This window comes from Lissotriton helveticus, chromosome 2_1 (assembly GCF_964261635.1).
Source record: "Lissotriton helveticus chromosome 2_1, aLisHel1.1, whole genome shotgun sequence".
Classification (NCBI taxonomy): Eukaryota; Metazoa; Chordata; class Amphibia; order Caudata; family Salamandridae; genus Lissotriton; species Lissotriton helveticus.
In genome coordinates, this window is record NC_136059.1 from 140,626,970 (window position 1) to 140,771,148 (window position 144,179).

Sequence of the window (144,179 nt, forward strand, 5' to 3'; positions counted from 1 at the left end):
GATTTAACCCAGATCTCTTGACTGGGGGTGAATGTTTAGATTTGTTCTGCATTCTGTCCATCAATTGTGTGTCTTTTGCTTTCTCACCCTAAGTGTGCCAGATATGCCCGGACGTGGGTCCTGGGTTCACTGTGCCACTAGAATCAAGCTATCCTGGCTGAAGAGGGGTGAAACCCCGAAACCGGTCAAAGGACGCTTGTTTCCAGTCCAGGGAGGACCTGGATTGGCAGTTCTGGCTGGACTATTCCGATGAGGCACAGGGTGAAGGCTGATTTGAATATTGCCAGGTCTAAACTGGGGTGGAATGGTGAGCAAAAGAATGATGGATTTAACCCAGATCTCTTGACTGGGGGTGAATGTTTTGATGTGTTCTGCATTCCGTCCACAATTGTGCGTATTGTACTTTCTCGCCCTAAGTGCGCCAGGTATACCCAGACGTGGGTCATGGGCGCACTGTGCCACTGGAATCAAGCTATCCTGGCTGAAGAGGGGTGAAACCCCTAAACTGGTCCTAGGATCCTTGTTTCCAGTCAAGAGAGAACTTGGCTTGGACGTTCGGGCTGAACTGTTCCCATGAGGCACAGGGTCAAGACTGTTTGAATAGGGCCAGGTCTAAACTGGGGTGGCATGGTGAGCAAAAGAGTGATGGATTTACCCAGATCTCTTGACTAGGGGTGAATGTTTTGATGTGTTCTGCATTCCGTCCACATTTTTGTTTCTTTTGCTTTCTCGCCCTAGGTGCGCCAGTTATGCCCAGACGTGGGTCCTGGGCTCATTGTGCCACTGGAATCAAGCTATCCTGGCTGAAGAGGGGTGAAACCCGGAAACCAGTCCTAGGATGCTTGTTTCCAGTCCAGGGAGAACTTGGCTTGGCAGTTTGGGCTGAACTGTTCCCATGAGGCACAGGGTCAAGACTGATTTGAATATGGCCAGGTCTAAACTGGGGTGGCATGGTGAGCAAAAGAGTGATGGATTTAGCCCAGATCTCTTGACTGGGGGTGAATGTTTTTGTTTGTTCTGCATTCTGTTCATCAATTTTGTTTCTTTTGCTTTCTCGCCCTAAGTGCGACAGTTATGCCCCGACGTGGGTCCTGGGCTCATTGTGCCACTGGAATCAAGCTATCCTGGCTGAAGAGGGGTGAAACCCCAAAACCGGTCCTAGGATGCTTGTTTCCAGTCCAGGGAGGACCTGGCTTGGCAGTTCGGGCTGGACTGTTCTCATGAGGCACAGGATCAAGACTGATTTGCATATGGCCAGGTCTAAACTGGGGTGGCATGGTGAGCAAAAGAATGATGGATTTAACCCAGATCTCTCCACTTGGGGTGAATGTTTTGATTTGTTCTGCATTCCGTCCATCAATTGTGTGTCTTTTAATTTTATTTACTACATCCTTACTATCTTATTTAGTCCCTAACTCAAATGTTTTCTTTTCATCAGCCAAAGCAGCTTTAGCACATCTGCCTGACAGATCTGCATGTTTTACCAAGTCAATAATTTCTTCTAACTCCCTGACCCTGTGGTCAGCTCCCAGGACCTTTGTAATAACATCTCTGACTTCTTTCACAACAAGATTCTGGACATTCATATCGCCTTAGAAGGACAAAGACATTCCTTGGACAGGGATACTTCCTCTGCTATTTCTAACCTAGATTCCATGGGTGAATTCCCTTCTAAACAATTTGGGCAATTTCCATTACTGTCTCTAGAAGGACTGAGTCTCCTACTTGATAGAACCAAATCCTCTTCCCCTACGGATCCCCTGCCGCTAAAAACTCTGAAGGAGTGCAGGAATAGTATTCTCCCACCTTTGCTAGAAGTTATGAACAGTGCTATCATCCAGGGTTCCTTCCCATCTGTCTGGAAGAAGGCGATTGTGAGGCCTCTTCTGAAGAAGCCTTCTATTGATCCAGGCATTCTTAAAAACTTTAGGCCCATTTCTCTGCTTCCGGCGCCTGCGAAAATCTTGGAGGCACACCTTAACCTGCATCTATCCACTTTTCTGGAGACTAGTGAATACCTGGATCGCAGACAGCACGGATTCAGGACATTTCATAGCACTGAATCCGCTCTCACCGTTGTGGCAGATAACATCCGCCGGAAAGTGGACAGTGGCCAAACTACTATTCTGGTCCTATTAGATCTCACAGCCGCGTTCGATACCCTGTCTCCTGCCATTTTAACATCTCGGCTTAGGGAGGCAGGGGTTTCCGGGCCGGCTCTGAATCTCCTTAACTCCTTTCTCATCGGTAGAGAACAGAGAGTAAAGCTTGGAGACTTCCTCTCCCCTGCCAAGTCGTTGCAATGTGGGGTGCCACAGGGGTCGCATCTTAGTCCGACCCTGTTTAACATCTACGTGGCCCCCCTTGCTAGGCTAGTAAGATCGCAGGGGATGGAGGTGGTATCCTACGCCGATGACACCCAGATCATGGTGTCTCTGGCCCATTCCTCTGATCGTTTATCTGCCATTAGCTTTAGGTCATGCATGCAGCATGTAGCTGACTGGATGATCATTAACTCCTTAAATCTAAATGGCGATAAGACAGAGGTCTTGGTTTTTGGGAAGGACCAAAATGCTTGGTCGAGCGAGTGGTGGCCTTTGTCTCTTGGCATCTGCCCCACTCCCTCCCAATCAGCCAGAAATCTCGGCGTGGTCTTTGACACCTCACTCTCCATGAAGCTCCAAGTGAATAGGACGGTGGCCACCTGCTGGGGTGTGATCAAGATCCTGAATAGAATCCGCAACTATCTTTCTTTCCAGGCCCGCAAGCAGATTGCAGTCGCCCTTGTCGGCTCAAGGCTTGATTACTGCAACTCCTTGTATGCGGAGTCCAACAAGGGTCTTATTCACCAACTGCAAATAGTACAGAACGCAGCAGCACGTTTTGTGTTGGCCCTTTCCTTGGCATCTTCTGCCACGACTGCCAGGAGAGACCTTCACTGGCTCCCTGTTCAGTACAGAGTCTCTTTTAAGATTTTATGTCTTACATATAGAGCGCTTAGGGCAGGTTCGGATGACTCACTTGGGTCTCTGCTCTCTCACTATACTCCAGCTAGATCTTTACGATCTGCTGGTCTCTCCCAATTGGTAGTGCCTCGCATACGGCTAGCCACATGGGGAGCAAGAGCCTTTTCTGTAGTAGCCCCTAAGCTGTGGAACTCTCTTCCAATTGAGGTTAAATCACTTCCCTCAATTGACTTGTTTAAAAAAGCCCTGAAGACGTGGTACTTCATCAAGGCCTATCAATGATGGATTGCTGGGTTGATTTGCGAGCTGCACTATTTGTTTTAGGCGCCTTGACGCCCATCGGGCTAAGTATGCGCATAACAAGACTCACATCATTCATTCATTCATAAGTGAGTTTCTCCCTTAGCCGATAGTTTCTCCTGTACAGAAGTGTCAGCAGCATGCATAACTTTCTGGTCTCTGATCAGTTTATTTCTGCAACATGCCAAACTAACATTAAAACCAAATTCTCCAGAACAGAAATGTAATCCTCGATACTTTTCTCCTAAGTTTGCTTAATATGAAAACATTTAAATATATATGCCTACACATACAGTTGGCGTGTTGTATGTATCTACAGGCTACATGTATGTACCTTTTTTAAGGTTGCGAACGGCCTGATTTTGCGACCTGAATAAAAGGCTTTCCTGATGTACCAAACCCTATTTTGCGATTCAGTAATCTATAACCGAATAGCAAAATGGGTTAGAGATATGCTATTAGGAAGGGACAAGCTTAGGGCGTCCCTTTCTAATACCGAATCGCATCAGTATGTAGGAATGTTTTGTGACTGAAATGCAGTCGCAAAACATTCACATTTTACCACCTACTTCAAGTAGGTAGTTACCCATTTGCAAATGGGAAGGGAGACCCATGGGACCACTTCCCCTTTGTGAATGTATGCAAAAAACAAATTGAAGAGCAGGACCACTTCCTACTCATAAAAAAATGAAAGGAAAAGTTTATGGAAAAATGGCTGCATTTAAAAATAAAAATTACTGCTTTATTTAAAAGGAATTACGGACACGGTAGTCCGCTGACCCCAGCAGGCCACCATTCCCATGATTTTGGTTATTCTCACAGGATGCAAATTGCAACCTACTTCATTAATATAAATGAGGTAGGTTGATTTGTGACCCCCTAAGAATCGCTATCTGAAACTCTTGGAATTTCATACATTTGTAATAGAGATTACCTAATTGTGATTTGCAGAAAATCGCAATTAGGTAATCATGTTTACAAATGTTGATACATGTGACCCTACATTGTCTATATCATGAGGAAAAATATCAGTGTGTTCTGCAGATCTAGTTTTTTTCTCTATACGATTATATACTTTCAATCCAACAGGACCTAAGGAATGTAGTAATATTTTATTTATTTTGTGGGGTGTAAAATCATTAATTTCATCCAAAGTTGAAATGTAATTCATAACATACTGCTTCCACTCTCTCCAAGTTACAGAATTGTCCCCAGATAATGGTACAAAAGGTTGGAGTGGCGTTAAGTTCAAATTACCTGAAGCCATGATTAATTGTTAATAAATAGATTGTTTTGTTGAATTAAAGATAAAAATTGCTGAATAAAATGTACCTCACATGTAGGAGTCAAATGAAGAATAAAAAATAAACAGTGGAAGTGCTGAGGAGAAGCTTTGGGGCATAATAACAACTGCCAGCGATAATGATCGCTGGCCGTGCTTAGTGATAGTTACATTATCTCAGGCTATCTCAGGTATTTATTGCCCTGGTTGCGCGGAACAACGCGTTACTCCAGGGCGATAAAAATTCCAGAGATAGCGAGGTTATTGCCCTTTTGCAGGGAACATCGCTGGTTTTCCAGCGATGTTCCCTGCAAAAGGGCGATAACCTTGCTGAGACGACCCACAGCGTCGTACCAGCCTAATCCACCCCCCATGTTAGGGATGGCTAAATCAGGATTTTAGCAGACGTTAGATTTTGGTAAAAACTGCAGTTTTTTCCAAAATCTAATGTGTGCTTAAATCATTTGGGCTGCCTTGTAAATATTGCGAAGTAAACTTCAGCCATATTTGCAAGGTAGTCCATCTGGGCTACGGACAGTAATGCCCACTTTGCATCTCATTGGAGATGCAGAGGGAGGCGTTGGGAAAAAGGATGCTAACATGCGATTATGCATGTTAGCACCCTATTGTAATTAGTGCGCTGGTTTTATCTATCTTGTAAGCCGAAAAAGCGGAAATGAAGCCCTTGTAAATATGCCCCTGAATACCTTAGTCTGTCAGTCAGTCAATATAATTTATTCAGTGGCAAATAGCCATTCATAAAAGCAATATATAAAACAGTACAAATGTAAAATGCAAAAAAGATGCAATTCATAGCACCCAGTCAGAGTGTGTGCCCAATTGGACAGTAAAAAAACAGAAATAAAAGAAATTTGGAATCAAATAGCAATACCACAGTATAACAATTATAAAGGACAGGTGTGCAACAATTAAAAATATAGAAGATAAAAAACATTCACATCTAGGGGGATACCTTAGTCAAAGGTAGGATAGAACCACAAATGATTATGCATGTAGACTCTCTTAAAAGTGTTATATTTCTTAACAGGGAGACATGAACACAGCGAATAGGAAAAGCAGCGATGAAAAAACTAATGCCACTCTGTAACACAAGAGTTAGCTTTTTCATTCAGTAGCACTCACTATTCATGATGACCAAGTTGTGGTTCACTTAGAATGGCTGAGGCGTAATGCGTAACAAGATGCAATAATGTAGGAACTCCTCCAGCAAAGATGCCCGCTGCGTGTGACGTCTGTATGTCAGCTATGATGTGCAGCTGATCTCAAGACGAGTCATGGAATGAATAGACACCGAATATTCAGGCGGTAAGGCAGTTTGTCCTGACACATTAAGAATTGCATAAATAAAATAACATTATGCTCACCACTACTTTTGAAAATAATATAAACTTGGTGGTTTTGAAAGAATAAATCAGATGCCCGCAAAGTTTCTGTTTTCATGAACCCTGTTACTCACAAGTAATTAAGCCTTGCCTCTTAACAGGGTCACATAGGGTCACAGCAGGGGCCAACTCATCACCAAAATTGTAAGAATTGCTTAGCGAGTAGTTTTCCAGTTGATTCCTTTATTCATACATGTAGGCCCGCAGCGATAACAAAAGATAGTGAGTATCAGTGCTCCTCTTCCAACAGCTCCATTTCATCTACTTACAACGTTCCAAGTTACATCATAATAACCCAATGATATAGGGATTCACTACTAAGACTGGCAATATGGAAAAATAGTATACCTAACATTTTATAGCTTACATTCCATTATGTACTGCATCTGTTACATCCGTTACAACAGACCTCTTTAGGCAAACCCACTCTGGTAAAAGTTCCAAGAGGGCTCTAGCCACTGCAGTTGCCGTGACTGACCTGAGGGGAACAGCTTCAGGACATCTAGTGGCATGATCAACTACCACAAAGGATATGCCTATTCCATAACCAATAGTTGGGTCTGAGGAACAACCTATATCGATTTCCTACTCACTCAAAGGAGTCTCCACCACTGGATCTAATATGAGGGGAGCCTTTGGCTTGTTTCCTGTCTTACCACTGGCTTGACAGGTGACACATGAGTGACAAAACTCCGTTACCTTTTCCGAAATCTGGGGCAAATAAAAGTGGTTGACAGACTTTTCCCAGGTTTTAGTCTACACCAGATGTCTGGCTAAGGCTATGTTCTGGGCTAGGTTAAGGAGGAACTCTCTCTACTTTTGTGCAACCACAATTCTCCTGGTTTAGGATCCCTTGCTTCACTGTACAGGATTTCCTCCTCCTGATATACCTTATGAGAACCAGTAACATCTCCTTCCTGCTGTCTGACACGCAACTGATTCAGGGTCAAGTCTGTTGTCCTTTACTCAAGTTCTGCCAGGTCTGACAAGTCCTTCAGGGCAGTTACCTCCTCTTCAGAGACCAGGTTCTCCCCTGAGAGTTAGGCACCTTCTTGCTCTGAGGACTTTGAGGAGAGACCCTCCCAGGCTTCCTCCCTCTCCTCTTGTTGCTAGGGACTTGATCCACTGTTTCAGGAACCACAGTCCCATGACTCTCCTTTAAGGCCTTTTTTTTGCTATAGTATAGACACATAGCCACTCCGGAGGCCTAGCATTGCTGCTTGGGCCTTTCAGTTCACCGCTGTCCAAGCAGAGATTTCAAGGTCATTGTCCAGTAGACCCTCCACTGGGATGGCAGGGACACATACCTTCGTAGGCCCAGTAACCCCTTCCCACTCAAAATCTACCACAGCTATGGGACGTGACTTAGTTACATTGACAGAGTTTACTATCTCATGCACTTCAACTTGAAGAATCTGGCTTGGGGAAACCAGCTTGGCCATAACCATAGTTATGCTGCCACCTGTATCCCACAAGGTCTGAACTTCAACCCCATTCATTGTTTACCCCTGCCTGTGCTGTCCCATATTGGCAGGCCAGTGGGCCAAAGGTTTAATTTCCTCACACCAAGGGAAACGTAGGTGGCTTCACTGTACCCGCAGAAATTCTTGGGCCAAATTCCACTCCCATCCCTACATTGGCAATTCCATTGGAACTATCATAAGTCAATCAATAAATCAATCAGGATCTGTAGAGCACAGCCACTTCACCCATTAGGGTCTCACGGGGCTGTTGGATAATTCTGCCTGTTTTCCTGTTGGTTGAACATCCATATCTTGAGGTCCTTCCTGAATTGCTTGTGCAATGGTGAGGTTCTGAGGTGCAAGGGGAGGCTGTTCTAGGTCTTGGGCACCAGATGGGAGTAGGAGCATCCTCCACTGTTTGTCCGGTAGATACAACGGGTGGCAGCTAGGACGAGGGATCCAAATCTGAGTTTTCTGGTGAGCTGGTGAAAGGTAACATGTTGGTTGAGGTACACAGGTCCTTCATTGTGTAATATCTTGTATGCATGGGTGAGTAGCTTGTACTGGCATCTCTTCATTACTGGTAGCAAGTGGAGTTTCCTGAGGTGGGAGATTATGTGCATCTGTCTGGGGAGGTCAAGGATGAGCCTGGCCTCTGTTTTCTGGATTGTCTGGCGCTTCTTCAGGAGTGGGGCTGTTATTCCTTTGTAGAGGGAGTTGCCGTAGTCAAGTCTGCTGAATAACAAGAGTCCGGAACCATCTGATAACCTTCCCGGGCATACAGAGCATGAGGAAGCAGGCAATGGAGACAGTTCTGACATGCTTCTTCATGGATAGCTATCTTCAAGCATAATTTTGAGGTTGCAGGCAAGTTCGGTGGATTTCGGAGTTGCGCCCATCTCCGGGGGACACCATTCATTTTTCCAGTCTGTTTCCTTGCGTTTCCCGAGAATGAGTATTTCTATCTTGTCAGTGTTGAGTTTGAGACAGTTTTTGTTCATCCAGTCGGCAACATCTTACATGCATCTTTGGAACTTGTCTTTGTTGGTTCTTGGATTAGCAGTTAGAGTGAGGATGAGTTTGGTGGCGTCTGCATAGGAGATGATGTTAAGTCTGTGGCTTTTGATGATATTGGAAAGGGGGGTCATGTATGGGTTGAAGAGGGTTGGGCTGAGGGATCCTTGAGTTCAGCCAGTAGATTCATACAGAATCTCCATTCTTGTGCCCCGGCTGTCTACAGTCATTGCACTCCCTAGCCTTTGATGAGTCAAAATTAATTCTTTGATGCCCCCTCTCTTTTTGAATTTGAGATGTGGCTCCGGGTTCCCCACCTTGGACATCTTTTGGGGACTTTAAAAAATCCTCACCCTTTTTAAATGTTCCCCATATTTTCCTTGAAGGGGGCGTGTCCTATATTTTGGCTTCACCTCCCTGGGACTTCTTGGTACCCTAGTTCACACCTACTCATCATCTGTCTTCTCCAGATCTCTAGGGCTTGATAGCTTAGAGTCTCCCAGATGCTGGTTTAGCTTCTCTGAGGTACAATTTGTAAGATGTGTTCTTTAAACCACCATGAGCTTGATTCCAAAGCGGTTAGGAATGGCTCCGACCCTCCGTCATAACCATCCTAACCACACCAGACTTGCCTGTTCAGATTCCTTTCTGACCAAGCCATTCCGATGGGCTCGGTCGAAAAGGAATCCGGCTCGGTTTTCCGGATGGCTTCCAAAAACTCTTCAGTACTCCACCGGCTGGCTCTTTCTAACTGAGGGAGTACAATGGCAGTTTCCCACTGACTTTCTGTGTCGGTCTTTCTGACACAGGAAGGCATTAGGAAACTGTCTTTCGGGTCCCCAGCAGGGCCCCCATGGGTGCGTGGCCACCAAATGGTGGCCTACGGGGCATGTTGATCCCTGCAACCGGTAGCAGGCACCTTGTGATGCCTGCCACCAGGTGCAGGGATGAACTGCACCTCTGCACTTAACGATGCATGCACGCATCCTGATCGAATGCATGCTCCCATTGTTAAGTATAGTACTGCGACAGAACAGGGTTCGGTCGCATTCTACTTTAAGGTCTGGAAACGAAGACAAGAGGTCGTTCAGCTCCATTTCCTGAATGATGTTGGATGGACTCCAGTCCGTCCGACAATTGAATCGCCCCTATTTGTTACAAGTCCTGATAGGTAGTACCGTGTTACCCTTAATCCAGCCCTACAGTGACTTTACAGATGCATCTTCAAAGCTCATCCAAAGTTGAGTTGCTCCCTTGTGACTGCTTTTCAATTTGGGTCTGCACTCCTCAGTAGTGAGATCAAATAGCTCCATGAGTGCATCCTTCATGTGAGTGTAAAATTCTGCCACCTCATCTTCTACTATAAGTAATCTATCTTTCTCTACTGTAGGTATCATATTCCATAGTAAGGACCCCCAGTGTTGTGCACACACCCTCCTTATCTTAAGAGCTCTCACATAGTATTCTAGAACTGTGCCTGTATCATCCCCCTCAGTGTATTTAGGTACAATCCCCGTGGGCAACCTTTGATCGTAGGCACCACCTGGCATTACCTCTCCTTTTTTGCTGCCACCATTGTCTTGGGATTTCAACCCCACCTGGACCTTCCACTCATCTAAGGCCAGCTTTCTCTCCTTTAAGTCCAGCTTCTTGTCCTGGATCTCCAAGATACTGAGCTGGGCTGAAAGGTTTTGTTGAGGCCCTCTTTAACTTCCAGAAATGGAATCATCTATTGATCTGGCTGTGTGGACTCCACTCAGATTGTCATCCCCATCTTGTTAATCCACATCATCCCCACTGTCACGGGGCGGGATAATCCTCAAGCTGAACATGGGCCCTCCTGGATTCCTCTCATACTTCAAGGGCCATGGAAAGCTCTACTTTAAATCCTCTGTTACCAGGAACTTTCTTTCCCTGCACATAGCTCTCATACTTAAGATTTTTAATGTAGGCAAGGTAGCCAGGTCAATTCCTCTGCCCTCCATTTTTGTGGACTTTCTACAGAATTTTTTTTTACTACCAATATTTTTTTTTCTCGATAACCGGTGCTTTGGGAATTTTACAGAACTTGGCAACTCAATACTTTTTCTTCTTTTGTTGACTTGATAGTTCTTTACCAGTGGTTATCAACTCATCAATTGTATCGCACAGCTATACACAAGTTCTGGATCCCACTGCTGCCACCAATTTGAGGATCTAGGTCTACTAAATGTGGGGCCTTATCATGGGGTACACTTGCAGAGACCTTCCTGGGTCCAGTCAGTATTATTTCCTCAACCTTACCTCAACCCTGGGTCGCTTTGGCTGCAAACAGTAAGTCTAGGCAAAGGAACCTACAGTAAAGCATTTAACAGCACTACACAAGCTGTCCGGTCGGGTTCTTTCAGCTCTTATTATCCTGGAGCTGGTTCCAGGCTATTAGCCACCTGATCCTTTGAGTAACTGGTATTGGTGAAGCTGGGAAATCAACTTTTCCCAGGTTCAGGAGCCACAGGCACACTCCCAATCTTGCTAACCTAAAAGTGCAGCAGGTGCACTCCTCTCAATGGTGCAGCCTTTCTTTCCGCATTTTGGGGCAGCAGTACAAGACTTCTTCGATGCTCTCTTCTTCTTCTAAAGTGTACTAGGGGTAGGGTTACCATGGGTACCATATTTATCTCAGAAACAAGCCCCAAAGGGACCACACAGTCACTAGTCAATGGGCTACTGGGTCCCCTTCTCTTTAGTTACAAAGTGCCTGTGATGTGTGGCTCATGGCTATCCCAGAGTATCCCATTCTTGCCCCTTCCAAGTTGGCTCAAACCTTCTTCCGTCAAGTGGAGCAGAGTAGCCCACCCTTGGGGTGTGGCTATTAGTTGGCTGCACGCCCAAGGGAAAACCGGTGTGGACACTGGTTTCCCTCTTTTGGCCCGGTCTCCTAAGTATCTCTGGGAACAAAAGATATCCTGCTCAGGGGAGTTGTTACTGGTGGCACTTCAAAAGCGACTGCCCCTTTGAAGCCTGGCCTGTGGGCTAAGACCTTGAGTGTCCATCCTGGGAGAGGTTGTGACACCTCATTCTGCGAAAACAGCCTTTGTTCCCAGACCTGGGAGTCATTCACGCACCTTCCCAGGTGGACCAAAACCCCTCTATGTGTTAGTACCTTTGTAAGGCCACTGTATTAGCTGGAGTACAAGGTAACATATTTCTTAAAGTTGCTTAACTTTAATAGTGACTTTAAATCTGACCTGGCCATCAGGTGGAATTTATTGTCACAATTCATGTTAGACTTTACTTGAACTTGTTAGGTGGTCTTATTCTGGAGTTAGATGGGTTGGGATGCCAAATGCCCAACCCTGTGTTAGGTACTGGGGCTACTGACCTTCCCCAGCAAATCACCAATTTGGAAGTGTTGCTGTTAAAACATATTAAAACATACATCTAACTTAATAAAATATAGCTCCTGGCCATGGGACTCCGAAGACCTGCTTTAAGGGAGACTTACATATGTTATTTTGCAAAGGACACTACCAAGCAGACACCTGCTTCTTCTAAAAAGAATTGTTATAATAAAAAACAACAAACATTTAAAGAAAACAGATCTCAATCCCGAGGTAGATCTCCTCCGCAGGAGCCCTCTGAAAAGAAGTATAATCTCAGGAATAGGGTTAATATTAGGAAACCTGACAGGTATCAGGATACTGATACACATTCCTCTTGTTCCATTCAGGGTTCATCGAAAAACTCTGAGAGGTAAGGACAGTCAGAAACACAAGAAGAGCGTATAAAGCCCAGAGAAAAGCAGTACACTCAAGATTACACTTCCAAAGAAAAAGAGAAGCCGAAGCAAAAGCCACAGCTCAAAAAGAAGAAGGTTACAGGTCTATAGATCAGACATGCCCATAATTATCAGGACTCCACTACTGAATAGGGAATGGGCTCAGATGATGCTAGACAGTGCGGCAGAAGTAACAATAGCTCACCAGAACCTGATGGAATTTCTGGTGATAGCGGACTTGAATGTTTTTTTCATGGTGGAAATACCTGATACTAGAGTAAGTGTCCCACATAAAGTATATGAAATAACACTCGAAATGGAGAGGGACAAGTGTAGAAAAGTGAGAGGTCTCTTTTGGGAGAACCTTACATTTGGCAATGACATTTTGTTAGCTGAACAAGATTTTTCGCCAGCATTCGTTGTTGACTGCCCTTAAGGAGAAAGGGTAGTCCTACCGGCTGTTGATCACATTCCCAGGCATTTACAACACACATATGCGCATCAGTGGGCTCTAGCCCAGGTTCCAGGTTTAAACAAGAACCAATGTTGGATGGGATGAAGATTCAACCCACCAAAAAATTCCTTTACAAAATACTCCAACTGTACAGAGGCAGTATCCAATCAAGCAAGAATCTAAGAAACAGGTATGGGAGATCTTAGATCAACTTGAATACCAAGGGGTGATTGAAACATGCACCTCTCAAATTAACAATCTTTTGTTTCCAGTCATGAAACCCGATAATACATATTGTCTAGTTTTAGAATACAGACATGTACACACTTACACCAAGACATTTGCAGTCCAAAATGCACACAGTGCCACATTAGTGAATAACATTGTGCATACAAAATACAAAACAACACTTGATATGCTAAAAGAATTTTTCTGCCAAAATAAGGCACCTGAAACTAGGGGGCATATGTATCAAGCAAATTCGCATTCGCACAGGCCGAAATTCGCCGAATTTCAGCCTTAGCGAATGCGAATAGGCCGAACGGCATGTATGAAAGCAAAAGCCAATGAAAATAGGGAATCGCAAAAAATGTGAATCTGTATAATGCGAAAAGTGCCATTCCGTGAAAAAATAGCGATATTGAATATTTGCGATTTTCCAGTTAGCGAAAATCGCAAATTGAAAATCGCTAATGTAGGAATTCGCATAATAATCGCATAATGGCACTTTTCGCAATATACAGAATAGCAATGATATGTATGAAAAAATCACAATTAGCGATTTTCGCAAATTCTCAAAATACAGAATCGCAATTACCACCAAGTAGGAGCAGGTGGTAACCAGGTGCAAACTATTTAAGCAGCAACAGAATTCAAACAACTGTTTACCACAATGGCGGGGCTTTACATCATAGCTAGGAGGATGCGTCTGAGAGCTGCTGCACAGAGGAGGCTGCGTCAGGAGAGGGTATTCCGTTTGTGCATCAGCATCTCCCAGCGCCTTGAGGAGGACCTCTACACCCATTACAGGCTTGATGAAGACAGCATAAATGATTTAATAGCAGAACTCAGACCCTACCTTGAACACCCCACCCGCAGGACAAATGCCATTCCCACTGAAATACAGGTCCTCTGTTCACTACACCTCTTGGCCTCTGGAAGTTTCCAGGGGGTGATTGCGTCAGCAGGAGGGGTGTCACAAAGTTCTCTTTCGCGATTCTTCCATGCCTTCCTAGATGCCATGGTTCGGAGGATGCACCATCACATTTACTTCCCCAGCACACCTCAGGCAATTGCACAGACAAAGCAGGACTTCTATCAAATATCGCATTTCCCACACGTGATAGGATGTATTGATGGCACACATGTTGCTGTATCCCCCCCTCAAACAATGAATACATCTTTAAAAATCGGAAATGCTACCACTCACTGAACATTCAGGTGGTGTGTGATGCCAAACACATCATAACTGACATTGTAGCAAAGTACCCTGGCAGCACACATGATGCTTTCATCTTCAGACACAGTGGGATATATCGTAGACTCTCAAGAGGGGAGTTTGGCGAGGGATACCTACTCGGTAAATACCTTCAGACATAGGGGTCATTAGTACCAACTACCATGTGCATGTCACAGGCTAACATATTTTTGTCTAACCCACAGGTGACAGTGCTTATGCTGTACGGGATTTTATCTTGACGCCCTACCTCAATCCCAACAATGCAAGTGAACGCAGATACAACAGGGCACACATTGCTACCAGAGGCACCATCGAACGGGTGTACCTGTCTTGGCGTTGACTACCTCTGCGCATTTGATCGCATACGGCCCGTAGGCCATCCTGCAGGTCCTTCCTGAGTCCACGGAAGCCCTCCCTCATCTCCCTTTGTAAGAGTTTCATATTTTTTGCCTGCAGGCGCTGCACCTGCAACATGTTCAGTTCCAGTCCTGCATAGACAGATTCCTCGTCTCGCCCTTCAAATAAGTTGGCAGTGCGTCGTCTGCGCCTGGCTGCACTACGTGGGACGTGCTGGTCAGTTGCAGGTCCCTCTTGATCTGGCTGTGTGTCCACATTGGTTTCATTGTCACCAATTACATCTCCCTCATCCTGGATTGGCGCCAGAGGCCTGACAATGTGTCTCCTTCTATGTCTGCGGGTGGTGACTGGGCTGTCATCCCCATCCGTGTTGACATCTTGGCAGGCATCTCCTGACTCATGGCTCTCAACCACTGTCCCACTGCCTGAGGGCTGTGTTGAAGATGGTGCTGTGAATAGAACAGCACACAATAATTTTCTTCACTAACTTGCACTGTGTTAATATATTTTTCACAACTATTCTTTTACATTGGGCTCTTGTTTCACTGTCAAGACCAGCAGATTATGTGATTGACTATTTTTGCTGCAATTTTAACACTTTGAATTACATGTGACTACATCTCCCATAATGCATTGCTATGGCTGCCTGTGTGCTTTCTCTGGACTACCTATCTTGTTTCCAGCCCCTGGCTCACTGCTGGGGGGTGTTAGGGGGTGTGAGGAGGTGTGAGGGTTGTGAGGGCATGGGTCTTACCTTTTCCTGCTGCTGGCTGGTCAGAGCTGTCAAAATCAGCCACTCCTCCCACACTCTCTGGTTGCAGGGTCCCCTCAACCCGTTCCTCCAGGGGTGTAGAATCTGGAACAGATGAGGTCCCACCACCTGTTATCCTGGACTGTTCCAGCCTGGAAGCTAGTTTCTCCTTAGAGCGCAGGCGCAGGTCGTACCATCGCTTTCGGAGGTCCTCTACACTCCGGGGTGTTACACCCACAGCATTAACCTTGTGCTGGATTTCTTCCCAGATCCTCCTTTTGCGACTCTCTGGCACCTCCCTGGATTTTCTTCCAAAAAGTAGTTCATGGTTTGACACCATTTCATGTATCAGAGCCTCCAATTCTGCCTATGAAAACTTTTGTTTTCTCTTCCTGGAGCTCTCACTCTCCTGCTGCTGGGAATCCTGCCTGGGCGTCGCTCCACTCTCAGCCATGTTTCTCCAGGTGCACACTGCTCAGTTTCAAACACTCCTTCACTCTGCCTCAGATTCAGGAAGTCAGGTGCAGCATGGGAAGTCAATCATTTCCTGGTTGTGATGTCATCATGCTGCACCAGAGTTCCTGATTGGCTCATTTGCGAAAATCGCAAAATTGCGATTTTTTCCCGCAATTTGCGATTTTTCGCTATTATTGCGATTTTTCATTGCGATTTCTAAAATTGTGCGATTCCTACTGGTTCAGGAATCGCATTTGGGGTAATCGCAAATAAATAGCGATTTTTAAGGAATCGCTATTTATTTGCGATTTCTTTCATACATAGCGATTTGCGATTCTGAATGTGCGATTCAATAAGAATCGCATTTTCAGAATCGCAAATTGGCACTTTCATACATATGCCCTTAGGTATCTAACAGCATTCTCAGTGCTAGGATCCCAGCATCAAATACGTTGACTAAAATGGTAAAGACGGAAAAATCCTTGACTCTTTACAAATTAAGCCCTACAAAAAAGTCTTTGGTCTACTGCAGTCAGCAGCTCCGGCACAAGTCCGATTGGAATTCGGCCTTATCAAGCAAGGAATTGGAAGAAAATATACTGTGATGAAAACTTGGTATAAACTTTGGCAGAATCGATCCAATTTATTAAATGATGCCTTGTGGCAAGCCCAGGATGACCCAAACTCAAGTTATGGCAAATTCTTGAAAATAGCACTGAACGACACTGAGACGATGGATCTATGGGCAAAAAAACCCTCCTTCCAAGTCTTCCGTAGATTAACAAATAAGGAGGCACAACTACAATCACTAATGGAAGATAAAGGTACCCTAGCAAAAAGATCCCACGCCTGGATGGTTCTGCAATCTTACACATCACTCCGACCGGCGGAATATCTCGGCGCAACATACTCGCCCCACTTGAAACGCAAACTAATGGCAACTAGATTTGGGGTTATACCAAGCCTGGCTGAACAACCATCATGGAAGCATACCGGCGTCAAATCCTGTAGCCTATGTGGTGTAGCAAGGCAAGATATTATCCATCTAATATGTTTCTGCCCCTGCCTAAAAATGAAACACATTGCTCTACTAAAAAAGGCTTTTAATGATAGAGGTATTCGAACTTGTAGATCTGCAATCATTAGAGGACTTGGCACTACAGACCCTCAGCTGACTTGTAAATTGATGAAATTCCTATTGTTTTATGAGAAAAATAATGTCACACTACAAGATCAATAATGTCTAGTAATCTAAAGGAACATAATTACAATGATGTTCAGAAGTTTATTGCAATTTTATGAAAATGTTTAAAATGTTTTATACGTCATTTAGCAGCAAAAACCATAATTTGACAATAATATGATGTTGTAGAATTTTTAAACACATTTTTAAAGTGCCTCATGATAAGGACACCGCTATCGGTTTTTAGGTCTAAAATAATTAATACATTTTTTTAACTTTTGTATATAGTTCACATGGATTCCATATTTGTACTATGATATTGTTATGGTTTTAAATAACTTAAACAATAAACAATAAAGAAGAAAGACTCACCAAGGGGTTTCAGAACAACCCGGGGTTGTTTTCCGCCAGCGTAACTGAGTTACTTCAAAAATGTGATGAAGAGGCATTGCCCTATGTAGATGATATTTATCTAAAAGACGATGACCAAGATGAACACTTGAATAGGGTAAATACCATAATTTTGGGATTTGCAGCTGAGGCTACAAATCTAACTTTAAACAATCAAAAATAGCCCACCTCAGCGTCCTGTTTTTAGGATATGAGCTTTCAAGTAAAGGTAAGAGCCTGACAGACAATTTTTTTAGAAAAATGCATGCTGCTCCTACCTCCAAAATCATTAAAAAATCTACAATTAATACTGGAATTCCTAAGTTTTGGTAGAACATACATTTTAGATTTAAACCTTTCTACAACTTAATCAAACATGATTTTCCAGTAAGAAATTGGACACAGGGACACAGAGACACACATTGTCCCTTACAATCTGACATGATAGCTTCCAAACACTTACAGAAACACATAAACGTACGCAACCTGGTGATACAGATAATTTCGGGTCAATCTGGGTATACCTATCTCACATAAAATGAAGGTGAAACAGTGCCAATTGCATACAAATCACATTTGTACACAAACACTGAGATGCGCTTCACATCTACAAAAAAAAAAAATGACAGCCTTACAGACTACCGTAGCGAGAGAAAGAGCACTGGCTCAGGGGAAATGAATAATAGTAGTGACTCCTGTTCCAAACTTAGAGCCTGCGACAAAGGCATGCGTCCCTAACGCTAAAGCCTTACATCTGAGATGGATACAATGGGCTAATTCTCTCACTGTAAACTGATGTAGAATAAATGTACAATCCAAATTTAAAGAAACAAGCATTCCTGCAATACAAACAAGAATATCCTCTAAGTAATGAAATAAAGTCTCTTGATCATTATGAATATATCATTTACACTGACGGATCTGCTCAACCGGCCATTGGAAGTAAGCAACAATATAGCGCGGCATGTGCAATGGTTAAAGGTCACATGTGAGATGGGAAGTTCCATCCAAGCTGCACTAAAACGTAATATATAGGAGACTGCATGGCACAGTTGGCAGAATTAAAAGTACTGATACTGGCACTCGAAAATACGAATCGAGAATTCCCCACACTAATTGTGTGCGATTCCTTTTACTCTGTGCAGTCATATAATGAATACTTGCAATACTGGGTTCAAAATGGGTTCAAAGATGCTAAAGGTGGCACAATTAAGCATAACATGATATGGGAACAGGTAGTGGTGTTAAAAACCGAACTCCCAAGGACTCACGTGATACACACACTAAGTCATCAGCGTGATGACGTGCACGTTCAAGGGAATTAATTGGCTGATGAAGACGCGAAAGGTGCTGTATGTACGGCTTCCGTAGCTGCAATCACTCATCCTAAAACAAAAATAGACGATGAGATTATGGTAGCTGTTATAGCTTCACTCAAAAAACAGTGGTGCAGTACCAAAAAGATTTCCACTGAAGTACTCCTACAAATTAGATGTTAATAACATTCCATGTGGTCAGATTCCTGGAGTGGGGGTTAGAGTAATACCCAACATGGAAAGTATGTTAGGTTTAATTCTGCAGCACAAAAAGGGATAGGTTCTGCGCATGCAGGAGTTACGGCAACCGTTTCTTTATTGGAACAACACTATTGGTGGCCTGGTTTAACAAAGTAGACTAAAGACTACATCTTGAAATGCAACATCTGCCAACAAATGAAAGGTTCCACTGTAACACGTCCTTCGCAGACACCGTTGTTAAAAGCTGACAAACCACTAGCATGTGTCTACCTAGACCACTGCAGGCCTTTAAAACGAGATGGGGATTTAAAGTATATCATGGTAACAGTGGACTCCTGCTTGAGCTGCCCATGGGTGTGGCCCCAGTACTCGGCTGATGCTCAAACTGTTATAAAAGATTTGCGAGTCTTCATAGGGACATACGCAATTGGCACATTACATTCTGACCAGGGCCAACGTTTAGCTCTAGAGATTATAAGGGAGCCATGAGAAGTTTGGGTGCAGCTTATGGTACTCATCTCCACACCATACCGAGGGAAATTCGGTTGTGGAGAGAAAAAACAAGACTTAAAGCAATCTTTAACAGCTAAAGTATTAGGTACCAGTGAAAGTTGGGTAACAAATTTGTATGGAGTACAGAGAGCTTTGAACAACATGCCAAGAAGTTCTCTAGTGGGAGTTGCTAGACTTGGCATCATTGGCATGAGTCTCCCTTCCATTTTTACTGATTGCCTTCTCTGTTTTTTATATGTTTTGCTGGTTATATGCTTTGGGCGCTGTGCCACTGCTCTCAGTGCCACAGTGCAAGTGCCCCCTATGTTAATTTGATGAACTGATTAGTGATTCCATGATTGGGTTATTTGATTTACTTGTCAGACCCTAGTACAGTGCACTATGTCCACCCAGGGCTTGTAAATCAAATGCTGCTAATGGGCTTGCAGCACTGGTTTTGCCACCTACAGGATCAGCTTGTAAAGTGTGTCTCAGGCTTGCCATTGCAAGGCCTGTGTGCAGTCTGTGACTACCATGTCGACCTGGCAAGTGCACCCACTTGCCAGTCCCTAAACCTTCCCTTTGCTTTATATCAGACACTCCTATGGTAGGCCCAAGGGTAGGGTGCATTGTAAGTATAAGGTAGAATGTGCCCTGGTGTGTGTAGCATGTCCTAATCGAGAATTACAGCCATTTTCGTCTTTCACTATTGCAAGGCTACCTGTTCTCCATAGGCCAGATGGGAAGTTAAATTATTACATTCTTATAATCCTAACTGACTCAGGGAACATGGTAGAAATTCGAATTTAGCATGCCTGAACTCAGAATGATAAAATACATCTTTTAGTGTAGTTGGTTTTACATTCTGTGTTTGAAAATATCACTTTTAGAAAGTAGGTATTTTCTTGCCTAACTGTCCGGGCCTGTCTCTGCTAGGTTGTGTATTCCTTGTCTGGAGTTTTGAGTGACAGGGCTGGGGGATTCCAGGAGACAAGCTGAGGTAGCCCAGTGGTGAATAGAGAGATCTGCATCTAAATGGGAGGGAGAAGTCGCACCTGGGACCTAAATAGGGTTGGGCCTTCCCTCTACAATACTGGCTCCACCTCCTGTGGTGTGTCTGATGTCTCTGCCCTGCACAGTGAAAGGAGAGGAAGAATGTTGTCAACAAAGTGTTACTGAGCTGTGCCTTCCCTCCCCAGTGCTGGTACCACCTCCTGTGGGGCGTCTGATGTCTCTGCCCTGCACTGTGAAAGGAAGAAAGGAGTCATGTAAACAAAGTGCTCAGGAACTGGTTTGGGCTAGGCAGAGGCCTCTCTGCCTTCAGAGAACAAAGGATTTTGGGGTATAAATATTGGGACCCAGTCCCAAGAACTTTAGATCACTTGTGGAACAAGAAACCTTTTGCCAAGGAGAAGAACCAAGGAAGCTGCAGGAGTTAGACTGCCACTCCGCTAGTGTGCTGTTTGCCGGGTTGGCCTGCAGTGGTTGCTTCATTGCCAAGGAAAGGAGAAGGAACTTTTTAAGGACTTCATCATCTACAGAATATTCCCCTAAGGGATTGAACTTGTGCTTGACTCCTGCTGAAGACTCAGGGACAAAAGACTTTACCTCCAGCTCCCCTCAGAGTTTCCTTGCTGGGAATTCTGTTTGCCATAGCCTGCGTGTCGCTCGGAGCTGGAAGCGTGACGCTTCGAGAAGAAGCGTGCCGCCGCATCTCCCAGAATGCGTATCTTCGTCGAAAGCTGCCTGCTGTCGCATCACCGGAGAAGCATTATGCCATCAAGAGAGGCGCCATCGCATCAACGGAGGAGCATGACGCAGGGCCTGCCGCAGCTCCAAAGTACAGAGTTGTTGCAAGGCTGCCAGGGCGTCTACGTATCATCGTCCCATTGTCTCATAAAGGGCGCCATCTTCTCGCATCGCACCAGGATTGTCGCACCGCATTGAGGCACCATCTTGCGCATCGCAACCGAACCGCAAGCCGAGAACCTACGCATCAACCCTGCACCGGTAAGGATCACGACGCATCCCCTACTCTGCGCAAGCATTGAGGCACGACGCATAATTTTCCCTGGATCATGGAACCAACGCATCTACCCTTTTTGTGAGCCTTTTGTTCACTTTGCATTACACATCCAGGTACTTTGTTGAGAACTTTGTTGCATTTATCATCAACTTGAACTAAGTCAACTTTAAATATAGTATTGTGTTTTTTTTTGTTTGTGGTCTTGTGTTAAGTCTATATAAAGAATACTTATTTTTTATGAAACCTGTGTTGTGTCCATCTGTAGTGTTTTCACTGTATAACTGTGTATATTCACAAATGCTTAACACACTGTCTCTGAGATATGCCTGTTTGCTCATGCCAAGCTACCAAGGGGGTGAGCAAGGGTTATTTACGAGTGTAAAACCCCTATCCTGACTTATAAGTAAGGGTCCCTATTTTGACAAAGGTGAATATCATTGCCAACTAGAGACCCCCACATCTAACATTGGTGGTCAGCGGTAGGATTTGGACCTGCATTTGTGTTTCAAATACAGTAATTGGTTTCTACTACTAGTGAGTGCTGACCAAATGAGGCCACATACTTTTTTTTGATAGAATCTTTTTCCTTGGACTGTTATTTTTTCCTGAAAACTCCCAATTCTTACTACCATGAGAAGACCAGCATCTGTTGCAACTATGGATCTTGATTTTGAGGAAGAGAGGTTAGAAACCTACACTTTGAAACAGATCAAGTATCTCTGCAAGAAACTGAAAGTTGCTACACCAGGCATTTCTAAAAAGGATGACTACCAAAAGGAGCTGAGGGCCTGGGTAGAAGCAGAAAATGTCCCAGATCTTGTGATGGAGCCAGTTGGGATGCAGATGGGCAACTGGCTAGGCCTTTGTTTTAAGCAAGGGGAGGGGTACCGTCCCCACCTGGACATAGTATCTCTTCCAAAGACCTGTCCCCCAGAGAGTTGGAAGACAGGAAGAGAAATAGGGCACACAAGCTGGAGATTGCTAAGCTCAAGATGGAGAGTCAGAGGGAAGCAGAGAATAACCGATTTTCCTTGGAGGAGAGAGAATGAGAATGGAACATGAGAGGATTTTGAGGGAGATAGAGATCAAGGCCAAGGGCTTAGAAATCCATCCCTCTGGTGGCAGTGCACCATCTGTGCCTTCAGAAGGCAGGGTATATATTCCCAAGGATATCATCAAAGATTTCCATAAAAGTGAAGAAATTGGGAAGTGGTTTGCAGCCTATGAGCTAGCAATGTTGGCCCACAGGGTCCCTGAGAAGGACTAGGGTGCTGGGTTGTGGGGCCGCTTTGTGACTGAGGGGAGGGTTACTTTGTTAGACCTGCCCAGTGAGAATAGGATGTCTTAAGCCCAAATGAAGGAAGCACTGATGACAAGATATGGTTTGATCCCAGAACTCTGTAGACAGAGGTTCAGGAATTGTAAGAAGCTGGAGGGAACCACTTGGGTAGAATATGCATCTTTCTTTTGCAGATCTATGGATGGTTGGGTGGGGGTAGCAAAGTGGATAATTGTCAAGCGCTCTATGATTTGGTTGCCAGGGAGCACTTGTCTGCTAATTGTTTTCCAGAGCTACGCCATCACCATATTGTAATGTAAATGTAAATTGATACTTGTATAGCGCACTACTCACCCGCAAGGGTCTCAATGCGCTTGTACGAATACAGCTGTGGAATCCATCCTGGCTTTCCCTGTGAGGTGTCCACTCCTGGGCACCCCCAAGGTGGAGGCCAGGCATCCTTAGCGTTGTGGGGGCCGTTGTGGAGATTAAGCAAGCTATTGCCCAGAGTTGCAGAGTGGGACTCCATGATTAGAATAGGCACCGAGGCGAGACTTATCAGGTCCGTGAAATTTTTGAGCTCAAGACCCGCCGAGGCGGGGAATTGAACCCTGGTCCTGGGCTAGACCTCTGCATCAGGGTCTGCCACTCTAACCATTGAGCCACACTTCTCCATATTGATAACAAGTTGACTAGCCCAAGGAAGCTTGTTGAGGAGGCAGACCACTGGGTCAGTACCGGGGTCCACAAGGGTCTTGTGGGAGACTCTGCCAAAGGTGGGCAGGGTCCCCAGCACAAGAGTGGGGGGGATAAGGGTAAACAGAGGGAGTTTCAGAAAGGGCCCAAAAGTAATTCCCAAGGGAATCAAAGTAAGGGTTCCCAGCCTCCCCCTGAGAAGAAGTCAGGATCGCCGACAGGTAAACCTGGCCATTGTGGGCCTGTTACCTGCTTTCAGTGTAAGCAGGTGGGAAACCGTTGGTATGATCCATAGTGTCCCCAAAAGGGTCAGTATGTGCCACCCCGTGCCCTTCCCTGTCATATGGCCAGTGTAGCCCTTGGCGGGGAGGAGATGGGTGCCCAAGGTGGGTCGGGTCCCATCAGACATGTCCCTTGTCTCAGTAGGCAACTTTATGATGGTCCCTAAAACTCAGCTGCCTGATAACACTAAGAAGTACAGGCAGTGGGTGACCATCAATGGCCATAGAGTAGAGGCTCTGAGAGACACCAGAGCCAGTGTGACAGCTGTCAAGTGTCACTTGGTGTCTGCAGCGCACGTGGTCCCCAATGCATTTTTCCCAGTTGTTGCCGCTGACAACACAGAGAGCCATTGCAAAGTGGCTCAAGTTCCCTTTGAGTGGGGGGGTCTCTGGTACTCTTGAAGTAGCTGTGAGGTCAGCCATGCCTGTTGATTGTCTGTTAGGCAATGATTTAGAAAGCTCCCCTTGGGCTAAAGGGAGAAGAAGGCTCATTTAGAGATGTTGGGTCTGCCTGAGTGGGCGTATGTGACCATTCGGTCTATGGCAGCCAAGGGTGTTCAAGAGATCCTGGACCCTGAAAGTATGGCCCAGGAACCTGCCTTAAAGAGAAGAGGCAGGGGGCATGGGAAACCAGCCCCCATTGTTCCCATGGACCAGGAGGAGGCAGAGCTTGAGGGGGTTGCCGAGGAACCTACAGGGGAACAAGTTCCTGACCTGAGGGACCTACCTGAGCTGACCCATTGGCAGCAAGAAGGAGGGCCCTCTAGGGAGGAATTTTGTGCCCTTCTCTTGAGGATTTGAGGCAACAGGCCACAAACCAGGCAGCAGGTGATCAATCTGGATCACTTTGGATCTAATGGGAGAACGGCCTCCTGTATACTGAGCCTAAGGTTGCTGAGCCTGGGTCAGCCCATGTGCTGGTGGTACCCCAGCGCTTCAGAGTCTTCCTACTGGGGCTGGCTCATGACGTTCCTTTACCTGGCCATCTGGGGCAGAACAAGACCTTTTAAAGGCTTGTCTCCCACTTCCATTGGCCCCAGATGCAGGAGAGTTCAGATACTCATTGTAGGACCTGTCAAACTTGCCAGGCAAGTGGGAAAAGTGGAAGGAAGCACAAGGCTCCTCTCTAACCTTTCTATGTAGTCAGTACCCCCTTTGAACAGGTGGGCATTGACATGGTGGGGCCACTGGACCCCAAGACAGCCATGGGCAAGAGGTTTTATCCTGGTCTTGGTGGACCATGCTACCCGGTACACGGAAGCCATCCTGCTCAGGACAGTGACGGCCCCCGCGGAGGGACATGTACTGATGGGGATTTTCTCCCATGTGGGGTTCCCCAGAGAGGTGGTGTCTAAACAAGGTACAAGCATCATTTCCAAATATATAAAGTCTCTGTGGAAGGAGTGTGGTGTTATCTATAAGTTCACCACTCCTTACCACCCACAAGGTAATGGGCTGGTTGAGGGATTCAACCGCACCCTTAAAGGCATGATCATGTCTCTTGAGGAACCGATGAGGCATAAGTGGGATGTCCTCTTGCCATGCCTTCTGTTTTCTTACTGTGAGGTGCCACAAAAGTCCCTAGGGTTCAGCCCCTTTGAACTGTTTTATGGACACCGGTAAGAGGACCTTTGAGTCAGGTCAAGGAAGGCTGGAAGCAATCTCCCAGGAAACCTCCTCAGGATGTATACAGTTACATGCTGGCCTTCAGGAACAAGACTCGACGATTCAGAGATCTTGCTCAGGCAAATCTGGAAGCCTGCCAGGAAGAGATGAAGCGGTAGTACGATCAGAATGCCACTCTGATTGAGCTTCAGCCTGGACAGAAAGTTTGGGTCATGGCCTCTGTAGAGCCTTGTGCGCTCCAGGACAGGTGGACTGCTCCATTTGAGGAGGTGGAGCTCAGTAGTGATGTCACCTATCTGGTGAACTTGCAGTCTCCCAGGAACCCTTAGAGGGTCCTGCATGTTAACCGCCTAAAGCCCCACATAGAGTGGTCTGAAGTGGGCATGCTCCTAGCGACAGATGATGGAATGTAGGAGGAGACGGAGCCTCTTCCTGACCTCCTGTCTGCAACAGAGCAAGATGGGTCAGTGGATGGTGTCAGCCTCTCTGCCAAACTGACCCCTGATCAGCAGCAAGATTGTCGCCATCGGTTGAGGCAATTCTCTGATCTATTTTCCTTGGTTCCTGGTGTCACAGAGTGGTGTGTCCATGATGTGGACACTGGAGACAGTCCTCCCGTGAAGCACAATGCTTACAGAGTGACTGACAATGTCAGATCGTACATTAGGGAGGAAGTCTCCAAAGTGTTTGCTTTAGGGGTGATTGAGTCCTCTAGCAGTCCTTGGGCCAGCCCAGTGGTTTTTGCCCCAAAGGCTGCAGCGCCTGGTGCCACACCTGAACTCTGGTTCTGTGTGGACTCCCTAGGGCTCAATTCAGTCAGTAGGACTGATGCACACCCCATCCCCAGAGATGATGAGCTCATTGACCGGCTAGGGGCTGCACAGTACTTCAGCACGTTTGATTTGACGTCTGGGTACTGGCAGATCGCCTTGACTGAAGGGGCTAAGGAGAGGTCAGCATTCTCCACACCAGATGGATACCACCAATTCTGGGTTATACCCTTTGGGATGAAGAATGCCCCTGCCACCTTTCAAATGTTGTTCAACCAGGTGTTGGCTGGACTGGAGGATTTCAGTGCCGCCTTCCTGGATGACATTGCAGTGCTCAGCGCCAGTTGGGAAGAACATCTGCACCACTTCTGGGAAGTGTTTGATGGCACTGCGAAAGGCAGGCCTCACGATCAAGGCAAGTAAGTGCCAGATCGGGCCGGGTTCAGTGGTGTACTTGGGTCACCAGGTAGGGAGCGGCCAGGTGTTGCCCCTACAATCCAAGAGTGATACCATCCTGGCATGGAAACCCCCAAAGACTCAGACACAGGTGAGAGCCTTTTTAGAACTCTCAGGGTACTACAGGAAGTTTGTCAGGGGGTATGGCAACATGGTTGTACCCTTGACTAGATGGCGTGTAGGTTTATACTGTGGGTGTCTTGTTGTAGGTGTGTTTGACCGCACTTCACACCCTAACAACATTAATCCTTTGGCTATATTCTACTTTAGGATACTTACCTTTGAAGTTCCTGTACACGGGAGGAAAACGATGAGGCAACGCTTTCAAAATTAGTAGAGTGAGCCTGAGTACCTTGCTGCCCGTTTGCCTCTCTCCCGAGTCTGACTCCTTTTCTTGAGTTGTAGTTGTCATTCACCCTTGTGATTTCCATTGTTGCTGAATATTGGACGCATGTCACGACAGGTCCTCTAGATGCACAATTCTTGAGTTGTGTGCATCAAGCTTGAGATATTGCTGAGTGGCTACACTCTCTTCAGTAATCTCTCATCCTTTAATTGTTTTTAATGTTTTCATGACTGTTGTTGCACCTTTTTCCCTTTTTGTCACCCTACTCCAGGTCCCACTAAAGAATGGCAGAACCTTCGGCCTGTCATTGAACATCTTGTGGATTAGGTAGTATTGACCTACCACTTTGTGTAGATAGTTTTTAATTTTTAGGTCCTGACGAATTGCAATGCATCTCTTTGAGCACAGAGCAAGAAACATGTTGACCATTAGGTAGAGTGTACTTCCCTGGATCATTGTACCGGACAGTGACCTCTCCCATTCTTTCTTTTAATAAGGTAGTTAGCCACACTATCAAAATTACATAGTGGACTACCTAACCTTTTTTAACACATTTTTCCACCACTCCCTTGCATCTACACTTCACCTAGGGCCCTCACATCCACAGCACCAACTGGCAGGGACAAAAGAACTCCGATAAAGAGCGCCTTCTAGGGTGCCCGTCAGACATTGCACTGCCAGTTTGACGAGGAGCAAAACCCAGATGATGAAGCATGACATCTAGCTTGCTGGGTGTGTAGGGTTTTAGTCCCGAAAGGGGGATTCGCCCTCCCCTTCCCCCTTTGCTCACTGGGGCCTCTTCCCACCCTTCTGTGACTTCTTTGTGGTGCAACACTTTGGGGAACTGCGTACTCTTCTTTGTCTACTTAGTTACAGGGCACAAACGCTGGACCCCGTTAAAAATAGCCCTTCTTGTCCATCTCTTTGTTGATTGATTATTTGATTTACTTGTCAGACCCTAGTACAGTGCACCATGTGTGCCCAGGGCTTGTAAATCAAATGCTGCTGGTGGACTTGCAGCACAGGTTGTGCCACTCACAAGAGCAGCTTGTAAAGTGTATCTCAAGCTTGAATTGCAAGGCCTGTGTGCAGTCTGTGACTACCATGTCGACTTTGCAAGTGCACCCACTTGCCAGTCCCTAAGCCTTCCCTTTGCTTCATATCAGACACTCCTATGGTAGGCCCAAGGGTAGGGTGCATTGTAAGTATAAGGTAGAACGTGCCCTGGTGTGTGTAGCATGTCCTAATAGTGAAATAAAGCCATTTTTCTTGGTTTTCACTATTGCAAGGCTACCTGTTCTACATAGGCCAGAATGGAAATTTAGATCATTACATTCTTATAATCCTAACTGACTCAGGGAACGTGGTAGGAATTCAAATTTAGTATGCCTGAACTCAGAATGATAAAATACATCTTTTAGTATAGTTGATTTTAACATTCTATGTTTGAAAATACCACTTTTATAAAGTAGGTATTTTCTTGCCTAACTGTCCAGGCCTGCCTCTGCTAGGTTGTGTATTCCTTGTCTGGAGTTCTGAGTGACAGGGCTGGGGGATTCCAGGAGACAAGCTGAAGCAGCCCAGTGGTGAATAGAGAGATCGGCATCTAAATGGAAGGGAGAAGTTGCACCTGGGACCTGAATAGGGCTGGGCCTTCCTTGTACAATGCTGGCTCCACCTCCTGTGGTGTGTCTGATGTCTCTGCCCTGCACCGTGAACGGAAAGGAGGAATTTTGTAAACAAAGTGTTACTGAGCTGTGCCTTCCCTCCCCTGTGCTGGCTCCACCTCCTGTGGGGCGTCTGATGTCTCTGCCCTGCACTGTGAAAGGAAGGAAGGAGTCATGCAAACAAAGTGCTCAGGAACTGGTTTGGACTAGGCATAAGCCTCTCTCCCTTCAGAGAACAAAGGATTTTGGGGTATAAATATTGGGACCCAGTCCCAAGAACTTTAGATCACTTGTGTAACAAGAAACCTTTTGCCAAGGAGAAGAACCAAGGAAGCTGCAGGAGTTTGACTGCCACTCTGCCAGTGTGCTGTTTGCTGGGTTAGCCTGAAGTGGTTGCTTCATTGCCAAGGAAAGGAGAAGGAACTTTTTAAGGACTTTCATCATCTACAGAATATTCTCCAAGGGCTTGAACTTGTGCTGCCCTCCTGCTAAAGTCTCAGGGACAAAGGACTTCACCTCTAGCCCCCCTCAGAGTTTCCTTGCTGGGAATTATGTTTGCCAAACCTGCCTGTCTCTGGGAGCTGGAAGCGCGACGCATCGAGAAGAAGCGTTTCACCGCCACAGCTGAAACTGTTGCACCGTCGGAGAAGCGTGCCACCGCGCATCTCCCAGGAAGCGTGTCTTCGTCTAAAGCTGCCAGCTGTCGCATCAACGGAGAAGCATGACTCCATCGAGAGAGCCACCATCGCATCACCGGAGGAGTGTGTCGCAGGGCCTGCTGCGGCTCCAAAGTACAGAGTCGTCGCAGGGCTGCCAGGGCATCTATGCATCATCGTCGCATCATCGCATCGAGGGCTCTTCTCGCATCGCACCAGGATTGTCGCATCGAGGCGCCATCTTGCGCATCGCAACCAGACCGCAAGCCGAGAACCGACGCATCAAACCTGCACCAGTAAGGATCACGACACAGCCCCAACACTGCGCAAGCATTGAGGCACGACACATCAATTCCCCCGGATCATGGAACCAACGCATCTCCCCTTTTGCGAGCCTTTTGTTTACTTTGCGTCCAGGTACTTTGTTGAAAACCTTGTTGCAGTGATCATCAACTTGAACTAAGCAACATTCATCATCTTTAAGTCAACTTTAAATATAGTATTGTGGATTTTTTCATATGTGGTCTTATGTTGAGTCTATATAAAGAATACATATTTTTATTAAACCTGTGCTGTGTCCATCTGCAGTGTTTTCAATGTATTACTGTAAATTTTCTCAAATGCTTAACACACTGCCTCTGAGATAAACCTGTCTGCTCGTGCCAAGCTACCAAGGAGGTGAGCAGGGGTTATTTAGGAGTGTAATCCCCTTATCCTGACTTAGAAGTAAGGGTCCCTATTTGCACAAAGATGAACACCATTGCCAACTGGAGTCCCCAAGATCTAACAGGGGGCACTCCACATGAGATCCTATTTGAACAAGAATGTGGCAAACTGATCTTGATTGTAAAGGTGCAGCGGCGGATGAAAAACCTTTTGACATTTATGAATGTTTGGCTGTTTTACAGGATCTAAATGAATCCAGGATAATGTCCACCTGAAGCAGACCGCCACTGGGGAAGTCAAATCAGTCATGGTAAGACCTTTCTGGATCCCAAAACTCGGGGATCTGGTCAGGAAGAAAATAGCAGGCACGAAAAAATGTGGGCTATCCTACAAAACAACTGTACAGGTCCTAGCAGTGAAAGGAACAAGAGTGTACTTCTAACACCTTTGGCCAGGAAAAGGAGAAAATATTTGTCTCAATTAACTTAATCAAAACACAGTATGTGGCCGATACTGAGCAGTAGGCCACATGGAATCCAAAAGTAGCAGACGCCCTCCTCTCGCTACACTTCAAGAAGTTCAAAAGGAAAGACTCATCACGCTCAAAGAGTCACCTGTACGGAATGAAGGAATATGCAACAATGCTATGGAACTCGTTCACCTTCAAACTGAAGTTCAACTTCAAAATGATCTCAAAATAACAAACAAATTGCTATGCGTACAAATACAGATGTCTACGTCAACATGCCTCAACAAGAACAAAGTACAATTTCATCAAATCCTGATGCATTTCTAACAATTGATCAAACTGCTTCTGGCTACTTCATAAACTTTGATACCTTTTCCTTGGATCCAAGTGATCCACAAAAATCACGCAAGCAGCAAGTTGAAGACTTTCTAAACTTTCTTAAAAGAACTTACCTGGTATCACTGTGGGTAGACCTATGGATATTCACTGGGGTGCTTTTCTATTTTTTCTGGTTAGGCTTAGAGATAATTTTTAACATGCTTATTAGTGAACAATACATTCGGCAAAGCTCTGCTGCCTAAAATGTTAATTTAATTAATTTTAAAAACACATCAATCATCTCATCGATAACAAGGAGACTTGTCATCAGTGAACATTACAGCAGTTCCTATACCAGATGGTATAGTGTGGGACAAGGTTGATTTTGACATATTCTGCCCAACCAAACCTTTAAAAATGCCAAATGTATTTAATATATCATTAAGTGATATCATTACCTCTAGTACATTTTCCGATGATTGGGATTTTGAAACTGTTATTAACTTGTTGTCTGATTTAGAAAAGTCTGCTGCATTTTATAATAGTGAAACATTGGAGAGCTCAGCAGAGTACAAATCAATGTATTGTTATCGGCATTATGCATCATTTGTTGCATAAATCTGCTAATCCAAGAAATGTGTTGACATACCACCATGGGAACATTGTCCATCACACCCAAAAGGTAGTTCAAAAATATTTGCCCAAACGTTTCCATATTTTAGAGGGTTTAATATGTCAGACCCAGCTTCATATTATTATAAGGTTGCACAAACATCAGCACAGAAAAATATGTTAATAAACACCAAACAGATTTACTCTGCATCCTTTATTGCCTATTTGTCCGAACAAGGTTACGACTTATGGAAAGACACCATAGACTTAACATTGGTCTGGGGTACTAGAGAATGCCAAGTTCAGGAAACAGAAGTTTTAATTAGAGCATGCCTTATCCCTCAACGGAAAATGTTTTGAGCGAGATAGTGCAACAGACATCTTGCCTTGGACTAGCCAAGAACAAGGACTTGAACACACCTCGGCTGCCAACACCAACACTAACCGAGGGTAATAAAACATCGCAGGAAGGGGTTGAATTAGAAGACATCATACAAAACAATAGATCGGATCCTGATTGGAAGAAATGGTTGATATGGCCTACAGACACCAATGTTTGTCAAGAAAGATTCATGAGTAAAACCAAAGGTTTTAGTATCCATAGGCCGGATCCACATTATGAGAGAACATCCAGTGGTAGTGACATCATACAGTGTTGGGAAGTTGTGCCTCGATTGGCTAAAAACGTCAACACTCACACAGGTGAAACAACACTTATACTTACTCACACAGGACATGGATCTTTGGGATTTTTTACTAGGTACCAGGATGCCACGTCAGAAATGTTTCATATATGTTGGACTTTAAGATGCCTACACTGAAATTTGGAAAATATCCCAACAAGAGACCACAGAGATTACGGGAAATAGACCTTATAAATCTAGAAAAATCTCTAGTAGTGGTAGAAACTGGGTTAACAACATTGACCTCCACAATATATTCCTTAGGCAACAGTGTATCTTCTGCGATAGACATACTAGAACAAGATGTGGCCATATTACAACACAAGCAACCTCAGTTACGTTCTATTATGTTGTTGAGCTAGACGCTGAAATCTTTCTATGCAGGCTATGTGCCTTGGCGTTTTACCATTAGTACGTATCCATTTTCTGAATACAATGTAACAGATAATCAGATAGAAATGGCACAAAAGGGAGCAAAATATACAATTCTGCGTATCAAAACAATGGATAGATTATTATTTACAGTAGCAGAATCACTGTCGACAGAATGTCTAATCCATGGCCACATAACTCTACCGGTCACTACTTTTCATTTTCAGTATTGCCTTGAACAAAAGCTAGCAGGCAGATATGAAAAAATGGGTAAGGAATACATTAAGGAATCTTGGGAATTAAAATACAGATTTCAATGCTGGAGTGGGGACCGAACTTGTCCTGTCATCTGAGGGGTGCCCCAGCTGCCGTGATGACTCCACCATTCGGGCTACTTTCGAATGGAAGTTACTTGATGCTGAACATTCAAAGCTGCTGTGCAATGCTCCTGGGCATCGCATATCTGGTAACGGTGAGCTCCAGGGTTACTTGTTGCATGCAAGTATTGTTTCCACTGACACATACAGTCAGGGAGTCACCATTATGACCTTCACTGAATGTTTTTTTAATACAGTTGATACTCTATGCAGAATACAATTCCACAATTTTGAGGAGCACTATATATTTCTTTCTTGCACCAGAGTCCAGAATTAATCCAAAATAAATCAATGATTGTATTCCCCTTATGTTCAAGCAAAATGACAGCAAATGCCTTAATAATAACCTCATAGCTGCTATGGAACGTCCAGCTCCAGTGCTGGACGTTCCATTGCGCAGGTGCAGTTCGAACGTTCAATGGCCGACGGCAGCACTACGGAGGTAGTGGTGCCGTCGGCCGGTGAACGTGCGCAGCACTTAAGGGGTTAAGCTCATCTAAATGACAGTAAGAAAACTCACACTACTTTCATAACACTCCAATTGTCAGATTTTTTTTCATCTTCTTTATTCTTTATTTTCTCAAATCGCATAGTGATACAAAAAGGCAAGTGCGCATTGGGAACATCTTACGCGTTTCATCCGTATTCTCATGGTATTTCTTCAGGGCTGTTTAAACATTAGAACATAGAAACGAACACTACATTAGAAAAACAATCAGACACAAAGACAAATAGTCTTACATTAAAAGAACCATTTTATACATAAATGGAGTTATTTTATAGTTAACATACTCCATATACAGACATACAATAGACAGTCATTTAAAAACACCTAATTTACTTTTTATAACTATTTCATAGAACACATGTTTTTTTTAAAATATTTTTTTTATTGAGAGTTCATAGACAGTGGATAAACATTACATGACATTTTTAGGCAATGAAATTGATAAAGTGCATAGTACAGTATATATAAAAAAACAGTAAGCAAACTGAGTAACTTCATTTAAATACATAGTCATATTCAAATTAAAAAATTGTTTCAAATACTCCTAAAGTGCAATGTGCATAGTGCAGTATATTAACAGTAAAACAGACTAAGAAAGAGATTGAAAATATATGTCCAGCATAATAAGTCTAGCATTTAAACACACTCCAGTATTTATCATATTTTCTAAGGGCTCCTGATCTCAATGCGTACTTTCTTTCCCTTCCCTAAATCCTAGATAATTTTACTTTCTCTGATTTCCAATACTGTAAAATAAGCGATTTTGCTATCAATGATGCTATGAACAAGGATTCGTCGTAGGGAGTGGAGTTCAAGGAGCAACCAAGGACTGAAGTTAATTCATCAAATGTAATATTGACTTTCATCATATTACTGAGATATTTTCCTATCTCCTTGCAGAATTCCTGTATTTCGGAACACTCCCAGACTATGGGGCTCATTAGGATGGCGGACGGAAGAGCCACCGCGGCCCTGGAGTAGGCGGAAAAACCCTTTTCCGTGTCCGCCTGCCGCGGATACTCCGTCTGCCATATCAGGATAGTGATCAGGAAACGTGTCAAATTTCCGTCCGCGACGGGAAAGCACGCACCGCCGTCGAACTACACACGACCACGCTGCGAACGGAACACATCCGGAGGCTCCGCCGTACGTACTGACGTCTAAGACCGTCCCCCAAATCAAGATTGCGGAAAATACACATAAAACCGCAGCGGAAAAACAACCTGTCTGAACACGGCGGAATCCCCACAGCGAACATAGGTGACATAGCAGAGATACCCACCGCAAGATGACCACCACCATGGACCCAGCGCTACACGCTTTCCCGATGCTCTTCGCGATCTACCACGTCCTAGTCATGGCCCACTATCGACGACGACGCAGGTAAGGCACAAACCATTGGCTGTCTGGAGGGGAATACCAGCAAGGGTCGTGACGTAGGGAGGGGGAGTGTCATGTTACCGAAACCACTGATGAGAAGCAAATACGAATACACATTTGTAGTACGCAAGCAGGAATGACAACGACAGACCACGAGACTTGATAGACTACCTTTATTGTACATAATAGGGGTATAATCACAGTGTATGCGTGAGCATGGGCAAAGTGGGCACCAGAGCAGCTACATCATTGGCAGTAAACGAGAGGGCAGAATGCAGTATCAGAACAGCAACAGGGCATTGTGGAGTACAGAGCAGGTACATCATTGGCAATAAACGAGAGGGCAGAATGCAGTATCAGAACAGCAACAGGGCATTGTGGAGTACATAGCAGGTACATCATTGGCAGTAAACGAGAGGGCAGAATGCAGTATCAGAACAGCAACAGGGCATTGTGGAGTACAGAGCAGGTACATCATTGGCAGTAAACGAGAGGGCAGAATGCAGTATCAGAACAGCAACAGGGCATTGTGGAGTACAGAGCAGGTACATCATTGGCAGTAAACGAGAGGGCAGAATGCAGTATCAGAACAGCAACAGGGCATTGTGGAGTACAGAGCAGATACATCATTGGCAGTAAACGAGAGGGCAGAATGCAGTATCAGAACAGCAACAGGGCATTGTGGAGTACAGAGCAGGTACATCATTGGCAGTAAACGAGAGGGCAGAATGCAGTATCAGAACAGCAACAGGGCATTGTGGAGTACAGAGCAGGTACATCATTGGCAGTAAACGAGAGGGCAGAATGCAGTATCAGAGCATCAACAGGGCATTGTGGAGTACAGAGCAGCTACATCATTGGCAGTAAACGAGAGGGGCTAAGTGCATCAACAGTCCATAGCACTGAACAGGTTGATCAGAGGCAGCACATGAGAGGGGCTAAGTGCATCAACAGTCCATTGCACTGAACAGGTTGATCAGAGGCAGCACATGAGAGGGCAGAATGCAGTATCAGAGCATCAAGAGGGCATTGTGGACAACAGAGCAGGTACATCAGAGTCAGCACATCAGAGGGCGGAATGCAGTATCAGAGCATCAACAGGGCATTGTGGAGTACAGAGCAGGTACATCAGAGGCAGCACAAGTACGTGTCCCTACCAACCTGTCACAGGGACCACAAGAGTGCCACGCAGTTCTCAATGGACACACCATGTGAAATAACATTTGAGTGAAGTGTACAGCACCTCACATCACAGAATCAGGGGGACTGCGTGAACTACCTGCCTCGGACACACTGGCAGCACCAGCAACAGGAGTGTGAGACACAGCCACAGCCCGAGTGACACACACATGGGCCACGGACCCAGACACACTGGCAGCACCAGCAACAGGAGTGTGAGACACAGCCACAGCCCGAGTGACAGACACATGGGCCACGGACCCAGACACACTGGCAGCACCAGCAACAGGAGTGTGAGACACAGCCACAGAGTGACAGACACATGGGCCACACACCCAGACACACTGCCAGCACCAGCAACAGGAATGTGAGACACAGCCACAGATGTAGTCACGTGACCCACTGACCCAGACAGACTGCCAGCACCAGAAACAGGAGTGTGCAACACAGCCACAGATCTTCTAACTGACACGTGAGCCATAGACCCAGATAGACTGCCAGGACATGCAACAGGAGAGGGCACAACAGAGACTGTGCCACTACATGATGCACAGCCAACAACAGACACAGTGCCACCATCTGATACATGAGAGTCAACTGCACCTGCGCCACTGGGACAACTAAAATGATGAGCCACAGGGCTGTATGGGCCAGGAGGCAGGGTGGGCCTGGGAGCTGGGGATAGCTGACCTTGAGCCACATCGGGGTTGGCAGGTGTCAATGGTGTGTGTCTGCGTTTCTTAGGGATGTGTAAGTGCACCCTGGACAGGACAGGACTGCCAAGTGGTGGGGACTCTAAAGAATCACCACCCACCATAGGTTGAGCATCTGCAGCCGGGGATCGGGTTTCTGGGGACGTGCTGGAGCCTGCTTTTCGTTTGCTGTGTGCCTGCCGCCTGGACTCTGAATCATGTGTAATGGGGGATGCAACAACAGGGGACACCCTCCTCTGCTTCTGACCGGCCTGGATGGGAGTGGAGGTATGGGGGGACTCTGCCGCAGAGACATCTGTTTGGCGTTCAGTAGAAAACATCAGCCTCAGTGCAGCCAGGGGTGAAGTATGCCTGTCCTTGATTGCGCCATTGTCCATGCTAGAAGCCTTGTCCGTAGGATGTGCCTTATCCTTAGGTGGAGTGTTGTCTCTGGATGTAGCCTGTGCCCTGGTCGCCGCCCTGTTCCTGCCTTGTCGTCTGTGGTGCACCTGTCTCCAGTAGATACCTGCTCTCTGTGTGTGTCCCTGCCCTTGGGAGATGGACCTTGCTCTGTTGTGGTCCTGCCCTTGGGAGTCTCCCTGCTCTTAGGAGGTGCCTTTGTATTTTCACTGTCCTTGGGAGTGTCCCTTTCCTCTGTTGTGGGCCTGCCCTTGGGAGTCTCCCTGCTCTTAGGAGGTGCCTTTGTCTTTTCACTGTCCTTGGGAGGGTCCCTTTCCTCTGCTGTGGGCCTGCCCTTGGGAGTCTCCCTGCTCTTAGGAGGTGCCTTTGTCTTTTCACTGTCCTTGGGAGGGTCCCTTTCCTCTGCTGTGGGCCTGCCCTTGGGAGTCTCCCTGCTCTTAGGAGGTGCCTTTGTCTTCTGACTGGCCTTGTCCAAGGTACAGTCCATGGACATGTGAGTATCCCTTGCCTTGGGAGTACCTTTTGCGTTGAATGCCTGTGTAGCTCCTGAAGGCATGTCCCCCAACAACACTTGTGGATCGTGTGTGTGTACTCCAGTGTATCTGACGTTGTCTACGTGAACAGATTTAGCTGATCTAGGGGATGGGGTCTGTGCCCTGCGTGCCCTGACGTGCTGTCTGACGCTGCTTCTAGTGCAATAACCTGTATTTGAGTCCTGCTCAGAATAATCACTACCCCCTGAGACATCCAGTGGTGTAGATGGGGAAACAGAAGTAGCACCCTGTTCATGCGACTGTACTATTGCAGACGACACACTGCTTGCCAATGACTGCACTGTCCTGTGTAGACCTGCACGATCGCCATGCATCCCTTCCATGAATGCCACCACCTGCCCCAACTTCCTATCATGGTACTGGAAAGCATTTGTCATATTGGTCTGCCCCACACACAGCTGTCGCAGCAGATCAACGGCCTCAGCACACAGTGCATTTTGGCTCACCGTGGCAGGGGCAGCGGTGCCTGCACCGATTGCCACTCTGCTCCCCCTACTCCTCCGGCCACGCACAGTACATGGTGCAGTTGGCGGAAGTGTGGGCCCTGTGTGCTGTCTTGCCCACTCCCAGTCTGTGACAACAGTGCAGGCTCACCAAGAGTGTCCGACGAGGAGGACGATGGTGTCTCCACATGCGAGTCCTCAGGGATGGTCCTGTCCCCCTCTCCGGCGCTGGCCTCCTCTGTGTCAGTCTGCGTGTGTGAGAAGTCTGAGCCGGACTCATTTCCTCGACTAATCTCCACCGTCTGTGGCTGAGTGTCCTCTGTCATAGCTGAAATGCACATAAAAGATGTGTGAGTCATGGGCACACTGACGTACAGAAGGACCAGGATTGCCAAATTCCATAGCTGACAAAGATTTAGTAGCCCCCATCCTGCACACGGCCCACCTCTACCAGTCATCCTCACATTTCCTGCCATGGGGCCATGGACCACTAGGGGATGTGCTTCAACAATCAACTACTAAGCAAGTGTCGTGTCAACATGGCGGACCTGGATGTCAAATGACAACCACCCAATGGGACCAAAATGGCATCACAGAGATACATACGCAACACGGTACTCAATACTGTGTCTGTGCACCAATACATGCATAGCACTCACAGGTTTCCTACACAGACAGTATGCTCACCGCTAGTTTGCTGTTGATCGGCACTCAGACGTTCGGCCAGTTCAGGTTGCGTCACTGCAATGATACGGTGCATGAGAGGGGTCATGGAGCGTCGGGCCAGACGGGGCGTCCTTGGAATCATGCCCAGTGTTACTTCCGCTACATTCTTGCTCAGCCTGGAAATGTCGTCCCAGCGTTTGTGGCAGTGTGTATGTCGTCTGTTGCACACCCCCAATGCCCGTACTTCCCGTGCTATGCTCCTCCACAGGTCCTTGCGAAGGTGCAGCTTGACCTACCATGATGGGAGACAAAAGGGTTTAAGTCAGTGGACAGTTGGCCTGTCACACACATAGGGGCAAGACGTAACTGTCAGCAGCCATGCACAATCAGGAATATATGTCTAGCCCACACTACACAGCTAAGATAGGAATAGGCCTGATTATTTGGCCCCCTCATGCACACCAACATGTCCCACACTGCACTTACCACCCGTCCTGGTGCGCCGTAGAGGCGTCCATAGTTGCGGAGTACACCGTCCACGAGGACACCAAGCTCCGCGGCGGTGAAGGGTCGAGACCGGATCTCTTTGCCTCTCGACATGGCAAGATCACGGAGTATGGCACTAGAGCAGCAGTCGGTGGTCAGCTCAGCAGCAGCAGCAGGTCGAGGTGATGGTCACAGGCAGCAGTCGGTGGTCAGCTCAGCAGCAACAGCAGGTCGAGGTGATGGTCACAGGCAGCAGTCGGTGGTCAGCTCAGCAGCAGCAGCAGGTTGAGGTGATGGTCACAGGCAGCAGTCGGTGGTCAGCTCAGCAGCAGGTCGAGGTGATGGTCACAGGCAGCAGTCGGTGGTCAGCTCAGCAGCAGCAGCAGGTCGAGGTGATGGTCACAGGCAGCAGTCGATGGTAAGCTCAGCAGCAGCAGCAGGTCGAGGTGAACAGGCAGCACTGGTCCCCAGGGTAGGAAGTGTCATTTTGGCCAACACACATATATAGGGCCCTCAGCACGTGTCAGTGGCATACGTCGCCAGCAATTGGTCAGCCCTGGAAGCGTGTTCGTGAAATGTGCCAATGACTGGCCCTGTTGTTGCGGTGCACTGCTTCCGCTACTTGCGATTGGCCATATGCGGCCAGGGTCCCTCTTCCCATTGGCTGCATGTGCACGGACCGTCACGGGCACACATCGGCAACCGCACGTGCAAGCTTCAGGCACGGATGCTTCAGTTGCAACAATGTTCTATCACTGGCACCACCATGGCGGTGCACGTACTCAGCGGGGGAGGTGCAGGCCTATACACCCTTTAGATGTACTCAATAGACATGCCAGTTCATGTCCCCTCTTACAGTCACATTGCATCATCCACCGTACACCGGCCTGATCGGCCGGGCCAAGGACGGCCGTGCCGGCCATGTACACAACCACCGTGCCCGGCCATGTACACAACCTCCGTGCCCGGCCATGTACACAACCGCCGTGCTAGGCCATGTACACAACCGCCGTGCCCGGCCCTGCCTAGGACGGCCGTGGCCGGCCATGTCCACAACCGCCATGCCCGGCCATGTCCACAACCGCCGTGCCAGGCCGGGCCTGGCACGGTGGTTGTGTACATGGCCGGGCACGGTGGTTGTGGACATGGCCGGCCACGGCGGGTGTGTACATGGCCGGGCACGGCGGTTGTGTACATGGCCGGGCACGGCGGGTGTGTACATGGCCGGGCACGGCGGTTGTGTACATGGCCGGGCACGGCGGTTGTGTACATGGCCGGGCACGGCGGTTGTAGACATGGCCGGCACGGCCGTCCTTGGTCCGGCCGCTCCGGCCGGTGTACGGTGGATGATGCAATGTGACTGTAAGAGGGGACATGAACTGGCATGTCCATTGAGTACATCTACAGGGTGTATAGGCCTGCACCTCCCCCGCTGAGTACGTGCACCGCCATGGTGGCTCCAGTGATAGAACATTGTTGCAACTGAAGCATCCGTGCCTGAAGCTTGCACGTGCGTTTGCCGATGTGTGCCCGTGACGGTCCGTGCACATGCAGCCAATGGGAAGAGGGACGCTGGCCGCGTATGGCCTTTGGGAAGTAGCGGAAGTTGTGCACCGCCATGGCGGCGCCAATTATGTTATCTTGTCAGACGCTGCACCGTGATGTGTTGTGTGCAGTTGCGTCATGAGGGTTGTGAGCGTGATAGGGAAAGGTCATATGTCATACAATATAGCATGTGTGTCCATACTATGCCCATCGGTCGGCACACAATGGGCAACAGATGTGCATTTGGACGTGTTGACGTCGGGTGTGACCCTACAGACGTTATTACATCTTCACAACTACACAGTACATCACGGCTGTATGGCCAAATTATGCATCTGTTGTCAGTGTGTGGTTCTGGCGAGGTGACTACAGTGGTGGTGGTACACATGCATTCTGTGTATGTGTTTTGGACGTTGTGTCACCATGCATGTAATTACCGTATGCACAACATTATTGGTGTTGGCATTGGTGCTTGATGACATGGCGTGTGTATCATTATCGTTTGTGTGCATGCAGTTGCATGTGTGTCTGTGATGTGGCTACTAAACATTAGGGTGAAGACTGACGTTTTGTCAGTAAGGTTCACATGTGATGGAGTTGTACACGTATGCGTCGTTTGTAAGTTGACCTAAGTTACATCTCTCTCCCACACAGGAGGGCTCCAAATGTGCATCGGCCATACACTGTGCTGGAGGATATGGTTGACGAGGAGGTGATTAGGAAATTCCGGCTGGATCGACGTCGGTTGCTGGAGCTTGTTGCTCAATTGTCTCCTCATCTGCTGCCACGTAGGACGTATCCTGGTTCGATTACACCCACTGCAAAGGTCATGGCGGTACTACATTTCTTTGCTACTGGCACCTTTCAGTACACAGTTGGACATGCCGGGGGGATGTCACAGGCCATGGTTAGCACGGTTCTTCGGGATGTCTTAACAGCTATGATGCTGTACAAGAATGACTACATACATTTCCCACGGCCGGAAGAGTTGGCAGCAGTCAAAGCTGACTTCTATGCACTGGGCCACATACCTCACGTTGTGGGTTCAATTGATGGCACACACATCGCTATCATTCCACCACGGGCACGTGAGCAAGATTTTAGGAATCGCAAACACTTCCATTCGCTGAACGTGCAGGTGGTGTGCCTGGCAAACAACATCATCTCCCATGTGTGTGCAAGATTTCCTGGCTCCGCACATGACGCCCAGATCATGCGGAGCAGCATTGTCCCACGACTTATGGCAAATCTGCGACCCGGTCAAGCGTGGCTTGTTGGTGAGTGTGCAGTGGGGACTCTTGTGATCTCTGTGTGGCATGGGGTACCCACCATATCTTGTTGTGATGTTTGTGTCTCTCATCCCCCTACATAGGCGTACCCAAACCGGCCCTGGCTCCTCAGTCCCCTACGTAATCCTACAACAGCGGGTGAAATGCGGTACAATGATGCACATGGAAGGACACGGAGAGTCATCGAACGTACCTTTGGACTGCTAAAGTCTAGGTTTAGGTGCCCCGATAAGACCGGAGGGGCCCTGCCTTACTCACCAGGAAAAGTATGCAGGATCGTGATTGCCTGCTGCATGCTCCACAACCTGGCAGTACGCAATGACATTGAACTGCTCTTGGACCCTGAAGACGAAGAAGTTCCTCGGCCTCCCATCCCACCCATGTCGACTGATGAGGATAGTGGTGAGGAGGAAGGTGTGGACCAGAGGCGCCAGCTCATAGATCGCTACTTCCCTTGAATGTGAGTAACTACCTCTAGTGGCGGTTGACAATGCCTCATGTATGTTTGCTGGTGTTGTGTGGATGTGGGGTTCATCAGCTGTGTGTTGTTTGTGATGGTTGCATATGTGTGTCTTCATTTCTTTGGACATACAAGTCCAGCAGACCAGTGGGAATGATTGTCTATGTGGGACAGGATACTTAGCAGGGTGAATGTCTGGCACAGGCAGTGACATTGTCATTGGCATCCCCTCTTGGAGCGTGTGGATGGCGCTCCAACACTGCTCTCAGCCAATTCCTGCCTCGGCCGGCCCCTCCGTCTCTGAGGTGGAACAGAGGCAGCTGGGGGGGCAGGTTGTTGATGGGCCGCATCCGTCGCCAGGGGCACAGGTGGTGGTGGCGGTGGTGGCGGCGGTGGAGGCGGAGGTGACGGTGGCGGTGGAGGCGGAGGTGACGGTGGCGGTGGAGGTGGAGGTGACGGTGGCGGTGGCGCTACGACAATTGGTGGAGGGGGGGGTTGTTCCGGCCAACCCATTCCCTCCACATCGTTGCCTGCTGGCCCATGATGTGCACCATCTGGCCAAGGAACCCAGAGATTTCGCGCAACATGTTGGTGTTGTCCACTGAGTCCTGGTGTGCACGATCAGCGTTTGCCTGGGACCGGTCGTATGACGCCTGGCACCTGGCAAGGGCTTGTAGGGACTCTGCCACTGGATGGGGTAGCTGTCCTTCCTCTGTACGGCGGTGTGTGGGTCGCCTGATTGGCTGATGTCCCGTTGCCTCTCTTTGTGGCCCACTCACCCTGCTTGTGTGTGAGGCCGATGGACCAGCGTCGTGCGCTGGGTTAGGCTGGGTGGCACAGGCAGGAGTCGTGGTACTGGTGGTACTGGTGGTACTGGTGGTACTGGTGGTACTGGTGTTACTGGTGGTGGTGGGGACTGTGCAGATCGCAGAGACAGGTGTCGCTGGAGTCACACATGCGACGGTGGTCGGTCCCGGGAGTCCCTGTGAGCCAGATGGCCCTGGCTGTGTGCTTGGTCCCGCTCCATCCTCCGCACCGGAGCTGCCTGTGTCCTCGTCACCAGAGAGTCCTGTATGTGTGGGAGGCGAGGCTGGCGGCCGGGTACTGGTTTCCCCAGTCAGTTCACGATCACCTGAGGGACAAGATAGAGCTGGTCAGTAATGTGGACATTACATGGTCATATAGATTAGTAGACATTTCTGTTTCCTGTCACACACACCCCACCCTCCACCACCACCACCCTCCCCGTGAACATGGGGGCCTGTTGGGAGTTGTAGTTTGGGCTTCTCACACACCCCACCCTCCACCACCACCACCCTCCCCGTGAACATGGGGGCCTGTTGGGAGTTGTAGTTTGGGCCTCTTACACACCCCACCCTCCACCACCACCACCCTCCCCGTGAACATGGGGGCCTGTTGGGAGTTGTAGTTTGGGCCTCTCACACACCCCACCCTCCACCACCACCACCCTCACCGTGAACATGGGGGCCTGTTGGGAGTTGTAGTTTGGGCCTCTCACACACCCCACCCTCCACCACCACCACCCTCACCGTGAACATGGGGGCCTGTTGGGAGTTGTAGTTTGGCCCTCTCACACACCCCACCCTCCACCACCACCACCCTCCCCGTGAACATGGGGGCCTGTTGGGAGTTGTAGTTTGGGCCTCTCACACACCCCACCCTCCACCACCACCACCCTCCCCGTGAACATGGGGGCCTGTTGGGAGTTGTAGTTTGGGCCTCTCACACACCCCACCCTCCACCACCACCACCCTCACCGTGAACATGGGGGCCTGTTGGGAGTTGTAGTTTGGGCCTCTCACACACCCCCCCTCCACCACCACCACCCTCCCCGTGAACATGGGGGCCTGTTGGGAGTTGTAGTTTGGGCCTCTCACACACCCCACCCTCCACCACCACCACCCTCCCCGTGAACATGGGGGCCTGTTGGGAGTTGTAGTTTGGGCCTCTCACACACCCCACCCTCCACCACCACCACCCTCACCGTGAACATGGGGGCCTGTTGGGAGTTGTAGTTTGGGCCTCTCACACACCCCACCCTCCACCACCCCCACCCTCACCGTGAACATGGGGGCCTGTTGGGAGCCATGTACATGTTTGTGAGTTGGTGCCAACGTGCATGGGTTGGGGCGTAGGAGATGTTTCTTCTCAGTTGTGTGAGCCTGACCATGTCGTGCTGATCGTGGTGCTTGGTTTGTACTTACCAGCCTCTTCTCCTTCGTCAAGTCCGTCTAGGCTCTCTGGGTGTAGTATCACCAGCACCTTCTGCTCCCAATCGGTGTAGGGTATGGGCTCCGGGGGTGTTCCACCGCCTGTAAGAATGGCTCTTGCATTGTTTTTCGATCGGATGCCCTTCACCCTGGTCTTCAGGTCATGCCACCGCCTCTGAATTTCATGCTTCGTCCTCGGCACAGTCCCCGACACATTCACTCGAGTGACGATCCTGTCCCACATGTGGTTCTTTTGCGCCACGGACGTCTGCTGGACTTGGGCCCCGAAGATGTGGGGCTCAACACGGATTATTTCATCTACCATTACCCTCAACTCGGTCTCCGTGAATTTAGGTTTTTTTTGGGTGCCATGGTGTGTGGTGCTCAGTGTGTGAGTTGAGTGAGTTGGGGGGTGCAGGTGTGTGGTGTGTGATGTGTAGGAATTGTGTGGTGGGTGTTTGTGTGGTGGGTGTGGTAGGGTGGTGGTTGTGTGTCTTCTATGTGAGTTAGCAGTATCTCGATTTGGGCCTCTTGCTAGCAGCAATGCTGTGATGCAAAGGATTGTGGTAGTGTGTGGGTGTCATTTTATAGTCGTGTCTCTATGGTTGTTGGCAGTCAGGTGGTAGGTGGGCGTGTTGACTAGTGTGCATTATTGGATACTTGGGACGTGTCATGGTGGCTTGTGCTTGGTGTTGGTGTATGGGGGGGGCGTTGTCAATGTTCGTATGTTTGCTTTGGACTTGCGGTACACTTTGTAACATTTGTTTGCCGCTAGGGATGTTGTGCGTGTTGGCCTTCCGCAGTGATGCAGTGTTTATCGTTGCATTCTTTCCGCCGCGGACGTGGATGGCTGTGCGTTCCGTGGTACGGGCGGATTTATCCTAATTGCGGCCACGGAGTATTCACAGGTATGGCGGTACATGTGTTATTTTCCGCTGTCATTTCCGTCCGCGGCAGTGGTTGTTCATTGGACTCCGTCCGCCGCGGACGGAGTTGGATGTGTTCCGGCCACCGCGGACGGTGTTGGTTATGATCCGTCCGCCGCGGTCGGAGTTTCGTGACATGATTATCCTAATCCCAACAGCGGAATCTCCGCGGCGCAGCCGGGAGTAAAATTTCCCCGACCATGGCGGACAGTACCCATTTCCGTCCGCCATCCTAATCGACCCCTAAATGTTTCCAAGTGCCGTTTTCTTCACAATGGAACCACTTATCCTCAACTTGCGGATATATACTATGGAGAAACGAGGGCGTTCTATAAATTATCCATTTGCTATAAAATTGCATTCGCTTAAAATTGGCGTCTCTAAAAATGCATATGTTAAATTTATTAACTTTATCCCACATGAATTTGTTAATTTCAATGTCTTCCCTCTTTTTCCACCTATCTCTGGCCTTATTATACATTACAATTGAATTATCATCTTTGAGATTTTTTATCCAGACACTAATTTTACTTTGTGTTGCGCTCTTCAATGCTTCCGTTATGATGCTTTTATGAAATAAGTTACATATGTCTAGCTCTCTGAACTCAGCTTGAAGAGTGATAAAAGACCATTTCAAGATTATGTTTGAGTGGTGGATCTCCCCAGTAATTTCCTCCCAAGACTTCCATCTATTCCCTAAAAGAAAGTTCTCAATTTTCTCAAAGCCGTTTTCCTTCCAAAGTCGCACAGTGTTTTTGTCCAGACATCCCCTCTCCCCAATGTTTAAATTGAGTAAATTAGTCGAACTACTTGTTCTAAAAATATCATAGTGTTTCAGGAGCTGGGTTCTCTGTTTAAATAGCCATTGTAAGGACTTATAACGTACCTTCTTTGGGTATTTCGTGATTCTTACTGGATCATAGATTTTAGATTCCAACAACACCTTCCTCATAAAAAAATTGTCTGCTTCGTGATCATCTAAAAAAAAAACTAAAACTGTGATGTGAAAAAGTAGCAAAATAATATTCTCTAATATTTGGCAGGGACAACCCTCCTTGTGCGGACGGGAGGTATAAAGTGCTAAGTGCTAATCTCGGAATTTTATTTGCCCATAGAAACGAGGAGAGCATAGCATCCACTTTTAAAAAAAATGAAACCTGAATTGAACACGGGGCTGCGCTAAAAGGAAATTGAAAAGTGGTAGGTTAGACATACGGATTAGAGCAACACGTCCCATTATTGATAACGGTAGTTGGTTCCAACGATCTAGTATTGAACCAATCCTTTTTAACAGGGGTATGTAATTTAACGTATATAGGTCTTCCAAATTGTCAGAAATGAATATTCCCAAATATCTCTTAGGGTGGATATTATAAATCTGCCTAAATTCCACTGATAAAGTGTCTACCGTGCAGTTAGCTAAAATAATTTCCGTTTTGTTGACATTTATTCTATAGCCTCCTAGCTTTTGAAAGTCAGAAAAGATTTTTAAATTTCTACTTGACTTGTAAGCTTTGAATTTAGAAAGAGGACAATGTCATCGGCATATAGTTTTATATTTGTCATTCCGGCTACATGTACTGTGTCGGTCATTTTCCCCCTAATTGCAATCGCCAAAGGTTCGATAAATAAAGCAAATAAAATTGGCGACAGGGGGCAACCTTGATGCGTGCCTCCGTTAATTTTACATGACCCAACATTTATGTTATTAATAATAATCTGTGCCTTAGAATTCTCATATAGCTGCTTCACGAGGAAGATAAAATCAGTCGGAAAATCAAAGCTGTGCAAAATCGCAAAAAGACAGTCCCATGACACTAGGTCAAAAGCCTTTTCGGCATCTAAAAGCCAGATCTGTGCTTCCACCTTATTAATCTTACAATAATCCAATGCCTCCAATAAAAATGTTGTGTTAGTGTGGATATGTCTTCCTGCTATAAAACTGCACTGATCTGGACTTATAAGAGACCCTACTATTTTATTCAGCCGATTCGCAAGAAGTTTCGTAAAAATGTATTTAAAAGACTTATATGCCTGTATGAATTTGTGTTTTCCTTGTCCTTTCCTTTTTTAAAAATACTAACAACCACTGCAGTGCGGAAAGAGTCCGGAGGGGGCCCTCCTTGTAATAAGAAATTAGCTAGTAAATGGAGCTCTTTACGGAGAATACCATCTAGCTTTTTAAAAAGTTCCGCAGGAAGCCCATCCTCACCAATAGCCTTGCAACTGGGGAGGGAGCTAATTACCTCATCTAGTTCTATCTTTGTAAACTCCTCAACCAATAATTTTTTATCATCGTTACCTAGTTTGGGAATGTGGAGTGCATCTAACAATTCCCGAATATTTTCTGTTGCGACCCCTTCACTAGTTTGGTAAACTCCCTCATAATGTTTTAAAAACATCTCACTTATAGAAGCTGTAGTTTTCGCCTGTACTTTGGTAACGGGAACCAAGAGGTGCTCCATTCTGTTGCGGACTTGATTTTCATTAGCTTGCCACGCCAAGAGTTTGCCTATGTATTCACTCTCTTCATAGAGCTTCTGGGCATAGAGATTACTATTTGTGTCACCTAAATAATAGTAGAATTCCTTCATTTTTCTCTTTGCTTCTGCTACCTTTTGACCCGAGACCAAAGATCTCGCTCTATAGTGCTCTTGATTCGCCTTCACAAGATTTGTCTGTAAATAATTTTTTCCTCCCTTTTTGCCCTTTGTTTCGGTATTTTTTTGGGAGGTAATTATTCCCCTCAAAGTGGCCTTAAAAGCGTCCCAAATTACATTGATTGGATCTGACCCTCTGTTCCGCATAAAAAACTCCTCAATCTCCTCCTCGATGTCTGTACACCATTGTGCCTCTGAAAAGTTCAATTTATTAAAATACCATCTTCTAGGTGTCTGTTTCTTGATTCCCTATAATTAGCTCCATATAAAGTGCTGCGTGATCTGAGAATGGATTTGGTAGGTGATCATAATTATCAACTTCTAACCCATAGGATGTTAGAAAGAAGTCCACCTAGATGCTGAATTGTATTTTGCAGAATGGCAAGAATATTCGCGTTTAGATATATTGCGAGTTCGCCAATAATCAATGACTTGAAGGTCTTATTTGCAACTTTGTAAGGCAATAGCAACGTTGGGTTTATTCTGGTATCGGTCTTTTTTAGATGAATCAATTAAAGGATTCTGTAAAAAATGTAAATCCCCTCCCCGTATTATTTGCCCAGGTATACCCGTCAATGCTTGTTTCAGTTGTAGAATTGGGAGTGGGTCATCTATCACTGGTGCGTATATTGTGGCTAATATTATATTTACCTGATTTAATTAACCATATACGAATGCCCATCTACCACTATGGTCTGTGAGTGACCCTTCCAGAAAGAAGCCTACATGCCTTCCTACTATGATGCTTACTCCCCTCTGTGCCAACCCAGTTACTGATGAAACTCTATAACCCGCCCAGCCCTTTAGAGTTTTATCGGATTCAGCCTGGACTCTGTGACGGGTTTCTTGTAGAAAAATAACATCCGGGCAGAGGCTCTTTAGCCAGCATTCAATAGCATTTTTTTACGAACATTATTCAAACCATTTGTATTAAAAGACAAAAACTTCAGCTTATTTCTCAATAATACTTATATATTGAGTATAAAACTCATTGTGTGCAAAGTACAGCAAGGACTGGAATTGTAGAAAAAGAGACCCGGGAAATATGTGCAAAGTACATCCGTATAGTTCAGAGATCGTAGGAGTTTGAGCAACTTTTTGTGCAAAATACGCAAACCACCATTTCCTATAGCAGCAAACAGTTGTACAAAATCATCCTCTAAAATGCAAATAAAGTGCAACATATACAGAACCCTGAGATATAAAATTGGAGGCAAGCAAGTGTAAAAAAAAACATCAGTAAAAGGGAAAAAGTTATATCCTCCTATAACTAGCCTCTGTGCAAAGTCAGCAATTAAAGTGCAAATGTCATAGAGCTTAAATCTTGCGATAGTTTCCAATATTAGACAAAGAGATCGTAGGAGTTTGAGCAACCTTTTGTGCAAAATACGCAAATCACCATTTCATATAGCAGCAAACAGTTATACAAAATCAGCATTTAAAGAGCGAATAAAGTGCAACATATACAAAACCCTGAAATATAAAATTGGAGGCAAGCAAGTGTACGAAAACATCACTAAAAGAGAAAAATGTATAACCTCCTATACCTGGCCTCTGTGCAAAATCAGCGATTAAAGTGCAAGTGGCATAGAACTTAAACCTTGCGATAGTTTCTAATATTAGACAAAGTTAAGCTGCCATGGGTTTATGCGTTATTCGGACCGGTACTTGTAATATAACCCCCGCTCAGAATCTTACAGTGCCATTCAGTGCAAAAAAAAAGTGCATCAACATAAAGCAAACTACTGCTACTAATTTGCTACTAATTTCTCCCATATAGTAACTGTACCTTTAACTGACCATATAACTTCTTATCATATGAACTCTCTTTTTTCCCCCCTGCAACACCCCCTTCACCTTCCCCCCTCCCAAACCCCCCTAGAGGTGACGGCAAGCCCCGTGTCCCACTTCTGTCTCCCTCTGTTCCTTTTTCTTCTTTGTGGATGGCATTTTATTGCATCCTTGTGCGCTTCCTGTAACCCCTTGCAACCGCCCTTTTCAATTTAAAAAAATTTAAAAAATGTATGCGAAGGGACCCTCCAAAAAAGACTGTGCTTCTTGTAAATCTGTAAAAATGAAGAATCTCCCTTTGACTAGGACCTTCAGTTTAGACTGCTGGAGGATCATAGCTTGGGCACCCTTAACCTTAAAAGAATCGATCATCTTGACAAAGTCCCTACGTCTGTGGGCAGATGCCGCTGACATGTCCGAAAAGATCCGAAAGTTTTTTTGCTACATCGGCGTTGAATGTTCTTCTTAAAAAGGCTGTATTAAGGATTTTCTCTTTCACCCTATAATCCGAAAAATTAAGTACTATTGTACAGGGGTATTTAAGATTATTGGGTTTATGTGCCGGGACTCTGTGTGCTCTTGTGATTGTTAAGTCACCTTGCAATTCCGGTATAGCCTTCTTTAACAAGAACTCTGACCATTTCACTACGTCTGTGTCTTCCAGTCCTTCGGAAATGCCCACTAGGCGTATATTGGACCGCCTGTTATAATTTTCTAAGTCCTGTAGCTTTTCCGCCAACTGAGATTTCTCTTTGTTTACTGCATGGAGGTCTTTCTGCATCGTGATCAAAGTATCTTCTAGGAGACCCGAAATTCAGCCTCTGAGACTCTTGTGGGAAGATTACCAAAGTGCTCCTCCATTTTTGTATGCCTGCAGTGCAACTGTGATATCTTGTGAGCTTGGGAGATTTTAAGATCCCTTATTTCGCGGAGTATAGTTTTAAGCATCTCCTCTATCGAGTTCACTTTTAGAACGTTGCATACACCATCTTCTTGAGTGTTGTAAAGATTTCGTACTGGACCTAGACCTGGGAGTTCGGTGGAAGGTAGCATAGTTGGCAAAGAGACGGAATTCAAGAGTTGTACTTTGTCTGCAGAGTGAGCTGACTTTGCGATGTTGATAGGACTGTGATGAGGGTGAGACAGTGATGTGGAACAAAGGTGGGGCTGGGGTGCAGCCTGAATCAAGGGAGTGGAGGGGGCTAAAGGAGCCTGTAGCTGTAATGATTGTAATGAGATGGGGGGGAGCGAAGTGGCATCCGGCACTGCCACTACCTCTGCCTCTGTCGTTTTCTCCAAACCTGCCTCTGCCATTGGCGTTGTTGGTTTTATCGCACCCCCTTTCTCTCTAGAATCTTCTCGCTCCATTGCTCCTCTTAATTCCCTTTGACTAGATTCTTCCCGCATTGGAGTACTCATGAATCGCCCCTGCTGGAACACTGGTTTTGAAAAAGGGGATACTGCTTGGGACTCGATTGGCTCTCAATCCTCCTAATTTTACTCTTACCAGCGTTATCCACGGTATCCGCCTTATCACCCCCTTCCCCTCACCATTATCATCAATGCCCAAAAGCCTCAATTCTGCCTAAAGTTCGGATAATGTCTCCGCATCCTCATCCTCTTCTTCCATGTCCTCCTCCTCCTCCTCCTCCTCCCCCTCCTTCTCAACTGACTTAATTGAGATGTTATGTTTATTTTGTCTGAACTTCTCGGCCGCTTCCATCGCTTTAAACTTTAGGGCATTTTTTTGGTGTGCCTTTCTTCTGCCTTTTTTTCTCCTCCTTTAGCCACAAGTGTGGGTGAAGCCACTGTCGGTGATTTTAAAAGCTCTCTCACCGAATCTCTCACTGAATCCGGTTTTGCTTGTTTACCCCTAACCCTCGCCGCCATGTCTGTAAGCTAAATAATGACTGTCCGTGGGATGGAAAGGCAACGAGGGGCAAAAGGACAGGAGGAAAGGGAGAAGGGTATGGAAGCTGTATGCAGACTGCACGGCCCTACTCGGGTTACGCCACTGGATGAAAATGAGAACAACAACAAGAACTCACTAAGTAGTAATTTCAACTAGGTAGTATATCCTACATTCACATAAAAAGTAACATTGTCCCACAAACAGAGGTTATTGAAAAGATATTATCATATTTTTTTTTACACATTTTCTGATACTTAAGAACTTAATAACAATATAAGCTCATAGTCGTGACCATAATACACTACAAATGTTCTATATATACATATTTATATTATATACACACAAAAAAGCCCCCAAAACCAAAATCACAGGCAGACATACCCAGTCAATCAAAACCACTCATACAATTCATCCGAACAACCAGTTTCGCCACAATCACAAGCTCACAAAAAAGAATTTCAGAAAATCGACAACAAATAACAATTCATATCAATATATAATACATAAACATAAGAAAAAGGAAGATGAAAATGAGCAACTATCCCATGCAGCAAACAAAAAAAAAGGGATGGGGAGCTGAGAGCAGTGGAAACTCAATAGTGGAAACTCATTAGGCAAAAGCACAGAAACTCAAAGTGAAAGGAAATTTTCTGTCCTGTGACTAGGCCTTCTAGTACTAGGCCTTCGTTGCTTAGCCGTTGCTGAGCCGCAGTGCGTTCTGGAGTTTGCAGTCCTGCTAGAAATATATAAATATAGCCGACCACGATTAAGAGCCACTCCAGGGACCTAATTCAAAGTCACATGGCTTTTACACATCGGTGTACATTCCACTTTCCACCAAGGACACCCTCTGTGCGATGCCGATGCCGGCTGTGCCCAATGTAAGGTGCCAAATGTCACAATACAATACAGTCTATTTCATGGAACACATGTGTTAAATTCAACAACCCCTTATTCAACAATAAAAGGACATTGTCATAACACATCTATATATATATATATATATATATATATTACCTACTGGCGGTCGCCAGTAGGTATATATAGTTAGGATTTTTTTCCTATGGGATTTCTGAAAATTCTATGTCGAATAACTTTGGCGTTTGTGGACGGAATTGGCTGAAACTTTCAGGAAAATGGCACATTTTGTTTCTGAGCAGCCCCCAAAAATTTGGGGGGGTTTCGTCAAGGGGGGGCCGAGAAAAAAGGGGGGTCCCAAAACGCGTTTTTCCCATTCATTTTTCCATAGGGCGGTTGGACTCAGTTTTAGCTCGAACGGCTGAATGGATTTACACGAAACTTGGAAAAATTGTAGATATGGTTTGCCCGACGTGCCTTTGCTATGTCTCAATATATGTGCTCCAGTGGATTTTGTGAAATTAATGTTTTAAAAAACAGATATATCTGTGACAGCACTCCGGTTAGCGCCCCGGTTCGCGTACCTGACGCGTAACGGAACTGCGCTAGGAGAAGCGGATTGGCTCCCCGGTGACTGTGAACATTCTAAACAGTCCGGAGCGGCCGCCATCTTGTGTCTCAGTAGGATCGTGACACAAGATGTGGCAAAAACAAAGGGGGAAATGAGCATAAGGGGGCAGAGTACATCCTCCCTGACCCCCTAGGTTTGGTGAGGGGGCTTTAAAAGGGCCCCGCAGGGAAAAAAAAAAAATATTATCGTTTTTTTTTCGGGGGGAGCGCTCGGTACGCGCACCGGGAAGCGGTCCGGGAAGCGTAATATAGGGAAAATAGGATGAATGTATGTATATTGATTGTTCTTTTTGTTGTATTTTTTTTAATTTTTTTTTATTTAAGTACCAACGTGTAGGTACCAATGCAGAGTCTAAAAATAAAAATACACCATCTCCTTTGTAGATATCTTGCATGTTGTTTCAGAAGTTATTGTGGTATATGGAATTCATAGCGTAGTCTGTCAGGAAAGCAGAAACACCATGGAGGCAGGAGATGATAAAGAGATGTTAAATACACATTGGAGATAATATAGTGGGAGAAAGGAAGTAACTATGAGCAAACTTACTATGTAACACAAAAAAGTTGCACAGTATTTTTAAAGTCTGATTTTACATTATAATCAATTTGGTACTAGTTTAAAAAATACATATAAAAAAGAATAATGTCTCAAACAATTTTTGAATTATTAAATATAAATTTATTTCTCTGATTCGTTTTCAAAATTTAAAAGAACTTTTAATAATTGATTGTCAGAAATGTTCTCATTTTCAATCAGATAATCTACTGATTGTACACATTGCAGAAGTTCAAAGTCCCGTGATTCATCAAAGAATTCAGAGTCATTGGGTTCAATTTCTGTATCTTTGTTGCTTTCCAGAACAATTTTGATGGTATTTTTTTGCTCTCCTTCCATTTTTGTGCTGTAAATTGAATTTTTTTTAAAATATATCAGTACAGATAGGGCACTGTTGGGTTTAAGTACAGACAGGTAGTTTGGTTTATAAAACAGTGATTTTATCTTTGGGCAGTGTATGGTATCAGACTGGAAGTAGAAATATAAAAAAAATTATGTGATAAAGCCTAAGTAAATTCTTAATTATACAAGACAAGCCTAACTCCATCCATAACTAAAACAGAGAAGTCTATCTTATTCTATAACTATTACAGAGGGATAGTATATAACTATCAGAAAATGTTTTCCTAATTAACTTAAAGTGCAGAACATACTTCAGTTTTTAAAATAACATCTTACCTTTCAAAAAGAAGTTTAAGTTCTCAGTTGAAATGTACTTGATATGTACTTCAGGAAGTAGTAGTCAAAATGGCTGTGTTTCTCTCTCTTTCTTTATATATATTCAGGTACATAACCAATCAAATGTCATGAAATAATAGAGGATATTGAAAGTAGCATTTTAATTGGTTGTCAATTCTAACACTTCATAAGTGTTTTTGTTAGGTAATTTACCTCAGGATATTTAGTCAGGCTTACAGCATAATTTTCTCAATGGAATTCCATCAAATTTGGTTAAATGGTAGGGACTGCTATTTAGTAGGGCCTATTCTATATTTGATGAAAGTGTCTGTAGTGGTTTTTCTGTAAATTACTTTCCCACCTTTTTTTATCGAGCGCTTACAGGTGCGCTCCCCGGTGCGCGAACCGGCAGCGTTACGGGAGTCCTCCATTTTGTGTATCGGTAGAATTGAGACACAAGATGGAGGACAAACAATGTTCGGAATGGGTAGAAGGGGTGCAGACACGTTGTGACCCTCTAGGTTTTCTGAGGGGGGCTTAGGACGCTGATATATGCAAAAATAAAAAAATAAAAATTGAAAATTTCGCGGGTGGAGCGCCCGGTACGCGCACCGGTAAGCGAACCGGGGAGCGTACTTTGGTGAAAAAAAAAAAAAAGTTAGAAAAAGATAAACGTTTTGATTGATCAGAGGTTGGGTAGCTCTGAAGAGAGCTATTGTGTTCTGTGGCTAATTTAGGTACCTACAAGTAGGTTCAAATGCACAGTTTTAAATAAAGGACGAATATTCTATTCCCTTCATCGGAGAAGTGCACACCATCTCTTCTGTAGATGTCTTGAATGTTGTAACGCAAGTTATTGTTGTATATTAAACCCATTCCATAGTCTCTCTTCTAAGCAGAAACAGATTTATTCACATGTTTCCGTGCTTTCTCAAATTGTGGAAAAAATAGGTTGGACCACTTCCATTTCTGTCTTTGGCATATATTGGAATATACCAAGGAAGTTTGGGGAAAAAGTGTCATCAATTGATGAAAGGTGTTCTTTAAAAGCATTTCCAGACCAACCCCAGTCATAGTGCCCAAATCATTTCCACCACAGTGCACTATATATGTCAACTCTCACATGTACTGTGTTTTACATATGTACTTACTTTGACATGTAGCACTGAGATATCCATTCACTCACCAATACACTCATGCACACAGTCAACCGCCCATACAGCTGTTTCCACATGCACTTTTGAACGCATACATCTAGTGAATAAACTGCTCACACATCTATGCACAGAGTCATACACCTCCCAGCCACCCACACACACACTCAGTCTCCCATACAAATACTTGGGCAACCTATAAATAACCCATATAGTTACTCATATAGCTACTGATCAACACATGCAGCAGTTTACAGAACAACAGACATAATGATGCACAAATTAAGACAGTTTAGTTACTAACCCATGCACTCAGTGAGACACATTTAATCACTCACTCATACAGTCAGTCATGCACCTACTAAATCCTTCATCCAGACACTTATACATCCACTCATTCTTCAATATGTAAGACATATTTTAGCTTTACAGAAACATACAGTCACTGGATGTTGTCATCAGTGATGTCATCAGTGATGTCATTTGAGATGTCATCAGTGATGTATTTCTTTTAACATTATTCTCTCTGTCTCCTTCCCTTATATACACTATTTTTTTTTCCATTTTTTTTTTGGTTTGCTTCCGGTTCGCGTACCGGGGCGCGAACCAGGAAGCGAATCAAAAAAAAGAGAATGCAAGAGTGCTTAACATTTTAGCAATTTTTTATAAATGGGAGGTAGTTCTGAAAAGAACTTTTTTAAAATTGTTTTTGTTGTTTTATATATTTTTTTCTGAATTTTTTTTATTTTTTTTGTATTTTTGGAACAATTTAATTTTTTTTGTGTTTTGTTCAGGGGGAAGAACGAAAAACAGGCATTAGAAACGGCTCAACAGGAGCACAAAAAAAAATCACTTTCTAGGGCGTTTTGAGCACTTGTGATTTTCAAATGCTCTGTTCATTAAGTTTACGCTCATCTCGCCGTAACAAAGCAAACCCCCACAATAAATACACACCAGCTTGATGTGTTGAAAATTAGTTTGAATAGTGGGGACCGTCTCCCTCGCCTCTGGTCCCGAAAGACTTTCATGCGTTGAGGTGGTGGCCACAGGAGTTGGTGGATTTTCACGTAGGTTACGCACCTCCGCCACACTGTAATTTATTGGATGCCACCTTTGCATGTGGCGATGCATAGTATAGTTACCAAAGCTATACTTTTTATCCGTGCCTCGGGAAAGAGCCTCTTTACATATCAGGCATGTAACATAACGGGCATTCACCTTTTTTTGGCCTTCAGGAAATGTAAAAAACTGCCAAATAAAATTGTCCTTGTGGTGTGATTTCCGGGGCTCTTCAGGCAAAAATACTATGTATTGTACATCCTGTTCTTCTTCTTCCTCCTCTTCTTCAGGGTTGGGAATAAACTGGGGAGGTGGTCCATCCTTCCTAGGAGGTGGTGGTGGTGGTGGGGGTCCACCAGCTGCAGCTACAATTGAAGCCATCTTCCAATAATCAAAATAGGTCTTCCTCTCACAAAGTTGAAAGTCAGAGTGAGAAAAATAGGAGGGGGCTTTCAGCATTTGGGAAAAAAAAATGTTCTAAACCAATGAAAAGTGTTATTTTTAGGTCACATGACCTAGCTTTACATCATTCAGAAACCAAAAGTGAAATCAACCAATAAAAAGTGTTATTTTCAAGTCACATGACCTGTTACGCTTACGTTACGCGTCCCGCTACGCGCCCCGGAGTGCTTCCGGGGTGCTGCGCTTCGCGCCTCGGTTCGCGTACCAGAACGCTTCCGGGTGCGCTAACGCGACGCGTCACGACGTTTTCTAACGCGGTAGTTGCGCTAACGGAACGTTTACCGGTTCGCGGACCGGGTCGCGGAACCAAATTGAGCTAATGGGAAGCTACCCGGTGCGCGGACTGGTAGCGAAACAAAAAAAATAATAAAAAAATAAATAAATACATAACAAAATTATATTAAAAACATATAAAATATAGTTTTCCAATAAAATAAGAATACATTTTACAACTTTTGATATTTGCTATTAAAAAACCATTGAAATTCACTGAAAAAACCATAGGTTGTAGACCATATATAGTTAGGAATTAGCATTTACAAAACCTGGAAAATTCACTGAAAAAACCATAGGTTATAGACCATATATAGTTAGGGATTAGCATTTACAAAACCTTATTTTACTCACACAAAACCATTGAAATTCGCATATATAGTTAGTTGCACTAACTATATATCGCGCACCTGCAATCCACTGCTGATGATGTCACATATTACATCATTCATGACATGGTCAGTGACATCACTGATGACATCACTGATGACAACTCAAGTCACCTGCCAATGTTCAATAGCAGGTGAAGATCCAGAAATTCTATCTTCAATCTTGTCAGATATACTGATGGAAGTAAGAGCGCAAGCAGCAAGGACACAATCAAGACAAAGAGTTTAGAAACATGATGAAAACGTTCAAAAAAATATAAAAATCCTAGCAGAATTGCCTCAAACATGGAAAATTACGCCTCAAAAAATCCAACCCCCTCCTTTGCAAACAACCAATTAATTGAATCAAAAGAAAGTACTTCTAATAGGCAAGTCAATCACTCTGCCAGTAACGGAAAAAAGATAAACAAAATTACGGAGATAGTAGAAGGAAAACTGGCGGTCTCAAAAAAAGGAAAAAAGAGATTGAGGATAACAAGTAACAAAGGGAAAATAGTTCAACAAAATTAAATATGGCAATCATTTTCTCAACACAAGAATGAAAAAACATCGGCAGAGGAGAACTCAAATCAGACGGAACCAGAGGTCGCAGTCCAATAAGTAGGAACTCCTGCAGTTGAACCAAAAGGGGATGAGAATATAATAGGCCCATCCTCCTTACTCAACTCCAAAGATCAACAGACTTTGACTACAGCCCCCCAAGAGCACGCCTCTAATATGCAACAATAAAAGGAATACATGTTTCTGGGTTTTTTACATCAAATCAGGAAGAAAAATATTTGCTAGTGGTACAAGCTTGAAGGAATTCAGTGAATAAGTAAAACACTAATGAGGATCTGAAGCTGAGAAGCACTTTAGAGCAACAAGGATAGGGCATACAACCAGTTCAAGAGCAATGTACTAATTGGTATTTGAAAGATTGTAGGCTTCAAAAAGGCTCCCATCCTTTACAGAACTTCGATCTAGATTTACAGCACATAACAAATGGAAAACACTCATATAAACTTGTGTTATTCCCTATTTACATCTCAAGAGGGAATTTTGATACTTTAAACAGAGGTAAAATTATATACTTGATAAAAGAAATAAGGGATATAGCCTGCATCAAAACCTCTAACTTGTTATCAGTCAAATTTAGACCTAATACATTTTTGAACAGCAGAGAGGTTACAATAATGAACTAAACCTCATCAGAGATAGTAGATCACATAATAATACATCAGCAAATGTTCAAGTCCTGGGGGATCGAATTACAAAGGATTGATGCCCCATGCTACCCAGGTCCTTTACCTCCGAAAAAAGAAAGTGGAGGATCGGTCCTAATGGGTGCTATTGGCACCGGAACCAATCAAAAAAGAATTTGAAAACCTAAAAATCATCAAATCCCTAAGTACTGTCCCCCCTGGTGGGAGTCCTCAGGAATATTACAAGACTAACTGGGTAATAAAAAAAGAAAGTACGGGGCCCAGAAACACCATGTCTACATGCAACCCTGACATTATGAGTAAAGGTTCACAAAAAAATCCCAAAAAATTTTTGCTCTTGGAACACCTACGGGTTAGAACATTTCCTACAACATAATGACACCATTGAATTCCTTTTAAATTACATCATTTTCACCCAAGAAACTTGGGGGCCCATTAGGATGACGGGCGGACTTTGTCCACCCCCCATCCCATCGATGGCTCCGAACGATCAGTGGCGGACCTCCATGAAACACTGCTGTTTATACAACAGTGGATGAACGGTAACCATCTGAAACTGAACCCGAGCAAGACAAACCTTGTCTTGACCGGGGACAGTGGTAAATTCTGGGGTCCTCACTACTGGCCCACGGAGCTCGGTCCATCCCCCTTCCCTGCCAGCTCGGCAAAAACGCTAGGAGTTTCCCTTGACAAGGAACTAACACTGAAATCTCAGGTGGGCAGTGTGATCTCAAAGTGCTTCTTTCAGATGCGCAAGATCCGGAAAATCCACCGATTTTTCACTCAGGGCGCTTTGGTCCGGATTATAATGGCCACTTTCATATCCCATTTGGACTAAGCGATTGCAGTTAGTCCAAAACCATGCTGCTCGGTTGGTCATGCGTCAACCCTGAAGGCAACCAGTCAGCCCAGCGCTTCAGAAACTTCACTGGCTCCCCATCTCTCAGCCCTGTGTTTTCAAAACTGGCTGCATGGTGTTTAAGGCCTTGCATGCCAAAAGCCCCACTTTTATTACTAACCTGTTATCCAGATATGAGCCCAACCGGACCCTTCATTCTGCCCATCTTTCTCTGCTTTCTGTACCCAAGTTTAAATGTGTGCGTCAGGGGGGCCGCCGTTTTGCGGTCTTGGCACCTAAACTTTGGAATTTGTTTCCTCTGGAGATTCGGTCTTGTAACGACATCATGCAGTTTAGGGGGCTCCTCAAGACCTGGTTGTTTCGGCTAGCTTATAACTTGGGATAATTGACAGCTGTAGTCTGTTCAGTCCGCCTTCAGTACTTTTCTGCTCTCTGGTCAGCGCCATGAAGCCACCCGGTGTAAGTGCGCTTAATAAATTCCCATTAACATTAACATTAACATCGTAGAAAGGGACCGCCCGCCATAGAGCGGGGGTCCCGTGGGGGAAATTAGTATACGCCCACCACAGTGGCAGGCGCATCCTTTATTTTTAACATTGCGGCGGGCGGTGCGTAAAGCAACGCCCGCCGCAATGCTAAGAATACATGTTGTGCATTTCAAAGAACAACGTGACAGGCACCATGCGGTGCCTGCCATGTTGTTCTTTGAAATGCAGGGGGTACCACAGGTAACCCCCATTTGCACCCCCCACCTTCCCAGAGTCCCTGGGGGCCTGCAACAGGCCCCCGCAGGTAGACTCTGCATGCCTTTCCTTGGCGGCAATGCCGCCATGGAAAGGCATTGGAAAATGCCCATTCTAATATGGCTGGCGGTGTCTGATAGACACCGCAACCATATTGAACCCTTTTCCACCCGGTCGCAAGGGGACCGGGACAGAAAAGCGGCAGACGGTCTTTCCATCCGCTGTGGACCCCCCCAGCCATGATAATATGGCGGGGCAATCCGTCCACCATCATAATGGGGCCCTTGGAGTCTAACTCCACTCCATATCATCGGTTATACTAATCATCATGAAAAGGCAGTAAAAGCCTCAAAATGTGGCTACCCCAAGGAGGTTTTCTCCTCGTATTTCTCAACTAAAGTTAACTGGTTGATGAAAAACTACCAACAGGGACAAAATGGCTCCTTGCGACAAAATGGCTCCTCGTATCAAAGTTGGAAAATCAAAAGACTAGTATGCCACCTATGAAAACTATTTTTATAAACGTTTATATTCACCCAAGAGACATGAAAATCCTATATATAAAGATAAAACAATGCAGAGGCAATACTCTCAGGCGCTGTTCATTATCACAGGTGACGTTAACACAAATTTATTTAAAACCCGCCAGAATTATCACCAAATTAGCAATAGATTCAGAAATCAACTAGAAACATTAGGCCTAAAACATATGAATGGAAATTCAAACGAGGATTCACCAGTATCAATCACCTTTTTAATAGGGAAAAAGAGCCCAACAATCGATCACACACTAGTGAGTGAACATGTAACGTTCATGATGTGCAAATTTCAAATTATTCCATGCACGAAGAGCAACTATTTTCCTCAAATAATGCAACTTGAACAAAGGTTTGCTCTGTTGATGGCATCTAATGAACTTATCTGTGTGCCCCTTGCACGTAATCTAAAAATTCTGAGATGGTGAGGTACTGGGATAGAGAAGGTGATGGCTGAGGTATACCTTTGAGCAGGAACAAAAGAAGCTACAATAAAGGAAACAGGAAGTCAAGTAGATCCATAATTAGTGAATGGTGAGAGACTAAAGGACTGGGAAACCTTAAAAGTCGTCTTATTGGGAAAATTCCCTGCCAAAAAGAAACAACCTCACCCCAATTCCACAGGAAGCTTAACTGGGCTAATGGTCACCACACAGTCCTGAATTACATAAGCAAAAACGCCTAATACTGGAGAAATCAGAATAGTTTCAAACCAGGAGAAAGACTGGACAAATTTAATCTTAAAACATTAAGAATTCAATACAAGAAAGGCTGCCACAAAGCAAAAACAAACCATCATGTTACCATCTGGAGCAAACTTCTTTTGGCGATACAAACAAATGCAGGGATCATTGAAGAGACGTGGGAGGCCCACGTTTGACCAAATGTACATGGAACCAGAGCTCATTGTAAAAACAGATTGTCAATATGGAATAACCGATAGGAGGATGGGCCTCCTTCTAGGGACCCAGACATCTCCAGGGGTTTACAAATAGAACATGTACATTGCCCACCAGAGTAAAAACATCTTTGAGGTAACAGAAACAGATGAATTAACAAAAATCATAAAGAAATAAAATCAGAAGGCACAGCAGGCCTTAATGAAGTACCAAACACTCCCTTTAAGAAAATTCACCATGTCTTTTCTTGTTGTTTTAATGCTAGTTTGCATCAACAATTGCTGTTGATGCAAACTAGCATTAAAACAACTAGAAAAGATGTGGCAAATGTTCTTTTTTGTCTATCTGCCCATTATATATACGTATTATATGCTGTAATGTTATGTGTGCACAGGTACTTGGTCAATGTCATTCCTTGACTTAGTCATCTCTAGGACCAAAGCCATTCAGCTCGATTGGTCTGATCATCACATCATCACCTTCTTCATCAAGGGAACAGTAAAACCCAACTCTGCTCAACCCGCAAGAACTAAAATATGGAAGAGGGATCTGAAAAATATAAATGCTGACCTAATCGCAACCTCCGGTTCCAACATCCTTCTTCCCCCAGTAAGACTATCCAATGATCAAGAGCTCATAAACCACTACTTCTACTCCATGAACATGGTATTAGACAAGGTTGCCTCCTACAACTGAAGAGAGCCTCCACTAAAGACTCAAAACCCTGGTACGATGGAAGTCTCAAGTGAGGACAGACGATCCCTACGATTAATTGAACGAAGATGGAGATCTACATTATCTGCCAACCACCTCAAGCTACTAAGAATGAAGAGACATTCCTACTACAGAAAGATCAGACCATCTAAAGCAGACTTTTTCAGTAAGGAATTAGACCAAGCCAAGAATCGTCCCAAAAAACTATTCGATCTAATCAAAACACACTCTAAGGATACACCTCAACTCTCCACTCTAACACAGACGCACTACCCAATTGCGAAGCATTTCCCTCCTTCTTCACTCTAAAAACTGAAAACATAAAGAAGGATCTACTCAATTATCTAATAACGCACACTGACACACTTATGGTCATCTCCTCATCCCTTCCAGGAGTCCCACCCAATGCTCAAAAAAGTACGACCTCAAAAATAATGCCTCCGGGTCCTCCTTCAATACTTCATATTCAAAATGCTCATGGCTTTGAATCCCGCCATTCACTACACAGACCCTCTCCTCGCAAACCGCTTAAAATACTTATTTCCATTGCTACTGCCTCTTTGGACTGAGATTATAAATACCTCTCTTCTTCAAGGAATATCCCTGAAATCCTTAAATCTGGGCAGGTATCCCCCATTGTAAAGAAGCCAACGATTGAGCCTACAGACTTGAATAATTACCTCCCAATATTAAACATCCCTACCCTGGCCAAACTCTTAGAAAAATGTGTACACATTCAGCTTGGCAAACACATAGACCATTTCAATCTTCTCAACCAATACCAATCCAGCTTCCGGGCAGGGCACAGCACTGAATCAGCCATGACCCACATAATAGATGATGCACTACAAGTCCTTTACCAAAACTAAGCATGTTTGCTAATCCTGCTGGACCTTTCTTCAGCTTTTGACACTGTCAAACACGGCAACTTGCTTGACCTACCAAAACACAGAATTGGACTATCTGGATCTGTTCTAAATTGGTTCGCCGCATTCCTGCAGGACAGATCGCAACGATTCAAGGTTAATCAATCCCTGTCCAAACATGTCCCATTCACTTTAGGAGTCCCACAGGGTTCATCCCTCTGTCCTACTCTTTTCAACTTATTCAATCAATCAATCAATCAAAGCATTTATATAGCGCACTACTCACCCGGAGGGTCTCAAGGCGCTGGGGGGAGGGGTCCGCTACTGCTCGAACAGCCAGGTCTTGAGCTGCTTCCTGAAGGCGAGGTGGTCTTGGGTCAGGCGGAGGTGGGTGGGAAGGGAGTTCCAAGTCTTGGCGGCCAGGTAGGAGAAGGACCTTCCTCCTGTGGTGGGTCTTCGGATGCGGGGGACGGCGGCGAGGGCGTGGCTGGTCGATCGAAGCTGGCGTTTGGGAGCGTAGAAGTTGAGGCGGCTGTTGAGGTATCCTGGGCCCTGGTTGTGTAGGGCTTTGTGTGCGTGGGTGAGGAGCCGGAAGGTGATTCTCTTGTTGACCGGGAGCCAGTGCAGGTCTCTCAGGTGTCCGGAGATGTGGCTGCGGCGGGGGATGTCAAGGATGAGTCGTGCTGAGGTGTTCTGGATCCGCTGGAGTCTCTTCTGGAGTTTGGCGGTGGTTCCGGCATAGAGGGAGTTGCCGTAGTCCAGACTGCTGGTGACGAGGGCCTGGGTGACCGTCTTCCTGGTCTCGGAGGGGATCCATCGGAAGATCTTGCGTAGCATGCGTAGAATGTTGAAGCACGACGAGGAGACGGCGTTGACTTGTCTGGTCATAGAGAGGGAGGAGTCCAGGATGAAGCCCAGGTTGCGTGCGTGGTCTGTTGGTTTGGGTGCGGTGCCCAGGGCGGGGGGCCACCAGGAGTCGTCCCAGGCGGAGGGTGAGGATCCTAGGATGAGGACTTCTGTCTTGTCCGAGTTCAGTTTCAGGCGGCTGTTCGACATCTATTTGGCTACGTCTGTCATCCCTTCGTGCAGGTTGGCTCTGGCGGTGGTGGGGTCGTTGGTGAGGGAGAAGATCAGCTGGGTGTCGTCGGCGTAGGAGATGATGTTGAGGTTGTGCTGGCGTGCGATGGCTGCGAGGGGGCTCATGTAGACGTTGAAGAGTGTTGGGCTGAGCGAGGAGCCTTGAGGAACGCCGCAGATGACTTCGGTGGCCTCCGATCTGAACGGGGGGAGGCGGACTCTCTGTGTCCTTGCGGCGAGGAAGGAGATGATCCACTCCAGTGCCTTCTCCTGGATTCCGACGTTGCTGAGGCGCTGTACTAGGGTACGGTGGCAGACAGTGTCGAAGGCCGCGGAGAGGTCCAGGAGGATGAGGGCCGCTGTTTCCCCGTTGTTGAGCAGGGCTCGGATGTATGTAAATGTAAATGTATAGGCATTTATATAGCGCACTACTTACCCGTAGGGTCCCAAGGCGCTTCGACCGCTGCGAAACCCTTCCTGGCTTCCCTGAGAGATCGTCCCTTAATGGGTATCTCCAGGGTGAGACCAGGCATCCCCGGCGGTCTGGTGGGGCCGTTAGTGAAGATGAGGCAAGCTAATGCCCAGAGTTGCCGAGTGTGATCGCTGATCAGAGTGGGCACCGAGGCGAGAGAATTATCAAGTCCGCTGACCCTGGTCCAGAAACCTGCCGCGCCGGGAATCGAACCCTGGTCCCGGGCCGTCCTCTGCTCTCGGGTCTGCCGCCTCTAACCAGTGAGCCACACTACTTCATCGGTAACTGCGATCAGGGCGGTCTCGGTGCTGTGGTTGGCCCGGAAGCCAGACTGCGAGAGGTCGAGGGAACCGTTCGTCTCGAGGAAGGCGGCCAGTTGCTTGTTGACGGTCTTCTCGATGACTTTTGCCGGAAACGGGAGCAGCGAGATGGGGCGGTAGTTCTTGAGGTCGGCGGGGTCGGCTGATGGTTTCTTGAGTAGAGCGCTGAGTTCGGCGTGCTTCCAGCTCTCCGGGAAGGTGGCGATGTCGAAGGAGGTGTTGATAATGTCCCGCAGGTGGGGTGCAATGACAGCGTCGGCCTTGTTGAAGACGTGGTGAGGGCAGGGGTCTGTCGGATATCCGGAGTGGATGGAGTTCATCGTGCGGATGGTGTCTTCGGTGCTGATCGGGGTCCAGGCGCGGAGGGTGGTGGTGGCGGGCGGTGGTTCGGTCGTGGCGTGCGTCGGTTGAGTGCTGAAGCTGTTGTGGATGTCCGCGATCTTGTTGTGGAAGTAGGAGGCGAGGGAGTTGCAGAGGTCTTGCGAAGGGGTGATGTCGTTGTTGCCGGCGTTGGGGTTGGAGAGCTTTTTCACGATGTTGAAGAGTTCCTTGCTGTTGTGTGCGTTGTTGTCCAGTCGTTCCTTGAATGCGGTTTTCTTGGTGGCGTGGATCAGTTGGTGGTGTTTTCGGGTGGCGAGCTTGAGGGCAGTCATGTTGTCCGGTGTTGGGTCTCTGCGCCAGGTTTTCTCGAGTGTTCTGCAGTTCTTCTTGGAGCTCTTGAGTTCGTCGTTAAACCATGGGGCTTTCTTGCTGCCGGGTCTGCTCGGCGGGGTCTTCAGAGGGGCGAGGTCGTCTGCGCAGTCGCTGATCCATTTCGTGAAGTTGGTGGCCGCTTGGCTGGGGTTCGTTGTGCTGGTGGGAGGGTTCTTGCTCAGGGAGGTAGCGAGCTGGTCTGCAGTGATCTTGTTCCAGCTTCTGCGGGGAACCTGTTGCTGGTGATTGTGGAGCGTGGTCCTTCTGAAGCTGAAGTGGACGTAGCTGTGGTCCGTCCAGTGGAGTCTCGTGGCATGGCTGAAGGCGATGTCCTTGCTGGAGGAGAAGACTGGGTCAAGCGTGTGTCCGGCGTAGTGGGTGGGGGTGTTCACCAGTTGCTTGAGTCCGAGGTTGGCGAGGTTGTCCAGCAGGGTGGTGGTGTTGCGGTCGTTGTTGTTTTCCAGGTGGAAGTTGAGGTCCCCGAGGAGGATGTAGTCGGCGGAGAGGAGGGCGTGCGGGCTGATGAAGTCGGCGATGTCCTCGCTGAATTGTGTGCGTGGTCCCGGGGGTCTGTAGATGAGGGTGCCTCTGAGGGTGGTCTTGGGGTTGATGTGGATCTGGAAGTGCAGGTGTTCGGTGGGTGCGAGGGTGTCGTCAGCGTTGGTCGTGATGCGGATGGTGTTCCTGTGGATGATGGCGATGCCTCCTCCTGTCTGGTTGATGCGGTCCCTCCGGATGATCTTGTAGCCGTCCGGAATGGCGATGGCGATGTCGGTCGCTGAGGAGGCGTTCATCCAGGTTTCCGTGAGGAAGGCGACGTCTGGGGCTGTGGTGTCGAGCAGGTTCCAGAGCTCGATGGCGTGTCTGTAGACGGAGTGGGTGTTGAGCAGGATGCACTTCAGGTGGGTGCTGTTGGTGTTCGGCTTGGTGGGTCCGGCTGCTGGTGTGGCGTGGGTCCGGTTGCAGGTGAACTTGCAGGAGTGGCAGCTGAAGGGTCCGTGGGTGCGTCTCGGTGTGGCTCGGTAGCAACCCGGGGTGCGGCCGGTGTTGAGTGCATTGAGTTCGGCTGCGTCGTAGGTCCGTCGGGTCAGCTTTCATTGGTGGGGGCCAGGGGTCCTGGCACTGGGCGCGGGCCAGGCACGGACGGGCGCAGACGGGCTTACCTTTGGCGCACCTTCGGCGCTCAATCGGTGATCCCGCTGCGCGCGTCCGCTGCGCGGTCGCTCTGGGGGCGTCATAAATCTGGAGCCGGGAGGGCGGGCAGCTGGGAGGCGGGAGCGGGGCGTCCAATGGGCTGGTGGTGGGCAGGGCCGCAGGGAGGCAGCGGTGGGAAATCGGCACAGCCGGGCGGCTCAGCGGCGGCTGGGTCGCTCGGTACAGCGGCAGCAGGCAGGAAGGTGACGGCAGCAGGAGGGTTGACCCGGCCTAGTTAAAGGCACAGTGGTCACTCCTGGGTCTCTCGCTGCAATCCCCTTAAATCTGGAGCCGGGAGGGTGGGCAGCTGGGAGGCGGGAGCGGGGCGTCCAATGGGCTGGTGGTGGGCAGGGCCGCAGGGAGGCAGTGGCGGGAAATCGGCACAGCCGGGCGGCTCAGCGGCGGCTGGTTCGCTCGGTACAGCGGCAGCAGGCAGGAAGGTGACGGCAGCAGGAGGGGTGACCCGGCCTAGTTAAAGGCACAGTGGTCACTCATGGAACCACTCACTGATATTCTCAACTCCTCTAATGTACAGTATCATATGTACATAGATGCTACACAGCTATGTTTAAGGATCCACTCACTAGAAGACGTCAAATCTCTCAACTCAATGCTAGAAAAAACTGAGACCTGACTGGCTGAAAACCATCTATAACAAAATACCCTCAAAACTGAGGACCATAAGTAGGAAAAACGTTTTTTGAGATTCTCAAATATCGTTTTTTTCCGAATTGCATTTTGAGAATCGCAAAGCCTGATGTAGATAAAAGATTCACAAAAACCTAGCTATTCTCGAAAATTTGTAGATCTAATTTGCAAATTCCTAAATTGCTATTCCTTAATAGCGAATTCGCAATTAAGGAATCGCAATTTAGAGAATCAGCAATTCAGGTGCAGCATGATGACATCACAACCAGGAAGTGTGACTGCCCATGCTGCACCTGATTGCCAGAAGCTGAGTGAGAGGCTGTGAGGAGAGTTAGAGAATTGTGCTCTGCAACTGAGAGAAGGAAAAATGGAGTCCCAGAAGGCAGAGATCCAGCAGGAGGAAAATGTAAGGAAGAGGAAACATAAACTTTAGTGAGAGGGAGCAGGAGGTTCTCATCCAGGAAATGGTCACCAGCCATGAACTCCTGTTTTGCAAAAAATCTCTACGAGTGCCAGAGGCACGCAAAAGGAAGTTATGGAATGACATAGGGGAGAAAGTCAATGCCATTGGCGTAATCCACCGCAATGTCGAAGAGCTCAAAAAACGGTGGTATGACATGCAGCAAAGGTCCAAGGAGAAGGTGGAAACAAGACTGGCCTAGTCAAAAAAAAATTGGTGGTGGGACGTCCACTGCTTCTGATTCAACACCCATGGAGGAGTTTTTGGAGGGCACCCTTCAGCTGGAGAGGGTGAGTAGAGTGGCTGACCTGGACAGCTCTGAACACCCTGACACCAGACAAGGTAAGATGCATGCCATAACACCCTGACACATCCCCAATCCACTCTCACAAGCAGGAAACACCCAGACACCAAACATGATTACAACTCCAGTACGTGTTCACAAGCACACCCAGTAATGCATTATGGGAGATTTAGTCACATGCACCAAAACATGGAGCAATGAGACACAGCAAGGTGGAATAGGGATGAATTTTCAAGGAAAGTAATGAAATAGACAGACAGTACTCATGTGACTTAAAATGTGTCAACTGTATTGCATTACCAATGTGAAGCAGGACACAGAATTATTGTGTGCATTTACATTCACAGCACCACCTGCAACATAGGAATCTATTGCAGAAGGGGAGGACACATCCGAAAATTAAGGCGAGGCAGGGAAGGAGGAGCAGGGCGAAATCAGAACAGCAATCCCTATGCCATGCAGACAGCGCATCATAGAGACACCACTACCACTGCTGGAGGCAGGGCCAACAGACACAGCAAGAGAGGCACAGCCAGTCCAGAGGCAGCGTGCAGGACAGTCCCCTGTCCATTCCAGTGAAGGGAGCAGGTCACGGCCGTCCACCAGTACTGCTTCTGTCGAAGAAGACACAGTATTCTCCGGGCTTGAAGGCAGCATGCTCAATGTCCAGTGCATGCAAGTGAAAATATTGAATTCAATCCTGCGCCAGTTCTCAGAACACAATCACAACATGACTGAGATGAGGGTTGGTATAATGGCCATAACAGGTGCACTGGAAGGACTGTGCAGGGAGATAAGGAGAGACCGAGCAGCCAGGCGCAGGGAGAGACAGCATCTCCACAGCCGGGGGGACTTGTACACTACAGCTGTGAACCTCCTGTCGACTGCCAAGTCCCTGCTGGCCCATTGCTGTGTGAGTATGCAGTATTAAATGGCCCACTGCTGCCAGGATGTGGCTGTGGTGTTGGGTTCAAATCAGGCCTACATACTCTGCTAAACTCTCGAACACCTAGTATAGAAGTTGGCACGGACACTGGAAAAAGGCAAAAGACAAGTTTATTAAGACCCCATGGGGTGGTGATACATTCCTACAGCACCCTTCGGCAATGTAAGAAGTAGCACACCGAACATCGGTGCGCGACCTCTTTTATACAGTTTAATAGCAATAAAAAGATAGGCGGTTACAAGTTACACATTTTCGGTACATATAAGGTCATTTTTGGAACACATCCAGCATGTGGGAGGAGTTCAATAGCACTGGTCAGTTAGTGCTAACATTCCTAAAGTGTGACCAGTTGATGCATAGTGCGCATGTGCGCTTGACCAGTACTAAAAATAGCCTGTTGCTGAGCAGAATAGGTGACCATGGGTATCGAGGAAGGACGAAAGGGCACACTGACCACGAGGCAGTGTGTTCATAGAAAATGGAAGCCAGAAGGATTCAAAATGGCCCCCGTTCGTTTTGGTCAAGTTAACGAAAAGACCGTGTAGCTGTGCTAAACGCTAACTCAGGAGCTGCCAAAACACGACAGACGGCCCTTTTAGCGTTTAGCAAAAGCTACCTCATAGTGAACGTAATCAGAATGCTCATCATCAATGTTAATAGCCATTATTTCCAGTACTTCATCATTGATCAGTTTCTCTTGCTTAACAATAGCTCGTTTAGACGGAATACAGGCTGTGATACATACAGAACATAATGTAGGGCCACATTGAATACATAGACAAAGAGAAAATAGTACTCCAATAGAAACACAGAGAATCGTTAATAATTTCCAACCCCAAGTACTAAGCAGGGTCCAGAACCAACCGGAAAAGGTCCATGTTCCATTTTCTGGGTGGATCTCAGCAGCTATCTTATGTAATTTCGTAATCGAATCATACACGGAAGGTGAGTTATCTGGTACGTACACGCAACAACTACTTCCGATGACGCGGCATGCTCCGCCCCTATCAGCTAGTATCACATCTAGAACCATTCGATTCTGGAGCGCTACAATTCTGGTAATTTGCAATTCCTCAGTAATATTTCCTAAAGCAGAGGCAGTTTCATTAGCGACAGCTTCCACCACTCGTGTAAGCCGCCTTATCTTCCTGCTATTCAGTGCAGCTCCTACGAATGAAAATAACCCCAAGTTGAAATCTACATATTGTTGTAAAGTGGTATCAGTCTGGTCGATTTCATCAAGATCTAATGTTCGTTTAACTCTGTTCAGTACGAAATCATGGTACAGAACGTAATCATTGTGGTACATGGGAGGAGCAATAAATACAGGTGGTAATACAGAAGCTATGTAACATGTTCCTAACCATCCCAATGGTAGACGATGGTATCCCTTATTTCCACAAATGAAATATGTGTTACGTGAAGCTACGAATGCAATTCCAGTTGGTGTATCAAAGGTAAGTGTAATATTACATTCACTGCGGCCTACAGGGATTGTACCTTTATTTCTAATACACAAATCTGCTTTTGTATCAATGACTGTTATCATATGCAAGCTCGTCACATTTATAAGTCTTTGATTCGTATATACACGAGGTGTAGAGACATTGTCCGGACGGTACTCTTCCCATTCAAATTTAGTTCCTTCAGCGTGTGGATAACCATCTTTGTCGTTATAGCATATTTTATTCAATCGAAAAAGTAGTCCACCTTTCGTTGGCCATCGCAGGGTGAAAAGAAGAGTGTACCAAGCATGACAAGAACCATTATGAGAAAACGGGAGAGGAATGAGTGGAGTTCCTCCCCTCTTCTGATGTCCGGGCAACATTCCACACACCCAACAATTGGACGTGTTGGTCATATTATGAGTATGATGCAAAATCTGAATAAAGCTGTTATTCAAATAAGTCTGCCTATGTCTTTCTTCGTGAAAAGGCAAAGTAAAATGAAAATGTTCAGATGGACTTGGAGTGGTGGGCAGCAAATGTTCTCGTACAGGAAACAATAGTTCTATAGTCCAAGCTAATACTGCGATCACCACTACGGTCAAGACAAACAAAACAGCACCAAGAATTCTCCCTTTTTGTGTCGAAGGAGATGCCATAGTTCACAAAACAATACTCTTTAAAAGCAATACTAAGCGAAAAAATAAAACGATGGTTCTGGACCGAGGCTGCCGTTGATTTGTTCTCCGGGATTCAAGACGGGTGTCGCTACACTGGGCAGAACTGATCCCCCCCCCTTGATATTCCCGGCTTCCGTTTCACAAACCTCAGAGCGGTTACCAACCAGTTCAAAAATACAAAAAGGAATCTTATTTCCTGGGACGTAGATTGTACTTCACTTTATCAGAAACAACGTGGTCCGGGAAGGCTCCCTCCAATTCATCAGGCGTGACAGCTGGGCTCTTTTCTGCATCCAAAATCTTTCTGTAGTCGGATAGCACCACAGGGCTCACCAGATCCGGAGAGACACGTCGGCAGTGCGTTGAATGTATCCACCGCTTCTTATTGGTGACTCTCACAGCAGTCCGCGTCGCCAGCAGCACTTGCTCAGGGCCATGCCATCTCGGTTCCAAGCTGCTGGAGCGCTCGAACACCCGGATCATAACATGGTCACCAGGACGAAGATCGTGAGCCTCACCAGTGGAGTTATCAGGGAGCGCCTCTCGAACCTGTTGATGAATAGAAAGCAAATCATTTGTTAATCGTGCCAAATAATCATTCATCATTATACAAGGCACATCATGTATTAAACGAGGTTTTGGAACTCCCCAAATATTCATCGGCCTTCCAAACACCACTTCATAGGGTGTGAGGCCAGTTTGAGAATGTGGCACTGATCGAATGGACAGCAATGCCAGAGGCAAAGCATCCGGCCATTTCAGAGATGTGGATGCCACTATCTTTGCTAGCTTCAGCTTCAGAGTTGCATTGTATCTTTCTACCAAACCTGCTGATTGCGGATGAAAGACAGCGTGGAATCGTTGCTTGATTCCCAATCCTTTCAGGACGTACTCCACTACTTTCCCAATAAAATGAGGACCATTATCACTCCACATAAATTTACAAACACCATAGCGCGGGAAGTACTCTTTGAGTAACACCTTAGCTGTTGTCAATACTGTATTGTCTTTCGTAGGGTAAGCCTCAATCCATTTGCTGAAGGCACACACCACCACTAGGACATACTTGAGATTATTACAGCGCTCCAGCTGGATGTAATCCATTTGTAGTACTTCGAATGGTGCAGTAGGTGGAACAAACCCTCCCTTAGGAGTATGAGTCCCTTGTCCAGGATTGTGCTGTAAACATATCAGACAGGTCTGCACTATTCTCTTAGCCGTGCTAGCAATGTCAGCATTTTCCCAAACTCGTGTAAGCAATTTAGTAATTGCAAAAGCTCCAATGTGTGCCAGCCCGTGTGTCATTTGCACCATTGGTTGTAAATAGGCCATGGGTAATTTCCATCTCTCCATATCTTTACTACGCCAGCAACCCTCATCATCCAATACTCCTTCAGTGGCCCATTTCGTAAGTTCTGCTTCAGATGCTGACTTCTGTATATCTAGTATTTCTTCTCTAGCATCATGCCACCGCTCGGCTTGTGATTTCACCACGTACATGGGGGAATTATTTTGTAGCATAGCGGTCTCTCTCGCAATGCGATCTGCGAAAGCATTGCCTTGTCCTATTTTGTCCGTCACCTTTTTGTGTGCACTGCATTTCACTATTGCTACTTTCTTTGGACATAATAGTGCATTCAGGAGATCGCGTACCAATTCTCCATGCATGATGTGTACTCCGTGTGAAGTCAAGAATCCTCGTTCCTTCCAGAGTAGGCCAAAATCATGCACTACTCCAAAAGCGTAACGACTATCCGTGTAAATGTTCACACATAATCCAGCACTTAACTCACATGCTTTCGTTAAGGCTATCAATTCAGCTGCTTGAGCCGATTTCTGGGGTATTCGTGCTGCTTCTACCACTGTCTTAAGTGTCGTGATCGCGTAGGCTGCGGAAGTCGTACCATCTGGTAACCTCACGCACGATCCGTCAACCCACAGTTCCCCATCTACATCTGGAAATGGTGTATCCTCTAAATCGATACGACCCTTTGTCTGTTCCTCAGTCAGAAAAACACAATCATGTTGTTCTTCCTTCTGGGTCTCAGCAACAGGATCCGGCAGTAAAGTAGCAGGATTCAGTGTCGCACATCGTTTTAGTGTGATGTGCGGCGCCAACAACGTTAGCTCATATCCTGTCAGACGGGCACTGGTTAGATGCTGTGTTTTCGTTTGATTCAATAACGCATCTACCGCATGGGGAACTAACACCAACAATTTGTGTGACAAAACTATTCCCTCACTTTGTCGTATCGCTACTGCTGTTGCTGCAAGTGCTCGAAAACATCCAGGTAATCCTCGAGCCACAGGGTCGAGTACCGCCGAGAAGTATGCACAAGGCCTCTGTTTGTCTCCGTGTGTCTGCACTAACACTGACAATGCGCACCCATCCTTCTCGTGTACATACAATGTGAAAATCTTCGTGTAATCAGGTGTACCTAACACTGGTGCAGAACAAAGAGCCTGTCTCAATTGTTCAAAAGCATTCTGACATTCATCCGTCCATTCAATGGGGATCGGTGTATCTTTAGACAACAATGCCAACAATGGTTTAACAATGTGTGAAAAACCCAATATCCATTGCCTACAAAAAGACGTCAAACCTATAAAGGCACGAACATCCTTCTGAGTGCGAGGAACTGGTGTGTCTAAAACTGCTTGAATTCGATCTGGTGTCAATGCACGGCCCTCCTTAGACAAAAGATGACCGAGGTAGGTCACCTTGGGTCTACAATATTGCAGCTTTTTCTTCGAAACCTTATGATTATGTTTGGCTAGGAAGGAAAGCAAGGAAAAGGTACTCTTCTCACATTGTTCTGGTGTGTCTGCAGCAAGTAAGATATCATCTACATATTGAATAAGAGCCACTCCATCTTGTAATTCAAAGGAATCAAGCTGTCTTTTTAATGCCTGACTATAAATGCTAGGACTTTCGGTATAGCCTTGAGGAACTCGACAAAATCTGTACGATTTATTATTTAATATAAAGCCGAATAGATATCGACTGTCAGGATGTACAGGGATCGAAAAGAAGGCATTCTTCAAATCGATGACTGTAAAAGTAGTTGCCGTCGATGGGACCAACGTAAGCAACGTGGTGATGTCAGACACCACCGGGTACTGAGGCACTACTATCTTGTTTATTTCCCTCAAATCAATAATGAAACGGTAGACCTTAGCATCTGTATCTCTTTTAAGGATCGGTAAAATTGGGCTATTGCAAACATTGTAGGGGACTTCCTCAACTACTCCTGCCAAAATCAAATCGTTCACAATGTGTATCAAAGCAAGTTCACCTTCTCTCGAAATCTTATATTGTGGGACACGTGGTAGAGATACTCCCTCCTTTACAGTGATACGTACTGGAGGAATTATCATCTGCCCTACATCCGTGTCAGAAGTGGCCCACAACGTTTTTGGTAAGGAGGCCAATATTTCAGATTCATGGAGAAAACACACTCGCTCAAATTCTGGGTAATTCTCATTCAACACAACTCGCACTCCTTCTGGGGCACAGCGAATAGTAGCTCGAAAGTGTTTTAACATGTCGAGTCCCATAATATTATCTGGTGTATTTGGAGACAACAAAAAGGGACAAGGGGCAGCAAATTTATCAACATGAAATGCAACTGGTTGAGACAGTGGGCTAGAAGTAGGTGTTCCATCGAACCCTATAGCTGTAATTACCTCGCCAGACAGGGGAGCCCTTGGAACCAAGTATTTGGACAAAGCGCTACGAGTAGCTCCTGTATCGACCAGAAATTCATCAGTAGAACCCAAAACATGTGCTTCTATATATGGACCCCTTTGATCAATTTGTACCTCAACCGATTCCACACCCCATCCTACGCAATCCTATGCATAGTGCTCATCCCGTGGCTCAGCAGAACCACCCTCATTTATCTGATATTGATTGCGATTATCAAACGTATTATAATCTGTCTGACCACGACCTCTTGCTCCATATCCTCCACGATCATTCGTGCCATAACCTCCTCGATCATGCGTTCCCCATCCTCTTGGCCCTCCATAATTATTCCTAGACCTTCCACTTCCTCGTCCCCTCAAATTACACTGCTTTCGAAACACCGGACAGTCTGCAATCCAATGCCCAAACTGTTTGCAGTATGCACATTGATTCACAGAAATGTCAGAACGAGGGGGAGGAGCATTATTGTACGATCCTCGCCCTCCTCGGTTGCTTCCTCTCGTAGCCTGAACCTGAGCTAACATTACCTTCGTCTTCAAATCCTTCGCTTTCTTTTCACTACTTTCTTTTGCCTCCAATTCCTGTCATTCATAATATTGAGCCATAGTCAATAAAGAAGCAGGGGTTGCTGTGGTCCATGAACTTTCACTCGCTTTTAATCGTTTCGCAATCTCCGGTAGGAGATTAGCCACATACTTATCAACGAATAAATGCCTGCCTGTATCTTCTGTCAATGATTGACCACTGTAATCATGGAACGCTTCCTCAAAGCGAGAGAAGAAATCGGAAACCGATTCATCCGTCTTCTGCTTACAAGAGGCTAATATAGTCCAATCAATCTTTTTAGCGGGAGCAAGAGTCTTCAATTTTGTTAGTATGGCCCCTGGGAGGTCTAATATTAATTGACACGGCTTACATGCTGGTTCCCTATCCGAATCAGCTTGAACAAGATCTTTCCAAGTGGCCCCGAGAGTCGTGTGGTCATCAAACTTACGAATCGCTCTCCACATATCAGGGGGCAATATCAACCCGAAAAACAGATCAATATCAACTAACGTCATAATACACGAAGAAATTGCACTTTCAACACTTTCATAAAAAGCCGCAGGATTTTTACGGGGATCAGGCAAAGCATTCTTAAGCGCCATAACATCTGCTCTATTCCAAGGCGTATAAACCCAGTTATATATAAAATACCCTTTCGCGTCTTTGGATCTTTTATCATCATCTGTGCCATCCCCTTTATGAGGGACATATAAAGGCGCAGCTTCTCGCATAGGTCTAACATTAATCGCAGCGATCTTATCTGTTCCAAAAATAGGGCATTCTTTGGATATCCCCGTCGCTCCGGACGCAGGCGGATTCTTCGACTTTTCCAACTCCCGTAGTCGTGTCGCCTCATTCCGTAGATGAATCAAACGTTTGAAGAATTCATCCGCATCTGAAAGAACAAAAAGAGCTTTACGAAAATTCTCACGACCCTTGGATATATCCTTGGGTTCTAACTCTAGAGAATATTTTCTGAACCGGTCAACAACCTCCTCTCCAAAATGATCTAAGAAATACAGTCGCTCCTGATCAGACCACTGTTCCATTTGTGCAGTAATTTCAGAAACAGTAACAGTATTAATATTTAGCTTTCGTGCAAACGAACGTAATTCCGCAGTTCGTTCCGCATGTAACCTTGTACGCTGTGTACGATCACTATCCTCATCTGATTCCTCGTTCGGAGCCGTAGGTGCGACGTACGGAGGCGGACAGCGATCTAGTAATGAAAAATCATCTGTTTCATTAGTAAGGACCGGATAAAGAGGACGCCTGATAGGGAATTGACCATTAACCTGTAAATTGTGTTCTCCCGTCTCTCTCTCTTTCTTTTCCTGTAATTCCTTCTCCTGTAGCTGTAAAGCTTTATCATGTGCAGCCTTCCGCTGCACCTTCTCCGCCAAGGCTTCCTCACGCTTCACTCGTTCACGCACCTCTTTCTCCCACATACGCACGCAATCAAACATATCTTGTCTAGACCTTCGCTGAAACAAACACTGCTCTACATATTGAACCTTTCGAAGGTCAAACGACCCATATAGTGGCCACTGTAATTCACGATCAGTTTTAGTATACTTATACCATAACGTGCTGTACAATATTGGTGGAATACCGAATTTGACATACATCTCACGATTTGGAGTCCCCTCTGGGGGAGCCGGCTGTGATTCATTTAATTGATAATTGGTACCATTTTCAAAACGGCACATCCTTCGGAGTGTGCTAAAAACAGGCATGTTCAAAAAGTACCACGAAAACGCGATACTACACAAAATGGCACCTAACACGGTGTATCGTTCAAATCAAATAAATCAGAGAAATATCCCTACATGCCTGCCTATGTGAGGTGCACTTCACATATTCAAATTCAAATTCAAAGATTCAAACGTTAGCTAACTTCAAACAAATTCAAATTCAAAATTCAAAAAGCCACGGTAAGTGTCAGTAGACTACCTCACCAATCAAAAGCTTACCAAATATTTTCAAACGTCCAAGGTCCAACTGCCAAGTTCTGTGGTCGAATCAGCCAAAACGGCACATCACGACAATCCAAGATCAGAATCTCAGTCGAAGACCGGCGCCACCTGGAAGGTCAGATCGGAAGGAAGGAAAAATACACCGTGGGTGCCAAGACTCGGGTCACTCAGTGGCAGCGTACGCGTCCATGGCGAGTTTCCTGACCTTCGTCACGACCTCTCCTTCGGGCATCCGAGTCGCCGATGAGTCCCTTCGTGGTCGCCAATTGTGGTGTTGGGTTCAAATCAGGCCTACATACTCTGCTAAACTCTCGAACACCTAGTATAGAAGTTGGCACGGACACTGGAAAAAGGCAAAAGACAAGTTTATTAAGACCCCATGGGGTGGTAATACATTCCTACAGCACCCTTCGGCAATGTAAGAAGTAGCACACCGAACATCGGTGCGCGACCTCTTTTATACAGTTTAATAGCAATAAAAAGATAGGCGGTTACAAGTTACGCATTTTCGGTACATATAAGGTCATTTTTGGAACACATCCAGCATGTGGGAGGAGTTCAATAGCACTGGTCAGTTAGTGCTAACATTCCTAAAGTGTGACCAGTTGATGCATAGTGCGCATGTGCGCTTGACCAGTACTAAAAATAGCCTGTTGCCGAGCAGAATAGGTGACCATGGGTATCGAGGAAGGACGAAAGGGCACACTGACCACGAGGCAGTGTGTTCATAGAAAATGGAAGCCAGAAGGATTCAAAATGGCCCCCGTTCGTTTTGGTCAAGTTAACGAAAAGACCGTGTAGCTGTGCTAAACGCTAACTCAGGAGCTGCCAAAACACGACATGGCCAGGGGCCTGGTGCAGGTTACACATGCCATGGACCAGATGCGGGCAGCTGCAACAGGTGGCATAGGACTATTGAGAACTTTTTATACTGATGAACAGTCCAGCAGGAGCAGCACCACTCCACCAATTCCACCGGACAGACGCCGGAGTGCACGGCAGGGGAGACTAGCTGATGACTTCATGGAGGGCAGTGTGCAAACTGGGCAAGAAATAGTACAAAACATATCAGACCATGTTCAATGATACTCGTGATCAAACAGCAGCTTTAAGAAAGCAACTGACTCTGAAAATTACTTCATCAGAGCGTAACATCAGTAAATCTCCGAAGGCTAAATTAAAATTCATCAGGGCAGTCTTTCGAAAATATGGGATTAAATAATGTTTGGTATATTTTGCATAAAAGCCACAAAAAAGCATAAAATGTAAAAGGCTTTGTTTCCCACCTAGGTTACAGGGACAACTTAGGTTTTCCACATTTTTGTTAAGCCTAACGGAAAGCATAATAGATTTTAATGCTCCCTTCCCTGAACCGGAAAAGCAGGCTCCTGTTCCATTTGCCCAGCTTTTTACACAGGTAGCCTTGGGGCATGTCGTATGGCCTGCCGCATGGTACCAAAAGGGTATGTACCTTATAATAGCCGGTTTTGCAAACTTGCTCTTTTCCCTCTCGTTACTGTAAAGGTCATACAATGCCCTTTTTACTAAGTTCTTGTGCGAACGATCGATAGATTGGGGAGATGTAACTAGATGCCCCTGCTCCACACTTGCTAGGCTTTTCTCCACAGCCCTGAGCCATGGTATATAATTGGCCCACTCACTTTTTAGACAATCTGAAATAATATCACGGGTCAGAGAGGCCGCTGAATTCAGCCATATTTTCAGCCATAACAGGGCAGGTCTAGATCTTATGAAATTGTCTGTGTAGGAGACATTCAATTCCCTATGACACACATAAGTTGGGGCGGAAATAACCCCCCCCAAGACCTTCCTACAAAATCTGTTCTCCTCGGTCTGTATATTAGTACAGTTCGAGTATCCCCACACCTCAGCACCATAGGTTCCTGTGGGTAAGCATTGGGTCTCTGCATGTTTAGGTTGGCGGAGGGAGGTTATAAAGTTAATAGCTTTGCCCAATTTGTTCCACCGCTGGGCAACATGAGGCTGCCATGATCCAGAGTCTGAGAACAACAGGCCTAAGTATGGAAAAGTGCATGTGCTTTTTAAAACATTATTCCCTGACAAGATTTAGTTAATTTTGTGTTTTTTAGGGCCACAACACATTAAAAAGGATTTATTAAAATTAGTGCAAAGGCCAAGATCTGCCATATACGTGACAAATCCTGATATTAAAGTGCGCAGTGCATTGGGTGTGCGGCCCATGAGGACCGCATCATCCGCATAAAGAAGTGCGGGAAGTGGTTTACCATTTACGTGCGGGACATCAATTGTTAGCTTACACACAAAACTACTTAATTCATTTATGTACAAGATAAAAAGCAAGAGGGCCAGAACGCAACCCTGTCTGACCCCCCTGCCAATTAAAATATCACCGGAGACTTTGCCATCATTATTCTATCAAACTCGGGCTCTCAAATCACTGTGTAGGTGGGCCAAAAAATAAACCAAGGGTTCATCTAAACCATAATTCAACAAAACTGACCATAAACGAGAGCGGTTAACAAAATCCATAGCGGAACTTAAATCCATAAAACCTAAATACAAAGGGGATTTTTTGGCGATGGTATATTTGGCCATTAATAAATTTAAATTTAGGCATTGCTCCACAGTTCCCACGTTGCTTCTAAAACCTAACTGGCACGGGTGTAGAATAGCATTATCCTCCGCCCAGGTTCTGATCCTGTTAAAGATGACCCTACCTAAGATCTTCAGAGTGTTATCTATTAAAGATATCGGGCGATAACAGCCAGGGTCCAATCTATCGCCTTTTTTAAAAATAGGCACAATAATGCTATTTGACCATGTTGCTGGGACTGAGGTATGAGATAGGTTATTGAAGATGTTACACAATAAAGGTGCCCAAAAGTCAGGTTCTGATTTAATTTGGTAGATGGATAAACCATCGGGCCCTGGAGCTTTGTTCCCCGCGCTTTCTAAGATAGCATCTTCCACCTCCATTATGGTGATGTTCAGTGTAGTTAAAGGGGGGGCAGTACCCGTGGGATTAAGTGGTGCCTCATAGATTTTTGAAAAGTGGTCCACCCACACGTCCCCTGATATATTACAATTTATGGGGGTGATGTTTGATCCCATTGATCTCAAGTTCTTAACCTCGCTCCAGAACCCGGTGACATCTCTCAGTGACGCTGTGCGCACGAGGGAATCCCAGTGGTCTTTTAGTAACTCCTCTGATCTTATTTTTAGAGTGCGCTTGTAGCTAGACCTCAGTCTCCTCACCACAGACTGGTCCCGTGGATCAGCTGTGAGGGCAGCCCTTTGTTCCCGATTTGCTTTGGAACATGAAGTGTCGAACCACCTTGAGTTTTTGTAATTGCTGGCTAAGACTGGTTTAGAGATCTCCTTTTTTATGGCCTTACAAAGACCCATGAAGGCCTCAACAATGTCATGTTCAGAACTATCGGTGGATAGACAAACAGACACTAATAAGGGGTGCTTTTTAATAATACAAGTTAAAACCCCCTTATTATCTATCCCCCTCCAGACCACCCTAAGTTTGTCCGTGGATGCCACCAGGTTTTTTGCCCCGATTTCTCTATGGTTCCCCTGTTTTTTAATGCATTTAAGACTAATTAAAATCGGGTAATGATCACTATGTGAGGCAATGACAACCTCGGCCTTTAATAAGAGGTCCCCTAAGAGAGAGGATATAAATACATAGTCTATTATAGTTGAACTCCCACACCCTACATAGGCAGCCTCAGGTCCTATGTTCACGGTCGTGTTTGCCTTCTCCATAACATTAACTAGATCGCGTGTAGCTAAATAGTTGAGCAATTCTTCTCCTCTTTTACAGCTTGCGGTTCTTGGGTGGATGTGTGCATTGAAGTCGCCTCCTAAACAAATACCATCAAATTTACCATATTTATGTCCATCAACAATTTCATCAATAAAATCAAATAATCTTATAAAATTAGCATTGGGATGAGTTGTGAAATCATTGTTATAAACATTAATTAAGCATAGCTTTATTCTGCTAGTATATATCAACACCTGAAAATTCTTATTGTTAGTAGGCAGTGTTTCAGTTTTAACTCCTGCCGTAATCTTGACCTAGATGGATAGGCCCCCACTAGGTCGGCCCATGGCCGGGATGGGTACAATTTGGTTATAACAACTATATCCTTCTAGAAGCAGGGGGCTGGTGCACCAGGTTTCCTGGAGCATTAAGATATCGAAGTTAGTAACCCAGTCTATCCACTCCTTGATTTTCATTTTTTGCATTAAGACCGGCGATGTTCCAACTCAGAATGGTCAGATCATCGGATGGTATGGGGGTAATGATGCCCTGGGGAGATGTTAAAAGGTTAGATGGTAACACAGACGCTCTAAGCCCATTAAGCACCATTGCATTGGGGCAGATTGGCAATTCTTCCACAGGGTCAATTATATTCGGGTGATCGCTAGCTGCTATATCAGAGAGGATGGGTGGTGGTGGTCAGTCCAAGGTGCCCAGCTCAGATAGTTCACTATATCTATTAAATAGTGGATATGATGGTGGAGCTTGGCTAAATGATCTCTGAGGGGGCCTATAAAAGTAACCCAATGGTAGAGAGGTTATAACAGTTTATGGGCCAGGGTAGATGTTGTTGTTGCTAAGTATATATTTAGCTGTACCAGGGTGCCTAAAATTAATTACAATACAATCACCATTAATGTTCCTAAATTAGGGACCAACCCAGCTTACTCGACGTGCTGACAGGATTTCGTTCGAGATATCATGACCTACCCATTTGTGTTTATACAGCCAGTCGATGCATTTGTTATTCAGCTAGACCCAGGACTCTCCTTGTCCCTCCTTAAGAGGTGGTACGCCTGCTAAGATTAAAACATGAGGGCATGCGTCGGGGGGTAGGTGAAGGGCAGGTCCCTGGGGTTTTGTGGGCCTAATAACAGCAGCTTGTCCCTTATCCGGGAGAGTATTAGTTGGTGCTCCTGATTTAGTGGTGGGCTGAGCGAGGAGCCTTGAGGAACGCCGCAGATGACTTCGGTGGCCTCCGATCTGAACGGGGGGAGGCGGACTCTCTGTGTCCTTGCGGCGAGGAAGGAGATGATCCACTCCAGTGCCTTCTCCTGGATTCCGATGTTGCTGAGGCGCTGTACTAGGGTACGGTGGCAGACAGTGTCGAAGGCCGCGGAGAGGTCCAGGAGGATGAGGGCCGCTGTTTCCCCGTTGTTGAGCAGGGCTCGGATGTCAGCGGTAACTGCGATCAGGGCGGTCTCGGTGCTGTGGTTGGCTCGGAAGCCAGACTGCGAGAGGTCGAGGGAACCGTTCGTCTCGAGGAAGGCGGCCAGTTGCTTGTTGACGGTCTTCTCGATGACTTTTGCCGGAAATGGGAGCAGCGAGATGGGGCGGTAGTTCTTGAGGTCGGCGGGGTCGGCTGTGGTTTCTTGAGTAGAGCGCTGAGTTCGGCGTGCTTCCAGCTCTCCGGGAAGGTGGCGATGTCGAAGGAGGTGTTGATGATGTCCCGCAGGTGGGGTGCGATGACAGCGTCGGCCTTGTTGAAGACGTGGTGAGGGCAGGGGTCTGTCGGATATCCGGAGTGGATGGAGTTCATCGTGCGGATGGTGTCTTCGGTGCTGATCGGGGTCCAGGCGCGGAGGGTGGTGGTGGCGGGCGGTGGTTCGGTCGTGGCGTGCGTCGGTTGAGTGCTGAAGCTGTTGTGGATGTCCGCGATCTTGTTGTGGAAGTAGGAGGCGAGGGAGTTGCAGAGGTCTTGCGAAGGGGCGATGTCGTTGTTGCCGGCATTGGGGTTGGAGAGCTCTTTCACGATGTTGAAGAGTTCCTTGCTGTTTTGTGCGTTGTTGTCCAGTCGTTCCTTGAATGCGGTTTTCTTGGTGGCGTGGATCAGTTGGTGGTGTTTTCGGGTGGCGAGCTTGAGGGCAGTCATGTTGTCCGGTGTTGGGTCTCTGCGCCAGGTTTTCTCGAGTGTTCTGCAGTTCTTCTTGGAGCTCTTGAGTTCGTCGTTAAACCATGGGGCTTTCTTGCTGCCGGGTCTGCTCGGCGGGGTCATCAGAGGGGCGAGGTCGTCTGCGCAGTCGCTGATCCATTTCGTGAGGTTGGTGGCCGCTTGGCTGGGGTTCGTTGTGCTGGTGGGAGGGTTCTTGCTCAGGGAGGTAGCGAGCTGGTCTGCAGTGATCTTGTTCCAGCTTCTGCGGGGAACCTGTTGCTGGTGATTGTGGAGCGTGGTCCTTCTGAAGCTGAAGTGGACGCAGCTGTGGTCCGTCCAGTGGAGTCTCGTGGCATGGCTGAAGGCGATGTCCTTGCTGGAGGAGAAGACTGGGTCAAGCGTGTGTCCGGCGTAGTGGGTGGGGGTGTTCACCAGTTGCTTGAGTCCGAGGTTGGCGAGGTTGTCCAGCAGGGTGGTGGTGTTGCGGTCGTTGTTGTTTTCCAGGTGGAAGTTGAGGTCCCCGAGGAGGATGTAGTCAGCGGAGAGGAGGGCGTGCGGGCTGATGAAGTCGGCGATGTCCTTGCTGAATTGTGTGCGTGGTCCCGGGGGTCTGTAGATGAGGGTGCCTCTGAGGGTGGTCTTGCGGTTGATGTGGATCTGGAAGTGCAGGTGTTCGGTGGGTGCGAGGGTGTCGTCAGCGTTGGTCGTGATGCGGATGGTGTTCCTGTGGATGATGGCGATGCCTCCTCCTGTCTGGTTGATGCGGTCCCTCCGGATGATCTTGTAGCCGTCCTGAATGGCGATGGCGATGGCGGTCGCTGAGGAGGCGTTCATCCAGGTTTCCGTGAGGAAGGCGACGTCTGGGGCTGTGGTGTCGAGCAGGTTCCAGAGCTCGATGGCGTGTCTGTAGACGGAGTGGGTGTTGAGCAGGATGCACTTCAGGTGGGTGCTGTTGGTGTTCGGCTTGGTGGGTCCTGCTGCTGGTGTGGCGTGGGTCCGGTTGCAGGTGAACTTGCAGGAGTGGCAGCTGAAGGGTCCGTGGGTGCGTCTCGGTGTGGCTCGGTAGCAACCCGGGGTGCGGCCGGTGTTGAGTGCGTTGAGTTCGGCGGCGTCGTAGGTCCGTCGGGTCAGCTTTCATTGGTGGGGGCCAGGGGTCCTGGCACTGGGCGCGGGCCAGGCACGGACGGGCGCAGACGGGCTTACCTTTGGCGCACCTTCGGCGCTCAATCGGTGATCCCGCTGCGCGCGTTCGCTGCGCGGTCGCTCTGGGGGCGTCATAAATCTGGAGCCGGGTGGGCGGGCAGCTGGGAGGCGGGAGCGGGGCGTCCAATGGGCTGGTGGTGGGCAGGGCCGCAGGGAGGCAGCGGCGGGAAATCGGCACAGCCGGGCGGCTCAGCGGCGGCTGGGTCGCTCGGTACAGCGGCAGCAGGCAGGAAGGTGACGGCAGCAGGAGGGTTGACCCGGCCTAGTTAAAGGCACAGTGGTCACTCCTGGGTCTCTCGCTGCAATCCCCTTAAATCTGGAGCCGGGAGGGTGGGCAGCTGGGAGGCGGGAGCGGGGCGTCCAATGGGCTGGTGGTGGGCAGGGCCGCAGGGAGGCAGTGGCGGGAAATCGGCACAGCCGGGCGGCTCAGCGGCGGCTGGTTCGCTCGGTACAGCGGCAGCAGGCAGGAAGGTGACGGCAGCAGGAGGGGTGACCCGGCCTAGTTAAAGGCACAGTGGTCACTCATGGAACCACTCACTGATATTCTCAACTCCTCTAATGTACAATATCATATGTACATAGATGCTACACAGCTATGTTTAAGGATCCACTCACTAGAAGACGTCAAATCTCTCAACTCAATGCTAGAAAAAACTGAGACCTGACTGGCTGAAAACCATCTATAACAAAATACCCTCAAAACTGAGGACCATAAGTAGGAAAAACGTTTTTTGAGATTCTCAAATATCGTTTTTTTCCGAATTGCATTTTGAGAATCGCAAAGCAAAGTGCATGTGCTTTTTAAAACATTATTCCCTGACAAGATTTAGTTAATTTTGTGTTTTTTAGGGCCACAACACATTAAAAAGGATTTATTAAAATTAGTGCAAAGGCCAAGATCTGCCATATACGTGACAAATCCTGATATTAAAGTGCGCAGTGCATTGGGTGTGCAGCCCATGAGGACCGCATCATCCGCATAAAGAAGTGCGGGAAGTGGTTTACCATTTACGTGCGGGACATCAATTGTTAGCTTACACACAAAACTACTTAATTCATTTATGTACAAGATAAAAAGCAAGAGGGCCAGAACGCAACCCTGTCTGACCCCCCTGCCAATTAAAATATCACCGGAGACTTTGCCATCATTATTCTATCGAACTCGGGCTCTCAAATCACTGTGTAGGTGGGCCAAAAAATAAACCAAGGGTTCATCTAAATCATAATTCAACAAAACTGACCATAAACGAGAGCGGTTAACAAAATCCATAGCGGAACTTAAATCCATAAAACCTAAATACAAAGGGGATTTTTTGGCGATGGTATATTTGGCCATTAATAAATTTAAATTTAGGCATTGCTCCACAGTTCCCACGTTGCTTCTAAAACCTAACTGGCACGGGTGTAGAATAGCATTATCCTCCGCCCAGGTTCTGATCCTGTTAAAGATGACCCTACCTAAGATCTTCAGAGTGTTATCTATTAAAGATATCGGGCGATAACAGCCAGGGTCCAATCTATCGCCTTTTTTAAAAATAGGCACAATAATGCTATTTGACCATGTTGCTGGGACTGAGGTATGAGATAGGTTATTGAAGATGTTACACAATAAAGGTGCCCAAAAGTCAGGTTCTGATTTAATTTGGTCGATGGATAAACCATCGGGCCCTGGAGCTTTGTTACCCGCGCTTTCTAAGATAGCATCTTCCACCTCCATTATGGTGATGTTCAGTGTAGTTAAAGGGGGGGCAGTACCCGTGGGATTAAGTGGTGCCTCATAGATTTTTGAAAAGTGGTCCACCCACACGTCCCCTGATATATTACAATTTATGGGGGTGATGTTTGATCCCATTGATCTCAAGTTCTTAACCTCGCTCCAGAACCCGGTGACATCTCTCAGTGACGCTGTGCGCACAAGGGAATCCCAGTGGTCTTTTAGTAACTCCTCTGATCTTATTTTTAGAGTGCGCTTGTAGCTAGACCTCAGTCTCCTCACCACAGACTGGTCCCGTGGATCAGCTGTGAGGGCAGCCCTTTGTTCCCGATTTGCTTTGGAACATGAAGTGTCGAACCACCTTGAGTTTTTGTAATTGCTGGCTAAGACTGGTTTAGAGATCTCCTTTTTTATGGCCTTACAAAGACCCATGAAGGCCTCAACAATGTCATGGTCAGAACTATCGGTGGATAGACAAACAGACACTAATAAGGGGTGCTTTTTCATAATACAAGTTAAAACCCCCTTATTATCTATCCCCCTCCAGACCACCCTAAGTTTGTCCGTGGATGCCACCAGGTTTTTTGCCCCGATTTCTCTATGGTTCCCCTGTTTTTTAATGCATTTAAGACTAATTAAAATCGGGTAATGATCACTATGTGAGGCAATGACAACCTCGGCCTTTAATAAGAGGTCCCCTAAGAGAGAGGATATAAATACATAGTCTATTATAGTTGAACTCCCACGCCCTACATAGGCAACCTCAGGTCCTATGTTCACGGTCGTGTTTGCCTTCTCCATAACATTAACTAGATCGCGTGTAGCTAAATAGTTGAGCAATTCTTCTCCTCTTTTACAGCTTGCGGTTCTTGGGTGGATGTGTGCATTGAAGTCGCCTCCTAAACAAATACCATCAAATTTACCATATTTATGTCCATCAACAATTTCATCAATAAAATCAAATAATCTTATAAAATTAGCATTGGGATGAGTTGTGAAATCATTGTTATAAACATTAATTAAGCATAGCTTTATTCTGCTAGTATATATCAACACCTGAAAATTCTTATTGTTAGTAGGCAGTGTTTCAGTTTTAACTCCTGCCGTAATCTTGACCTAGATGGATAGGCCCCCACTAGGTCGGCCCATGGCCGGGATGGGTACAATTTGGTTATAACAACTATATCCTTCTAGAAGCAGGGGGCTGGTGCACCAGGTTTCCTGGAGCATTAAGATATCGAAGTTAGTAACCCAGTCTATCCACTCCTTGATTTTCATTTTTTGCATTAAGACCGGCGATGTTCCAACTCAGAATGGTCAGATCATCGGATGGTATGGGGGTAATGATGCCCTGGGGAGATGTTAAAAGGTTAGATGGTAACACAGACGCTCTAAGCCCATTAAGCACCATTGCATTGGGGCAGATTGGCAATTCTTCCACAGGGTCAATTATATTCGGGTGATCGCTAGCTGCTATATCAGAGAGGATGGGTGGTGGTGGTCAGTCCAAGGTGCCCAGCTCAGATAGTTCACTATATCTATTAAATAGTGGATATGATGGTGGAGCTTGGCTAAATGATCTCTGAGGGGGCCTATAAAAGTAACCCAATGGTAGAGAGGTTATAACAGTTGTTGGGCCAGGGTAGATGTTGTTGTTGCTAAGTATATATTTAGCTGTACCAGGGTGCCTAAAATTAATTACAATACAATCACCATTAATGTTCTTAAATTAGGGACCAACCCAGCTTACTCAACGTGCTGACAGGATTTCGTTCGAGATATCATGACCTACCCATTTGTGTTTATACATCCAGTCGATGCATTTGTTGTTCAGCTGGACCCAGGACTCTCCTTGTCCCTCCTTAAGAGGTGGTACGCCTGCTAAGATTAAAACATAAGGGCATGCGTCAGGGGGTAGGTGAAGGGCAGGTCCCTGGGGTTTTGTGGGCCTAATAACAGCAGCTTGTCCCTTATCCGGGAGAGTATTAGTTGGTGCTCCTGATTTAGTGGTGGCTGAGGTAGGGCCATCCTTAGGTGTGCCGCTAGCCGTACTGATGGAACAGGAGGATCCAGCTGCTACTGCCGGAGTATGCTGTGGTTTCGTGGCAGATTGGATTTTCCCTGCAGTGTCGCTCCTAGGTGCAGCGTTAGATGTTGATATGCTACTGCTAATGGTATTGAGCCCACCACCCAAAATGACCTTACTAGCAGACTCCAGATCTTTCAGTAGACGATCTCCCCTCATTAGATCAAGACTAATCACCCCTTTCCTTTTTATGTCTTCCTCTTTTACAAGGTTTTCCAATCTATCCAGTCTTTTAAAAAAAATATTAAACTGTTTGATCATTTGACTTTCCATTTGTTTAAAATTTGTATCAACAATAGTCTCAATAAGATTCCCATTAGTCTTTGGTTGGATGATGCTTTCAATTAGCGACTCAGTCTGTGTGCAGACAGAGATATGTCCTTCTTTTAGGAAAGCTTGTGGAGATGCAACAGGAGCCCCATCGGCAGGTTGTGTAGACTCATTGGTGTCAGTGCCACCCCCTGGTAGTTGTTTGTTCCCTCTAGTCCACATACTCTGTGGGGTCGGTTGGCTCTTATTGCGAGGGGGTTGTTTCCTCTTGTTTACTGTTAATTTGGAGGCACCTCTTTTTCTTTTCTCACCTCCAGACTTGTTGCTCAGGGTCAGGGGGGTAATGACAGTTCGTACAACAGGGTCAGGCATGGAGTCAATAATAATGGTAGAGCTACTAACCCCAGGCAACGGTACCAACGGATTGGCAAGTGGAGTAGGTTTCATAAGTGTAACCACGGGGGAAAGCGGCAGAACATTATTAAAATTTGTTTGCGATGGCTCTGGATGTATATTTGTGAGGCCCATTGACATTCTCCTCTCGGTATTTGCAATTTCATTTGTTACCATGTTAAATGCATTTTCCAACATGCTTTCAAAGAAAGGCTGGAGAACTGAGGGTCCCTCCGGTGCCTGTGTCACAGTACTAGTGTTTCGTTTCCCCATTATAATTTTTAATATTTCGGGCTCACCTTTTGTAGCAATTTAGAGGGGTGGCCCGCCCGACCACTGTTGACCTCTGAGGGCCTAAGAGGGCCCGCCCTTTGCCCGGGCTTCGCCCGGCGTCCCGCTCGTGTCCCGCGAGGCGGAGGTGACGGCGATTTTATGCGCCACCTGGCGCAGTTAGCAGGGTGCGTGGGCTGCTGGGAGCCGTGGCCTGCATCCCGCTCTCCACTCGGCGGCCGCGGGTGTGTGTAGCTGCGGGAGGCAGGCTTGTCACCCCAGCGTTCCGGTGCAGGAACGAAGGGCAGTTTCGCAGGTGAGCCCCTCAGCCCAGCAAGGGCTGTGATGTCCGTGAAGCCGTGCTGTAGTAAAGCTACCCCAGACAAACTGTGTGACAGATATATAGTTGCACTCAAGGAAATAAATAACACAGTTTAGCACCAATGTGTAGGATTGTGTCCGCATTACTCACCTAAACATAGTTATGTGTAATCTCATCTCGTCTCTGGGGCCCGGCAACTGCCACGGCACCAGCTGCTGGTCTGCGACTTGGGGTGCCTTTCTTGGTAGCAAGGTTGTGAAGCATTGCACAGGTGACCACGATTTTGCAGCATGTCTCAGGACTGTACAATAGCACTCCTGCACTCTTATGGAGGCAGCAGAAACGGCTCTTAAGGATTCCGAAGGTCCTTTAAATGGTACAGCGTGTGGCTCTGTGGGCTCTGTGTTTTCTCCCCTGCAGTTCCTGGATTCAGGTACAGAGTAAGGATGTAGTCATGTTCAGCGTAGGCAACGTCATCTGCAGGGTACAAAGAATTAGGTTAAATACTGTCCTGCCACTTAAAACCTTTACCGAATGTGTGTTTGTAAGCCATGCATTTACCAAGCAAGTAGCCCTCTCCAAACTCACCATTTGTGAGTCTGCGTTTTAATGCACTGTGGCGAAATATGAATGGGTTATGTGAGCTGCCTGGGTATTTAGTTACAATATTGGTGATTACATGTTTGGCATTGCACACTACCTGTTTGTTCAGGGAATGATATGACTTGCGGTTCCTGAACACATATTCATTCCATGATGGGGGTGAGAGTGCAACATGGGTCCCGTCTACGCAGCCAATTATGTGGGGGAATTGGTCAATCTGGTAGAATTCCTGCTTGGTCTGATCTAGTGCCTGTTGTGTGCTGGGGAATTGAATGTGGTGATGAATCCACTGTACCATTGCATCACAGAAAGCATTGAAGAAGTGCAACAGTGCACTCTGAGAGACCCCTCCTGCTGAGACTATCACCCCCTGAAATCACAGGACCTGTATATGGATAGTATGGGTGTGTGCCCTGTGTGTGGGGTGTTCCAAATGGGTTTTAGCTCCTCTATTAAGTCCAGGATGCTTTCTGGGTCCAGCCTGTAGTTCACATGGATCTCCTCCTCGGTCTGCTGGAACAGGGTGACGCCCGCTCCGCAGATCCTTTCCCGTCGTCACCTTCTCTGTGCAGCAGCTCTGATTTGCAGCCTCCTGGCTATCATATACAGCCCAGCCATAGTGGAAAGCTGCTGGGCCATTGTGGGCCTGTTTAAATAGGTTGCACCTGGTGGTAAATGAGATGTGCTAATTTGCAATTTATTCTGTATCTCATTTTGCGAATTTGCATTTAGCGAGGATGTTATTAGCGAATATTGCAAATGAGGTGACACTGATTGCCAATTTGCTACATATTCGCAGATTCAAGGCTTCACAAAATTGGTAATTACTAAATTTGCGATTGCCAATTTTGCACACCGAAAACCTTTCCTACATAGGAACACTCGTTCTTGTGATCGCAAACACCATTTTTTTGTGATTTGCAGTTTTTTGCGATCGTAAAACAGCTTCCTACATATGACCCTGAATTCCTCCTAATTGCTCCCCCCTCCCAAATAACCATAATTCAAGACTGGCTGAAACATCTAACTTCACTCAACTGCCACCCTCTTATTATTGAGTCAGCGAAATCGCTGGGAGTAACTCTGGACAGAAATCTAAATATGCAGAAACTCATCAGCACCGCAACAAAAAGAGCAAAATTTCAGATGTACACCTTGAGAAAACTAAAACCTTTCCTGCCCGCAAAGTACTACAAACTGGCAGTACAAGCCCTAGTTTTCCCAAGAGTGGAATATGGAAGTGTTGCTCTTGCGATCTTCCCAGAGCTTCAACGGCCCCTCTAAAAGCATCAATCAACACCGCAGTGAGACTCATTACTAGCTCAAAAAGAAACTCTCACATCTCCCCGGACCGCAGATACCTTAATTGACTGCCTTTTGAAGTCAGAATTCAACAAAAATCCACATGTATGACCCATAAAGCCAAACACCACAACACGCCCAGCTATCTGGCACAGAAATTGGTGCCATCATGTGGTAACAGATCCTCCAGAAGTGCCAACAACCTCTTACTGAAACCACAAAGATTCAAGAAGAAGAAAACATGTAACCAAGCCTTCTCGTGGATGGCACCCAGGATGTGGAATGCACTGCCCACAGAAACTAGATTGAATCCCTTTATTGCATCTTTCAAAAAATCTATTCTCATGGCTAAATTCACATGAGCCTTGTTCATAAGCGTTATATGATTCCTGATTTGTATGGAACATTATGTTATTTACTATATGCCTGTTTTTTTCCTATGTTTACCCTGTAAAGCAAGGGTCTTGTTCGTGCTATATAAAACCTTCAAAATAAATCTTGAAAGTGGAAATCCGTTACAGCCAACCAGTTACCGACTCATTGTTTTAATAGATGTTGAAGCTAAGCTATCTGCAGCTTGCCTGTTCGAACATCTTAACAAATGATCAGAAGACAACAAACGGATCCCTCGGACTCAAACAGGGTTAAGGGTTGGTGCAGGCACATTAACAAATTTACGGCACTAACGCTTCTAGACGAAAATGTCAAATATAAGAACATGCAGCTGTTCGCCTGTTTCGTGGACCTCAAGTCTGCCTTCGACCGTGTGCCCAGAAGAAGTAATTTACTGAATGCCATTAAAGAACTATATATAGGTACTTGAACTCATGTAAAAATAGGGGATGGCAGTTGTGTAACAAAGAAAATTGATACCAACAATGGGTTAAAGCAGGGGTGTGTGCTAGCCCCAGTCTCTTTAACTTGTACTAATCCGACCTTGAAGAAGCTCTCCGGGAAGTGAACAGACCAACTGTCACCCACCAAAGTTGGTTATTGAGTAAATCAGGTGCCTTCAGTATGCTGATGTTATAGTGCTATTAAGCCAAACCCCAAGTGAGTTACCAAGCAGCATGAGTGCACTAGCAAGTGCATGGAATTGCAAGTGCTAGAATTAAAATTGACTAAAACAAATATAGTACGGTTAGGGGGATACCAAATATAAGAAACACTCTTGCCATTTGGATGGAAAAAAAGCTGAGACAGTAGCTACTTATAAATACCTCAGATTTAAAGTCAAACAGAAACTGAGTTACAAACAGCAGCTTTCCTAGGATGTTCTATGTATGTAAAATATGTTGTTTTGTTGTAATGGTTTTAAAAGACTGAACACTTGAATACATTTGCATTTCTTTTACTTGCCAGCAAACCTTTTCTGGAGCCTCATAGGAGAATAATTCCACCACACGGCGATTGGCGCAGAACCCCGAATTAAAGTGTAATAAATGGTGACCAAAATTCCACCAATTGCAGAGGCAGAAAGAAACAGTACCTCCACCCCTAGATGAGAGTACAATCTAATACCAACCGAGGGGCCAGGTCTGTGTGGGTACCACATGGGGGTTATGACTCAATCTCCAAGAAGCCACCAGTAGGGTATTGGATAAATACAGTTGGTACTGTTCAGCTGCTCTCAGGAGAATCTTGGGCCTCTTGCAGTTTTTATGGTCCTGGAACATAACAGGAGGTTAGCTAACTTGACCTCGAAGTCCACTCTTCTAGATTCAAGTGGGAGCTGATCTGGCCCTTGGAGCTTATCTCCACAGGTTACAGCAGTGCAGTCCTCTTTCTGACTTCATGGATCAACAGATGCAGCCCTTCCTCTGTCTTCTTCAGGTTCAGCAGTGTTCTGAGGAGGCCTTCCAGAGGTGCCACATTTATGCCTGGCATTAGCTTGTCGGCGAGGGTGACTCCCTGACCAATAGGGAAAAAGTTCCATGGGGCATTTCTACCCACTTTGATATCACTTCCTAGGGATTTGGCTTCCTGAGGGCTTGGCCCTAAACTATTCCACAGTGTACTGCTCTGCCAAATTCCAACATGGCAACATCTTTCTTCCCCTGACCTGAGCTTTCGGACACACCCCTGTGGTGTCTCTAGGGAAAGGAGGAACTCCCCCTGGAAACCAGTTCGGGAACATGACTTCCCACTGAGATTGATGTAAGCTTGCTACTTGGACAATGGCAGGGGCAGGTTTAAGTGTGAGATACATCTGCCTGTGACAGGAGATGCCTTTTTTTAATCTCATGCAATTGGTGGCACATCCCTTGGGCCATTCTGTCAGGTGGAGGTCATATCTTCCCCCAGCGAAGGGCCTTTTGTTCTCTTTATTGGGAGAAATGTACACCTCCCAACAAGCTGCCAGGTGAGATGAGTTGGGTAGTAACTCTGAAAAGGCTACCAGATGCAGTAGGCAAGAAAATGCCAACTTTTAAAAGTGGTATTTTCAAAATAGTAACTTCATCAGATTGGATTTTATGTTTCTATTAATCTGAATCATTGCACCATCGTTGTGGCTATTTCTAAATTGAATTTACGCATTATAGGGTTTAATGTAACCCAGTGCATTTCATCTAGCCTTGACTTTTTCACCGTCAGGACAGGTAAAACTTAGGCAAACATGTCCCATATTTTAAATGCTAAGCACCCTGACCTATGAGCCCATAGGGTCTACCTTAGGAGTGACTTATAAGTCGAAAGGGTTAGGCATTTTTAAAGGGAGATTTTAACATCTCAAAATGACAGTTTTAAAACTCATGCTAGGCTGATGTGGGAGGCTTATAGTTATGCTTTAAATAGTCACTTCAGTGGGGAAACAAAATGTGCTGCAGTACTCAAGTGATGTTTAACTTACAGGCCCTGGTTACACTGGGCACCATATACTAGGGACGCACATGTAATTTAAATATGCCAATTCAGACTTTTAATACATTTTATGAGCTTTGAACTGTCAGAGCTCATGCACTGTAGCCTGGCAAGCCGGTCCCAGTGCACAGGGCTCAAAAGTCAGAATCATCAGTCCAAAAACAATGAGGGTCATCATGCAAAAAGAGGTCTTTTATTACAGTTTTTCCTTGCTCCTATCACCTTTTTTGTCATTTATGTAACGCCTTGGGATGACCTGCCCAGACTTGGGTCCCTTGCTAGTTGTGAGACTGGAACTAAGCCAAATAAAGAGCCCCAATCAGGGTAAAAATAGTCTTAGGTTGCTTGTGTTGCGGTTCAGACAGCACATGACCTGGCAATTTGGGCTGGACTGGTCCTATTGGAGCAGGGTTAAGACTGGTTTGCCTATGGCGAACTCCAAACTGAGGTGACGTAGTGGGCAAACTGCCTATGGTTTGGAATGCCACCAGGCACAAAATGAGTCCAAGACCTTCAAGATAGGCTGTATAGGACAAGAGATGCTGTCATTTAAAGTTTGGTCCATCTGGGGGGTCTGAGAGAAAGAAAGAGCGAGTAGAGATTGTTACAGTTCTTCCTGGAAGGGCAAAGCCGCTGAGGATCGGCACACCTTTTGTTTTCCTATGATTCCCAGGGAAATGGGGCATTGTGGATTCCCCTATCCTAGACAACTTTTGTCCCTCAGGACCTGATCCCCTGAGGCCTGAAACAAAAGTATATTTTGTCCAAGGAACCCCATTCCCATGTCTGGGAGTAGGGACATGTTAACCTTCCTCTTTCTTGCCCAGGGCGAGCATAGGCTATGGAAACAGAGTTTCTCTTGCTTGTGGGCTAAGACGTTTCCATTACAGTGAGAGCAGAAGGCAAATCATGGCCATTCACATGCACTGCACATAAGTGCAGCTTGTGTTTGGGGAGCTGGCTGGGACACTGGCGGCCATGGGGTTTTGTGGGCACTCAAAGAACCAAAAGAAAAAGATTGAAATATACAGCTGATTCAGAAAGAAAGGAGGGCAGGTTAGACACTTATAAAATATTCATGCCTTGGGGAATCAAGCAATCCATAAAACCCCATGAGGTGATTTAAAATATGCATAATTTGGTGGTGGTGGCCTCAGGAAGGACAGGGGTAACACCAACAGTTTCCAGCATGGTTGGCTGTCTGCAGAAAATGTGATTTTCCCCTTCCCCTGTAAATGGGTTTGAAAAATTCACCACAAGTCTCCCAGTGGATTATATTTTTGACCCCGGAGAGTTTTTGATTCACACTAAAGTTGTCCTTAGATCAGTACTTTTGCAGTAGTCCTAATGCTGTATTTGCAGCTGGATAAAAGTAAAAGAAAGGCTTTGGATGCATGTTGTTGTAGTCAATTTTTATGGCTAGTGTTGGTAATAAACAATGAAAGTCATAATAGTATAATGAATTAAATTGATTTTACTAGTAGGCTAATACATGGAATGCGTCTTGTTACTATTTCCATTAATTTCTATTGTGTTGCTACACTGAAATAGAACATGATGCTAATTTTACTGATATGTTAACACTCCAATAAAACCAGTACACCCCCCCCATGTTGTGATGTTGTATCTAGTATAGGTGGTGAGGTATTGTGTTGATAGCGTTTATGACCTATTTGTTCGTAATGTGAAATAAGAATATAAATTAAAGTACTTTTATCTACATGGTTGTACATATAAGTAATTGGTTTAACATTTAACCATTCATCATTGGTTGATTGGCAGGTTAAAAATATAAGCAATTATCATGCCAGTAGATGAAGAACCCTGACTCTATGGGTATGCAGTTTGTCCTAGTATCAGAGCCTGCAATTGCTTGTTAGGTTTTAGGTGCACGGGCTTTGCTTGGCGCCGAAGGTCATGGCAGTGTCCGTGTGAGGCTCCAGGCTCACCTCGGTGAAGCCGCGATTACAGCTAACCTCCCTGAAGCTCTTTATGACTTGAAAACATTGGAAGGTATACAGTTCACTATGCGCACCACATCATTTGTGTGCGCACACTGAAAGACTTATTTCTAAGCTGTTCTCGTCCTTCATGCCTCGCAGCTCCGTAGCGGCCCCCATTTTCTTTTTTCGCCGCATAAGGAGTTCATGCATTTAACTTACTGGGCATTTATACGTTTTTTAGAGATAAGACAGCGGTGTTGTTCAAACTTGTGGTATACCAAGCAATCCAGCAGAGATACGACACTACACTGCTGTGGTATGCACTTCAACCAATTTTTTCTAATGTTTTCTAAATTGTTTTATGTGTTCTACTGAATCTGAGATGGTGACATCAGATCTCGATTAGTTAGATTAATGTTAGCCTGTCCTCACAGTCCTCTGTGTTTCCTCTGTATTAATCATTGTTCATGAGGGAGCAACCAGTTTCAATGGGTTTTGGAATGTGATATTTACAACACGACCCGAATAATTTACAAAGCTTTGCAAATTAATCTCGGTAAATGAATCTTTGTATGGAACATTAAGGGACATAGTACTGATATATTTTTTCATGTCCTTTTCTTCTAATAGAATACTGGTGATCAAATTGACACCTTTTGCAGGTGTTACTTTTTTTTTTTATTTCAAAAGAATTTTATTGGTATAAAGAGGTAAATGAAAGTACAGATCGTAAGTAATAGTGATACAATTGATAGCAGATAAATAGTCATCAGGAGCGGACAATCAAAAATTTATCATATCAAATACATTCAATAGATAAAAGTAGTCTGCCATAAAACAGCAAAAAGAATTAGATAAGATAAATGCAGTGACTAAGGCAGAGTCCACCCATAAGAGTATCACTAACAATTGGTATAATCATGGGGAGCGAGGGAAAGAGCAAAGAAAGAAGAAAGAAAGAGAAAAAAAAGAGTGAAAAAGGATAGAAGAATAGATTAAAGACAGAGAAGAAGGAAAGAAAGAAAGAGAGAAGGATTTCCAACAAACTAACCCTACAAACAAGACGCCATTCAACCAGACAAATCAAAGGGATACTGTTCAACCAACCCCTTTGAGGACAACTCCATGTAATTGTCTAGAGCAGTCCAAACCCCACTAGCAATAGATGGAGAAAGGTGAGCATGGTCAACCGAGGTATGAGCACTTCGTAAAAAGGAAACCCAAGCCCACCAAGTATGATAAGAAACAGAGGAGAATGATTTCTAATCCATAAGAATTACTTTCACTGCAATGGTCAATAGGAGGTCCAAGAGTTGTAATTCCATGGGTTCCAAGGGGAGAGGGACTGGGGCAGCTAATGGACCTAATAGAATTAATGGGAATGAGAGTGTGAACCTAATACCAAAGATAAGCATGAGGTGTTTGTGAATGAGGTCCCAAAAGGGTTGGAGGAGGGAGCATTCAAAAAACATATGCGGAAAGTCACCTGCCATTAACCCACAGCTCCAGCATAGGTTATCATCTTTGAGATTGAGCGAATGTAAGCGGACAGGAGTCCAATGCAGAAGGTTGACAGAGAAAAATTTAGATTGCATTAACGATGGGGCGATTTTATTGCGAAGAGAAAGTGTGCCAATCAACTGCCAGGTGTCTGAAGAAATATGGTCAGTGAGACTGTGATCAAAATGGTGTAACCACTTTTGTTGGGCAACCGTATGAGTGGGTAATGAAACCGTTGATAAAAATGTATAGATTTTAGAGGCCACATGACCAGTTTTAATCCAAATTTGAAAAAGAGTAATCGTAGGAGAAGTAGGAAGAAGACGCACCTTAGCAAGTGCTACTTTGATTTTGAGAAAAGTATAAAAATCCAAATTAGTTAAAGAATACTGTTGAGCTAAGGAGGGGAAAGGTAGTGGCTGATTATCAGAACCATAAAAGTGTTTAACAAGGGAGATCCCTTTAGTAGCCCAATAGGATATCAGAGAAGGATCAATATTAATTTTAATTTTAGAATTCCGCCAAATAGACGACCACCTAGATTTGTGGATTGGAATCGCCACCTTCTTGTCCACCTTCCGGACCGCAGCAAGAGTATCTAAAATAATAGATCGGGAGAATGGGATGGACAAGGTAGATGCAGTGCAGAAGGAAGCAGTCGGTAAAGGGGAAGCCAATTCTTGTTCTATTAACAGCCAAGAAGGCACATGTTGAGGGGGAAAAGAGAACCATAGAGCTCCTTGAGACGCCAAAAAGGCAGTTTGGTATTTTTCCCAATCCGGAAAATTACAACCCCCCATATCACAAGGCTTCCGCAAGAATTTATATGCCATTCTAGCCCGTTTATCATTCCATAAAAATTTAGAAGTCAGAACATCAATTTCATGAAAGAAGGAGTCCGAAAGCTTAACCGGGAGCATAGAGGATACAAAATTAATAATAGGTATAATCATCATTTTAAGGGTCTGCTGGCGACCCCACCAGGAAATGTGTTTCGGAGACCATGTGTCCAAAAGACGCCGTATTTTAAGAATAGTCTGGGTTTCATTATAGGTAATTGTAGCCGATAGGGTAGAGCAAAAATAGATACCCAAGTATTTTAATTGCTTAGACTGCCATTTAAAACCAGCAGAGCCCATATGCGTAGAAAAGCAGTAGGCATTCAAGGGGAACATCTCCGTCTTATCCTTATTTAAGGTGTACCCTGAAACCTTTGAAAAAAGGGAAATCGTGTCCGAGATAGCAGGAATAGCCAAGGCAATATCATCCGAGAAAATAAGGACATCATCCGCATACGCAGCAGTTTTAATACAATGAGGACCAAAAGAAAAACCTTTAATGTCTGGGTGTAGCTCAATCAATCTAAGGAGAGGGTCGATGGACAGTAAAAACAAAAGTGGAGATAAAGGGCAGCCCTGTCGGGTTCCCTGACGAAGATTAAAAAAGGATGAAGTAGCACCGTTGACTCTGATGTTAGCTCTAGGTTGAGAATATAGGGACATGACCATATTGATAAAGGAGTCACCAAGATTATGTGCAGACAAGACAGCACGAAGAAAGGGCCAAGAAACCTTGTCAAAGGCCTTTTCAGCATCAAGAGCTAAGGCTGCGGCTGGGAGATGAGAACATTTAGCTGATCCGAGAATATGACAAAAAGTACGTATATTATCCCGCGCAAGACGGCCCTTTACGAAACCAGTTTGAGAGGGGTGTACCAGTTTAGGAATGAAGGATTCCAATCTCTTGGCCAAAATTTTAGCAAAAATCTTAGCTTCCATATTAAGAAGGGAAATAGGACGGAAGTTTTTGGGATCAGAATGATCCTTTCCCTCTTTTGGAATCACTACAATGGTAGCGTCAGCCGCTGTGCCAGAAACAGACCCATCCTTAATAAAAGTGTCAAAGACAGATTGAAGCTTGGGAACAACCACAGGAAGAAAAGTCTTGTAAAATAGAATAGGGTAGCCATCAGGCCCCGGAGCCTTCCCAGATCGAGTAGCTTTAATTGCGGCAATAATTTCTTCAGGAGTAATTGGACCATTCAGGGTGATGCTATCCTCCACGGAAACAGACTGCACCGGGACAGATTTCAAGAAGTCCTGACACTGCTCAAAAGAGGCCTGATTAGAAGGGGTGTATAACTTATTGTAGAAGTCACGAAAGACCTCCAGAATTTCCTCAGTCTGAAATTTTTTAGAACCAAGATGATCAGCAATAGAAGAGATTTGAGAGGACTTAAAGGAAGAATCCTGAAATTTTAATGTAGCCGCGAGAATCTTCCCAGCTCGATTTTTTAACAGTAGCCGTTTGGATTTCTGAGCCTGAACCCCAATATGTGCTCTTTTGGTAACTATAGTATTGTATGTGTATTTTAATTGCTTAATGGACTGTAGGCAAGATGTACCCCTAGTATGTCGAAAGGTAGATTCCAACTGTTTTATTTCAGTCTCCAGATCTGTAAGTTCTTTTTTAATAGCGGCATTCCTTCTTGACATACATTTAATAACCTGGCCACGGAAAGTACATTTAAACGAATCCCAGAGGACAATTGGGGAAGAGACTGAGCCTTCATTCTCAAGGAAAAAGGTTTCAATTGCACTAGAGAACTTCTCGATCTGAGCAGCATCATGCAAAATTTCTGTATTTAATCTCCAAGAGCGAGCTCTTGACTTAGGAGCAAAGGACGACAATGTAAAAGTTACCGCGGCATGATCAGAAATCAAAATAGGGTGAATAAGCGGAGAGGAGGAAGACGAAACAAGAGAGGAGTGAACCAATAAATAATCAATACAAGAAAAAGTGGAATGAGGTGAAGAGAAGAAGGAAAAATCACTACCAGTGGGATTGTGAAGACGCCATACATCCTGAAGATGAGTTATGGAACACATGTTAAGCATTTGTTTATGGGATTTTGGAGGTCGAAAGTGAAAAGCTGAATTCCTATCGAGAATGGGATCCATTGGTAGATTAAAATCCCCACCAACAATAAGATTTCCAGAATGAGGTGTATCATTCAATTTTTTGGTAACCGTTTTCCAAAAGGACGGATCATCCTTGTTAGGGGCGTAAATGTTCATAACATAAAGATCGGCATTACCATCAGACAATTTAGTTAATAGCCAACGACCTTCAGTATCGTGATCAGACGAGATTATGGATAAACCTGAATTTTTTTAAATGAAAGTAATGACCCCATTTCGTTTGCCACAAGCATCGGAACAACCAACGTCTGAAACCCAGTCCTTCTTCAGGAATATCGCCTCTCTGGTAGAGACCTTTGTTTCTTGAAAAAGGACAAGATCTGAAGAGAGAGATTTGCAATAATCTAAGAGTTTTGACCTTTTCACAGGATGATTTAAACCCTTAACATTAAGGGACAGCACATTCAAACCTGACATAGACATAAATAAAAAAAGATAACATAATCCATAGATGAAAAACAAAAAGCAACCAACACGAAGACCAGCATGCACACATCAACCATTAAAGTCAAAGAGGGAGAGTCCATGGAGGAAATCCGGAAAGAGAAAAAAGACAAGAGAGGAGAAAAAAGAAGAAAGAGAAGAACCAGCAGGGGAGGTCTGAAAGAGACCAAATTCAGACTAGGGGGAACGTGGGAAGGCAAGCAAAGGGACCGTCACGAGGACTGATCACATACGATATCAAGAACCCCAAAACAGTCCAGAACTGAGAATACTCAATTAGGAGAAAGGAGCATCTAAAATATAAAATAATACTAGTATAGTACAAGAAAAACAAGTCATTACGGAAATCTAGAAATTGAATACGCATATATCAAGTTACTATACAGGTAGCATATAAAGTAGACATCCAAGATAATAAATGTAATAACAACACTTAGTCATAGAAATAGCTGATTAAAAAGAAAAAAACAACCAAAATATCAGTAAAGAAAACGAAAAGTAGATAGAGCAAAGGTGAAACCATCAGTATAAATAGCAGGAAAGAGAGAGTAGAAGAAAACCAAACTTCACGAAAAGATAACAGGGTGCAGTATAAAGAGATAAATGAAATAAGATAGAGAAAGGCACTAAAAAGTGGCTACTAGACCAAGTAATAAAGCACCATGATAGAGGAATACAAGGAACTATACTGTAATGAAGAAGACTATGGAAAAAAATCCAAGATAAACAATTAGTCAACCGTCCTCTAATATGGAAACCTTGTTATAACAATTTGATACGAGAATGCAGGAACATGTGGAGTGCATAGTAATAGAAAGTGGGATAACAGGAAACTAAAGAGTGCAATAAAAAGAAAATATCACATCATAAAGTACAAGAAAAGTACACAGCTTACAAGGAACTAGCACCGATAAAGGAAGATATTAAGTAGTTATGAGGCAGAACAAATAGTAAAAATAGCAATGTAAATATAGATCAAAACTATATATATAATAAATATGCAAAAGTACTTATAAGCAAGTAATCACCATGCATAAGGTATATAAACTTTGTGATAGTTAGCTAAAGTAAACAGGAAGGAACAATGAAAAAATAATCCAACCATATATGATACAGAAATATGCTAAAGATATAGTAGAAACGAAATCCACTATCTCAGTCTTAAATAGAAAAGCCAGTAATATTGGTACAGCATTCTAATCAGTAAAACAATAACTAATAAGCATATAAATAAATGCAAAATACAGTAACTGTAACATGTGAGGCGCAGGTAAACACCACTATCGATAATAGATAATAAAAAACCCACGACCAGACTGGTACCAGAATACTAAACAACGCAAAACACGTTGAAGTCAATCAGACGGAAGACATACAAGTAGAACGACCACACAAAACGGAAGAACCAAGTACAAATCAGGTGAGAGACGAGACTACGCAACCACGGACGGGGGAAGAGAAGAAACCAAAACAGACGAGTACTACAGAGTGGAACAAGGAGATAAACATGAGATATGCCAAATATAACAATAAGGATGGAGGAAACGAAGACAAGAGGAACAACCCATAAGGAAGAAAGAAGAACACTACCAAAGCGAAAAAACAACATCAAGGTGAAGGAGAACCGATAAGAAACGAAAAGGCACAACTATACTGATGAGAAAAAGACGACAATTTGAAAAGCTTAATGCGCCAACTGACACCATCATAGAGATGGAAAGGAGACAACACCAAAATGAAGGAAAAACACCATCCAAAAACTTGACTGACAACACCAGTCACGAAAGAAAGCCATTGACGAACCAACAACCATGGAGCACGCAGGTCTAAAAAGGTAAGCTCAATAGACCCGGAAACAAGAAAAAATCAAGTAAGGCAGAAGAGTCACATCAGGTGCCAGAAGCACCATGAACAAGCGAATCCTCCATTTGAAGCTCCATCTGTAGTTCCATCTGATTATCCAAAAAAGAGGCCAAATCAGCAGGTTCGTCGAAGATTCTGGAGCGACCTTTAAAGGTAATGCGAAATTTGGAAGGGCCCGAGAAGGAAAATGGGATATGCAACTCCGAAAGACACTTCCGAAGATTGAGAAAGCCTTTCCTCCTTATCACTGTGTCTCTGGCAAAGTCTTGAGAAATTGAAATACGGTGGCCTTCCCAAGAAACAACTTTAATCCTCCGCATATGAGCCAAAATTTGTTCTGTGTGCTGATGACGCAGCGGCTTAAAAATGATAGCCCTTGGTTGCGTAGCAGATTTAGAGCGAAAAGAGGGAACACGATGTGCGCGTTCCAGCTCAAAGTCTCTTTGAAAAGAAATTTGCAGAGTAGAAGGCAACCATTGGTATAAGAAGTCAATCATAGACGGAGCACCTTTCTCGGCTTCTTCAGGAAGGCCAAAAATGCGCAGGTTGGATCTGCGATTACGGTCCTCCTGCTCAGTGAGATCCCTCTGCAATGCCGCCTTTGAGCGCTCTAATTGGGAAAGAGTTTTAGATTGCTTGTGTATACAATCCTCTGCGCCGCTAACACGTGTCTCAGTGGCAGAAACACGAATGGATAGAGCCTTAAAATCATTCCTGATGGCTGATACCTCCACCTGTAGTAAATCTGTATTAGTTTTGGTAGATTGCGCAATGTCATGGACATCATTGAGACGCGTCAAAATAGTCTCTAAAGTGGAGTTAGCATCTTTTGAAGATAAATCAGGTGTAGGAGATACTTGTTTGAGCCTCTTAAGAGAAGCTTTCGACTCCTTTGAATCTTTAGCAGGCTGCGGCAAGCCCATGTTGGCCGCCATAGAGCTTCAGAAAGAAAGGTAGGAGAAACCACCACTTCAAAGAGCTGAGGAAAGGCAGAGGGCACGAGGATATTGGTGTACTCAGTAGGCAAGGAAAGATAAACAAGAGTGAGCAAAAATGTGAGAGCACAAAGTCAATAGGTATCGCAAAACCATAAATTGCGGCGGGCTTACATGCACAAAAACGTGAAATTTCAAACACCGTAATGTCAGGATCCTGCCGGGATGAAGAATATGCCTGCATAGACTAAGAAGACTGCAAATAGAGCCTCAAAGAGCAGGTAATGTTATTGAAAATGCCCTGTAGGCGCTCTGAAGAAAGGCACAGTAAAATAAAATTGCAGAAAAGAAAAAAGCTTCATTGAAAGCCACACAGCATGGAGAACGTAAAAAAACCGTTACCAGCTTGCAGAAGGCAATATTCGTCACCACCACTGGATTATGCGCATCCTGAATAAAATAGACTCCATGATACCTCCGTTCCTGAGGAGACTCGGAACTGCGTGTGTGAGGCAAGACAAAATGGCGGCCGCTCGTAAATACACCGAGCGCCACCTCGAAGAGTCAAAATAGCAGCCACCAGCAGCTCCAGGGCGCAGAAAGGACTTGCCACAGGTACACACCACCTTCCGACATATGAGGCTCCGTTTTCGTTATTGTGGGGTCCCTGGAGACGGAGATGAACCTCCGACGGCCCTCGCTCGTCTCGGAGCTCAAGCGCAGACCGCCATTCCAAAGCGGCGCGCAAGCCACGCCTCTGCAGATGTTACTTTTCATGAGAACGCCTTGAATACGGATCCTGATAATCTTAACTGGATCGATTGACGCTCCCCGCTCTTCCTGTTTCAGTTGTGAGCTATTCAGCCCAACCTTCCATGGTGAATAACTTTTACATTTTTCTTCTATTGGTCCATGCCAGCCGCACTTGTGCGCCTGTGTTATTTTAAACTTGAAATTTATTTTCACTGTAAATATTATACACTTCTTTTTTTGTATTTTGTAGAGAAACTGGTGTCCCCCAGGGCCTTTTGTCCTGATGAAGACTCTACTTTAAGGTGTGATGTATACCTAGCAGTATATCTGGGGTTGAAACGTCGACAGCTAACACCATCTACCAGTCGATGCAACCACCATTCTACTCATTAATTTGTAGCATCGTCATTATGGTTTCCTTTTTAAATGATGAGTAGTTATAACTCCTTTATTATACTAGCTCATGGTTCTGAAGCCAGACATATTGATTGTTCAAGAATCATATATTGTTATTTATGTCACAAATGACCTATCTTGCATATTCCCTCCCTACCTTTCACTGTCCCTCACCTTCCCTCTCCTGGGGCACCTCAACAAATATGGTAAAAAATTGGTTATAAAGAAATATGAACATGCGTATTGTGAATAAATAACAGTGTGTCCAATTACTAGTTTGTGAATTTTTACATAGTGTGATATTAAGTGTTTTGTTTGTGTATTTGTGATACTGTCACTGGGACCCCTTATTCTGTACCATATAGCACCCAGGTCCCTAGTGACTCTATTGGGTAAAACCCACCTTATTCAATCTATATTATAATGCAGCTCATCAAGCATCATTGTGTTGTTCTGCAAGTTAGACCACTTTTAATACATTAGCCCATTTAGGCATTTCTTCACCTCAAGCTCTGAACATTATTTACCTTTTTATTACCAGTTGGTCGGAAGCCACAATTAATGCAGTTCAGTTTGCTCTCACGTCATATCCTGACAACCATTTCTCCAACGCTTTTTCCTGTTTTTGATTCTGGATATGCTTAATAGGCAGAACTAAGGCATCCTGCTCCACACTACTAAAAGGGAAGCAATCTTTTATCAAAAATTCGAAAGTCTTCACAGAATTTTCTAAACTTGAAGACTTTTTATTATCCTCGTCGCAGTATTTGCAGTCTACAATGGATCCTTCCTCTGTACCCTCAGGAAAATCTATCACAAAATGCTTTAAAAAGGATCCTCCTTCTCCGCTGAAATCAGTCTCACTAGTCTCCATGGAGCTCCTGTAGGAAAAAATTAGAGCTCTTCGATCTTCCATGGTAGAGACTAATGTTAAATTGCAAATCCTTACAGATAATTGGTCCCAACTAGACACAAGAGTCTCAGTTGTCAAGCAAAGTGTCTCATCCCTTAAGAACTCATGTGCTGGCGTCTCACAATTCCACTCTCAAGTATCTGTGCTCCAAAGACTAGTCGAGGTCCTTGAAAATCGAAAGTGGCAGAATAACCTTCTAATTTACGGCCTGGCGGAAGGACTTGAGGGATCATATGCTCTTACCTTTTTTAAGTCCATCCTTCCTAAGCTACTTCATATGATAGATTGTACTATACTTAATATTCAGCGAGCACAAAGATTGGGTCATATTCCTTCAAACACCTCATCTTCGCAACGGCCAAGAGGAGTGATCTTATATTTCTTGGAGTACACATACTTGTTAAAAGTCTTATCAGCGGCCAAAGCCATCCAAAAAATCACATGGTCGGGTTTTTGCACAGGATTACGCCAAAGCCACCGCTAACAGACGCAAAGCTTTTCTCAATATGAGATCTGACCATCGGTCACTAGGAGCTCGTTAAGGACTTTTATATCCCTGTCTCTTTAAGGTTACCCACAATAATAGAACTACAACGTGCAATGACCCAATGAGACTACAGAGCTTCATAAACTCTTGCAAACCAGTTATCATGGAGAAGTGTGGCTCACCGGTTAGAGGAGGCAGTCCCTGATGCAGAAGTCAGATCCGGGACCAGGGTTCAATCCCCGACGCGGCAGGGCCTTGAGCTCAAAATGTCCATGGACTCGATAATTCTTGCCTCGGTGCCTACTCGAATCGTGGGTTCACACTCTGCAACTCTGGGCAATAGCTTGCTAAATCTCCACGACGGCCCCACCGCGATGGGATGCCTGGTCTTCACCTTGGAGATGCCCAGTAGAGGTAATCTCGCAGGGAAAGACCAGGACGGGTTCCCAAAGCAAGCGCCTTGAGGCCTTACGGTGAAAGGCGCTATATAAGAACGTATGATTTACGATTCACGATTTAACATGGACTCGTCATCTCCTTCATCGTCATTTAACAATTAATTTTATGCTATTATGTTATGAAATTGCTTCCAAAGTTCTGTACAAATTCTGTATCCTACCAGTAAAATTACTCAACTCAGAATGGATATTTGTTGGTTTAAACACAAAACTATTTTGCATTGTATTCAAATATGTTTAGTCTAATAAGCGTATTTTCACAGTTTTTTTAATATATGATATGCGATGTTATTCACCTTCCTAATTGTTGCTTTCTGCTTCCACAGATCCCTCTTTCCCAAGGCGTGGTCTTCCCCTGGTTTCCTGTGTGTCTACGCTCGGATGTTCTGTCTGTCCATGTGGCCTCACCTCCCCCCCTCCATATTTCCCTTTTGTAGGTATGTTTCTTGTTTTGTCTTTTGTTCTCTGTGTTGCAATTACCCTCTCCCCTCAATCTTCTTCACAATTTGTGCTCACTTGCTTTCTTGGTGTCTTCAACATTTTTGTCTGTTGTTCTTTTTTCTATTTTCTCCTTATATTCATCATTGCATGTTCATTTTTTGTCACTTTGGTACATTCTTCTTTCTCAATTATCATATTTACCTTTTCTGTAGTTGATTTAATTTTTTCATTTATTGATCTCCAGCTTCTTTCTTGGTTCCTGATCTATAAATTCTTGCATTCTTTTTTATTTTCATATTGACTTTTTTTTTAATCTACTTTTTTCTCAAATTCTTTTTTGTTTTATGATTGAGTTGGGCTTTTATTCAACAATTGTAGGTCAATATATTTCCATTATTTATATGTCATAAAATGTGATTACTTGGAACGTTAAGGGCTTGAATTCTCCCATTAAAAGACAATGAGTTTTGACCCACTTAGCCAAACTAAATGCAGATATTGCTTTTCTACAAGAAACTCACCTTAAAGAAGTTGAATCATCCAAGTTAAAAAATGGTTGGGTAGGGAAGGTTTTCTTTTCACCAGGAGATGGCAAACACAATGGAGTATTGATACTATGTCGTAAATCCCTTTAGCTTTCACTCTTATCTCAAGAGTCTGATACTTGTGGTAGATGGTTGAATGTTAAATTATCTTTTAAGGGTGTCCCATTCTCTTTTTTAAATGTGTATGCCCCCACCTGTGGTGAACCATCCTTCTGGCCCATACTCGCCAAGCAAATTTCTCATTGCATGGAAGATAATTTTGTTTTGACTGGAGACTGTAATCAGTTTTTTGATCCTTTTATTGACCCAAATTCCAAGACCTCTTTTATACCCAATAAGCCTCACAAATCCTTTGTACACGCTGTTAACCAACATGAGCTCATCGATGCCTGGCGTCTCTGCAATCCAACCACCAGAGAATTTACTTTTTATTCCCCATCTCATAACTCTCAAATCAAGGATTGAATATATTTTTGTCTCCCATCATATTTCGCAAACTCTTACCCATGCGGAAATTGGTCCTATTCTGTTATCAGATCACGCTCCCATCTCAGGTGGCCTTGAAATACTACCTAAAATTACAAGTCCCAGACAATGGCGTTTAAAAATGCCCTTCTATTAGACCCAAAATTCACTGCCTCCTTTACCAAGTTTTTTGATGAAAATTACATGATAAATCAAACTGAGTCTATACCTATCTCTACTCTTTGGGACACATTTAAAGCTTCAGCAACAGATTTCATCTTAACCTTTGTTGCAATGAAACGGAAGTATGCCCGTAAACAATCCATGGATCTCCTTCAAGACATTAAGAGACTGGAGCATTCTTTTTACACCTCACGCTCAAAAGATTGTCTAACAGCCCTTATCAATGCCAAAATGCAATTTAATAAAAAAAATCCACGGAGGATGCCTCCCTAAATTTGTTAAAATCTAGTGCTAAATTCTACGGTGGCAAGAATAAAGCTGGTAACATTTTGGCTAATTATTTGAAAGCTAAGCACAATAAATTGTATGTTGAATCTATATATCATGCACATATGAACCTACAGTTTAAGGATGCTGACATTTTAAATGAATTTTCTCTCTTCTATCAAACATTATATGCTTCTGAAACACAACCTACTGACTACGCTTTATCACAGTTTTTCTTTAACATTCAAAAACTTAAAAATTATTCTCCAGATTTATCCACATTAGAATCAGATTTCACACAGCAAGAGTTATTAACCGCCCTTCATTCTCTTAAACATGATAAAGCCCCAGGACCTGACGGTTTCACTGTTGATTTTTATTTACATTTTTCCAAACTTTGAAATGAAATGAAATGAATAAAAACTTATATAGAGCAACTTAGCCCGGAGGCATCAAGGCGCCTATCAAAAAGAATCATAAAAGGCAGATCCCAAAAACTAAGGGTAAGCTTTGGCAAAAAGCCATGTCTTCAGGGCCTTTCTGAAGGCTTGCATCGATGGCATGGACTTAATTTCACAGGGCAGAGTATTCCACCATCTAGGAGCAAGACTGGAAAAAGCCCTACCTCCCCACTTAGCTCTTCGGACTCGGGGGACTGATAACAAGAGCTTTTTGGAAGAGCGAAGGTTTCTAGAGGGAGCATACGGAACAAGCAGATCTTTTATTCCTCCCTTCTCCTTTCTGGACAAGGCCCCGTAAATCAGACAGAAAACCTTAAAGGAGATCCTGGCTTCAATCGGAAGCCAGTGCAGGGATTTCCCAGCGGCAGTGGCTGACGAACACCTGGGCATGTCCAGCACAAACTTAGCCGCGGCGTTCTGCACAATTTGTAGTCGCTGTAGAAGGCCCTTGTTTATTCCTGCGTATAAAGCATTACAGTAATCGAGCCGAGAACCTATTAGTGCGACCACAATTTGCTTGTGGGCTTGCAAGGACAGATAGTGTTTGATCTTCCGCAGGATCTTGATAATGCCCCAACAAGTGGAGATTGTCCTATTCACTTGTTGACCCATCGCAAGGGCCGGGTCAATCATGACACCCAGGTTTCGAGCCAGGAGCGTGGGTACAGGGCAAGCCCCCAGAGATGAGGGCCACCATTCCGCGGACCAGATGTCATCCTTCCCACGGAACACTAGGATCTCTGTCTTCTCGCCATTCAGCCTCAATGAATTGTCAATCATCCATTGAGCAACTGCCTCCATACAGTGTCTAAAATTGGAGGCAGAGGAGCTGACAGACTGGGCGAGAGACAACAAGATCTGAGTGTCATCAGCGTAGGAGACTACATCCATCCCAAATGATCTAATAAGCCTGGCAAGTGGGGTCACCTAGATGTTGAACAGGGTCGGACTTAATGCCGACCCCTGTGGGACCCCACACTGCACAGGCTTGGATGGAGATAGGAACTCCCCCAGCTTAACTCTCTGTTCCCTCTGGTCAAGGAAGGAGGCCAACAAACTGAGTGCTGGCCCCTCCACCCCTGTCTCCCTCAGCCGAGATATTAACACCGAGGGAGACAGGGTATCGAAAGCAGCCGTAAGATCTAACAGGATAAGGAGGGTAGTCAGGCCCTTATCTACTGTAGTGCGGATGTTATCAAGCACTATGGTAAGGGCCGATTCTGTACTATGGCCCCTCCGAAATCCATGCTGCGAGTGATCCAAAAGACCAGAGCTTTCCAGAAAAGATGCAAGATGCTGGTTAAGATGAGTTTCGAGCATCTTTGCAGGAGCTGGAAGCAGCGAAATGGGGTGAAAGTTTTTAAGAACCTCCGGGTCTAGGGTAGGCTTTTTCAAAAGGGGTTTGACCACCGCTCTCTTCCACTGAGAGGGAAAAATGCCATCCTGCATTGCCCTGTTCATAATCTCCAGTAGTGGGGGCAAGAGAGTTTCCTTACACTGTTTAAGAAGTTTAAGTGGGCAGGGGTTAAGGGGGGACCCCGACGTAGTCTTAGTCAGAAGGACATCCAGTTCCTGTAGGGAAAGAGGGGGAAAACTAGACAAACATACCAGAGTAGAGGCCCCAGCAGATACTAAAGAGGGGATGGATTGGGAGGGGGAGAAAGATATTGACGCCCTTTGCAACTCTAAGGCCGAAAAAATTTCGTAAATTTTTGTATGAAAGTATAGGGCAATATCGTCACAGAGCTGCTGAGTGCAAGTGACATGGTCCGGGGTCTGCAGGGTAGTCAAAGAGTTCAAGATCTTAAACAACTCTTTCGGCGAGGTAAGCGCGGTAGTAAGATTCGAAAAATACTCCTACTTTGCTCTCATGACCTCAGCCTTATATCCCCTCAAAAGAGATTTATGGATTTCCCTATCCTGCGTAGCCCAGCTGGCCCGCCAGAGTCGTTCCTGCTTCCTACAACCATGTCTAAGAAGTCTTAGTGACTCCGAGAACCAGTGGGCCGACGGCCTTTTTCTGGCAGAGTAGCGTAGGGAGGCTGGGGCCAGCTCATCCGAATCTACTGTAATGGAGGTTTCTAACTTAAACACAGCTGAACACACATCCTCGTCCATAGAGATAGCCAAAGTAGGAATTAGGGGAGCAAGTAAGTCATTGGTTATACTCTTAAGATTTTGCCTGGATTCCATTTTACTAGGGCCCTTCGGAATGTTGTTTACAGGAGTAACATCCAATTCCAAGGGGACTGCAGAGTGGTCCGACCAGGTGAGCGGGATAGGGACTTTGAATGCCTAAATTACACTCTTTCATTAATTCATTTAGTACGTTAGGACGCTCCTCCTGCTTTTTCTCATATACGCATATCTGTATAATTCCTAAAGGTAAAGACTCCAAATACTGTAAGAACTATTGGCCTACATGTCTGGTTAATATTGATCACAAGATCTTTTCCAAGGCATTAGCCTTACGACTAGATTCTTATTTACCTGACCTGTTAGGACTAGAGCAATCTGGATTTGTTAAAGGTCCTTACATAACGGATAACACACGACTTCTGTTTAACATCTTGTCAAAATCCTCACCTATTAAAGAATCCCTAGCTGCAATAGCGTTGGATGCTGAGAAGGCGTTTGATAGAGTTGAATGGAAATACCTGCTTTATATCCTCAAATGGTTTGGATTTGGTCACAATTTTATTTCCCTGATTTCTCTTCTCTATTCTAATCCTAGAGCGGCTATTTGTGCTAACGGCATGAAATCTCCATTTTTTTTATTTATGTAGAGGTGTGCGTCAAGGATGCCCTCTTTAATTTGGCTTTGGAACCGTTTCTTTCTAAATTACATCAGAATCCAAATTTACATGGCTTCCAAGCACTGCACTCCCATATTAAACTTGCAGCATACTCGGATGATATTTTGCTTTTTATCTCTCAACCAACTGATTCCATTCCTGCCTTCTTAACAGATGTAAAAGCTTACTCTAACATATCTGGTAATAAATTAAACAATGACAAATATGAAATTCTACCTTTAACAAAGTATACTTTTAAACCTGATTGTAGTGCCTCTAATTTTACTTGGAGTTCTAATCATATCAAATATTTAGGTCTACATGTTACCTCTTCAATTTCAGACACAATAACGTTATGCATGAATAATTGTATACAAAAGATCTCTAATCTGGCTACTAATGGCACCCTCTCAACCTATCATGGTGGGGCCATTTGGATACTATGAAGATGATGTTATCACCCATAGTTTTATGCACTATTTCCAACATCCCAGTACTTATCCCAACATAGGTGCTCATTAGGATGCCACCCCAGAGGAGGAGGGACCGTCCACAGGGGCAGCGGCGGTCCCTCCAGTGCAATTAGGATGTGACCGCCACCCTGGCGGTCACATCCTCAATATTTAACATTGCGGCGGGTGCTGCTTGAAGCAGCACCCGCCACAAGGTTAAATATGCATGCTTCGCATTTGCATGCACGAAGTGGCAGGCACCGCGCGGTGTCTGCTGCTTCGTGCACGCAAATGCAGGGGGGTACCATAGGTACCCCCCATGTCACCCGCAACGGGCCTCCAAAGAAATCACCGTATGCCTTTCCACGGCGGAGAAGCCGCCGCGGAAAGGCATCTGTTTACCCCATCCTAATATGGCTGGCGGTGTCTGTTAGACACCGCTTCCATATTAGAGATTTTCCGCCGCTGTCGTAAATCGACCGCGGCGGAAAAGCGGCGGACGGTCTTCCTGACCCCCCAGCCATCCTAATCTGGCGGGGGGTCTTTGAAGCCTCCGCAGCGGTTTTTCCACATCCTCGGGGCCGGCGGACACTTCCGCCGGCCCGGAGGATACGGAAAAAACGCAATCCTAATGACCCCTTAAATTTTATAAGAAAATCACTTCTATTCTCTCTTCATTCCTTTGGAATAATAAGAAACCCCGAATAACCATACTCAGATTATTTTTTCCCAGATCTGATGGAGGAGTCAATTTTCCCGACTTTCCAGTATACCAAAAAGCATTTCTCCTTCGTCAAGCCTATTTTTTTATACCCCTTCTCCTTTGATGAATACTTTTCTTTCTAACGTAAACCACAAGCCCTATCTACCCCAATTATTAAAACGACCTCTAAACTTTTATTGCCCTTATTCTCATCTCCTCATGACACTACTGATACATTCCTCTACTCCACAATATGGCACAACAAAAACCTGCTTATTCGAAAAAAAACATTTTATTGGAAAACTTGGCACCGGAGAGGTCTAGTTTGGATTCATCAGCTTTTCTTGAATTCAGGCTTTTTTTATCTTTTTCTTCACTTAGTCATTCATACAAATTACCAGCTTCATTCCTTAACAAATACCTTCTACTCAACAAAGCTGTGATAGATACACGTACCAGTTTGACAGCGGTGTTTAATATTTCCTCCCCTCCAAACTCATCATCACAACTACAAACTCTGTTAAAAGCAACACCCAAAGTTTCTACAATACATAACTTTCTACATAGCTTTGAAAAGGTTCAGCAGAAATCCAAAACTGAAGAGGCTTTGGAACGAGACTTTGAAATATCTTGGCAAATGTCTTTATGGAATAAAATTTGGGTCAAGATTCGTAAAACCTCCAGGGCTGCAAGCACAACACAAACGTCAATCTTTGTTTATAACAGGCTCCTGTTGTTGCCAAGTGCTTTAAGCAAAAATTATACTACTGTACCTGATATGTTTTGGTCATGCTCTTCTCCAAAAGCTGATTTATTCCACATGTTATTTTCTTGTCCTATTGTATACAATTTTTGGAAACAAGTATGGTCTCAAATCAATGTGATCTTCGATACTATATTCTCTTTTTCCTACACGCATTTTTTTCCAGGAAGTTTGTCATCCTGTTGGGAGGCTGTTATGCTTAATGTTAAAATTGTGAATTTATTACTTGCAGTTGCTTTTCAGCAAATGAAAGCGAATTGGAAAGATTTCTCCTAAATTTCTTACAGAGCTGGTGGTATGCTGTTTGCCATAATAACATGTTAGACACTTCCTTTGTATATCCTATTAACATGGTGTCGAAAAGATTAGATTTATGGTCACCGGTCACAATTTATTTAGATGTTTGTGCTAGTAGTTTTTTCAATTGTTGATGTTTTTTTACTTCTAATTCTATCCTTAAGCCTGATTCATTTGTTACACTGTAATTTTGTATTGTGTATGACTTGTATTTATTCCACTGAAATATATATGAAACCTTGTATTCTTTATTAATAAAATCTTTCTGAACTTAAAAAAGGTTTTAGGTGCACCTACCTGGAAATGTCTGTCATGGTTACTCCATTCAGATATATAAACATGAACAAAGACATGCCTCCTACATAATAATTCTTGCACATTGCTACAGTAAAACGACTAAATAATTCCCCAAAAATAAAATGTGATGAACATACAACTGAAAAATAACCAAACCTCCTCATTCCGTCATGTCCCTAGCAGAAGATTTGTGCAAGACCTTTATCTGAGGTACTAAAAGTAGAATATAGAGAGTGAAGAAATTCCCTGTGCATGCCATTGTGTCAGATATAAACACTTTGTCATCCATATGATGGTGTCAGATCCTAATCAATTATGCTCATCACGTCTGTCTACTGGGTGTGGTTGTGCCATCACAAAGCTGCCCCAGCTACCGTCAAATTTATCCTGTTAATGTTTTAAGTTGTAATCACTTGTTCCTAGTGGCTATTATATACATTTCCTTTACCCATGCTTCTTTGTGAGGCATTTTCCAGAGTCTGAGTTTTCAAAGTTTGGCTCCGTAAGAGTGGTCACAACCCAACTAGCCTTCAATTGGGTGACCTCCATATAGTCTGCAGTAATATGCAGAAGTGCTGCCCAGCTTATGAGTAGGTGAAGTGGTCCCAAGATAGTTTTCATGTATAAGGATGCAGAGAATGTGTATAATGTAGCTTCTCAAGTAGGAACATCTCCAGCATGTTGCATCTGGTAGCCGCATGTGATTTAGCCATGTCGGTGTTCAGTTCCACCTGTGGAGAATATTAAAATAGCTAAGTTTGAGAAACTCTTCCTTTAAAATTTCATCATAATTGTTCATTAGGTCCGCCCAGTCATTGTTAGGGTAGTCAAGGTGAAGTTGGGTGGACCACGAGTCCTTATGAAAAAAATAGCTCCCCAGGAGTTGTAAATAACCTCTGCAAAGGTTTTCACTCTGTCCTGTAATCTGGTCAATTGTACAAATGTTTTTGCAGATGAAATGTTTCCAGACCAGCTCTTGTCTCCCTATGTGGATCTTATGATTATTCCACAGGGGACTTAAGGATAGCCACTCTGCCCAATTACAAGAGATGTATAGCTGACCACCATTGCAAGTCAGTCTGGATCTGACCGATCAGTGGATTTATGTTGTTGCCTATCATTTTAGCAAGCCCCTTATTAGTTGGTAATCATCTAGGTACATCAAGTTATGGCATTTCCAGTGGAAGGGATATTCCTGGAAAAAAAACTTGCATACTAGAGTGTGTTAAGGGTAATGCTTTGCACTTTCCCCAGTTCATTTGTATCCTGGGAAGAGTAAGAAATCCAAAATCGTGATCATAAGATATAGGATGGATATCCCATTGTTGAAGATGGTAACTAAAATATCATCAGCGTAAAGAAACATTTTAAACTTCACCACCACTGTACTGATGCCTTCTACACAGCTGCAGCAGGTAATGGGAGTACCTGCTGGGCGGTGATGTGGGGAGGGGGAGGTGCAGGGTGGACGGTAGTAATGTATGGATTACGGAGTTTAACAGGTAAGTAAACATATAAATAATAACATGAATTTTGTTGCGCGCACAGCATCACATTTGGTGATGTTGTGCGCGCAAAGAAATTCGGCTCTGTGGTCATGCCTTGTTTGGGAGTCCAGGGTTTCCGACGAGTTTCTAGGACAGGCAGTTCCAGTTTCCTTTTATCTGAGGTTTTGAGCCACCTGTCCAATTGTTCTGAGTCAACAAAGGCCGTTGTTTTGTAATGTGGGCTGAGCAACATGACTGTTCAGTTCAGTTCCCGCATTTGAGAGTGTTCTATGAGAAACCTTTCTGACTGCAATATTCAGCTCCTGGTGCTCAAACGGGCTGCATCTTTTGGCTTCTTGATTGATTTGCTGCACTTTTTAGGGCCGCAGTTAACAGCTTTGATCTGATGGAGTCTGTCTGTATTTGCCGGACTAAGTGACAAAAATCCATGAGGTGGAGTAAAAGTAGGTTTGGTAAGTTCAGGAATTAAATGTGACAAGAATGCCAGCACATCTCTCTCCTCTATCCCCTCCGGCACACCTATGAAGTGAAGATTATCCCTACTGTGTCTGTCTTCCAGGACAGTTATCTTGAGCTGGGGAAACCAATGATAATGTTCCCAATCAATAGAAGCTGCTATTTACTGCTCTTGTTGCTGTAGCCTGTATGCGAGTATTGAAGGAGACAAGGTTGGAATGAATAGACATAATATCTGTAGCAGTTTTATCCATAGAGGTCTCCATCATGTTTATGGCCAGTCAAAATGCTGATAGTTCCTTATGGATGGCTTCCAGCACCTGAAATAAGGGCAGTGTTGGTTGGTCATCATCTGCCTTGGCAGTTTTTCAAGAGATTGATTCAATAAAGATACACTGCCTGCTGAATTTGGACATAACTGTGAATGGGTTGGGAATAGGCTGTTGAGTAGAGTATGATGGACGAGCCACAGAAGCGAATAGCTACTACTGTAGTTGTAGTAAAATCAGTAAATCAGCATTCTTTGTGTCTTTCTTTGTGTAGCTCATACAGTCCCAAGCAATCTCCCAATGATGTGTAGTATGCATCTCTGCATTATAATAAGTGAGACTGAGTTGGCCCGTCTAAGGGGGCTGAGATTGAGAATGAGAATCAAAGATCATTCATTGCAATGCATTAGTAGTTCCAAAATGTAGTTCAGGGAATTTGGAATAGGGCTTATGTTTAGGAAATTAGGAATAGATCAACTGGATACTAGTAGTGGAATAGGCAAACTGAGATATAGAAGTGTATTGTTACAGTGTTTGCCTTTGCCTGTTAAAATATTTTTGGGGAAATTATTAACTGTACCACTAATTATTTCTATTTTATTTCCTTTATTTCTTATATCACCATCTGGGGGCAAGAAGAGGGGTAGTCGTAAGGGGCATGGCCAACCAGCAACGAAAATGGCCGCTTCATTGAGTGGCTTCGACACCTGACCACAATCTCCACGCTTTATCTGTCACAGATCCGTCCCGTTGCAGCGATTGGATAGTGTTGGTTTGATCGCATGTAACAAAATGCCCTATGCACACAACGGAAAATCTACTACAGTCGTATCAGTGTAGATACATATATACAAATGAACCAAGCAAACGGAAACAAACAAGTCTTTCTCGTAGGGTATCACTACAGTTCAGTTCTTTAATTTTGTCAGAACCAGCCAGCCGACACGTGTTTCATCGCGTTTGGAAAAGTAATTCTGCGAATCCTCAGGGCTGGGAAAGATACAAAGAATGACAATAGAACATCTGACATGATGTCACGACAATATATGTTGTACAGTGCAACGACTTACGTAAAAAAGTGCAAACGTCCAGCTCTCAAAGTGAAACGTAAGGCGTGTGCAACACCTAGGGATAGATGCGATAGGTGAAAAAATGTAGTGGAGGTTCTATCAAATAGTGAGATCATATTAAGTAAATATAATGGACCTTTAAAAGGGTGAAATCAGAATTTCATGCATTTTCAAATGGTGTGGGTATCCTAGTGTGAAAGGTGTGCGTGACGTGACGGACGGATCACACACACTGTAGTGCCTAAAATCCAAAGTGTTCAGTACAACGTGGAAGTGCAGGGCGTGCATAACTTAAGGTCATACCTGTAATCCAAGTATGACTAGAAAAGGGAGGTCTGCAAGAAAGGGAAAATGGAAAACAAACAATAAGAGGGAGCCACTTTGTCCACGGGGACAGGTAAAATGTGGGTGCACATGATCAGCCAAGAGTCAAAAAGGAAAAATAAAAAAAGGCAGCTCACCACTCCACCTGTGATATTTCCGACCCGGCAGGGCCCGTTACCTAATGCGCGATATCCTGGAGCTGGCGAGCTGTAAAGTGGGGGTGACAGCAAAAGTACGGAAGGAAGGAGAAAAGGAGAAGAAGAGGGAGAGAACGTCACAATCCGTATCCTAAAATAATGCACAAGGCATATAGGGGTAAGTATATCCCAGGGGAATTAGTAATTCGAGAAATATTACCTATGAGGAAATATATTCAAAGGCGTCTGTATTCATGCAAATGTAAACGTCCGTATAAAATTAGACTGTTGCCACGGTGTTGATTTCAAAATTTCGAATGTAGAGGCTAACGCTGTGAAAGATACAAAAGTGGATCATGTGATTCACGTTTGTCTGCTTGTGTAACTGAAATCACTAGTATAGGCAAAGACACAATACTGGTACCCACGGCAATTGAAGGAAATTAATTAATTACCAGCACGCGTTTTCAGAGAACAGTGAGCCCGGGTGAAGAGTTGCAATATGCTCTTGGAGCGGGTAACTCCTCGTCAGTCTGTTTCCTAAAATACGAGTGAAGGGGTAATATTAGTCTCTTAGGGACAGCCTGTAAGGACGCGGTCTCTGTGTGAATATGTAAAAGATTTTACCATGAGTAAAGGTTTCTGTAGTCAAAGCGGGAACTTAATTAGTAGTAGAATTCACCGGTCTCTCCTTTCCCGGTTCGCCGTGTTCCAAAGTGTGGACACGTGACCCGGAAACCGGAAGTCTTTAAAAAGGCTGTACGTAAGCCCGAATGAAGGCGAAATTTTAGGAACTAGCGCGTCAACCTGCCTGTTTAAAGAGCGTAGACGCCTGTAATAGGCATATTAAGAAAAAACCTTCAATGTTTCCACGTCATGTATCACCAATAATCGCCAATCCTGTCAGCACCTAGTCACCATAAACCGTTAAGCAAACAGGGGTGTAGTCAGGGCCGGTCCTAGAACTTCTGGGGCCCGGGCGAAAGATGTGAGGCCCCTTGAATTTGCATGTAACATCCAATCGCGGCCGGCCTGATGCGCGAGTGGGGGGTCACGTAGGTGTTCGCACGCTGGGTCGTAATTTAAAAATAAAATAAACTTACCTTCCCAGGTCTCGCGTCGTCTCTGCTCCTGACCTGCTCTCCTGCAACAGGAACAGGAACAGAACAGGAAGCCTCACTCCCCTAAGCCAATCTCAAGGCTGCAATGGCAGCATTGTGATTGGTCGGTACGCAGACAAGCCAGACCAGCCACGAGTACCTGCCAGCCAAGCCATTCTTACAGCCTTGGAGGCCTGAAATAGTTCAAATTATCGCGCTTGCAGTAGTGTGATGGTTAGTAGCTGTTTTGTTAATAAAATTGGCAGCGTGGCGAGGGCAATGTGTGGTGCAAGCTGCAGTGACCGCCAATGAGAACCCTGGCACTTATGTTGTTACAAATTAAGCACTCACTGCTCTGCTCTTTGAAAATATTCTGCCAGCTATAAATAAACTACTGCAGACCACAGCTGGCTGGGTGTGTTTATTTTTGTCTCTTTTATTGAAAGGCTGCATGCTACATCGTGTGTTTTTGGTGAAAGGACAGGCCCCGTACCAAGGAGCGATATACCCGCTTAATACATACATGCAGATGGTATTGTCAGACTTCTCTCTTTTTAAATTATAGACAAAGGCCTCAGGCAAAGCTCATTTATGCAGATCAGATAACTGGTCTGGGACCACAGGCTCCTAATCCATGACTCAGCGAGAACGACAAGGGACATAATACCTAAATATGACTGCAAAATAAGAGTCTTTGGAAGTTCAAAAATTAATAGAGAGGTGAAGTTGGTCTCTCACTTGCAGTGCCAGATGTCATGCAAGGCTGACACACTGTGCGTTAAAAGTTACATAGGAGGATGAGTATGCCATGATAATTCTCACTGCGTAATTGTTATGGATGATTTCAGCTCCAAAGGTGGACAGTGCTATCACTGGCTCTCTGTTCAACTAATATGCTTAACTAGACTTAGTGGGCAGGCATCAAGCAGATACTTAGAGCTCTATAGTTGCCTCACACATGTGCATTCTGGGACCTGTACTTTTACTTCCCTTATGCGGCGCTCGGAGTGCCAGACGGAAACAAGCATTCACAATGCAATAGGTCTCCCATTTGCGCGAATTTAAGCTATTAGCATTGTAAATGACTATGCCTTTTATTTATGTTTAAAAAACCAAAATATAAATAAAAAGGCATTGTCATTACAATGTCAATAGCTCGAACTCGCTTAAATGCTTTACATGGAGCACCAAGATTGAACATTTAATATTAAATCAATCCCAAAAACCATTCAGTTCTTTTGCTGTTCAAGGACAATCGAAAAACGAATTATTTATATGAAAATGGGCAGTGGAAGAAGCTGCTGAGACCTCTCGAGTTCACAGCAGCAGAGCAAGCCTCAACATAAATGAGGAAAAAAAACGGCCCACTTAAGCCTCAGGGGCTGGGCCTCTCGCACCAGCCGAATAACTCCCTTCCCAATCCAACCCTGGCACTGCATAATTACTACAAGGCCCAGGGAAGGGGGCCCCCGCACCTGAACCTTGCAGCTTGATCCAGTGCTTCAAGGCCCAGGGAGGGGGCCCCCTCCCCTGGGCCATGAAACAGTAAGGACACACTTCCCACAACACACAGTTTATACACAAAGAAAGGTCAAAAACAATTTGATCTGGCTGCCCCCTCCACCCATCACCCACCTCCTCTTACCTGTGTCCGCCTTCCCCTGGAAACAAAGGGCCTAGAATGGCTGATACTTAACTAAGGCGCTGCCTGCCTCTGACACTGAGCCAAGATAATTGCTGGCCCAGCTGGTGTGCTGTCCCCCATTCAGTTTGTACCTTCCCCCACCCCTGCTCCCCCAGGAATGTCACCACGCCAGCAAGTTTCATGATGTAATATGATCAGCTGGGGCAGGGGGCCTCGCAAGAATAGGTTGGCTAATGTGAAAGTGTGGCCTTTCACACTGATGGGGGGGCCCCTAATCTTTGGCAGAGCGCGAGGCCCTGGGCCGCTGCCCACACTGCCCATGCCTAGTGCCGGCCCTGGGTGTAGTCAGAAGAAAAGCAAGATGATAGAATAGAAATAGAAAGTATACGTGGTGACTCCACGCGTGACTCTACCCGGTGCAAAAAAATGACAGTCATAGAGAACGTCACGTAATCTGGTTCGTGATTATCATCATTAAAATCTAATCTGCCAGTGTGTGTAATTATTCAAACACCCAGTGATAGTGCTATGGTAGACATTGTCTGTTCATACTATATCGAACACACAAATCAATCCTAACACGGTCAAAAGAAACAATACAGTTCATCCAAAAAATATGACTTGGCTCCTGAGTAAAGTGATTGTCAAATACATTGTCCGTTCTTTCTGTATCGAATACAATTCTCAATCTTAACATGAATAAAGTAAATGATCCAATTCATCAATAAAATATATCTACGCTCATGTGTTAAGCGATTTGTTATTATCATATAATGTACATATGGAAGCTAGGCATTGGCACACCATTACTTATCTGTATGGTGCATTACTATTTCAATACGAGTGACAGATTGTAACAGGTAGAGAGAATGTCACGATAAGACCTGGACCTCAAGATTAAACCATGTTTTGACACGATCTGATTCTTATGTCAAATACTTTCTTGGCTCATATGCATATTGATTTGGTGTTCCCATATACTGTATACATAACAGCTAAGCATCGACTAACCTTGTTCTATCTATGAGGTACATTGAGCTTGTAACTCACTTGACAGGTTGTCCAAGTATAAAGAATGTCACATTTAAACATAGACATCCAGACTGAAGACTATTTGTCAACGTCTTGAACCACATTCAGTGCATAGAAATTCATTATTATTGTAAACAATTAGTGACAGTTGAGAAATGGAAGCTATCATTAAATTCTGCTGAAAACACATTGTTTCATGTTGACACTATCCAAAAAAGAAGATGTTAAACATCCATGTACATATTATGTTCGAAGACACATTGTTCAGGTCTATTCTTGTATGGTAGAAATGACAGCTAAGCATGATCTATATGTGAGTTTCATAAAAAATCATTATCATAAGAGAAGATGTGAATCATCCATATAAAAATCATTATCATAAGAGAAGGTGTGAATCATACATATATACATTTATGTTCAAAGGCACATTGATCAGGTCTATCCTTGTATAGTAGAAATAACAGCTAAGCCTGATCTGTATGTGAGCTCTATAGACATCATGTATTAACCACGGGACCAGCCCACATCAGCCACCCAGAAAATATTGAAGTTCTTGATCATAATTAAGGCCGTGTTCTACAGAACAAAGGAGTAAAATCCACATAGCCTCTGTTCGATGTAGTATGAGTTCCCTATTGTCTCCCCTTACACTAGGCATAACTGTGTCGATGCAAAAAAAAACACACCTTTTTGTCAATATCTTGTGACTGACATGCGACCGCATGAAGTACCACTGGATATTTGGGGTCCTGTTTCTGTATGGCCTTCATGTGTTCTGCAATTCTGTCTTAAGTGGTCTAACAGGGCTGTCCACATAAAACTTCCCACATGTGCATTCAATCACATAAATCATGAATTTTGTAGTACAGTTGATGTTGTGTTTGATGGTGAATTTCTCTCCGTGGATGCCATTGAAAATCTTAGTTCCATGTTTCGCCCATCTGCACATGGAGCAGAAACCACATTTGTAGAAGCCCAGACTGTGCTTGGTCATCCTGGTACTCAAGCCCACACTGTGTGGGATTGTAGGGCTTAGCATACTTTTCAATGTCCGGCCTCTCCTGTGAGGTTCTTCGGTTTTCGACTTTGTCCCGTATACGGCCGCCATTTTGTGTCCCGTCGCCATTTTGTGTTGCCCTCACTCAGGCAGAACTGCGAACTGAGAGTTTTTGCCTTTTCCAGCTGCTACGTGTCTCTTCTGTTAAAAAGTAACCCCCATGCCCTTGTTTACGAAACCGATGTCAGGGTCTGGCCGAGTTCACTAATCCATGTCTGGGTTGATTGATCCCTGTCTCGACTGACTATTTGGCTTCCCCTATTCTTTCCTTACTGTATCTTATCCGACTGGCCTTCGCTATTCTCTCCTTCTATTCTCTTGTTACATAACTATCCTTTGAGGCACACAAATACGTCCTGCCACCTGCAAATTGGATTGTAGGCACTAGCACTGATTAACTTGTTGGGAGGGGTGACACACAGGGTCTGAAAGAAGGGTGTATTTGGGACACTTGATAGCTTGTTTTCTAACTTTTCTTATTGGCTAGCCTTGTATGTATTGGGAGTATACGGTGTAAATATGTGTGCTATAAAAGATTGTGCGCCACGGAATAAAGTGGCAGTCTCCTGAGAACCTACTCTGTACTTCTGGGACAACTGTGCTTAGCTGCAGCTAATAAACCTGGTTTTCTACGCCTAACAGAGTGTCTCATGTCTCTGTCCGACAAGGCAGGTAAACTCTGAGATTTAAGGCATACCCTGTGCTGCCAGGCCCATAAGGCCCGGTTCTCCAACTGGCACCCAATGTGGGGCGGCTTCAGTGGTAGCTGTTCAGCCCGAGGGTCGTGAGGAGCCTCGCAAGAAAATTCCAGAGGATTCGCGAACCACGTCAAGCGACCCCTGCATGTCGAAGTGGACCGAAGGTCTTTTGCAGCGCGGCTACTCTTTTCCGACGGCTGCTGATGACTGCTGCCCTGACTGCCGCCCTGCCTTGGCCCATTTGGTGATGACTGGTATTGCGAGATGTTAGACGGACCTCTGTTGGCGTGAGAGAACACTTAGTTAAGTATTCGTGGGTAGCGCCCACTTCTTTGTTTTGTTTTTTGGGTTTGTTATTCGACCATTGCAATAGCCGAAGCCAAGGGGTGAGTACGTTTGTGCTGTGTTATTTGCTTTAACCCCTTGAAGTTTGTAAACAGACCAGTGAATTAAAGATGCCTGGTCTTAGTAAGTTTAGGAAGTTTTGTTGTCTTGGTTGCAATAGGGATTCCCAGCTAGAGGACTCTTGTCCGATTCCTCTGGTTGGAACTCCCACTTATGAGCTCTATTCGAAACATGGTGTTGGCCCCATTGCCTTTCACGAGGCATGGATCCGATACACAAAGAAAGATGGTGTTTTGCAGTGGCCACAAAATGGTAGCTTTGAGCCTGACATATTAGACAATCTAGAAGCAATTTTGTTCAAAAGAAAATCCCGGCCGGCAATGTTTGACTCTTTCCGCCTCTGGCGTAAGGAAGCCAAACAGAGAGAAATTAAGCAGGTAAAAAGAGATAAGAAAGCGAAAGGTATGACGATTATACAGGCTACCCAGCAGTTTAAAGAAAATGAGATTGATCGGGCAATTGAAGTCTCAGAAAGACAGCATCGTATGGCAATAGGTAGATGTTACCCTGTGTTGCCTACTTCTCCACAGAGTAAGGATCTTGACGAAGATCCCTTAATGTCCCATTTGTTGAGGTTGCCTCCGCCCTATGTACCAGGTGCTAATGCACCCCCATTGTTACCACTTGTCCAGCAACCTGTTGTTCCGCCAGTTGATCCGGCTCTTCCACAATTGCCCCTCCCAGTATTGCCACACCGCCTCCTTTGCCACCGACTTCTGTACCTCAGTCTCCTTTACCTTTGGTTCCTCGATTGGTTGATACTGTTTCTGGCCTTTTCTCCCCCTTTTAACATGACTCCTGCTCTTTCTCGAATGCAATCCCGTAGTCAACTCCCAGGGTCCGATGAGCGAAATGTGTTGGACTCTCTTGCTCACAAATGGATCATGAGTGGTCCACAGTATAGTGTGCACGATATCATGAGCACTTTCTCCAGTGGAATGCGTCCACACAGAGATATATTTTTAATGTTATGTGTGACAATCTTGTCAGAGGATGGGAGGATATGGATTTGGGTTTAGCTCCCCAGGGTCTGTTAGACGTACAGGCTAAATTTGATAAAGGACTTATTGTGGATTCTGAAGTTGAGGACGCCGTAAGGACACTTGTCACTTTTTTAGGTCTTTATTTTATTCTCAGACTATTCTTGAACCTGATCCTGCAGTTAGACAGAAAATGAAACATTATCCTATGAGAGAAGTTCCTCCAGTATGGAGAGAAGAGGTTCCACAGGTAGGTGCTGCTCCGCGTATCCCTGCTCATTTCCAGCGTATATGGGTACATGTCCCCTGGAAACGATCTGAAGTTTTGGCGCTTAAACAGTCTTTACCGGACCCTCGTAAAAATCCCGCTGGGTATTATAAAGAGCTGTCCCAGACTGTTGATGCGTGTATTATGAATTTGGCCGATATTGATATGCTGACGGGAAATGTGGTCCCACAAGCGTTATGGGCTCAGATTCGTAGGGAGGACCACGGCCAAGCTTTAGGTGGTAATTGGGCTGCTATAACTGCTGCGGATGCAGCACAAGTAGGTGGTGCTAAACCCGATGATTTGATTGCACAATTGCCCGGTAGGATCATCACTTTAATGAAAACGATGATGCCTGCCTTACATGTTAACTGGGATAAGTTAGCTGCGTGTAAACAGAAGAAGGATTAGAGTGTCTCTGATTTCTTTACCCGTTTTGAGGAGACGTTCATCGACCACAGTGGTCAAGATATGAGTACTGAGGGTGGACAGCGATTATTCGTGGATAAATTTGTGTTTAATTTACTCCCAGAATTATCGCATAAATTGAAGACTCCGAAAGTTCATGGGCTGTTTCTTTGTCTGCCCAGATATTAGCCACTGCTCACTATTAAGAGAATAGAGATAAGGAGGAAAAGGATAAAATCGAGAAAAAGACTAAAGAATTAAAAATGAAGGTTCTTTTGCAACAGGCTTATCCCCCTCGTTCTGCTCAGCGCCAATTTCAACAGCCTCCACAGTTTCAGAGGCTGTTACAGAAACCTGAACCATTTGTTCTGTGACCTTTGCTAGGTCCTAATCAATGTGCCTATTGTAAAGAGGAAGGTCATTTTAAGAATAGCTGTCCGGTTTTATTGCAGCGTAATGGTGGATTCCCAGGGCCACAAGGCCGTGGTGGTTTTCAATCTACACCCAGAGGTATAGGGCGAGGTGCGTTGTCTCAGGGACAGCGTTCCTTTCCCCCTCAGAATTCTATGAATTATTTTGACCAGCAGAATACTCAGTCTGCGCAATATTATAATGATGATTATTGTGTTGAAAGTGAAAATCAGGATTTTGTGGATCAGAATGGGCCTTATGTTGAAGTTTTTGCATTGGGTGTTTCAGAGCCATTTCTTTTTGATACTGGTGCAATGAGAAGTTCTATCATTCACTCCAAACTCCCTGGCGCACCGTTGTCTGGCTTAACAAATGTTTCTGTAGGATTCTCTGGCACCCCAGTTAGTAACCCGGTTTCTTGCCCTTTGTCTATCTCAATTGGTCCTTATGATTTGGAGCCCCCGCTCATTTTAACGACTGGTTGCGGCGAGAATTTGCTGTGTTTGGATTTATTGAAACGTCTTCATGCAACATTGTATTGTTCCCCCTCTGGTGTACATCTTACTCTAGGCAAGAAGTTGGTTTCTCCTATGTATTTGTCTAAGGACCAACTACCACCCGAATTGCATTCTCTTCCTGCTACGCTTTGGGCTACGGGTCCGAGTGATGTTGGTCTGCTCCAAATTCCACCTTACGTGGTTACTGTCACGCCTAATGTTAAATTACCACGCATTCCTCAGTATAAAATTTCCAATGATAGTGAACGAGCTTTGTTGGCTATTATCTATGATCTAGTTCAGAAGGGTGTGGTTGAAGAAACAAGAGGAAATGTTTGCAATAGTCCTGTTCTACCTGTTCTTAAACGCACTGATCCTTCTCAGCCTCCTGTATATCGTTTTGTGATCGATCGTCGGGAGGTCAACAAAATTATTGTCCCTCAGTTTCCTGTCGTCCCAGATATCACTGCATTGCTCACAATGATACCTGCTTCATCTGCCTGGTTCTCAGGTATTGACCTCAAAAATGCTTTTTCAGCATTCCTATTGCTGAGGAGAGTAGGGATATTTTTGGCTTCTATCTCGGAGGCCGAAGTTTCCGATTCAAACGTGCACCTCAAGGCTATCGTGAGAGTCCTTCCATTTATAGTCAGGCTTTGAAATCTCAGCTCGATGCTTTCACTTTGCCTCCAAGTGCCACTCTTATTCAGTATGTGGACGATCTGTTAGTTGCTGCTGATTCAGAGGATGTTTGTAAAAATGTGACTGTTTCACTTTTGCGTAATTTGTCTGACCTATATCACAAGGTGTCACCCTCTAAATTACAATATTTCCGCCAAGAGGTTACCTACTTAGGTCATCGCTTGTCGAAGGAGGGAAGGCGATTGACCCCAGAACGTATTCAAGCAATCGCACAAATGTCTGTACCATCCACACAAAGGGAGGTGCGTGCCTTTCTGGGCATTACCCTTATTGTAGACAGTGGATTCCAAATTTTTCCTGTGGCGTAACCTTATGTATTTTAATATGTTCATGTATTTTATTGGCTTGTGTGAGTTGGGTTGTTCACACTATGCAGCAGGCACCTGTTCCTACTTCTGTTTCTTTGCCTCTTTCTACTACTGCTTCCCCGCATCAGTTCCATACACTCCCAGAGCACGAGCAAATTAGGAGAACAGAATACTTCAACAATTCATTCATCCAGTTGTTGCATCAGCATCAACTGGTAGTCAATACTACCGACTGTTGGGTTTGTGGACTCATGCCCCATAACACAGAGAGAGGGATTCCATATTTAGTCCTTCCGTTTTCTTACGAAGGTTCCGCTTGGGCCTATTTGGCCATGTTTTCTAATGTATACCAGAATCAACTTTGATATCCTCCTGGTGGTCCATATGGTGGTGGAGCAGATTTTAGTCATAGTTCTTTGATAAAGGTAATAGTGGCCATGGCTAGAATTGCCGAAATTGGTAAGATTCCCGTTGATGAGAAACAAGCGTATGACGGTTGGAACGTGACTCGTTACGTTACTAGCCTCACAGATAAGGCTAGACAAAGGAGATCCCCACCAATTTGGACCGTACCTCCTCGAGGTAATTTATGTCTGCAGATAAATGGTCCAAATATTAAAAACCAACTTCTCCCTCTGACATACACTGCTCCTTCAGGTCATCACAGAAAAGGATATGGCAGAGGGGTTATCGATTCTAAGGACACAGCAGGACAAGAAGGAGGGGACTTTATCAAAGGGTTTCTTCCTTTCTGGGGCCCAATGGCCAATAGCAGAAACATTAGACAGTTATTTTGTGTTGTTAAGGCTACCATAAATGTAACTTCTGGAGCCTTGAGTAATCTAACAGCCGAACTTCAGGCGGACCGCCTTATGGCTTTGCAGAACCGAATGGTTTTAGACATTGTCCTTGCAGATCGTGTAGGAGTCTGTAAATTGATCGGGTCTAGTTGCTGCATTTATATTCCTGATAATGCCCCTACGGTATACTAAGCCATCTCTAAATTGAACATAATTTCCGAATCTATTCACCAGGACACAGGAGATTGGTCTGTGATGGGATGGTTTTGGGGACTACTGTCCACATGGGGATGGAAGGTATTAACCTTCCTTTGAATTGCTTTGGCCAATATTTTCTCTTGTTGTTTTTGTTTACAGTGTGGCCCTTCCATCTGCGGTCTTTGTGCCACCATGTGTGTCCAAAGGCCTGTGTCACAGAAAACAGAGAACATTAAAATGATGTTGCAGCAACAGCTCGACGACCTCATGGCCATTGACATCGACTCAGACTAACTTGAGTCCTGTGTGTTTTGCCTGAGTAATGGCAAAAGGAGGGCTGAGGTTCTTCGGTTTTCGACTTTGTCCCGTATTCGGCCGCCATTTTGTGTCCCGTCGCCATTTTGTGTTGCCCTCACTCAGGCAGCACGGCGAACAGAGTGTTTTTGCCTTTTCCAGCTGCTACGTGTCTCTTCTGTTAAAAAGTAACCCCCTGCCCTTGTTTACGAAACCGATGTCAGGGTCTGGCCGAGTTCACTAATCCATGTCTGGGTTGATTGATCCCTGTCTCGACTGACTATTTGGCTTCCCCTATTCTTTCCTTACTTTATCTTATCCGGCTGGCCTTCGCTATTCTCCCCTTGTATTCTCTTGTTACATAACTATCCTTTGAGGCACACAAATACGTCCTGACACCTGCAAATTGGATTGTAGGCACTAGCACTGATTAACTTGTGGGGAGGGGTGACACACAGGGTCTGAAAGAAGGGCCTATTTGGGACACTTGATAGCTTGTTTTCCAACTTTTCCTATTGGCTAGCATTGTATGTATTGGGAGTATACTAGTAAATATGTGTGCTATAAAAGATTGTGCGCCACGGAATAAAGTGGCAGTCTCCTGAGAACCTACTCTGTACTTCTGGGACAACTGTGCTTAGCTGCAGCTAATAAACCTGTTTTTTCTACACCTAACAGAGTGTCTCGTGTCTCTGTCCGACAAGGCAGGTGAACTCGGAGATTTAAGGCGTACCCTGCGCCGCCAGGCCCATAAGGCCCGGTTCTCCACCTGAACGAAATCTGTGGGACTTCTGAAATGAACTCTCGAATTGCTTTGTCTGCTTTCATGATGTCCCAATGTCTCATAAAACTCTTGCGTATGGCATGGTGCCTTGAGTTAAAATCTGTGATCATGCGTATACTGTTGTTAGGAGGTTTATGGGAAGTATGTCCCCTTAATGTGTCCACTCTTTTAACTTTCTTCAGCCTCTTTTCTGCTTTCTGTAGGGTAGTTCTAGAGTAACCTCTTTTCGAAAATCTATCCTTCATATCGCTGAGGCAATTCGTAAACTCTGCTTCCTCACTACAATTCCGCCTTGCCCTTAGGAATTCTCCATAAGGTATGGAATGTATTTGATGTGCTGGGTGTGAACTAGAGGCTTGCAAAATTGCATTGCATGCGGTTGTCTTTCTGAAAAGCCTGCTGTGTAATGTGTCTTGTGAGACGTAGAACTCCATGTCCAGGAATTCGATTCTAGTTGTAATGCACTCCATGGTGAAGCTGAGTTTCCACATGTTTGTGTTTAGATGTTTAAAAAAGTTGTGTAAATGTTCCTCAGTGCCTGACCAAAGGAGGATGCAGTCATCAATGTATTGTCCCCAGAAAATTATGGAGTCGATAAATCGTGCACCTTTGGGTCCCCATATGAGGTCAGCTTCCAGAGTGCCCATGAAGATATTGGCAAATTTGGTCAAAGATGAAAAAATTGTTACCCAAAATGATTTCCATCATAGATGTTAACATGTTAGTGTGTTGCCACATGGAGCGGGTCGATTGTACAGTAGTTTGTTGATAGCTTGTATCCCTAGATACGGATTTATGCTAGTGTACAGTGACACCACGTCCATAGTTGCTAGAAGCGTGCCTGGTTGACATTGAATGTCTGCTAATACACTAAGTATATGTTTGGTATCCTGGATATAGGACGGAAGGTTGCGCACAAGGGGGCCAAGGAAGAGATCAACATATTCTGCCAATCTCTCCGTTGGTCCCCCCATGCCAGACACGATCGGCCTTCCTGGTGGGAATGGAAGGTGTTTGTGAATCTTGGGCAAGGTGTAGAGCCATGGACATGAAGGCCTGAATACCTTCAGGTAAAGGTACTCATCATCGTTCAGCAGACCTGATTGTTTCCAGAACATCAATTTGCTATTGATCTCTATAGTGAGAGGTCCTATGGGATTTTGTGAGAGGCGCTAGTAGCATGTGTTATCCTGGAGTTGAGTGGAAATGTTGTCGTGGCAATCATGTAGATTCATAACCACGACGTTGCCCCCCTTATCTGCTTCCCTTATGATAATGTCTCGATTGTTACTCAATAAATTGAGTGCCAAACGTTTACCCTGTGTCAAGTTGTCTCTGTACTTAAACGTGCGGCTGTCCTGTTTGATGTGGAGTTTATTGATGTCCTTACAGGCTGTCCCTACGGGACTAATATTACCCCTTCACTCGTACTTTAGGAAACAGACAGACGAGGAGTTATCCGCTCCAGGAGCATATTGCAACTCTTCACCCGGGCCCACTGTTCTTTGAAAATGCGTGCTGGTAATTAATTGATTTCCTTCAATTGCCGTGGGCACCAGTATTGTGTCTTTGCCTATTCTAGTGATTTCAGTTACACAGCACAGTTTACCTGACCCTGTGGACAAAGTGGCTCCCTCTTATTGTTTGTTTTCTTACTTTTCCATTTTCCCTTTCTTTCAGACCTCCCTTTTCTAGTCATACTTGGATTACAGGTACGACCTAAAGTTATGCACGCTCTGCACTTCCACGTTGTACTGAGCACTTTGGATTTTAGGCACTACAGTGTGTGTGATCCATCCGTCACCCCACGCACACCTTTCACACTAGGATTCCCACACCATTTGAAAATGCATGAAATTCTGATTAAATTCTTTTAAAGGTCCATTATATTTACTTAATATGATCTCACTATTTGATAGAGCCTCCACTAAATTTTTTCACCTATCACATCTATCCCTAGGTGTTGCACACGCCGTACGTTTCACTTTGTGGAGTGGTGTGGCTCACTGGTTAGAGGCGGCAGACCCGTAAGCAGAGGACGGCCCGGGACCAGGGTTCGATTCCCGACGCGGCAGGGTCGTGGACCAGGGTCAGCGGGCTCGATAATTCTCGCCTCGGTGCCTACTCCAGTCAGGGACCACACTCGGCAACTCTGGGCATTAGCTTGCCTCATCTTCACAACGGCCCCCCAGACCGCCGGGGATGCTTGGTCGCACCTTAGAGATACCCATTAGGGACCATCTCTCAGGGTGAGCCAGGACGGGTTCCCCAGCGGTCGAAGCGCGGAGATACTCCTCCGGGAGTTGATTCTAGCGCTATATTAAACCCACAATTAAATTAAATTAAAAAAAATTTTTTGAGAGCTGGACGTTTGTACTTTTTTACGTAAGTGGATGCACTGTACAACATGTAATGTTCTGACCTCATGTCAGATGTTCTATTGACATTCTTTGTATCTTTCCCAGCCCTGAGGATTCGCGGAATTACTATTCCAAACGCGATGAAACACGTGTCGGCTGGCTGGTTCTGACAAACTTAAAGAACTGAACTGTAGTGATACCCTTGCTTGGTTCATTTGTATATATGTATCTACACTGATACGACTGAAGTAGATTTTCTGTTGTGTGCATAGGGTATTTTGTTATATATATGTCCCGTGAGACGGTTTCTCCGACACACTTTTGAGTCGTTAGAGGGTCTTTTCTGCTCACCCAGTTGCACCACGTTATCACTTTGTTCTAAATACTTATTTGCGTCCACTTTTGGCAGAGCGCCCAGGTGCTACTCTGAAATATAAAAACACTTCCTTTGTCTGATTGGTTTTATCGCATGGCCGAGGAGAGCTGTATAACCCTGGAAGGCAGCGAGGGGCACAGCCCTCACGTTACTCGCAGTTGCTGAGGGAATACAAGAGCAGAAGCCGTGATCGTGAATTCAACCTAACGACCCCTGCCAATTAACAGGAGCTAAGAGATAGCTTCAGCAGAGTGGAGGTCCGTTATCCACCCCTACACTACCCGATGTGGATCAGGAGAAAATTGCAGCCAGTAGAAGCATGGAAATGGGATTCAGGGGCCCAGGCAGGATTGCGGCAACTTGCTGTGCCACAGGCATAAAGAACTGCGACGTCTAGGTCGCTATGAGGGCGGTATTGAGAGAATCTGACTGCCCGGCTGTGATCTCATGAAGCACTGGTAAGTGCAGCATGGTGCCTCTCCCTTCAAAACACCAATGCAATTGGAGCCTCAGCCCTATACTACTGAAACCTGGGTAGTTTCACAATACTGGCCTTGGATCCAGCAGCTGCACCAGGGCCCTCCCAACCTGCCTCTTCCTGTCTCCAGGTGAATCATGTGCATCGACATAGGGAGCTCCTGGGCCTACAGTGGAGGTACCTATAGGCGGGGCAGGAGCCTGACTTTGGCAGAGTGTGTAAACCAACAGACCACGTGGTGTATTTTTGCCGCACAGGTTAGTACTCTTCTCCTCCCCCGTCCCCATCCGGTAATATCGTTAGGGTCATATTCTCCAACACTTTCTAGAAGCCCGTTCCCGCCGCTGCTCCCCTGTGGCCCCGCCCCCTCGCCACCCCGCTCCCGCCTCCCAGCTGCTCCTCCCTCCCTACCGCATCAAAAATGTATTTTATTTATTTATACAGGATTTATAATGCGCATGGCTGCCACAGCAACGAGGCGTCCCAGCGCAACCAGAGACCAGAGAGGAGAGGGCGGATACAACAAGCGTCCTTTGTTAGACGGTAGGGAACAACCATGTCTTTACAGACTTACAAAACGTCAAAAGATTGGATATGACTCGGATGTTCGTTGGGAGGGAGTTCCAAAGTTTGGCCGCCAAAAGGCCAAACGAGCGGCCCCCTGCCCTAGCTTTTCTTACTCGAGGGACACAGACCAGCCTGCGGTTGGCGGATCTCAGAGCACGCCCGGGCAAATAGGGTTTCAATAAACCAGAGAGCCCGATAGGGGCTTGGAGTATCAGGATTTTGTGCGCGATGCACAGCACCTTAAAGTGAATGCGGGCTTCAATGGGCAGCCATTGCAACTTAGAGAGCACATGAGCCACCGACTGCGATCTGGGAAGCGCTACTAGCATGCGTGCTGCCGCATTCTGGACCCTCTGGAGGCGTTTAATACTTGCTCTATTGGCTCCCAGATACAAAGCGTTGCCATAATCAAGCTTTGCAAGAATGGAGGCTTGCAGGATGGTTTGGTGCACTCCAGGAGGGAAAAAGCCAAGCAAAGGTCTTAAACCTCTCAGAAGCCCAAAGCACACTGCAGCAACAGCTCTTGTCTGTTTCTCGAAGGTTAGGCCAGTCTCGAACCAAACACCTAGGTTCTTTACCATCTTCTTCGGTGAGGGAGCAGGTTGAAGATGATCAGGCCACCACTGCTCCGACCAAAGCTCTTCGTCTTTCCCATAGAGAAGAATCTCGGATTTACTGGCATTTAATTGAAGGCAGTTAGCCTTCATCCAGTCCGAGATTACCAATAGATCCTACTTAAAGCTTTCCAAATTTGCACATCAATTTTTGGAGAAGGCAATCACCAGCTGGGTGTCGTCAGCGTACAACACCAAGGATAGACCCCTACCTCTGGCCACCTCCGCCAAAGGTCCTACATACAGATTGAAAAGAAGTGGGCTCAGGATGTAACCCTGTGACAACCCATGAGATAGATCGTGATCCTGAGAGTGAAACGGAGGTACTGACACTTGGAACGATCGCCCAGCCAGGAAGGAAGGAATCCACTCCAGGGCAGTATCACTGATTCTGATCGTCCAAAGGCGATCAAGAAGGATCGCATGTGACACCGTATCAAAAGCGGCACTTAGATCCAATAGGACCAATGCTGCGGAGTCTCCTACATCCAGCCGACTGCTGATGGATTCCGTAACAGCAAGGAGAGCTGATTCGGTGCTATGGCAGGGGCGGAAACCATGTTGGGAAGGGTCAAAGATGTTATGCATGTCGAAGTATTTAGGCAGGATGGAATTGACATGTGCCTCCACCACTTTCACCATAAAAGGTAGCTGAGATATAGGACGGTAGTTACTAGGGTCGTCCGGATAAAGCAATGGCTTTTTTAACAGTGGAATCACTTTTACATGCTTCCACGCCCTAGGGACGGAGGCTGATTTCAGTGACAGGTTGACCAATTCTAGGGAAATGAGAGGAAGAAGCTGGAGAAAATGCCGATATCGGGTCCTCTGGCGAGCCCGACTTGATTTTAGCACTTAAAACCTCAAACTCCTCGAGTGACAACAGAGGGAAAGCCGACACACAGTTGCCCACCCTAGAGTCAGGCCCTGTCAGCATCAAGGGTGAGCGCAAAATCCGTTCCGCTCGCGGATTTTGCGAATTTTCTGTAAATTCGCGATCCGCGAACTCCCGCGAATTTACCGCGAATTCGCAAATCCGCGAGCGGCGGATTCCGGGGGCAAAAGTTGAAGCCTGGCTGGCCTGTTGTAACTATTTTACGATGGCGCCGGCAAGCTGCCAGTGTCATCCTAAAATAGTTACTAAGTTAGCTTCAACAGGAAGCTCTAATAGATAAAATAAAGCAGGTGCTCGAGCACTTGCTTTATTTTATCTATTAGAGCTTCCTGTTGAAGCTAATTTAGTAAGTATTTTAGGATGGCGCTGGCAGCTTGCCGGCGCCATCGTAAAATATTTACAACATGCCCTTCCTGTGACTTCAGTGACTCATTCATCAGCCCAAAAACAATCGTGAGCGTCGTCGAGGCAGGTGTGCCTTCTTCCCAAATCTACCGTCGAAAATCAGCTGTGATGCTGGATAGAGGCCTTTGCATCCTTGACTTTCACGAGCGCAATCCTCGTGCTGTTCCTGTGGCCAGGAGCTGAAGGGACCCCTGCATCCCTCGGGGCGATTGCATAGTAACACACACATGGTCGCTGAAACTAGTTGAAGCTCAAATGCAGTGACTAATTCATCTGCCCAAAAACAATCGTGAGCGTCGTCGAGGCTGGGCAGGTGTACCTTCTTCCCAAATCTACCGTCGAAAATCAGCTGTGCATGTGCACTCGCATGGAAGCCCCCCCCACACACTCGCAGTGTGCACCGTCTTCCCGCCATTGACCCACTATGATGGACAGCTCACCCAAGGGACCCCTGCGCCCCTCGGGGCGATTGCATAGTAACACACACATGGTCGCTGAAACTAGTTGAAGCTCAAATGCAGTGACTAATTCATCTGCCCAAAAACAATCGTGAGCGTCGTCGAGGCTGGGCAGGTGTACCTTCTTCCCAAATCTACCATCGAAATTCAGCTGTGCATGTGCACTCGCATGGAAGCCCCCCCACACACTCGCAGTGTGCACTGTCTTCCCGCCATTGACCCACTATGATGGACAGCTCACCCAAGGGACCCCTGCGCCCCTCGGGGCGATTGCATAGTAACACACACATGGTCGCTGAAACTAGTTGAAGCTCAAATGCAGTGACTAATTCATCTGCCCAAAAACAATCGTGAGCGTCGTCGAGGCTGGGCAGGTGTACCTTCTTCCCAAATCTACCGTCGAAAATCAGCTGTGCATGTTCACTCGCATGGAAGCCCCCCACACACTCGCAGTGTGCACCGTCTTCCCGACATTGACCCACTAAGATGGACAGCTCACCCAAGGGACCCCTGCGCCCCTCGGGGCGATTGCATAGTAACACACACATGGTCGCTGAAACTAGTTAAGCTCAAATGCAGTGACTCATTCAGCAGGGCAAATCCGCGGATCCGCAAATCCGCAAATCCGCCGATTTTGCGGATCCACGATCCGCAAATCCGCAAAATCCACGGATCGTGGATCCGCAAAATCCGCCCATGCCTAGTCATCACAACATCCTCAGCGGGGGCCATTCCGGTGGAAAAACCATGATAAATCAGTTCCACTTTCTTCACAAATTGGAGTGCTAAATCTTCGCAGCGATAGTTCAACGCTACGGGGGCAAGATTGGTCATACCTGCACTCTTCAAGTTTTTAAGCAAGGTGGAAATGGTTTTAGTAGGATTGGAGCTGGCCATGATTTTGTTGGCTACAAACTCTGCCCGCGTTTTACGGATGAGTTTGTGATAATCTTTGACTGCCTTACGATACACTGCTTTGGTGGAAGGCTCATAAGAACGCCGCCAGGCACGTTCTAGTTGTTTACATCCCTTCTTTGCCTGGGTTAGAAGGTCAGTGAACCATGGGTTAGATAGCCCACGTCCCTTTCTGCCCCGTTTAGCTGGAATACAGCTATCCAGACCAGCTACCAGTCAGTCATGAAAGCCCACAAGTGCCCCCTCTATGTCAGGAGTAAGCTGGGGGCTGTGCTCTGCTAACCAAGAAGCGAGCAGCTCCTGGTCCAACTTATGCCAGGGTCGTTTTGCCACCATGACTGGGCGAACCGCATCAATTCTTCCCTTCCACAGTAGGGAAAATGGAATTACTGAGTGGTCGGTCCAGGTTAGTGGAACCGGAGAAGAGATTTTTAGATAGCCAAGATTGGAAAAAATAGGATCAAGCAGATGTCCAGCCACATGGGTGCCTCCTGCGACCCGTTGCGGGAGCTGAAAAGCTTCCAGGTCCGCAAGGAAGTTGTCAATCTCAGCCTTTCCTTCCCGCTCGAGATGCAGATTCAGATCCCCCAAGATGGTAAAGTTGGCCGCTTTGCAGGCCAGCTGTCCAATTTTAGTTACTAGGTCCTCACGAAAATTTCCGGAGGGCCCAGGGGGTCTGTATATTAACAGGCCAGACATGGTCAAGTTGCTGCTAAACTTTATTTTAAACAATGCACTCTCGCAATCTATTATTTTTTCCTTAAACAGGCTAACAGCGAAAGCAGCTTTGGCTATCAGCGCAATGCCACCCCCCATTCCCCCTTCTCTATTAATGTTATGTAGGATGTAGCCATCCAGGAGGGCTAATCCTGGCTCCGCCACTGTATCCTGGGTAAGCCAGGTTTCAGTAAGAAAAAGGGCATCAGGGCTCTCATTCATTAATAAATCAAATACCTCAGCATAGTGACTCACCAAAGAGCAACAGTTAAGGCTGAGATAATGTAGCGGTCACTGCGCAACAGCAGGAGTGACCCCTGACCCTGCTTGCAAGACAGGTCGCTCCCCTGCTGCCGCACAGCTCCACCTGAATGCCAGCGCCTCCCTTCGCTGTTGCTGCTCAGCCAGAACCCCTGGAACCCGCACACACCACAACGCCAGACTCTGGTACGACGCCAGCACTCTTCTCACACTCAACACCGGCCGTGACAACCGCTGCTTCCAGGCCGCCCCAAAGAGCACCCACGGACCTTTCTCTTGCCGCACCTGCAACTTCACCTGCAACAGAACCACCAAACCTCCAGGGATCAGACCCAACCACCTTCGCTGCATCTTCCTCAATACCCGCTCCGCACACAAACACGTCCTCAAGCTCTTGGACCTGCTCGACACCTGCGCACCAGACGTTGCCTTCCTGACCGAGACCTGGTGGAATGACTCCTCGACGCCCAACATCGCCATAGCCATCCCAGAAGGCTACAAGATCATCCGCAGGGACCGCGCCAACGGAACTGAAGGAGGTATAGCCATCGTCCACAAATCCACGCTCCAGTGCTACACCCACGCATATGACACCCTTAACACTGCTGAACACCTGCACTTCGGGATCCACATTGACCCCAACACCACCCTGGTCTGCAGACGCCCCGAATAACAAGCTCAGTTCAGCGACTCCATCGCTGACCCCGCCAGCACCTACGCACTCGCCTCCATGGACTACATCCTCCTCGGGGACCTGAACTTCCACCTCGAGAACCACAGCGATGCCAACTGCGTCACACTCATCGACAACCTCACAAACCTCGGCTTCAGACAACTTGTCACCACACCCACCCACGCCACCGGCCACACGCTTGACCCCGTCTTTGCCACAAGCACACACATCGCCTTCAACCACACCACCGAACTCCACTGGTCCAACCACCGCTGTATCCATTTCACCTTCCAGAAACCTACCACGCACCACCGCACCCAACAGCTGCCCCGCCGCTGCTGGAGCAATGTCACCGAAGACCAGCTGACCTCCACCCTCGGCCAGAACCCCCCCACCAACCCCACTGACACAGACACAGCCGCCAGCAACCTCAGACAGTGGATTGACGACTGCACCAACACCCTCGCCTCACTCAAGAAACCCCCCTTAAACGATACCAGCAAGAAAGCCACATGGTTCACCTAGGAGCTTCACACCTCCAAACGCACATGCAGGAAACTGGAGAAGAAACGGCTCCACAAATGCACACCGGACAGCCACGCAGCCCACAAGGACTCAATACAGCACCACCTCATAAGATTAGCCAGAAGATCCTCCTTCAAAGCCCGCCTGGACAACAACGTACACAACAGCAAAGAGCTGTTCAACATAGTGAAGGAACTCTCCAACCCCAGCGCCAACAACAACGACATCCCGCCCTCACAAGATCTGTGCAACTCACTGGCCAGCTTCTTCCACCGCAAGATAGCCAACATCCGCGACAGTTTCAACACCAGGACCACCCCGACAACGCCATGCTCCAACACCCCCTCGAACAACACCAGCACCAACCACCTGACCTTCTGGTCCAACATCAACGACGACGAGACGCGCACAGCCATGAACTCCATCCATACAAGATCACCATCGGACCCCTGCCCACACCACATAGTCAACAAAGTGGACGCAACCATCTAACCCCAACTACGGAAGGTCATCAACATCTCCTTCGAAACAGCGACATTCCCGGAAAGCTGGAAGCATGTCAAAATCAACGCCGTCCTCAAGAAACCCAAGGCGGACCCCAACGACCTCAAGAACTTCCCACCCATCTCCCTGCTCCCCTTCACTGCGAAGGTCATCGAGAAAATCTCCAACATGCAACTGACCTGCCACCTCGAGGACAACAACATCCTAGACCCGTCCCAGTCCGGATTCAGATGAATCCACAGCACCGAGACAGCCCTCATCGCCGCCACAGACGACATCAGGGGCTAACTCAACAAGGGCGAGACATCAGCCCTCATACTCCTGGACCTGTCAGCGGCCTTCGACACGGTCTGCCACCACACACTAAGGACACGCCTCCAATGGAGCCGGAATCCAAGAAAAGGACCTGGGCTGGACCACGTCCTTCCTCTCCAATAGAACCCAGAGAGTCCGCCTCCCACCCTTCCGAGCTGAAGCCACTGACATCATCTGCAGCGTACCCCAGGGCTCATCCCTCAGCCCAACCCTGTTCGATGTCTACATGGCCCCCCTCACACAAGTGGCCTGCCAGCACGACCTCAACATCATCTTCTACGCTGACGACACTCAGCTCATCCTCTCCGTCACCAAGGACCCGCACACCACCAAAACCAACATCCACTAGGGAATGAAGGCCGTCGCTGATTGGATGAGGAGAAGCCGTCTGAAACTGAACTAAGACAAGACAGAGGTCTTCATCCTCGGCCCCACCCCCTCTGCCTGGGATGACTCCTGGTGGTCGACCACACTGGGAATACCACCAACACCCACGGACCACTCACGTAACCTAGGATTCATCCTCGATTCCTCCCTCTCCATTGTGAAGCAGGTCAACGCCATCGCCTCTGCCTGCTACAACACCCTACGCATGCTCCGCAAATGAATCCCGACTGAAACAAGAATAACGGTGACCCAAGCCCTCGTCAGCAGCAGACTGGACTATGGCAACGCACTCTATGCAGGAATCCCTGCCAAACACCTACTACGACTACAACGCATCCAAAATGCCTCCGCCTGACTGATCCTCAACATCCCTCGTCGCGGCCGCATCACCCCTCCACCTGAGACACCTACACTTGCTCCCCATCAACAAGAGGATCACCTTTAAGCTCCTCACCCACGCACACAAGGCACTCCATGACACCGGACCAGCCTACCTGAACAGCAGACTCAGTTTCCACTACCCAACCGCTCCGCCAGCTTCACCCTCGCAACCATCTCCCGCATCCAACGAACAAACTCCGGTGGCAGATCCTTCTCCTTCCTTGCCGTCAGGACCTGGAACACCCTCCCTACCCACCTGGGACAGACCAAAGACCTGCTCACCTTCAGAAGACTCCTCAAGACCCTGCTCTTTGAGCAGTAGTAGCACCCCCCTCCCCTCAGAACCTTGAGACCCTCATGGGTAAGTAGTGCACTTTACAAGTGATTGATTGATTGATTGAAGGAGACACCAAGGCAGGAGGCAAGGGCCAGAGAGGTGCTCATCAAGCAAAACTGGACCATTTTGTCTTGAAAGAGAATAGGGTGCTTGGTGGTAAGGCCTAAGAACAGCCAGCCAGTGGGGCCTCTTCCGTCGGGAGGGGAGTCCTTGAGACTACATGATATTATGGTGGCGATCCAGAGGATAAAGTCTTCAATAGAAACACAAATGGATTAGGTCACGACGTAGGTGTTTCTGAAGTGGGCGGATATGTAACATGATCTCAAGACTGAAGGAAATCAAAAACACTACTATCTCTCTCGGACTGGACACTAAGACCCTTCAGAACCAAGTTCATGAGCTACTTGAGGCCAATGTCGCAATGGAGGCCCAACTGGAAGACTTTGAAGGTAGAGCGCGGCACCGCAACATACACATACTGGGTGTCTCGGAAATCGCGGAGGGGCGTGCAGTAGACCTCTTTGTCGAAGATTTAGTGACCAAGGAACTGCAACCTTGTGGCCTCTCAAAATACTTTTCAGTGGAACAAGCCCACTGAATCCTGGAGGCACCCCCTGACCCATCATAACCGGAATTTTTAATTTTAGAGACCGGGACGTGATTCTACAGACAGGCAGCAGTGCTCCTCTAGTGATTTATGAAAAACCCGCAAATAAAAAAAAATCCGGACTTTATTCTCAAGGTGCAGAGACTAAGATGCAGCTTCCTCAAGGTCAAAAAAGGATTGAGAGACACAGGCCTTAAATATGCAGTGCTCTTTCTGGCTCGATTACGAGTGGAAACGGAGGGAAAAACATGGTTTTCCGCTTCCCATAGGAGACATGGGAGTGGCTGGACGGTTGGAGAACCATCAGCAAACAGAAACTGCGAACTAATGTGGACGATGGTGCCACTGATCAGGAGATTCATCAGGACAGCAGAAGCAACACACACATCAAGAAGAGACAAGGGCATCCCTTGAACACGATCCATGAATAGAAGACATAAACACTGTTTTGAACTGTTTATGATGTATGGTACATTGCACACGGTGGTATGGCACTTGGCACGATGCAGGCCATGATGAAAGAGCTACTGCACTAAGGGTAACAGTGAACCTATAAAGATGGGTGAAGTATATAAAAGCAATGGGAATGTATGATTGTTATGATTTATATTCACATGTTTGGCACTGCTCTGGGATTTGGATATGTGTTTTGATATCAGCTATAGGGGAGGTCATTGACTTCATGTGGAGTTGGGCGATGGGCGCTCTGCAGGTTTTGGGGAGTGGACAATTTCGTAGGGGGGCTTTACAGTTTGGAGGGGGGATGGATTGATGGTGCACAAAAAAACGTCACTGCTCAGAACTTTACATTTCACTCGGGAAACATGGAGCCTATTCTGTATCATCATCCTGCTCACTTTGGCCCATAAGCGATTTGGTGAGGTGCACCATTTGGCCAGGGGATATCTGACCACTCCCCCATCTGGGCTATATGTAATGTTGACAAACAGGGAACCAGTAAAGGTATCTGTCATGATTCCGTATGAGGCCTCAACTGGGAGCTCCGATGTTATTTTGGGCGCCATTCGCCTTAAAAAACCCACCCCTATCCCGTGCACCTGCACTCCAAAAGAATGTATAATGAGGGTGTGTGCTTTGTTGAAAACGGAATGTTCTCTTTGTGACTTGTGACACTATGTGCTTATCAAAACATGGTACCTTTGATTATTGTTTTGTTACGTTTCTCCTGATGTTTTCAATAGGTTTTGAAATGCCCTTTTAGTATTTGAAAGCTAACTTGCCCTTAGTTTTAGATCATGCAGCTTGCTTCGGGGCAAAAGCAAAAAAGATGTTCTCTCGCGTGCGCCCCCACCTATTCTGGTCGAGCGCACGCATACGTGGGGTGCGGCTGGGTGCAGTCAGGTATTTAAACCGCACTCAGCCTTCTGGAAGGCACTTAGCCTTCCGCCTGCTCCAGAGGAAGGACGTGCTGAGCTCCCGTCCTTAAGAAGACTGCCGCTTACCTGATTTACGATCCTAAGAACTTCTGTCTTTGATCTTCGACATCTTCTTGAGAATAAAAGCCTGGCATCTTCTTTTTCAGCATCAGAACCTGCAGAGACAAGAAAAGATAAGTGTAATTACTTTCTAGTTTAAGGCGCCCTTCGCAAGAAAGGTTACCGGAACAATTTTTGGAACTATTTATTCAAAAGAAATCCTACAAGACTTTGGAAGCGAACTTTGAGTTTTATTTTAGTTATCTAGGAATTAGAGTTT